General features: G+C 38.1%; 4 protein-coding genes across 18 annotated transcripts; 2 read left to right on the top strand and 2 right to left on the bottom strand.

Moving 5' to 3' along the window:
- Positions 1-24,188: 24,188 nt before the first annotated feature.
- On the bottom strand, positions 24,189-98,540 carry LOC107220576 (regulating synaptic membrane exocytosis protein 2). Of its 14 annotated transcripts, XM_046742228.1 has the most exons (25): positions 95,796-98,540; positions 89,294-89,498; positions 78,035-78,310; positions 77,055-77,285; positions 76,698-76,962; positions 67,142-67,352; positions 66,030-66,219; positions 62,928-63,141; positions 61,851-62,111; positions 59,784-60,048; positions 59,473-59,610; positions 59,147-59,260; positions 58,889-59,077; positions 54,640-54,669; positions 53,053-53,209; positions 51,971-52,140; positions 51,701-51,888; positions 51,315-51,552; positions 48,419-50,598; positions 46,715-46,915; positions 36,844-37,042; positions 30,058-30,272; positions 29,796-29,935; positions 29,447-29,581; positions 24,189-24,560 (listed from the first exon to the last, which is right to left on the bottom strand). In XM_046742228.1, exons 1-25 carry the CDS (start codon positions 95,903-95,905, stop codon positions 24,558-24,560), a joined length of 6,525 nt encoding a protein of 2,174 aa, XP_046598184.1. In that variant the 5' UTR covers positions 95,906-98,540; the 3' UTR covers positions 24,189-24,557. The 14 variants fall into 14 exon arrangements, 13 of the variants coding, with proteins under 13 accessions (XP_046598184.1, XP_046598178.1, XP_046598180.1 ...); XM_046742222.1 differs by lacking the exons at positions 24,189-24,560; positions 36,844-37,042 and adding an exon at positions 44,368-44,548 and having other exon boundaries at positions 29,220-29,581; XM_046742224.1 differs by lacking the exons at positions 24,189-24,560; positions 36,844-37,042 and adding an exon at positions 44,368-44,524 and having other exon boundaries at positions 29,220-29,581.
- Positions 98,541-104,176: 5,636 nt separating this feature from the next.
- On the bottom strand, positions 104,177-114,346 carry LOC107220580 (exostosin-3). Of its 2 annotated transcripts, none has more exons than XM_015659237.2 (10): positions 114,081-114,346; positions 113,551-113,807; positions 112,349-112,892; positions 112,041-112,244; positions 110,543-111,589; positions 108,681-108,937; positions 108,192-108,319; positions 107,832-108,108; positions 107,083-107,187; positions 104,177-106,976 (listed from the first exon to the last, which is right to left on the bottom strand). In XM_015659237.2, exons 2-10 carry the CDS (start codon positions 113,713-113,715, stop codon positions 106,872-106,874), a joined length of 2,832 nt encoding a protein of 943 aa, XP_015514723.1. In that variant the 5' UTR covers positions 113,716-113,807; positions 114,081-114,346; the 3' UTR covers positions 104,177-106,871. The 2 variants fall into 2 exon arrangements, with proteins under 2 accessions (XP_015514723.1, XP_046598189.1); XM_046742233.1 differs by lacking the exon at positions 114,081-114,346 and adding an exon at positions 113,919-114,047.
- On the top strand, positions 114,332-125,360 carry LOC107220577 (structural maintenance of chromosomes protein 3-like). The gene is made up of 14 exons (XM_015659234.2): positions 114,332-114,638; positions 114,967-115,462; positions 115,566-115,641; positions 116,577-116,752; positions 117,715-117,873; positions 117,991-118,150; positions 119,778-120,063; positions 120,474-120,648; positions 120,872-120,985; positions 121,397-121,647; positions 122,104-122,247; positions 123,854-124,165; positions 124,560-124,877; positions 125,129-125,360. The coding sequence occupies exons 2-14, from the start codon at positions 115,448-115,450 to the stop codon at positions 125,358-125,360; spliced, it is 2,418 nt and encodes an 805-aa protein (XP_015514720.2). The 5' UTR covers positions 114,332-114,638; positions 114,967-115,447.
- Positions 125,361-125,648: 288 nt separating this feature from the next.
- Positions 125,649-127,790, top strand: LOC124294423 (structural maintenance of chromosomes protein 3-like). Its single transcript, XM_046739397.1, has 6 exons — positions 125,649-125,796; positions 126,020-126,282; positions 126,563-126,728; positions 126,933-127,074; positions 127,199-127,436; positions 127,658-127,790. Exons 1-6 carry the CDS (start codon positions 125,665-125,667, stop codon positions 127,788-127,790), a joined length of 1,074 nt encoding a protein of 357 aa, XP_046595353.1. The 5' UTR covers positions 125,649-125,664.
- The last annotated feature ends 4,698 nt before the right edge of the window (positions 127,791-132,488 follow it).

Genomic DNA, 132,488 nt, shown 5'->3' with positions numbered 1-132,488 from the left:
GTTGGTCCCACCCTCTTTTCGCTGCATTTTCTGAGTTCCTGAGGGTCCATTCGGTCAGGTAAGGGTCATACAAATCGAATCTGTGACCAAAAATTTTCGGCTCCGAAAATGAAGAAAAAGTAAGGCTAACCCCTTTGCATTTTTGGCGAAAATTTTTGCGATTCTGAAAAGTGCTGGAATAAATTGGTTGTGGCACTATTTCGACGTAATTTTGCGAGAGAAATCGATTAGGCGCAGTGCCAATACGCTGCGATCTTTGTATGAAAAGTTACAGCCCAAAAACAAAAACTGTGTTTTCGACATTTTTCAGCAGTTGCTTTTTCCTTCGCCATTTCTCTCCTGTTGGTCCCACCCTCTTTTCGCTGCATTTTCTGAGTTCCCGAGGGTCCAATTGGTCAGGTAAGGGTCATACAAATCGAATCTGAGACCAAAAATTTTTGGCTCCGAAAATGAAGAAAAAGTAAGGCGAAATTTTTGGCGAAAATTTTTGCGATTTTGAAAAGTGCTGGAATAAATTCGGTGTGGCACTATTTTGACGTAATTTTGCGAGAAAAATCGATTAGGCGCAGTGCCAATACGCTGCGATCTTTGTATGAAAAGTTACAGCCCGAAAACAAAAACTGTGTTTTCGACATTTTTCAGCAGTTGCTTTTTCCTTCGCCATTTCTCTCCTGTTGGTCCCACCCTCTTTTCGCTGCATTTTCTGAGTTCCTGAGGGTCCAATTGGTCAGGTAAGGGTCATACAAATCGAATCTGAGACCAAAAATTTTTGTCTCCGAAAATGAAATAAAAGTAAGGCTAACCCTTTTGCATTTTTGGCGTAAATTTTTGCGATTTGAAAAGTGCTGGAATAAATTCGTTGTGGCACTATTTCGACGTAATTTTGCGAGAGAAATCGATTAAGCGCAGTCCCAATACGCTGCGATCGACGCATCAAGAGTTACAGCCAAAAAACGAAAACTCGTGTTTTCGACATTTTTCAGCAGTTGCTTTTTCCTTCGCCATTTCTCTCCTGTTGGTCCCACCCTCTTTTCGCTGCATTTTCTGAGTTCCCGAGGGTCCAATTGGTCAGGTAAGGGTCATACAAATCGAATCTGAGACCATAAATTTTTGGCTCCGAAAATGAAGAAAAAGTAAGGCGAAATTTTTGGCGAAAATTTTTGCGATTTTGAAAAGTGCTGGAATAAATTCGGTGTGGCACTATTTTGACGTAATTTTGCGAGAAAAATCGATTAGGCGCAGTGCCAATACGCTGCGATCTTTGTATGAAAAGTTACAGCCCGAAAACAAAAACTGTGTTTTCGACATTTTTCAGCAGTTGCTTTTTCCTTCGCCATTTCTCTCCTGTTGGTCCCACCCTCTTTTCGCTGCATTTTCTGAGTTCCTGAGGGTCCAATTGGTCAGGTAAGGGTCATACAAATCGAATCTGAGACCAAAAATTTTTGTCTCCGAAAATGAAGAAAAAGTAAGGCTAACCCCTTTGCGTTTTTTGCGAAAATTTTTGCGATTTTGAAAAGTGCTGGAATAAATTCGGTGTGGCACTATTTTGACGTAATTTTGCGAGAAAAATCGATTAGGCGCAGTGCCAATACGCTGCGATCTTTGTATGAAAAGTTACAGCCCGAAAACAAAAACTGTGTTTTCGACATTTTTCAGCAGTTGCTTTTTCCTTCGCCATTTCTCTCCTGTTGGTCCCACCCTCTTTTCGCTGCATTTTCTGAGTTCCTGAGGGTCCAATTGGTCAGGTGAGGGTCATACAAATCGAATCTGTGACCAAAAATTTTCGGCTCCGAAAATGAAGAAAAAGTAAGGCTAACCTCTTTGCATTTTTGGCGAAAATTTTTGCGATTCTGAAAAGTGCTGGAATAAATTGGTTGTGGCACTATTTCGACGTAATTTTGCAAGAGAAATCGATTAGGCGCAGTGCCAATACGCTGCGATCTTTGTATAAAAAGTTACAGCCCAAAAACAAAAACTCGTGTTTTCGACATTTTTCAGCAGTTGCTTTTTCCTTCGCCATTTCTCTCCTGTTGGTCCGACCCTCTTTTCGCTGCATTTTCTGAGTTCCTGAGGGTCCAATTGGTCAGGTAAGGGTCATACAAATCGAATCTGAGACCAAAAATTTTCGGCTCCGAAAATGAAGAAAAAGTAAGGCGAAATTTTTGGCGAAAATTTTTGCGATTTTGAAAAGTGCTGGAATAAATTCGGTGTGGCACTATTTTGACGTAATTTTGCGAGAAAAATCGATTAGGCGCAGTGCCAATACGCTGCGATCTTTGTATGAAAAGTTACAGCCCGAAAACAAAAACTGTGTTTTCGACATTTTTCAGCAGTTGCTTTTTCCTTCGCCATTTCTCTCCTGTTGGTCCCACCCTCTTTTCGCTGCATTTTCTGAGTTCCTGAGGGTCCAATTGGTCAGGTAAGGGTCATACAAATCGAATCTGAGACCAAAAATTTTTGTCTCCGAAAATGAAGAAAAAGTAAGGCTAACCCCTTTGCGTTTTTTGCGAAAATTTTTGCGATTTTGAAAAGTGCTGGAATAAATTCGGTGTGGCACTATTTTGACGTAATTTTGCGAGAAAAATCGATTAGGCGCAGTGCCAATACGCTGCGATCTTTGTATGAAAAGTTACAGCCCGAAAACAAAAACTGTGTTTTCGACATTTTTCAGCAGTTGCTTTTTCCTTCGCCATTTCTCTCCTGTTGGTCCCACCCTCTTTTCGCTGCATTTTCTGAGTTCCCGAGGGTCCAATTGGTCAGGTAAGGGTCATACAAATCGAATCTGAGACCAAAAGTTTTCTGCTCCCAAAATGAAGAAAAAGTAAGGCTAACCCCTTAGCATTTTTGGCGAAAATTTTTGCGATTTTGAAAAGTGCTGGAATAAATTGGTTGTGGCACTATTTCGACGTAATTTTGCGAGAGAAATCGATTAAGCGCAGTCCCAATACGCTGCGATCGACGCATCAAGAGTTACAGCCAAAAAACGAAAACTCGCGTTTTCGACATTTTTCAGCAGTTGCTTTTTCCTTCGCCATTTCTCTCCTGTTGGTCCCACCCTCTTCTTGCTGCATTTTCTGAGTTCCTTAGGGTCCAATTGGTCAGGTAAGGGTCATACAAATCGAATCTGTGACCAAAAATTTTCGGCTCCGAAAATGAAGAAAAAGTAAGGCTAACCCCTTTGCATTTTTGGCGAAAATTTTTGCGATTCTGAAAAGTGCTGGAATAAATTGGTTGTGGCACTATTTCGACGTAATTTTGCGAGAGAAATCGATTAGGCGCAGTGCCAATACGCTGCGATCTTTGTATGAAAAGTTACAGCCCAAAAACAAAAACTGTGTTTTCGACATTTTTCAGCAGTTGCTTTTTCCTTCGCCATTTCTCTCCTGTTGGTCCCACCCTCTTTTCGCTGCATTTTCTGAGTTCCCGAGGGTCCAATTGGTCAGGTAAGGGTCATACAAATCGAATCTGAGACCAAAAATTTTTGGCTCCGAAAATGAAGAAAAAGTAAGGCGAAATTTTTGGCGAAAATTTTTGCGATTTTGAAAAGTGCTGGAATAAATTCGTTGCGGCACTATTTCGACGTAATTTTGCGAGAGAAATCGATTAGGCGCAGTCTCAATGCGCTGCGATCTTTGTATGAAAAGTTACAGCCCAAAAACGAAAACTCGTGTTTTCGACATTTTTCAGCAGTTCTTTTTTCCTTCGCCATTTCTCTCCTGTTGGTCCCACCCTCTTTTCGCTGCATTTTCTGAGTTCCCGAGTGTCCATTCGGTCAGGTAAGGGTCATACAAATCGAATCTGAGACCAAAAATTTTCGGCTCTGAAAATGAAGAAAAAGTAAGGCTTTGCATTTTTGGCGAAAATTTTTGCGATTTTGGAAAGTGCTGGAATAAATTGGTTGTGGCACTATTTCGACGTAATTTTGCGAGAGAAATCGATTAGGCGCAGTGCCAATACGCTGTGATCTTTGTATGAAAAGTTACAGCCCAAAAACAAAAACTCGTGTTTTCGACATTTTTCAGCAGTTGCTTTTTCCTTCGCCATTTCTCTCCTGTTGGTCCCACCCTCTTTTCGCTGCATTTTCTGAGTTCCTGAGGGTCCAATTGGTCAGGTAAGGGTCATACAAATCGAATCTGAGACCAAAAGTTTTCGGCTCCCAAAATGAAGAAAAAGTAAGGCTAACCCCTTTGCGTTTTTTGCGAAAATTTTTGCGATTTTGAAAAGTGCTGGAATAAATTCGTTGTGGCACTATTTCGACGCAATTTTGCGAGCGAATTCGATTAGGCGCAGTGCCAATACGCTGCGATCTTTGTATGAAAAGTTACAGCCCAAAAACAAAAACTCGTGTTTTCGACATTTTTCAGCAGTTGCTTTTTCCTTCGCCATTTCTCTCCTGTTGGTCCCACCCTCTTTTCGCTGCATTTTCTGAGTTCCCGAGGGTCCAATTGGTCAGGTAAGGGTCATACAAATCGAATCTGAGACCAAAAGTTTTCTGCTCCCAAAATGAAGAAAAAGTAAGGCTAACCCCTTAGCATTTTTGGCGAAAATTTTTGCGATTTTGAAAAGTGCTGGAATAAATTGGTTGTGGCACTATTTCGACGTAATTTTGCGAGAGAAATCGATTAAGCGCAGTCCCAATACGCTGCGATCAACGCATCAAGAGTTACAGCCAAAAAACGAAAACTCGTGTTTTCGACATTTTTCAGCAGTTGCTTTTTCCTTCGCCATTTCTCTCCTGTTGGTCCCACCCTCTTCTTGCTGCATTTTCTGAGTTCCTGAGGGTCCAATTGGTCAGGTAAGGGTCATACAAATCGAATCTGTGACCAAAAATTTTCGGCTCCGAAAATGAAGAAAAAGTAAGGCTAACCCCTTTGCATTTTTGGCGAAAATTTTTGCAATTCTGAAAAGTGCTGGAATAAATTGGTTGTGGCACTATTTCGACGTAATTTTGCGAGAGAAATCGATTAGGCGCAGTGCCAATACGCTGCGATCTTTGTATGAAAAGTTACAGCCCAAAAACAAAAACTGTGTTTTCGACATTTTTCAGCAGTTGCTTTTTCCTTCGCCATTTCTCTCCTGTTGGTCCCACCCTCTTTTCGCTGCATTTTCTGAGTTCCCGAGGGTCCAATTGGTCAGGTAAGGGTCATACAAATCGAATCTGAGACCAAAAATTTTTGGCTCCGAAAATGAAGAAAAAGTAAGGCGAAATTTTTGGCGAAAATTTTTGCGATTTTGAAAAGTGCTGGAATAAATTCGTTGTGGCACTATTTCGACGTAATTTTGCGAGAGAAATCGATTAGGCGCAGTCTCAATGCGCTGCGATCTTTGTATGAAAAGTTACAGCCCAAAAACGAAAACTCGTGTTTTCGACATTTTTCAGCAGTTCTTTTTTCCTTCGCCATTTCTCTCCTGTTGGTCCCACCCTCTTTTCGCTGCATTTTCTGAGTTCCCGAGTGTCCATTCGGTCAGGTAAGGGTCATACAAATCGAATCTGAGACCAAAAATTTTCGGCTCTGAAAATGAAGAAAAAGTAAGGCTTTGCATTTTTGGCGAAAATTTTTGCGATTTTGGAAAGTGCTGGAATAAATTGGTTGTGGCACTATTTCGACGTAATTTTGCGAGAGAAATCGATTAGGCGCAGTGCCAATACGCTGCGATCTTTGTATGAAAAGTTACAGCCCAAAAACAAAAACTCGTGTTTTCGACATTTTTCAGCAGTTGCTTTTTCCTTCGCCATTTCTCTCCTGTTGGTCCCACCCTCTTTTCGCTGCATTTTCTGAGTTCCTGAGGGTCCAATTGGTCAGGTAAGGGTCATACAAATCGAATCTGAGACCAAAAGTTTTCGGCTCCCAAAATGAAGAAAAAGTAAGGCTAACCCCTTTGCGTTTTTTGCGAAAATTTTTGCGATTTTGAAAAGTGCTGGAATAAATTCGTTGTGGCACTATTTCGACGCAATTTTGCGAGCGAATTCGATTAGGTGCAGTGCCAATACGCTGCGATCTTTGTATGAAAAGTTACAGCCCAAAAACAAAAACTCGTGTTTTCGACATTTTTCAGCAGTTGCTTTTTCCTTCGCCATTTCTCTCCTGTTGGTCCCACCCTCTTTCCGCTGCATTTTCTGAGTTCCCGAGGGTCCAATTGGTCAGGTAAGGGTCATACAAATCGAATCTGAGACCAAAAGTTTTCTGCTCCCAAAATGAAGAAAAAGTAAGGCTAACCCCTTAGCATTTTTGGCGAAAATTTTTGCGATTTTGAAAAGTGCTGGAATAAATTCGTTGTGGCACTATTTCGACGTAATTTTGCGAGAGAAATCGATTAGGCGCAGTCTCAATACGCTGCGATCTTTGTATGAAAAGTTACAGCCCAAAAACGAAAACTCGTGTTTTCGACATTTTTCAGCAGTTGCTTTTTCCTTCGCCATTTCTCTCCTGTTGGTCCCACCCTCTTTTCGCTGCATTTTCTGAGTTCCTGAGGGTCCATTCGGTCAGGTAAGGGTCATACAAATCGAATCTGAGACCAAAAATTTTCGGCTCTGAAAATGAAGAAAAAGTAAGGCTTTGCATTTTTGGCGAAAATTTTTGCGATTTTGAAAAGTGCTGGAATAAATTGGTTGTGGCACTATTTCGACGTAATTTTGCGAGAGAAATCGATTAAGCGCAGTCCCAATACGCTGCGATCGACGCATCAAGAGTTACAGCCAAAAAACGAAAACTCGTGTTTTCGACATTTTTCAGCAGTTGCTTTTTCCTTCGCCATTTCTCTCCTGTTGGTCCCACCCTCTTCTTGCTGCATTTTCCGAGTTCCTGAGGGTCCAATTGGTCAGGTAAGGGTCATACAAATCGAATCTGTGACCAAAAATTTTCGGCTCCGAAAATGAAGAAAAAGTAAGGCTAACCCCTTTGCATTTTTGGCGAAAATTTTTGCGATTCTGAAAAGTGCTGGAATAAATTGGTTGTGGCACTATTTCGACGTAATTTTGCGAGAGAAATCGATTAGGCGCAGTGCCAATACGCTGCGATCTTTGTATGAAAAGTTACAGCCCAAAAACAAGAACTCGTGTTTTCGACATTTTTCAGCAGTTGCTTTTTCCTTCGCCATTTCTCTCCTGTTGGTCCCACCCTCTTTTCGCTGCATTTTCTGAGTTCCTGAGGGTCCAATTGGTCAGGTAAGGGTCATACAAATCGAATCTGAGACCAAAAGTTTTCGGCTCCCAAAATGAAGAAAAAGTAAGGCTAACCCCTCTGCGTTTTTTGCGAAAATTTTTGCGATTTTGAAAAGTGCTGGAATAAATTCGTTGTGGCACTATTTCGACGCAATTTTGCGAGAGAATTCGATTAGGCGCAGTGCCAATACGCTGCGATCTTTGTATGAAAAGTTACAGCCCAAAAACAAAAGCTGTGTTTTCGACATTTTTCAGCAGTTGCTTTTTCCTTCGCCATTTCTCTCCTGTTGGTCCCACCCTCTTTTCGCTGTATTTTCTGAGTTCCTGAGGGTCCAATTGGTCAGGTAAGGGTCATACGAATCGAATCTGTGACCAAAAATTTTCGGCTCCGAAAATGAAGAAAAAGTACTTTTTACGTGGGGGTGAGGGTGTACTGAGCGGTGGTAGTCAATGATTAATTGAATAATCAAGCTCCCACGTAACGACAATGAATAATTATTAAAACTAAGAAAAAGACTTACCTTTCGATAAGCCGGTAATTTGTAGGATCGTGTTGCTATAGACCTGTACAGGTCTGTGAGGTTTGTTTAAATTGTTGAGGCAATTACAATAATAAAAATAGGAAGAAGGTCGTTCAAGATAAATGATTAATATAATTTGACTGGTAAAAGATGAAGTATATTCTATTTCGATTTGGTTATTGAAATGTTTGGTAACAATCAATGGTGATAAATATATATATTAGCCGAAAATAACAATTTATAAAGTCTTCAAGTTTATAAAAATCGTGTGTTATACTATTCTAGAGGATATTATTATTTGGTACCAGGAACATCTACTCTGAACGATGGTTATAACTAGCTGGTCGTGATTATTGTATGGTATCTCTCTTTTTAGATTATCTTAAATCGATTATATACATACAATTGTTAAGTCTTATTCGTTAATTTTTGGAAACAATAAGTACAATTCAATTGAGGATAGTGAAACTAGCCACCAATTCTAGACTTGGTTTTTGTGAATTTACTGAAGTAGTTTTTGATTATCAAGGTGAAACAAGAATTCGTCTAATTTCGAAGATTAACACTCGAATTGACTTAGCTTTAGGTGAATCGGTCGACGAGATTGAGAGCCGTCGGATCGTGTCGGTCTGCGTCGGTAGAATGCTGGACCAGGGGCCTCACCTCAAATTTGGAAGAGTTGATGAATCGAATGATGTTGAACGCCGGTCACTTAGTCTTTGTGAATTTAGAATGATATCTTGTTACCGAAAGTTACAGTTGAAAGTGTCAATTTTCTGATTTTAATGTATGATGAAATTGATTGGAACGATTATTTATTAAAAACGATAGTGTAACTATTACTATTATTACTTAAGATTACCCGATTCGCTAGAATCAGGGCCGAACTCAATTTAATTGTGGAAAATGGAATATCATAAAAATGTCTATTCGCGAAATGATGAGATTTAGTAAAGAACAGAAAAGATGGAAATGTAGAAGATAGTGAGTCTCTTGCAATTAACAGAATAACTGAACGCTCGAATTTGACGAATTAGCGCGAGACTTTAGGTCGGTCACAACTAAGATTTTCCAAACGCTACTCTTGCTCGAGGGGGCTAATCCGGGTTTACGTCCACGCACTTCGCGACTTGACAGACGAAAAACGCGGCTTCTTGGGCCCGAGGGTCCAAGGAGCTGCAGTTGTAATTAGTTACAACGGTAATTAGCCAATGAGGTGCGAGGGCGACCTCCTGGTGCCCAAATCCACATGGTCAGCGTTACTTCACGCTCTCCAATGGTGTTCCGACGATTCTCAATCTCGTCGGTGACACATTGAAGATATGAACAAAAGATATTTACATGCAATGTTCACACATTCATTCATACATTCCAATAAGTAATCTATTTTAATTTGGTGGTTCTAAAGGTAGTGGTTTATCCTAGTTATTGATTATAGTTTTAACTTAAAAAGAGGGATATTTCCAGGCTGAGCGCTACTGATGCTAATTCAGCAGTCTCCTATCTCAGTTCTTGGTACCAGTTAAATAGAATAAAGTTGAACCTTATACTAGGGATCACCGTTGGTCTCTACGTGACTTTTGCCAGGAGGGGTGGAACTCGCCGTTATTAGAATATGAGATTTTGATGAAATGATATCTGTGCATTGAAGAAATTAAAGAAATGAAATGAAATGGAATTTTGAAAAAGGTACGCCAAGGCGGTACGTCGGGGCGTAACATACCCCTTTGCATTTTTGGCGAAAATTTTTGCGATTCTGAAAAGTGCTGGAATAAATTCGTTGTGGCACTATTTCGACGTAATTTTGCGAGAGAAATCGATTAAGCGCAGTCTCAATACGCTGCGATCTTTGTATGAAAAGTTACAGCCCAAAAACGAAAACTCGTGTTTTCGACATTTTTCAGCAGTTGCTTTTTCCTTCGCCATTTCTCTCCTGTTGGTCCCACCCTCTTTTCGCTGCATTTTCTGAGTTCCTGAGGGTCCATTCGGTCAGGTAAGGGTCATACAAATCGAATCTGAGACCAAAAATTTTCGGCTCCGAAAATGAAGAAAAAGTAAGGCTAACCCCTTTGCATTTTTGGCGAAAATTTTTGCGATTTTTTAAAAGTGCTGGAATAAATTCGTCGTGGCACTATTTTGACGTAATTTTGCGAGAGAAATCGATTAAGCACAGTCCCAATACGCTGCGATCTTTGTATGAAAAGTTACAGCCCAAAAACGAAAACTCGTGTTTCCGACATTTTTCAGCAGTAGCTTCTTCCTTTGCCATTTCTTTTCTGTTGGTCCTACGTTCTTTTTGCTACGTTTTCTGAGTTCCTGAGGGTCCAGTTAGTTAGGAAAGGGTCATACAAATCGAATCTGAGACCAAGAATAACGTATTGTCATTTTCTGATAATAAATTCCGTCAAAAAGTACCACGGAACAATCAGCTCAGTGCTAACAGATATGAAACACGACGCCCAGCAATTTTAGCTTGAACTGAACGAGGCTATTGTCATGCATTCCTATTTATGCTATGCAACCACTCATCAATTGCGTTATGTTGATCCTGGTCGTTAGGTTTTCTTTCCGATTCAAAATCTCATCTGAAGCATGCATATTGGTTTGATAGTACAAAACATGACGTTTTCAATAATCAAACTCGCAAACTTGAAAATTAATCCTGAAAGTCAAAAGTCACCAGGTCAGGGACCTGGACAGCCAGAACTACGGAGCGCCTGTCCTGGAAGTCAAGTTTCACCAGGTAGTGGATCTTGAGCGCAGAAACTATGGAACGCATGTCCTGGAAGTCGAGTTTCACCAGGTAGCGGACATGGAGCGCAAGTACCACGGAGTGCTTATCCTAGAAATCAAGTTTACCAGGTAGCGGACCTGGAGTGTAGAAACTACGGAGCGCTTGTCTTGGAACTCAAGTTTCACCAGGAAGCGGACCCGGAGTGCAGGAACCACGGAGGTAGAGAACCCGTACCGCTCGAAATCTGCGGAGCGCGATTCTCTTACGTCCTCTCAACTGCGCGGTTGTTTCCAGACTGAGGAATTCGGCTAGCCGATTTTAGATTAATGACGTCAAGAGAAAAAAAAATTTGGGCGACGTCACTTTTTTAACATCCGAACATCCAAACTTTGGTTTCGAACTTCAATACTATGTATGATGTCGTATGATGTGATGTATGATGATGTATGATAATGTATGATGTATGATGTATGATGATATGATATAAGGTATAATGCTTTTAGTTTTCACATTTCATACAAGAAATACGCACTTTATCTTTGCAGCCGATTCCAGATTCAAGCAGCCAGGCGCTTCGATAGTCAGCCGTTGACTCAAGATATATTCTTCGGTTAACGGGTCAGCTGATAACGCTGCCGTTCTGCGACAGTTGTATGATAAAAAATTTTTCCTCGGATATTTAGCTTGGAATCACTACACTGCGTTAAATACTGTCTTATATACGGAGCATCCATTTCTTCTCGATCAAAATCAGCGCATCCGTGATGTATTATAGTTATTCTGAATTTGTTTTCATCCGAACACTTATCGAAAAACAATTCTGCTTCTCTACCCAACGTAGATACTTCACTTGCGACCAGCTGAAACAGTGCTTCAATCCTATGCCTACGAAAATTCAAGATCGAGAGAGCAAATGAAAAGTTGTCGGAATAATTATGAATAATAATGTTACGGAATACATCGAGCGCGTGTCGAATAGAATCCTATTTCGAATGGAATAGTTGTTCTATTTTCATATTATAGCCGTATTATTGTAGATAATCTAGTTTTTCTCCTTGAAAATTATAAAATTTATAGTATGCATCACGTATTAATCGTAAATGGATCATATAGGTATAGTAATATCGTACATGGACCACATTTACTTTTTGGTCTCTGCATCATTATTACATCTGATCTATTATTATTTCTAATCTATGTACACATTCTTCTCTCGGGAACCTATACTCTAATTAAATCACTGTTTTGCTGCGAATTTTGGAAGAAATTTACTGTCATTATTAATTTCTTGTATCGCCGACAATTCGGTAAGTACACACAGGCTAAGTACTGGCTTGGGCTCACCATTGCGAAGACTGTGTTATTCGGAAGGTGAATGCAGCCAGCATCGTGTCGAAATCGGTAACTCTCTGATGTTCTGCAATAAGCTCTCAACTCTACCGTTGGGACATCTCAGGGGGCGCAAGCGCACAACGATTTTCGACTGTCACACCAAAGCCCATTAGGGCAACAGTCTTTATATTCTTCAGTCAACGATGACGACGACGAAGGTATTGGCGGCGGGGGGGGCGGGGGGGGGGGGGGGGGGGGGCGGCGCGGTGGAGGAGGACAGGGTTGACGTTGACAAGGAGGACGAAGGAGGTCGGATGACGAAGGAGGTCGGTGGTGGGAGTAGGTGGTTGACGGAGGTTGAAGGTGCTCGACGGTTGTCGCGGAGTTTCGCGGTGGACGCTGTTACGCGTCTTCTCACGGGGATGATCGAGCTGATCGACATTTCTAAGTCGCAGTCGACAAGTAGTCTTGCATACTCACTTTGTACCGACTCAATCTCAAGCTTCCGTACCGGCACTACTTTAGTTGATACGAATGTCGGTGCGAGCTCGTCAGGTGGAGTCGATAGAGCATAATCATCCTACGCTCCCAGACCCACTCGGGCCCACTTGTCCGTCGAAAACTAGTCACAAAAATTTACCCAGGGGCATCCGTCTTCATATTCTTCAGCCAACCGCGCGTGCGACTTCCAAGCCTGGGCATTTTCGGCGGGAAATTCAAAAGCATCAATCCAGCAGCACTCATATTTTTTATAGACAGCATAAAAATGAAGAAGAATAATCGGTTAGCGATACAGAAAGCAGAGATATCTCCGTGATACCGCAGGGTTGTGTGAATAAAAAACTTCTGTTTCAATACACCTCTCATTACATACGCGTATGTACTAGCTGGCACGGCAGACGTTGGCCTGCCCTTTCTGGTAGGTGCGCGATAATGCGTTGACAATATGCAAAATAAGGCAACAATCGCGACTTATCGATTCTTAGTATAGCTATGACCCATCGTTTCGAGAGTACCAATGTATTGTACGAATATGATCTCAATCGGTCAAGTCGTTCAGAAGTTACACAATCGCTAACAGATGCACCAAAGAATCATATATATATATGTATATATGTATGTATAAAGATATATCATTAAATCACTTTATTGTCACACGCCATGTCTCTATGGCATTGGGGGTATCTTTCATATCTGATAGTGTATTACACACACACACACACGCACACTCGCATACATATATGTATGTATATGTATACGTGTATATCAGATTACCGAATACAATCACTAACGCCTCATATATATTAAACATCCCGTCGAGATGCTGGTATAGCTCCATGTTTTCATTGTACACCTACTTCTCTCTCCTTTTCTCATCTGATCACTTTTTGTCTCGCTTTCTTTCACGGTCATACACATATTAATAATATATATAATAATACATATACATATACAATAGCATATCATACTGCTGCACGTCTTTCTAATATTTTTATGTTCTTCTTCTTATTTTTCCTCTTTCTTTTCATCTTCTTCGAACGCGAATATACACATTCATATATAACACGAGAGGATAACATGTGATTATTTCCAAATCATCACATATTTACCGTACATATATATTTCAGATTATTTATGATTCATGGGAAACATGTGGGTAGATGAGCTATCTTTTTGTTTCTTGGGAAATTTTTACCATCACTCTTTGTTGCGGAGCTATACCAACGCATCGCTTCGGGTTGCTAAAATGATCAGTAGAATCTTCGTATTCACTAATAATAATAATAATAATAATAACTACAATGATGACAAAAAAAAATAATAATAATGACAACAACAATAATAATAATGATAACAACAACAACAACAACAACAACAATAATATTAGTTATATCGTAACGATTCGATAAGTTTGCATGGCATTTTTTTTTCGTTTTTGTTCCTTGCTTCCTTTTTTCCTCCTCTCAAAATTTAGAAATTTTGAGGGTAAGAGAAAAAAATCATACTTTTCAAAAAATTATATAGGTATATTGTACAAGCTTTATAATAAATTATCAGAAGATTTCCAAGACGAATCTCAACTCTAATAATGTGTCGAATATGTTCCACTCATAATTATAATATTCGAACAATAATTCAGGTCGTTATTATTACGATTATGACCATTATTGGTTATTTATTCTTCTTTCTTTCATCGTCATTATCATCGTGGTAGTGATTCTTTTAATTTGTTTTTTTTTTTTTAATTTCTTTTCTTTAATAATAATCAACAAGGTGTGTGATTTGTTTGTTTCGTTTTGAAAATTTTGATCGACCAATCCTCGCCGTAAATGTGTTCAAATTGCTGTACATATTGTATTATCCTATATAAATCATGCTGTGTGTAACGTTGAGGAATGGTATTGGATTTGAGATGTACATTTTTCTTCCTAATAATATAATTTTCGGTGAAACAGAGTTCCAGAAGGATGAAAAATTACAAAATCGTGAACATTTTTTTTTTTTACCTTCCCTTCTCCTCGTCGCCTCTGTTTCCTGCAATTCAATTAATAATGTTTCTTGCCCTTTTTCTTATTTTTTTTTTTTTTTGATTCCTTTTTTCTTCCAACCTCGAGAATGAGCCGATCAATTCTTACAACTTTCGGATACAAGGTAATAATAATATTATAATAGATCATATTATTATAATATATAGGTACAAGGTACGAGGTTTTCTATATACTACGATCGACATGTTATTTTTTCTTTATACAAGGTAGCATATCGGTTATAGTAATAGTAGTAATAGTAATTGTATAGTAATAATAGTTAATAATAACTTCGTGGAATTTTTTGTTCAATTTTTTTTGTTCGTTTTTTCTTTCCCTGGTTTGTTTTCTTCTTTTCACTAGCACTTGCGCGCGGTAGATATTTCATTTTGTATATGTGTATGTACACACACACACACACACACACCCACACACCCACCCACATATGTAGGTATACATTATATACTAATATTACGTACAATTTATTTTTTATACTCAATATGAATTCGATATCAATAATCGTAATAATAATGATATCGTGATAATCTAGTTATAAAGTTTTTGGCTCACTAGGTGTGTATGTTATCTTTATTTATATATGCAATGTATGTAATATAATTACAAGTTTATTTTTTTCCTTTATTTCTTTGATTTGAAAAAAAAATTTCCATCTTGACAAAAGTGGTACTCCGTGGCTGTTTATATTTAGTATGAATCTACATAATAACAACGTTTAGCGTGTGTTTCTTTTCTTCTTCTTCTTATCCTCGTTTTCACAACAGTTATTGTGTATTTATAATATACATGTTATGTATATACAGCAAGTTTCTTCCCACCTTGATCTACTTTCATCGAGATCTTGATCTTTTGCATATTACTTTTTTTCATCATCATTGTAATGATACTGATTTTACATCATCTTATTCATGTATGTATGCATATGTATACTTTTGTATTACATATCATAGTTAATTATATCATAGGTACAAATTCAGATATTCAGTTTGTGTACGCTTACGTCTATATAACATACATATACGAATTATCCATTATTATTATCGGTTACGTACATATTGTGAACAATATTATACTTATCGTTAGCTACACTTACTAATCGGTTAACCAATCAATCAATTAATTAATAAATTAATTGTAAGAACTAAGTATCTATGTACAATTTACAAATCGTGGACGACGAGAAATTCAAAACACTCAATAATTTAAACCCATGATGTTAAATACATAACAGATTTTTATATGACACAGAAAATAAAAAAAAAAAAAAAATGAATCACGAATTTCCATGTTCTATGAGTCTCCAGATTCTTTGGAAATGATCTGCATAGGAATAAAATTCAGGCGAGTCATCTGTAAAATTACATGAAAATTAGGAAAAAGTGAAGTGTAATTTGTATCAATGTAAAGGAAAAAAAACATATATCCGATCCATGGGATTATTCGAAATTTCGATTATTTCCAATTGGAATTGCAATATATATAAAGCGATAGCATTACATGTTATTCTTGATCAATATTATTGTTTGTTTTTTCTTCCTGTATTCTTTAAAACATAACATTTGTAAATTTTGACATCGTGTATAATATATAGAATGTACGTACGTATTTTGTTTTATATCCAACTTTCACGTAGAAAACAATCTTTCTACTGGGTCTAGTTATTATTATTATCATGATCATCAACATTATTATTATTATTATTATTATTATTATTATTATTATTATTATTATTATTATTATTATTATTATTATTATTATATTTTTTTTGGTGATGTTACCACTGTTAGTATCGTTATTATTCATTTTTGTGATTTTTCTTCTCTTTTCTCCGTTTCGGGTTTCCTTGATCTATATCGTATATATATGAGAGCGTTTCAGAATAAAAAAAAATTTTCATTTCGCTCGCACTTGCAGTCTGAGAAGCTTGTTTTAGACGAAAAAATAATCCGCTCATAAGATGAGGTCTGTAGCTTGTGTGGAATAACTGCCGAAATCGCATTTTGTGATAAAAATTATGAAAATTCCATTTCTGTGTCATTTTGGCAAGAACATTTCTTTTATGGCGGCTAGAAAATTTATTTTGGGCCTTGAAAAGAGTTTCCATGGAATATGACCTTGATTGATTATGGAAAAGAGTAACAAAATGAAATTGTACCGAATGATGTCAAATTGAAAATTATTTAAGCGATCAGACATAGAGACGGTTCAGAAAAAGTCTCAAAGCGAATTGAAATTAGAGAGAAAGATTGGACGACACTGCTTGCTAAGGATGTGTAATTTTATTACAAAAAAATTCTTCCTCCTCTTTGAGCTATTCAACTTGAAGTCCGATTTTCTTGTTGTAAGTCCCGAGTTACGGTGAACACACAAAAGCGTCAATAACTCTACGGACGTGAAGAAAAATGGTCTAAACAGGTAAAATTAATCGATTACTCACTATTTTATATCCAAAAATCGCAAATAACTTTTTTAAAGGACAGAAAAAAAAAATGCTCATGCCAAAATGGCACGGAAATGGAATTTTCATGATTTTTATCACAAAGTCTGATTTCGGCAGCCATTCCACGTAAGCTGCAGACCTCATCTTTTGAGGGGCTTATTTTCTTTTGTCTAAAACGTGCTTTTCAGAGTGTAAGTACGAGCGAGATCAAAATTCTTTTGATTCTGAAACACTCTATCATGTATTTTATATTTATTTACCAAATTATTGAACTTGTTATTTATGTGATGGGACCGTTATATATCATGTATGTGGTATACAAAGTGATTAATTACCAAAGTTCGGGCAGGATATGCAATAATTTATGTTTTTTTTTCTTCTTGCATTTATGCATTCGATAGATATCTATATGTATAGGTATGTATGATATATTTACACGGGGTTCATTTCAAAACTGAATGAAAACCGAAATAGAAAACGAGAGACAGGTATATATGTAGATAGATAAGGTGTATTATGCCTGTGGCAATGTCGGGCAAAAAAATCAGAGAGAGAAAGAGAGAGAGAGAGAGGAAAGGAGTCACAGAAAATAAATGGAAGAATGAATTTTTGTCGTGGTTTTTGTTTTCATTCGTTCACGGTTCATTTTATCTTTGTTTCTGTCTCTGTTGATGCAAAACATTTTCTCAAATATTTTAAACAGCGAAGACTTGTTTTATCTTTTTTTCGTATTTCCATTTCTTCTTTCTTTTCTCGTTCCTAAGCGCAGAACAAGATTAAAATAAAATGAGACATGACAAGCTGGAAAAAACAGTTTTTTGGGATACTTTTCATCAAAAAAGAACAAATGTTGGTTTATCGATAGGAAAAATAAAAAAGACACCAGTAATGAAAAAAAAGAATAAGTTTCAATTGTAAAAAGAAAAAAAGTATGAAAAAAACTAAGAATTATTAAAAACTCGAAATTTCTACATTTTTTTCTCAATACCCAAATAAACTCGGAAAAATATCATAATCGTTAATTTAGAAATAGTAATAAAGAGAAGAAAAAGTCTAGATTTGTGGGTCAAACATTAAAAATCGATTCACCGGAACCGGAAGTTTGAATTAAACGGGACATGGCAATTTTTCGTGCCTATCATATCGTTGTGAGATCCTGTAAGTTTCAGATTTTTTCATCGAGCCGTATCCGAGATCATCGCGGGTGTTTGTATGGCAGACCGACAGACGGACATTACACTAAACACCTGTTTCTCGGATTCTAGAGGTTCGAAAACCAAAGGTGATGCAAAATTAAAATTATCGATCAAAAAGAGAGAAAAAAAAGCAGAAAAAAAAACCAAAATTAATCATTGGAGCAAATAACTTTGTGAAGAGCAAACGCGATGGTGTGTTGTAATTGCCCTTTCTTTATATGCAGTGCGTATTACATAATACATAATTATTAATACTATTATAATATTTACGAGGATGTAATTAAAACCTTGTTCTGCATTAATTTTTGCTTTTTTAACTTTTCTATTATATAATAATGGGGATGATAATAGCAATAACAGTAATAATGCCAATAACGATAATAATGATATAATCATGCTCGTATTACAGAATATGTATATACATATATATATATATATATATATATGTGTCTGCACCTGGCAGATTTCGTCCCACTGAAATTCAACTGAAGTTACACTTATAGATTTCACGGTGTAGTTAAGAATATTTTACACTGTATTTTCGATGTAACTACATTAAAAGCATACCAAAGTCCCACCGAAAAATCACTGAAATAAAAATTTTCTACTCCACCACTAAAATAACATTGAAATCGAAAAGATTTCTTACCCCCCCTCCCCCCCCCCCCCCCCCCGAAATTATACTGAATTCTAAATTCATACTTATAACTGAAGTCACGCTTGAAATCTACTGAAATTGCGGAAATATTTTATTTAAAAAATGTTAAGAAAAAAGCAATACGGAACGCTTTATTATCAATATGTAATACAGAATACTTTAGTAACAATAGTATCGATAGAAGTTATAGAGTAAAGGAAAAAGATCTAGATGAGACTCGGAATTAAAGAAAGGAGCAACGGGAATATGCTAGAACAGAGAAAGAGTATATCAAGAGAGTAGTCAGTCAGTCTGGGAGCTTCAGTAATTCAGTAAGTGTTAAGTCTTCAGTCAGTGTAAATGTGATGTAAGAAACGATACAAATAAAGTACGTCATCAATAGATAAAGAAACCACGCTTCATGTATTGAATCCTTTTAGTGTTATTTTGATGTTACCGCAGTGGGAAAATTTTACAACTTTACCGAAGAATTGAATGGAATTTGAGTGATTGAAATATCCTGAAACATCACTCTAATATTACTGATTTAAGGACCCACTGAAAAAACACTGAATAACACGGTGGGACCGAATCCGCCAGACTGTGTATTGTATGAGAAATGTACTTTAAACCTCTATAATATTATACATTCATTTTTAATATTTTTTCACGATACTTACGTGGGTTTGTTTGTTTTTAATTTGTTTTTCGGCCCAGGCATGAAAAATAAGTCACTTTTTGACACTGGTTTTCGATCCGACCAGTGCCATTTTATACCTAACCTCAAAACTGCGGTAAATACCTATATTAGTATATTCTCTACCAAGGGCGAGAAGTGGTTCTTTTTTGCCCGCGTGTGGAGTTTACAGTCCAAGTCGCGGGCTCGCAAGCATAACCGAAACGAGAACTTATTCCGAGACGGAGGCGAGTGATGCAATCACACGAAGGTAAAAGGCGCCTTTGCCTCTGTTTCATACAATATTTTTTGTAACGCATGTATGGACTTGGCTTTTTTTCTGCCAAAAATCGGAGATCAAATTACATTGATCAACAAATTGGTATTTATATATATATATATATGTATATATTCAATTAACTAATAATTGCAATATATATATTTAATTAGTATAAAAGTGAAAAGGCAAAAAAGTTACTTTATTGCCAGCTCCGGAACAAATGCGGGCAAAAATAGTATATTGTGTGACGAGGGATGAAAGTTGGCGAATGCGACGAGTGTGAAGTTTGCGTCCGAGCAAAGTGAGGGCGGCAACCACTCGAGTTGCCATCGCTAACTTTGGGCCCGAGTCACACGATAGTTTTGATCAGCGGGGTGACACTCAACGCTTTAGTATGGGACCCTTATTCGACAACCTATTGTAAAGCATCAACACCTGAGTCGAGCTGAGCGATGAAGTAACCAATGGTTACTAGAACTTTTGAGTTTTCCCCCACGTTTGTTGGTAACACAAATTTTTCGTAACGCACTCTCGAGATAGAAAAGCAAACAAATTTCCATTGCTACCACTCTTACTAGTCAATTTCCTTTTTAGCATTTACTTTTGTTGCTGTGGTAATAGAATGTCATAAGTTCTCAAATAAGAAAGTGAAAGGGGAAAGTTGTGTTACTCCGCTACTTTTGATAACAAAGGAATGAAAAGTGGTAGGACTTTACGTGGTAGTTTTGTGGGACACGAGTGGTGAATCTATTCTCCCTAGGGACGAAATTGAAGCAATTGTAGACTGCGCATGCGTGAACCTATCTTTACAACACTCAGCTGAAATTGATTACTTTTGTCACGCTAAACTACCACGCAAAGCCCCACTTTTCACGCACGTGTGATAAAAAGTAAATTTTTTGCCCGCTGTAGATTTTCATGCCCGTCGTCGTAAAACAGTTACTTTAGTGTCGTATTTAAGGCAAAAAAAAAAAATAAATAATTGTCCTTATACTGTAATTTTGATGCGCCGTTCGAAGTGCGCATCTTATACTGCTGTATAACTGACTTTATACGGCAATTCTAACTTCTGTTGCGCGGTCCAAGGTAGGGATCTCAACTGGCGTCAAAGTGATTTTTCATGCTTTGCCGCAAAAAATATTGTATGGGGCGTGCCCGTAAAGTGTTTTTCTCTCTTCCTCTCTCCTCCACCCTCCCTTCGAGCAAGTAAAACAGCATTTCTTTTTCTCGGTTTCTTTCATCTTTTTTCATTTGTTTGTTATCAATTCCAATTTAAGCATGTAATATATTTATACGTATTATAATAATAATAATGATAATAACAACATTAATACTAACGATGATGATGATGATAAATACATTACATGGACAGTCTGTACATATAACTTCTTCCGTTATCCTTATTATCATAGGTATACCTATACCATTATAACACATATTAAACCGGGACTTTACGTGGATGCGCAACATACCTGTAAGAACCCATAGACTTATAAAGATAGACTGAGCGCTCTCATGAGCCGCTTGAAGCAAACATTTAAAGGACAGAAATATGCCGGGAGTACTCCTTTCTCTCTCTGACGATATTTGTGGCGGGGATCGAGGCGGTAGAGGAGAATGAGGCGAAATTATGCGCCTATGTGTATAGCTGTTCCACTTCCACTGCTCCGTTGTCTCCCACCGTGACGCCGATTGAAAATAGAGAGTAGTACTCCCGGTAAATCACTGTCCTTTATATGTAATCGTCAGTGCCTCTTATAGGAGCGCTCAGTCTATCTTTATAAGTCTATGTAAGAACCACTCTGAGCAGCTCCGAGTTTCGCCGGGGTGACATTAGCCGCGCGCCAGCCGCTTCAATCCAAACAATCCAGACCTGTGTACTCTGTATTGCCTATAATTAGGGGTCCTTATTATGCGCATCCACCTAATGTCACAGCATGTATACATACATGAGTCGCGAATCACCGTCATCTTCACATTTACACAAAGCTTAGCGATAGATCATGATGACTATTATTGGTACTATTGTTGTTGTTGTTATTATCGTTGTTATTATAATTATTATCGTTACTGTTGTTGTTATTGTAATTATTATTATTATCTTTATTATTCTTATTATTATTTCTATCATTAATTTTATTATTTTTATTATTTCTTCTATCGTTATCATTATTATTATTACTATGACTTTTTCAATCATGATTTTTTCTAAGTTTTCTCGTTATGATTTATCACGCATTTAATATAATTTGACTCGGTATAGTTATTATTATCATCTCTATACAATAATTACTTTTTCATCAGATTTTTTCCTCACCTTCGTTATTGCATTTAAATGAAAAATTCTCGGCATCTGGGCAGAATTATTTTACATTTGAAATTTGTGTTTTCTTTTTCAATACCATTTTTAGTTGTAGGTTATGATTACTATTATGGTTGGTATTATTATTATTGTTATTATTATTATTATTATTATTATTGTTATTATTATTGTTATTGTTATTGATATTACCTCACCAATCATGATTTCTCTTAAATCTTCTCATGAATTATTTATCACGCGTTTAATATAACTTGACGCGGTATAAGTGTTATCATCATTGCCATATCATTATTATTAAATACAGTTTTCATTACTTTTTCGACAGATATTTTCCTCACATCCATTATTGCATTGAAACGAAAAATTTTCGTCAGCTCGGCAGAATTAAATATTTCTGAAATTTGTAATTTTTTCCCCGTTACCGTGTTTCTAAGATCCATTTTTCTTTGCTCGTCATCGAGTCAATCATATTACTAATGATAGTAATAATAAAAGTAATAGTAATAATAATAATAGTTACTATACTATTATACTATTGATAATCGTGTTTTATAATGAGATCTCATAATATACGTAGACGAGGTGCATGATGCTGTGGATTATCATTATTATGAATACTGTTTTTTACTGTTATTGTTACGTATATACATACAGACAGAGAATCATGAACGGGTAATTTTGCGACCGAATGGATCACGTTGGCAATGCAGATCAGCCTCTAGCTGCTTCAACAGTGACAGTGGAGGCTGAATCTGCATTGCCAAACGTAACCGAACTGGTCGAAAAATTAGCCTTCTAAGATTCTGTGCGCACATGTGTACTCCCGCAGAGTGAAAAAGGTTAGTTTTCGTGGATTGTATCGTAGTAGCACGGGAAAGTCGTCTCTTGGCATCAGTAAAAAGTGTGCCAAAAGCAAAAATTTACAACAGATATTTTCTGTTCTGGCAAACTCCATAACGTTTTTAATTTTTTAACATGGGCTTGAAATGGAGAAAAGTCCCCAAAAAGACCGGTTAGCACTGAAGAATTTATGAAAACCTACCGGGTGATTCGATTTCATCCCCCCCTGCGCATTCTCGAAGCGAAAAGAATGTAGCTTTCGTTTGACGCATTAAAATTTGAAATATCTTGCTTAGTTTCGGAGATATGTGCATTTGAAAAATTATTTTCTTTCAGAAGAAAATTACAAAGTGACAAAAAAAATTGAATTATGAACAAAGAACCGCCGAAATGACCAAGTAGCACTAGAAAGACTTCATGAAAGCTCGACGATTCGATATTCAAATATCTCGTTTATTTCCTGAAATACGCGCGCGTTAAAAGAATGTGCATACACATACACTGTGTATATTTACATTTTTTCCGGCAAATTACTTTTAACGCGCTCGTATTTCAGGTAATGGACGAGATATTTGAAATGAAAGCCAAATTCTTGTTAGAACTTTCATGAATTATTTCTAGAGCTACCAGGTGATTTCGGCGGTTGTTTGTTCTTAATTAATTTTTTTTTGTTACCAATTTCTAATTTTCTTCCCAAAAAACTTTATTCTTCAAATGCTTATACCGGGACAATCTCTTGAAACTTGAAAATCAACTGCGCATGCGCCAAAAATTCAATCTCATTGGTCGGCGAAATCTTCTCGCAGCGATATTTTTGTCCGCGATGCAGGCGGGCCAACGTACACAAAATGTGTACATTTGCATGCTCGAAGAGCATAAGCATTAAATTCCGACCGTTCTTCGAAGAATCAACTTTCCGACCCAATAACAAATGCTTCCCAAACCCTTCCGAGTCACTACCTCAATTATTTAAGATTTTAACCTCGAAAATTCGTATCAACTAAATCGCCGCCAGAAACAGTTTGACAGCTGAAACTCGGGATGGTCAGGCTGCACGAACAGCCGATAAAACTCGCGCATGCGCGGTTGATTTTCAAGTTTCAAGATATCGTCCCGGTATCTCCAAAACTAAGCAAGATGTTTTAAATTTTAATATGTCAAACGAAAGCTAGGTACGTTCTTTTCGCTTCAAGAAAGCGCAGGGGTGCTAAAAACGAATCACCCGGTGAGTTTTTATGCATTTTCAGTGCTGATTGATCGTTCTCGTTTTTTTTCTCTATTCGAACCTTGTGTTAAAGAATACAAAATTTTAATTCGTTTGCCGGAATCGAAGATATCGATTCCGAATTTTTTTCTTTCGCACACTTTTTTCAGTGATGCCAAGACGCAACTTTCCCGCGCGATACAATACGCGAAAATTGATCTTTTTCACTTGGCCCTAATGTGTACGTATGGCAATACATTTGTTTCTATGCCTTTCCTGTTTTTTTCGCAACAATTCGTCATATTCGGTATAACTGCAATTGCTTTACAATCTACGTATTTTTTGATCTAGCGTTATTTTTCGATAGATTTTTAATTTTGGAAATGTTTGAACTTTCATTTATCGATTGTTTGTTTTTTGTCAGGATACGTCATATTATTATAGTTTTGATCTTGTATGTATATGTATACATATGTATATATATAATACATAATGTATAATTCACACGTGCTACGTGCTTATTCTTATTGTATATACAAATTGTTACATGTAATATTTATGTACACCAGTGCCACGTGTCTGGAGTGTCACCTGTGGCGGTAGATTTTCGTGTTTTTACTTCTATTTCGTTTTTTAATAGTTTTTTGTTTTCAATCGGTTCCGATCTCACTGAAACAAACGCAACAATCACAATATAACGTTAATTCGAGCCATTCGTATGAACAAAGAGGAAATAAAGAAAAGGTTCAAGAAAGAAAAAAAAAAAAAACAACAGCAACAGTAGTAAAAAAGTTCAAAAAAGTACTCAAATTTTTGTCAGCCAGCTGCCACGAATAAGAATAAATATAATAAATAAACAAATATATATTAGTCACATCAACAATAACGATGACAACAATAATAATAATAACAATAATATTATCACTGCATAGGAATAATTTTTTCAGTTCCGGATGCAGTGGAAAAAGCTTGTCGGACAGAGAAAAAAAATCGCATACATTATAAGTATCTTAAGAGACGAATTTGCAAATTAGCGTCTTTTTGGTTGCATTGTGCAAATTTTCCAAAACAGGAAAAAGATGAAAAAAAAAAAAATAAAATATTGATAATAATAATTCGTAACGGTGGTTGCTAAAATATTTTTCCTGCTGCTCTGTATAATCATATAGAGATTTTGATTCCATGCGTGGGAAAAAGTCCAACCGAAAGAAAGGATAACGAATCGAAAAATATACGACAAAGATAATATTTTAATAATAATATGATAATATTTTTTTTTCCTTGGTTTCTATTCTTGATTGTGTACCGTCGCTATTTTTGTTTACTTTGTATCATCCATATGTATATGGGGCAGTCCATACTATTTCGACTTGGGTCTGAACCTTGACCTCTTTGATTTGACCCTCCATTTTGTATATGAATCTTCTCACTTTGAAAGGGACTCACTATTTTTTAAGATTTCTTCAACACGGTTTGAATTTTCTATAATTTTCCGAAACCATCTTATTGATCGACACAATTTAAAAAATTGTAAAATCGTGTATCAGATATCAACATTTTAACGCTTAGAGCTGGAGTGGGGAGATTTTTCCTTCTTCCTCTTTTCATGCCTTTTCCGAAAAAAAACGTGAAAAAATTTGGAAGCGGGATTCATTTTACTATGGATGATTGCTGAAACATTTTCATACGTCACACCGGATTTTTGAAAATTTTCACACACGATGTTTTCGAATTTTGTTAAATTTTTAAATTGTGTCGATCAATAACATGGTCTTGAAAAATTGTAGAAAACTCCAACCGTGTCAAACAAACCTAAAAGAACAATCGAGTGTCTTTCAAAGGGAGATGATCATATCAAAAATCATGGGTCAAATCAGAAAGGTCAAATCAGAAAGGTTAAATTTCGGACCCAGTTCAAAATGGTACCGACTGCCCAATATCCATATATATATATATATATACATGACATATGAATATTTGATACGTTTTTGTGTATGCTATGATAAATTCTTTACTCGAAGATTTCGTGACGAAATATCAGTTATTATCATTATTACTATTATTACTATTATTATTCTTATTATTACTATTATTATTATTATTATTATTATTATCATTATCATCATCATTATTATTATTATTACATATTTTCATTACTCAACGTTTGCTGCTCTATGTATACAGAGACCTTTTTTGTTTGTTCGTCTTCCATCTTCATCGTTCATTGGTACATTCATGGTATAATATAACATAATATTACAATATGCCTATAATGCATAAAAAATATTCTTTTGCGCGGCGCCTGGCTGATGACTTTTTTTCAAGTTTTGTTTTCTTTCGAAAGAAAACATTGATTCAACATATATTATACATGTATATATGTTATAATTATATATAGGTATTAGAATGTTTCAGAAATAAAATTCGCAATTTTTCAACGTGGTGCCCCCTAAAATGTTTGTTGAAAAGATGAGCATTTCATGTTGTGTAGAAGATCGTCTCAATTTCTTTTTGAATTGATGAAGAAGAGTAACAAACAAAATTTTTCTTATTGCTTACGTCAACCGAAATACTAATTTACGTCTTAAGCAAGACCCGTACTTATAATATTCGGTCTTGTCTTAAACAAACTTTAAAGAGTGCCATGTTAAAAAATTATTATTTTTTCCCCTGAAACACGCTGATAGTTATATATACAGTGTTAAAAGAAATAAATTGATGAGAATAAAGAATAATATCTTGGAAGGAAATTATTTCTACTATTATTACACTTTACTTATATTCACTGCAGACCTACCCATAATACATAATATACATATGTGTACATATATGTATATATATATAAATATATATATACATAAACTTGTGGAATAAGACTCCGAATACGGTATGACGACTTACATTGGAAATTAAATTTTCAACGATAATTTGAAATCGATCCTATTGTAATCGTTATCGAAATCACTGTTATTCAGTTTTTCCACTCACTTTTTTCCGTTCTCTATCTGTTAAATCATACTGATAGCATAAAAAAAAAACAGTTCGAAGAAAAATGATTTCATTCTTGTTGTAATTTTTTCAACTTCTCTTTCACTCGTATGATCATTTTTTTTTTCTAATTGTACAACAGTAATAAAGTAAATACTGAGTAAGTAAAGGAAATACAGAGGATTTATTAATTATTTTCAAGCATAAGATTATATCGTAGGTGATTTGTGCCTTTCTGCATGCCATGGTTCATCGATATTTTCGACGTAGAACAAACAATGAGTTGATTTTAGACAAAAGAAAAGAAGGAACGAAAGACCAAAATATACTATGAAGAATATTCTCTTTCCGATATACATACTTTCGAATTTTTATCAATGATAATCTTAACAGTAATAACAACTTTTTAATCTATCGTTCCCATTTTACGATTCAGCGCAGTTTTGGGAATATTAATGAACGTAGGTATAAAATGTGTAGAATTTTACGTTATTTGTTTATTTGTTCCATTCCTTTACAAACTTTTGTGCATAATTATAATTCTTGAGTCACATCGGGAGCGGTGCGATTGTTGGTACGTTTTGTCTCGAGCTCTTACATTGCGTAGAAAAAAGTTTTCGGTATTTTGGATATTGCTGATATCAAGTAAAGTAACCGCCTAACTTTTTCAAAGAAGAAAAAAAAAAAAAATATTCAGAATTTCCCCTGAGCGGATCAGGTGGAAAATTAACGCGCAGGAATAATTATCCAGCTAATTTTTTTTGTGTATAACTAGAAAATCCGATTATATTCACCGTATTCAGAGTCTGCATCAATGATCAATTTTTATTTTTCATTTTCGATGTATATATATGCGTATGTATGTACGAATAGGTGAATCTCGGTTATAAATGCATACGGGGGTGTATATAGTATAATGTGTGCATTTTCATATACGAGGGGAGGGCAGGAAGAAAGATTGAGGGTATCAGGTTGCAGGGCGAGCATACACGTGGGATCAAACGATTTTTATTGCGCTTTTTGAAAAAATTTCATACTTTCGGCGTCGTTTATTTTTTTCATCATCCTCCGTTTTGCAACCCACTCAATGCATTTAATTTTCTTTGCACCTGGGATTTATTTTCACTCAATTATTCGATTACCTTGTTCACTCAATAGTTTATTCGCTTCTTCATTTCTTTCATCAACGTTTCATTTTCGCGAATTTTTACAACGATGTATTCATTATGAAATTATTCTATTTTTTTCGAATGAAATTACGAGTCTTTACGGTAGTTCGTTGGCCAGCAAGAAAATAAAGGGGAAGCAAGAAATTGAAAAGTAAAGAAAAAAATTGAGAAAAAAATTATACTGCAACGACCTCACTAAATATTGGCATGAAATTACGTTTATAGATACATATGCATAAGATATTATATCGACGCTCATTTTAATTGTATGTATATATAGTTATGTATATATGTAATATATACCTTAAATCCTGAATACCCGTAACAGACTAATAATCCGCGTGTATTAATTATTTCACGCGTTGGTTTTAATACACTGCACATATAATTTTCCTCCAGTTTTTTTCGTTTTCACTTTTCATTCGATTTTTCTATACTTTATTTCCTATTATTATCAAATATTTCACGATTGTTTAATTCAACGTTCGTATTTTTTATTTATTTTTTTTTTTCAACGCGGACAATAATAATGATTATTACGATATTATTGTTTTTACCGCTACGTATACATTATATAATATAAGCTTCATAGCTGTTATATTATAAAATTTGAAAAAATGCCAAATCAATCTACGAATCAGCGCGATCGTTATTTTTCTCCTTATATTCTTCTCATCTGTTTTGTTAATGTGACATTGAAAGGGGTTACAGATGGAACGAAAAATGAAGGAAAAAGCGTGTAAAATATTTGCAACAAAAATTATTCTTTTTCAAGTGTGTTGAACGTTGATCTTTCTTCCTTTTGAAAATTCCATAATCAATATCTATTTTAGTGTTTCTCAATTTTGTTATTCTGTTCATTTATCCGACGATAATAATTAATTTAGAGTTATAATTCAAATCAGTATAATGAACATTGTTGCTTTCTTGTTATGATTATGATCATCATCACGGTTAAGGATATTATATTATTATTACTATTATTATTATTATCATTATTATTATTATTATTATTATTGTTGTTGTTGTTGTTGTTGTTGTTGTTGTTGTTGTTGTTGTTGTTGTTGTTATTATCATCATCATCATCATCGTCATCATCATTATTATTAGAATTAGTATTGTTATTATTTTTGTTTTTATTATTAAGGTTTTGTAATTGTTATTGTTTACGGTGGTGGTGGTGGTGGTGGTAATGGTCGTGGTGTTAGTGTCGTTTTTTTTTTGTTACTGTGATAATCGTTATTTTTATTACATCGTAAATGATCTACTTGAGAATGATAGTCGGTTTTATTGTAGTGAGGGACGCGTCGACCCCCAGAATAAGCTTCAGAGTTTTAAGGATTCAAGGGAAGCGGCGGATGAACGACGGGATAAACCGAGTGACGGAGGACCACTGACCAGGGACGTAGTTCCGAATAGTTTGTACCACCCGATCACAATGTTAGAGAGGTCAAGATCGTCCAACATGATCTGCGCCACACCCATGAACACTTTTTTACCCTCTATCCGGCCGTAATCGCCCCAGACGGTCACCTGCGCAAACACGAAAACAATATACAAAAAAAAACGGAATTGTTTTCGCGTTTTTCACGTTAAATATATTTTGATATTGCCTTCTTCGAATCTGCAATATTAAAAAAATTGATGGAAAATGATCCATTTTTTTTTCAACTACCTTTGCAATTTAACATTGACGGTGATGTTCCATCAATTCTTTTTTTCATTAACGTTTTTCTTGTGCGGTTACCTGGAGTATACAGCCTTGAAAATTCTCTCTGAAGGCAAGCTGCTGCTGGTAAAGGGGTTCCAGAGTTTTCCTCGCAGTCGCAGTCTTCATTTTAGCGATGCACTTCTTTCCGCTGACTAGGTACACCTTAACGTAGGGCGCTGAAACGAATTAGAGAAAGGGAATGAAACGGTTTCTCAAATTCCTATTACTCTGAGAATTAGTAAAATCCGAGTTTATTAATTTGAAATTTATTCGAAAGGTGGAACCTGGCAAATCTCACCTGGTATGACCTTGTTACCCTGCCGACCTTGGAGGTACCTAGCCCGAATGACCTCGACTTCGAGGTAGCCCTTCGTGTAGCACATAGAGAGCTGGATTTCGCCGAGAGACGGCGCGCCGAGCACTTGCCGTCCGACTAGTTGTCCGGGACCAAGACCCCCGATAAAGTCACTCAGCTGACCTCCTTCACTTGCCATTCTGAGGCCAGGCGACCAGCTAAATTTCACACAGAACGTTAGTCAGACCTGACCCTGGCTGCTTTTGCATCGTTATTGTGGCACAACAGCAAGAGGAAGAACAGAAAAGGAAGAAAACAAACATACTGCGATGGTGGAACAGTCAACCTCAAACGTATTTTTGTTTTCAACAAAGTTATATGGTACCCAAATGCAAAGATGAAATAAGCAGGGATAAAAATGTTCTCAAAATTTTTCTTCAAGCAAAAATCATATGGTGAATTCGAAAGTAAAACATGTAACATTTTACACACCATTAGTATCATATAATTTACTTCAGCAAAATCTATTATCCAATCGTTAATTAGCTACTTTGTGATGATATTCGCAATTCGCGTTCCTAGCTGCCAGGATTTGGGCCGTGTTATAAAAAACCACTGACTTTTCCAACTTGCGTGGCGCGGCGCAGCGCAGCGCTGAATATGGTAGACAGTAGCGGAGTGGGCCAGAGGTTCTCATCGTAAAATAATCGGCCTAAATCCAAGCATCGTAGATATTACCACCCGATAAGCAAATCGCAGAATACAATAAATAAATAAATAAATAAATAAATATATACATATACATATGTGTAATAGAGTGTATAAATGCTAATTACATAGGTATTTTAAACACACTCATAAACATACAGAGTGAATTGCTAATGGCTGTATGGTTTGTCGGCTGCTAAAAATCCGAGAGCGATTGTTTTCCCGGTCGATCAACCGCCATAAATTTAGACGACAGTTTGCCGCGACGTATATAATCTCAAAAATTCTGATACTTGTTGGTTTTGAGCATAACTGCCAGCAACAACTGACTAAATTTTTAAGATTACGTTTAAAACGGTTTCGGTGCCGTGGAAAGCAGCCGTACTTAGATTCTTAACAGGTGACGGACCATGCAGTCGTTAGCAATTCGCTCTGTATAACATATAATAAAAATTTGACAGTAGGAGTGAAAGGGATAAATTTGTGATTGTAACTATATGACGCAATAGGTATAAAGTTCATATATATGTATAACTGGAGCCCAAAGAATTTCATAACGTTATGTTTTATACCGAAATGAAATACAGTAGACTTCATATAAGAGGCCAATCGAACGACTTCCCCTTCACACGCACGATCATGCACACTAGCATGGCGTTCCCCACCACGACACTTCGTCGGGCCGCTGGCGCGTTTTGCGCACATGCAGTCGCGACTGATGCGCATTCGAAGCGTGCGGAGAGGGGGCGATCAGTTAGAGGCTACTTTAGAGAATTTTCCTCTCCTACAGCCCTGTCAGATGGCCTCTTATCTGAAGTCGACTGTATGAAGTTTGTGAAAATAGTAATATTAGTAGTAGCAGTAGTAGCAGTAGTAGCAGTAGTAGTAGTAGTGGTAGTAGTAGTAGTAGTAGTAGTGGTAGTAGTAGTAGTAGTAGTAGTAGTAGTAGTAGTAGTAGTAGTAGTAGTAGTAGTAGTAGTAGTAGTAGTAGTAGTAGTAGTAGTAGTAGTAGTAGTAGTAATAGTAGTGGTGGTGGTAGTAGTATGGTATATAGTGTGTACAATAAAACTGTCGGCTGAACTTAAGGCAAGAAGAACTTTCCACTGACTCGGGTCGAGCAAACTGTGTGTAAATGTGTAGACAGACAGATAGCAAGAAAGATAGAAAGATAAATAGATAGATAAATAGATAAATAGATAAATAGATGGATAGATAGTCGATCAATATATATATATATATATGTGTGTGTGTGTGTGTGTGTGTGTGTATAATATCTATAAACATTAATTCAAAAGAGGCACACGCAGACGTAATATTTTATATGTAATAACCACATCAGGCGCATACCAAACGTCATGCATTAGGTATTCATAAACACATTCCGCGCATTCAAAACGAGCACCTACCATACATTGCATATTTTTCATAGACGTAGGTCTCTTGACCAGCTAGCTTAACAATAAAGTTCAGCTGCATCGCTATTTGCCAATTTGCATAATAATAATAAAGATACTGTATTGATAGATTTTTTTGCACAGCTGCGTCTTAAATGATCCGCATTCTTTTGATTCGATTTATTGAGAAATAAAATAAAACACGCGACAGCAGATCGACAAAACTCTTTAACAGCTGAACGAATATTGACATTTTTTGAATACCTTAAAAGGAGTCGTATTTCAATTTTTGTGTTTTTTGATACTTCAAAGTTTGAAACAGTGATCGGGGTTATGCATCAAAACAGAAAAGAGAAGACAAGAAAGTGGCGAAATTTAGAAACGGATTCGAAGATTCGTCAACCTTCGATTTTCTCTTTTCTTCTTTCAGTTTTCTTCTATACGAATACTTTATTATAATAATACCTAGATGTTTTTCGCCTAACGAACCATTTTGGGTTTCTTCAGAATAATCCCGTTATTATACGCATCAGGTTCTTACGTCCTGATTCTCAAGAGAGACTGAGCTGTTCGTAACAAGATTAAATACGAATTTCACTGCATACGTTTCAATACATAGTACTCTGACGCTCGCTGCAGAGGGCACTGTCACCCCGAGCTTCATTTTTTTCTATCGCATATGAAGTACATCTCACTTATTCGAATTTGGCATCATCCAGACTTACGGTACATTTGATGATTAAAAGTACGTGATGGTAGCACTGTGGATATACAGACACAGAGATAAATAGTTACAAGGTTAATTGATGTCGAAAACGAAGATATTCATCAAATGTGCGGTAAATTAATTGCAGGGCGATAATTGGACTGACATACGTATTTCATAGGTCCGTGTATTATGTGTATATATATATATACACGCTTACTTGTAGTAAATACAGTGCGAAAAAGGTGCATGTACGATTTGCAATAATAGCCAAGCAGAAACGAAAAGACGAAGAATAAACGAAAAAGGAAAGAAATAAATGTAAGCAACATCAACAACATCGACAATCCGAAATTACACGACTTGGTACGTAAGATTGAGTGGGGCAGGAGGTTGAAGGTTATACACGAATGGAGAGCCAGACGGAAAGTAATAACACACAATATACGCATATCTATATGTATAAAATATGTAAACAAAGAGCGAAAGAGATATTGGATAATTAGGAAAAGTATAACGGATCTGGAACACTGTTCTTTTTTTTTGGTCGAGGGGGGGGGGGGGGGAGGGGGACAGATAAATATTTTTTTTCATTACCGTGCATCGATGGACAGTATCAATCAATCATGTTGACATTCTTTCGATACTCAGCTATCCTTGGAATTGCAGTTGTCGTTTGAAGAGTTAACCATACATAAGAGCTACCTAATTATGTACAGTGAGTGAACTTCGTTCAATGAATTGCCGATTTCTAAATAATCTCTGGGTTTGAAAGCAACTTTTAACCTATGTCTCCCATTATTTTATCTAGCGTGAAATAGGTATCGATCAGTTTTAACTGTTGAAAATGATTGTAGATTTGAAATAAAACTACCAGCGAGTGAATCGTGGCCATGTTCATTGTGTCTATCTGGAAAGAGGAAGAAACGACAGACGATAAAGTCTGTCATTATGTTGTCCTTATAATTTATTTATTTTTCTTTGTTGAAATGCTTGTATGGTTCACTGTTCAAAACGAGAAGAGTAACACCAACAAAAGTTAAGTCGACATTTATACCGATGAAGCGAGCGTTTTCTTATCCTTTCTTTTTTCAGTTACCCTTCAACTTTGAGCAACCGGAGTGGCAACTGAGAATTCGAACTTTAATACTTGGACGGCTGGCGAGTATGAAATACAGTGGATTTTATAATACGGATAATGATTAAGGGAATTTATGTATAATGGTATGTACACATGATTCCATCGATACACTAACCACCCAGTGCTATAAAATTTGGGGGTAATGGTAGATTACCTCCAGTGTGCAGACATCGATAATTTTCAACATGTTCATATGTATAATATAGTAAACAATATATAATATAGATAAACATCGCATCAATATATACATATCCAGCATCGCGATTCGGGCTCGATATTTGGACTACGATTATTTTTCTTCTGGTTTTCAAGCAATTGTTTTTTTATTTCGCTTTTTTCATCACCAACGACTCGTTAATTTCTTGTTCTCAAGCCCGAGACACGTGCTTTACCTCCAAGAAATAATAATTTTAACATAATATACATACATAAACGCACGCGTACTTATAGTATGAATCGTTAAATTTTTTCGTCGGTGAAATGAAACAGTCAAGTGTACGCAAACGGTCCAATCGACTGTCCCGTTTCACAAGAATAATTCGGGTATACTGTACGTATTATACGATTATGCGTGTACGTAGGTGTATATGGGGCATGTACATACATATGTACAATATTTGACCAAACACATCAACACATATTTCATAAGTATGGTAAGAAGAAATATTTCGGAATCCAGAAGAGTTACAAAAAAGCATTTAGGTAACGGTATTTTTCAGGAATTATACTGTAACAGCCATTTTTTTCAAATTGAAGAACCGACTTCTGTGCGTCTTATCTTACAGCCAACTTCGAGACGAAGTAAACAGAGCCCTAGATTGTCAATTTCGGACAATCCGTTTGCAAGATATCGCTCTCTGCAGTTGGCAATAAGTGCGAGGCTCGCTTCGGCTGCTCAAATCGCAACTGAGAGCACGCGCGAATCAAAAATTCAAACTGAAATATTTCGCTAATGAATCATCCATAATAAACGAGATTGACTTGTTGTATTTGTCCCGACGACTGCTCTAATGTACAAATCTTAGGTGTCACGTTTCATCCGCAGTCAAAATACCCGCGACAAAATATCCGCCGGTTAAATCAAGTTTGTCTTTTGTTATACCTTTGCCAGAGTTTTGATAAATGATCGTATTCTATCACTATCCAAAACCACAACACACACAAGAGATACGAACTGCGCTTTCGGTATTTTTATCGACGGGTATTTTGTCACGGGTATTTTGACTGTGGCTGAATTGTTGCGCAGCCAAAATCTTGATAACTTCATTTTTTTAAAATGGCTACTTTTCAAATATATTCCAAATTGCACTAAACGCAATGTAATTAATGAGGTTATTTTTACCTCACTCAAAATCGTAAAGCTCTTACAACTGTGTTCAGTTTCCAAAATATTGACAACTCGTTTTATTTCAGATGGAGACACTTTGTACGTTGTATATTGTGTACTGTATAATGTATATAAATAATATCCTGACACCCTCTTTAAAATAAAAAATAAAGATTTCTGATGATTCGAGACTAGTTTCTTCGAAGTTCTTTTTATTTGTCACCTTTTTCTTCTTTCATATATAGGTACTTTCCCGATAATCCACCCTCGATTTTGGAGACGGATTCATAAATTTTTTACCCGTAATTTTCTTCTACAATTTGAAACACAAATTATGAAGATATATTTGTCACGCACAACGTCTTTAGAAAATGCATCACTGTACCAAGGAGAGAAAGGAGATTTTTATTTTTTAATCTATTTTGAACAATTAGTTTTTGTTTTTGTTCGGAGTAGCAAAAAAATCGAAAGTGCTTTCAAAATGTGTCATATCTCGTCAAACAATAATGTGCTGATCTATCGATTATCATTCCATGACATCTCGATCAAGATTCTACGTCATGTTTTAGATTAGCTGTATAATTTTTTGTCTGAAAGTACATGAAGAAAAATGCTGTCGCAGATTTTTTCAAAAATTTTCAACCGAGCGTACCTGAAGTATAATTTAAAAACTTGAAAAGAAACTCCAATTTTCTAAAATCTGTTAAAATTTTGATACATCTTTTAGAATATAAAAAAAAATGTTGACACCTATTAGAAGATGGAGATTTCATAACTTCCAAAGATAAATAAGAAAAATGAAAATAAAAAAAGTTATTACAAAAAAAAAAATATAAATATAAACATTATATTAATATATTTGATTCCCTTCAACTCTCTAAATAGTCTAAATAGACATGTTTCCGTCCATATTATGATGTGTTTTTATGTTCATTCTTATGTCAAAAATGCAATCGAATAATAATAATTTTTTTTTTATTCATCTTCGAAAGTTATGAAATCTCCATCTTCTCACAAGTGTTAAAAATTTCCTTACGCTTTGTAAGATTTTTCAGAATTTTTTCAGATTTGAGAAACTGGGGATTTTTTTTCAAGTTTCTGACTTACGCTTCAGATACGCTGGTTTGAAGAATTCTGAAAAAAATTGTGACCGCGTTTTTCGTCGTGTACTTTCGTACAAAAAATGATAAACCCAATCTGAGACGTTGACGTAGAGTCTTGATCGAGATGTCATGGAATACCCGATGTGTATGTTTTTTTGTTTCCGTTGCATGTAGATATAGGAAGAAAAAAGATAAATGACGTTACTAAGGATCCCCCCCCCCCCTTCTCCTGTCGCGAAAATTTGAGAGATAGAGAGAGAGAGAGAGACAAATAGAGTATATATCCGTAAAAGTAGAGAGAGACAGAGAATGAACTCCCGGGCCGATCGAGACACGTGGAATAAGGGAACACACCGCGAAGAGAACCGCCGATGAGAGATGCACACCTGGCGTGATTGGCCAGTACTTACGAGCTTCCTTCGGAACTAGAGATAGAGTTGAGGCTGCCTGCGATGTCGCTGGTAACAGATGAGGCCCCCTGAGGCCTCGACGAGCCTAATCTCTGGTAGGTGGGGACTACCTCCTGGGAGCGTTGAATGCTGCTCGGCGTACTGTTTCGTTTGCGACTTAATCCCCCGCCATGAGCACCGATGCAGCCGCCGCCGCTCTCTGCGCCGTAAAACGAAAAAGAAAAAATACGTACTAAACTATTTTTGCGTTTGATGGCAGGTGTTTTGTTGTTTTTGTTGTTGTTCTTGTTGCTGTTGTTGTTGTTGTTGTTGTTGTTGTTGTTGTTATTGTTGTTGTTGTTGTTGTTTCCTTCGCTTTAGTGTCCCTTGAAGAGAGAAAGATAGAAGTCTGCCAAAAAAGGTTTCGTTCCTTGAAATCAAATGGAGAAGAGAAAAGGGAATAAAATTCAGGACTTAACATTTGTCCGATATTCACAGCTGTAAGTGTCCCTTGGAGATTGGATACAGCGATACACTGTAAATCGGTCGTTCGTTCGCTTTCGATAACGGGAAACAAGATATGGGCATGGTTAAACAACATGGGGTCGTACATATAGTAATCAGCCTATCGTTTCGGCTTAATTTTACAAATATCAAGGTATAAAAAACCTAGTGGTGTATTGTTACGTTTCTATTTTATAGCACCTACTGAGTTTAATGTAAGAAAGAGGTAAATAAGACACTTGCAAAGTTGAATACAAATAGTTTTGTAATGGCACTTTCTACCACTAGGTGACGTGTTCCGATGTCCAAGACCCGATTTGGCAAGGAAAATTAATCTTCAAGGGACACTCATTATGCGCTGAACAGCTTGCGAAAACTTCACTATCATTACAAGCATTTTTATAATAATATATCAACAGTTGATAAAATGTATATGCACGACGCTGCCACCCGAAAGGATCTGCTATCACGATCTGCTGGATATATACATATATATTGGGCTGGATATTAAAGTATACACATTCATTTTCATTAGAATCAAGTATTAGTCATAAGGTTCCCCAGGATGAGCAGTACTCGCTCGGGTTTGTACACTACAGTCTTTTCAGGGTTGAACAAGGGGAGAATCCTTTGAGTACGTATTTCAAGGAAACGCTCACCGAAGAACCCATCTGTAATTTTAATAATTATATATTCAGGATCAGGAGGTAGGAATTTTAATTTTGATAGAGGATCACATGTATTCATCTATGTATATTGCAAATGTATACTCGATCTTTTGTGCATGTATTCACCCTTATCATCAACTCCCACTATAATCTACATCGACAGCTAAAAGGACAGACAGTCCCGCCACCTGTGTTACCCAGTCGAAATTGACCACGCTGGTGCGTCCAATATGGCGTCCAAAGTCGTGATCAGCTGATTGCTTTAGGTTACTTTTATGGTGAATCAAAACAACGGTCTTACATACAGGTCTTGCAACTCTGCCTAATTTTTATAGTCGAAGGTGACTCGAATGTTGAAGCAAATCGTAGTTTATGGCTTCGCCACTGCGTTTCACTGCAATCTAAACGGGTCAGTGATACACCTATACTATGTATACCTATACCTATAGTGAATATATAATATATGTATATAGCAGTGCGTGCGGTTGATTGACACATCCTCGAAATTTTTGATTTTATTTTATCACATGCGCACGTGCTATTGGGCAAAAGAGTTTGATGATTATCCCTCACAAAAAGTTTCCAAATACTAACCAAAATGGGGAGATCAAGCTCCGGCTAGGGTTAAGTTAGACTGCGCTTGCGCTGCAAAAACAAAGATACATTCCTATCTCTGTCGCGCTAGATTACACCGACCCTGGTGGCCCGGCAGTAAACTATTATGTACGGCATCAAGAAGTGAGTCACCCCCCACCACCGGAGTTTCCAAATCTGTATGAAAGACCGTGATCAAGACTCACAAAGGTGTTATATGGATTTTCCTTAAAGAAATTGTAGTTAATCTTATAAGCAGTTTGAAAATTTTCTTTTATTAAAAATCTAATATTTCGTTATTATTTTTTGATTATGTCTTTTAAAAACAACATAACTTGAGATAATAATGAGGTTATATGTGATGATAAGGGGTACTGTTCACGAAGACTGTGGTAAAACGAATAAGAAGAAATAGATAAAAAAAAATAATTATCGTCAAAGGTTTTGCTCTATTTTTCCGGCATCCCAGTATCAAAAAAGATGACTATGGATTTTGATTTCGGATGTATACGTAGTGTGGGCGGTTTTTCATGGGGGAAGGAGGTGTCACTCAAAAAAAATTATTAGTTTGCACATAATATATAAAATAAAAACAAACAGACAGACACACGCACACGTGCTGAAAATTATCGGCTGTCGATATAAGTACGACGTGGACATACAACTTTATATATATGGTAAGACAGTTATTGGCAGTGTATATCATTGTCATTATTATACATATTAATGTATAATATGTGTAAAGCGAAAAAAAAAGAATGACGATCCGAAACAAGGAAATTATATATATAAAATCATATATATATATGTAATAAATTAAAGTAAAACTATATGCCTGAGCGCTATGGTCAACTATATTCTATCTTGACGTCACACTACCCTATATATTGTATATTAGGATGGTCCTTACTTCAATAACTTTTTAAATTAATATCATACGCCCCCTGGATACCTAAAAAATATGGAGAAATAAAATTCTGTAAAATTTGTGCCCCTAATTTTAAGATTAACACGTACCGCAAAGCTTCGAAAGTTTTAAACGCAAAATACATGTAATTTTACTAACCATTTAAATTTTTTTCATGACTTTGGTGAAAATTAAAGGGACGAATTGAAACTCGGCAGCGGTGTTGCTTATAATGATAGGAACAATCCCTGAAAATTAAAAATTTCTGTAACAATTACTGTAAAAATGTAATCTCCCGATTACATTAGGGTGTTTCAGAGTGATTTCTAATTTGTCACCCCTCAAAAGGTCTGTTTAGGTTAAAAAAAAAGAATTTGGGAAAAGACAAGCATTCTATGTTATCTGGAAGATCATCCTCATTTATTTTTTACTTAACATTTTTTTTTCTTGAATATATGAAGAATAGTGAACGAAAAAAATCTCTAATGCTTAGATCAATTACAATATTAATCCAAGTCGTAAAGACCCACACTGGTAATATTAATTGTAAGTATAATTATTATTTGACAACTTTTTAATTCAATCTCATAAAATAATTATAATTTAATATGAAATTTTAAGTCATGGAAATAAATTCTCATTAGATATATTGTTATATTGCGGATCGTGATTTTTGCGTTGAATATAAATGTTGGGAAAAAAATTATGATTAAAACATGTTTCTTCATAAAAACAAAAAAAAAAGAGTAAAAATCACATGAGGACGAGTTTCCAAATAACATAGAATGCTTGTCTACTCTCAGAATTTTTCTTTTAACTTGAACAAATTTTTCACTGGGTGCTACTTTGCAAAATCGCTAATTATATTCTTCTGATATACCTTGATATTATACATATATATATATTACATTGATTATATATTACATACAAGGGAATAATTATTACCAAAATTAAGAATTTCCAGTCTGTTCCTAACATTATAAGCAACAACTCTGCCAAAAGTCATTGAAATAAGGACCGCCCTGATATATATAATAGTTACTAAATAACTATGGTAACTAAATACTCAACAGCATCAAATATAAATTACGATACGTAACAAATGCTATTGTTTAACACTTTTTTTATGCACAGTGAAAATATTCGTATAAGCGGGTCAAATACAAAAATGATTTTTTATCTCTACAACTAAGTATTTATATATTTTATCAAATGCGTGTATGTTTATACCGATTACGAAAGTAATTGAAAGACGAAAACAAAGGAACTTCGACGATGACTGAAAAAGAAGCACAAGACCGTTATAGAGGCGGAAAAACACTTCTGTTTATCAAACCAGAAAAAATTAAAAGCTAACCAATCATCACCATCGACCGTTACTTTGCATGCGCTCGAAATCTGAATTCCAGCTGTAAAGACGCACGAAAAGTGTAAAATTAACGGTTTTGCTGTTGCTCTTGTTTATTCATGTTAAACATATTGATCCGTCTATTAGATCAGTTTTATTATATGTAGATTCTTGTACTCAATAATCCATAATATAGGTCCAGCGAATAACAATAATTCTTAATTATCAATGCACAAATTAGCGAACAATGAGAGACACGTATTGTATCGATGTTATGTGTAAGGACATATATCGACACAGCTGCGGTATACTCAATAACAATACACCAACGAAAGCCCATAACACAATTTCACCTGTAGCATATACAGGGTGTTTATGTTAGCTCTGGACAGAGTTCTAGGGTGTGTAGGGGTGGTCTAGGGAAACATTTTGCGACAAGACAACCATGATCGGAAATTCATCCTAACGGTTGTGCAGGGCTTTGAAGGATTCGGTATTGCGCGCTTGTTCGCAGTGCAACGAATCAGATGTGATCACTTTCGACACAACGTTTGATTCAGCCATAGACAACAGTACAAAGTTCTGGTGTGAAGGCTAGCATAGATGATAAGGCTAATAAACGAATACCAATCAATTAATCAATCTTTCTCTTGCTCGCTGTCGGTTTGACTGTCTCGCAGATTGTGTCTGTTTGACTGTCACTGTGATATTGATAAGTTGGCCGCGGTGCTACATAGTCGCAATTCGCATTAGCGTTGTCATTAACAACGATCTCTTGAGAGAGGGAGAGGAAAAGGGAGAGGGATAGGGATGCTTGAGTTGACCACGCTATCTGTGACAATATGCATAATTTCAAATCACCCGTTACGATGTAATCGGTAACCAAGTAATGTAAAAAAAATTTTCCAACAAAAATTCTCTTTCTCATGGAAGCCAAAATGGCAGCGACAGTTTTATCGCAGGTACCGCCACATTCGCTCAATATTAATGATGGCTGCTAGTCCCACTGAAGAGTGACACTTCCGGGATGAAACTGCTTGTCACTACACGTCAGACATGAAATGGTACAATGCGAACACTGATAACTTTGTCTACTAGCTTACAGCAACAGTCATTTCGTGCCCGTCATAGCTTTTGACTTTTACCTCGACCCTTTTTTTACATTTCACTTAATTTGGGAGAAACCCTGATGTGTGATTCAAATTGGGACACCCTCGTATGAGTGGCATTTGATACCGACTCGACGAACCTCTCACCCTGGACATATTGGATGGAATTTGTACTTTTGTATTGTTCTGGTACTAAATACCATAACACTTGACTGTTTTTATTTTGAACCCTGGAGTTCGGAAGGTGTTAAATTCTTCAATTTTGAAAAAAAAAAAAAATAACCGATCAGTATCAAGCTACTTAGAGCTGTGATAAGAATGCAAAAAATTATTACTCAAATCTGATGTCCTTAGGGGCAAAAGTCATCGAGTCGGGATGGCATTCCTCATACATGTATCTGCATGAATATCAAGTTGTACAACAAAGACATCATCCGTTACGCCACAACGATTAATATCATTTATTCGTACACCATCATTTCTTTCAACGGCAACTCATATTATTATAGCGTTAGAGGCAACCGGATATCGTGTGAATATACGTATATCCAGATTCGTCTCTGCATTATATTTTCCTTTGTTCATTTATTTTTGTGATATAATTACGCACTGCGGATTCACTGGTGCAGTTGTATAGTATACTCTACCTAAGAGAGCGACTAGGGGGATGAGAGACAAGATCAGCTGAATTGCTACATCAGAAAGAGCAAACCGTACTGTTGCTTCCGTAGACAGAGTATACCGTAGCACTCGAAGAACTTGAGTTCCCTCTTGATCATTTTCAATCACTTGTGTCAAGCGTTAGTATCGACTCGAATTTTTCTTTCTTCATTTCAACAAGTGTATATTCATAGGCATGACAGGACATGCAGACTACAGACGTTTATACGAGTAAATTTAGCAACGTGAATTCTCGATTCTTACAATTAGACAACTCGACGAGGATGTCACGATGGCTGAACGATGCTTGCTGTAATTTTGTTTCGTGTTAGGTAACGTGTTATAAATATTGAGCAAAAAAAAAAAAAACGATCGCATAGATAAAGTAAAATCGCAAGTGGTGGGTTGTCAACGCGACAGCCATGTTGATTTTCAGATAAACCATGCAAAGTATTGATTCGCTCAGTCGAATACTCGTTTCTACGTTTCTTTCACTTGGCGTATTACATCTGTACCAATTCTCACTTTTGAAAACTTATTTTGGGGCGTTAGTTCACTTGAATTCACTTTTATGCATGACGTGACACTGGTAAGTTAGTACATACCAATGATGCATAACAGTCGACTAATGAAAAAAAAAAGACGACAGTAAACCAGCTACGTAAAAACTATATGTATATAAATTCTAATACTGCATCGTAATTATATTGTATAGCGTCATATACATGTAAAAATGACCTATTATATATGGGTGATATCTGTACGTGTGTCTCGTTGTAACAGTGGTAGTTATTGTTATTGTTATTGTTATTGTTGTTGTTGTTGTTGTTGTTATTATTATTGTAGAGGTAGATTTATTTGTTGTTGTTGCTGTTGTTCTTCTTGCTGAAAGTTCCCTGTCGAGCTTTTTTTTGTTTATTGTACTCACGATTTGAAGACGGGCTTTTTTCCATCGATCGGGAGTTGGGGTTTAGGTGTGAAAAATTATAATGTTACAATAACTATAACAGTAAGAATAATAAAATACGATCGAAGTGTTGTGAGGACGCGGATTTGGAGAAAATCAAGACAAAGTTCGTAAATAAAATTAATCGGGATAATCTATTCAATCTAAATATGAGACGATAATTCTGAAATAAAATAATTTTAAGTCTTGGAGAAATTAATATCATTATTTCAAAATTCATTTTGTACGTCAATAGCATAGTTCGGTTATTCGTGGCTGTGGAATAATCTGGTTACTAATTACCGGTACAATCGATAACTATATTACCGATGTTCATTCGTAAATACAGTTCTGCAGATATGTTGGGAATGTCGATAAAACAGAAAATTGATCGATATCTACGCGCGTAAATACCGCGCAGGCGTGTCGAAGGAAATAAAAAAAAAAAAAAAAACGTCATTTGTTGATTCCACTTGAAAATAAGAGAGATTGCAAAAAAGAAAAGCAACAAAAACTTGAACAAATATAAAAAGAAAATAGCAGACGGACGTCCGCAAGGATAAAAATTGATGTGGTAAGTTGAGTAAACAGAAATTCTAGCTCATTATTTCGTATACCGCTATATGGAATAATAGAGGATTAAGCGAGATGGAAGTTGAAAGGACTTTAGGCATAAGACTAGAGACAAAAAGAGAAAGAGAGAGAAACAAAGAGAGAGAGAGAGACAGAGAGAGAGAGAGAGAGAGAGAGTAGCGTGAAGATAAAGAAAAAGAGGCGACTAAAGGTACTTTGATGATTGATATTCGGACCTGTCCCCGTCGGCACTCCCTTCGCCGTCACTGCTGGCGGAGCTGGGCTGCCTCCCGCTTCGCCCGCCCGCCGCGTCCTCTGGAAGGACTTCTTCGCTCCTGTGAACCGTGAACGAGGACTTCCCCTTCTTCCCAAATCCGAGCCGCCGCTTCCGCCCTTCCTCACCCACGCATGCACCATCAACACGTGTTTATGCGTTTACCGCACATGCAGAGCGCGGTATGACGAGATTTGTTTTTGTAATTTTTTTTTTTTGTATCGTTCATCGTTATAACATTCACGGACGTCGATGGGTCGCGAGTTGTTAAATTTCGTTTTGTTGTTTTTGTTCCAAAGATTTTTCAAATGGTCGATTTGTTTTTTGTTCGTTCGATTTAAAGATGTTTTGTATTTTTTTTTTTGTTCGTTTTGTATTTGATGTTTTTTCCGCCGACGGATGCACAGCGAATCCCAGTGACGACGACGACGACGGCGATGACGAAGGTGATGATAACACAACCACCGCGTTGTTATAGTTGTTGTTAATTTTGATGTTATGGTTGTTGAGGTATTGTGTTAGTGTGTTTTGTTCAAAGAGGCGGACAGAGATGAAGAAGAGTGATAGAGAAAACAGAATATACAATTAGAATATACACACTGTGCACCCGATCGCAGTGTTCTTCCAGTGTGCTTTCATGTACAAATTACAATCGTGTTACTTTTTTTTTTTGATTGTGCATTCTTTGTCATTAGATAAATTTTTTAACTAAATTTTCATCTAATTTTGACAATCTTGTAATGAAAAATGGTATAAAAAACATGCTTCGAGTTTTGAAATTTTACAATCCGAATGCACGATCTATTCCCGTTATGCAATTTGAGGTGACAGATACTGGATGAATTTAATTCAAGATATTTGATAGCAGGAAAAGATAATCGGGTGATTGTTTTACCTTTTCTACAATTAAAGCCTTAGACTTAGGCTGTCTGCAGATAAGATACTAAGCGTTGTGGTAAATATTCCTATTTTAAAAACATTAGAGTTATTCAAAATTCCAAATTGAACAGTTCAAAATCGAAGTTCAAAGATTATGATTGAAAAATCTGTAGCACAGTGATTCCTGCATTATATCATTTGCTTTTTCGTTTTTATATATGTATTGTAATGAAAGCACACGGAATTATTAAACGTGGGTATAAGTATATATCGTATCTATAAACTACTGCAGAAGAAAGTATCATAAATTTACGCTATTCTATAATATTGAATTTGACCAAAAGTAATTGTCTGCCGTGTATCGTGTATAGTGTCAATAATAACAGTTATAACGGAATAACGTATTGTTCATACGGACTCTGAGAAGTATATGTGTATAAGGCAGGCGTATAACGTGACTATACGACGCATAGTAGAAATAATTAATCAATTGATCAATTAATTGTTAAACAGAGTTGCGAAATATATCATCTATGTAAATATTTTGAATATATGTATATATAAATTAGGGTGGTCCTCAAAAAGGTCATTTTTGGATTTCAACCGGCGCTCCCCCCAACATGGCTCCAAATAATGCAAAAATAATTCCCTAATTTTTTATGATTTTTATATCAACTCTAACCCGTGCCCCAAAGAGGGTGGATTTCCACATTAAATCTACCGAACGGATTGAGATGAAATTTGGTATGGTGGGGTTTTTTGGGTCGCTGATTACGAATCTGAATTCAAAATTCAAAACGGTGGATCCAATATGTTGAACTGAAATCCGAAGACACTTCATATTGCAGTATTGGATCTACTATTTTGAATTTACAAATTTTGAGTTCAGATTCGCAATCAGTGACCTCGAAAACCTCCGAGTACCAAGTTTTATCGAAATTAAATTTTTGGATATCGCTTCACCATATAGTGCCTGCTATTTCGAATTTTCAAATTTCGAGTTCAGATTCGTAATCAGCGACCCAACAAATCCCCTATACCAAATTTCATCTGAATTCGTTCCGTAGATTTGATGTGCTTCTGAAAGGGTTGAATGAAATCTATCCTCTTTGGGGCACCGGTTAGAGTCGAGATGAAGAACTGAAAAATGTACGCAATTATTTTTGAATTATCTGGAGCCGATTTCGGGGGTGCGCCGTTCGAAATTCAAAAATGAACTTTCTGGGGATCACCCTAAGGTATATATTATTACTTGTCAATTAGTCCGATCATAATAGAACTCGAACGGAAACTGTGGGTTATATATCGTAATTATGTTAATCTACACACGACACGAACGAATGTCAATAAACAAATGTATATACATCCGATAGGCTTGGTTTTACGTGTCAGTTGGTTAAATGGTTAATAAATTGTTTGATATATGTTACCTGTCGCTGAAAGCTGGCTCGTACTGTTGCTCTTCTTTCCCAGACCGGAGGACTGGTATTGAACTGCACTTCCGCCACCGCTGCTACTTCCGCTGCCGCTCTTACTACCTGGCGAACTTTTTCTACCCCTTCTCGAAGTGTCTTCGACGTGTAAACTCACTGCCGTATCGCTCAGGCTACCGTCTGGTGACAGAAAATTAACTGAAACAGAGAGCGGAGTGACACCAACCTGACCAGACAATGTTTAACTCTGTTATCTGTCGTGTCGGTGTTGTTGTGGTGAAACCTGACGTAAGTTTTCACTGTCCTGTACCCAATTCTCTTTCAATTCCATTTCTTGCTTCGAGTTATCATCCGACTCTTCTCACATTAGGTGCGAAACTCTACCGAGTTTCTTGATATGGTCACGAAAATATGAGAAACCGATTTGAATGTGAAACGTTTCGATACTATAATCCATGCTGTAGATCGTTTGCCCCCCTTTTACAAGATTGTTTCAATCAACAACTCTTGAGTAAACGATTTGCTCTTTTACAGAGCAAAGTTAAGACCACTCGAAGAGACAAAGAGGCACTTTAAACGCTCCGCTGACGTTCTGAGAATACGTAGCGCGACTAGGGAGGAATTTTTTAAAAAAATCGTTTTATTCGGATAATTAAACTTGTAGCGACGACGCTTCTGAAAACGGACAGCAAGCCGATGATCGAGTTTTAAGCGATCACGCTTCTAAGAGCAATAAAAGATTTTAAAGCAAGCTTTAAAGCTGTTCTACGAATAGCGCACTACACATGACGAGGTGCAGCTAAAAATGATTTCTTTTTTTACGCTCTGTAAACATTTTACGTTGTTTCAAAACATCTTTTCCGAACCTTAACGTTATATTCTTTCGAAGATGGTGAATGTTCTACATTTAGCACCCTTCAAAGCACAGTAAAATAAAAATCTTGTAAGTAGGTACCACTTCAGATTAAATATGGGTAATTTTTACTTGACCATTAAGGCTATTCAACTGGAGATCAAATAATTGATTCACTTTATAAAATGCTGTATTTGAACATTTTTTCAGATTGTCCACGCACGTTGGCATTTTTGAATAATTGTTTACATGGACCAAAATAGATCAGACGAATCAACTACCGTATGTATAGCACGATAGTAAAATTAAAAATGAAAGACCGAATATGGTAGACTGAAATATCCAGAAGTGATCTAAAATTTGGAATCATGAGTACTTCAAGAGCTTTCAATGCTAGATCTGAGATTAAAATGGATTAATTTTGGTTTATATTCCAAAAAATTCGAACGTGGAAGTTCAAAGAAAAAGTATGAAAAATTCCGTTAATCAATTTTTCCTACAAAATTGTCCGTATGAGGTGTTTTTGACCGGTCAAAATTGGGATATGTTTGAAAGCGCAAGAAACTACATGAAATGAAAAAGGGGTTGTCTACGTTTAACAACTGCCTAGCAGTCTATCTAGATCGTGTGTGTTAGAACATAGTGCGGTATGCTTCAAGGTGTAACCACTCCTGAGTTTATTTGCACACCTGACTTCAGAATTTGAATTCTGATTGAGTGAGTTGATGACTCACGTGACTTCGAGTGACTTCACAGGACTTTTTTTTATGGTATACAACTGACGGCAGGAGTGATATCCCTTCCGCTGTGCTTTAAGCGTTTACGGAATGAGTAAAAATAGAACTTACCAACTTTCTCATCCGGTGGTACATCAGCGTTGCTGAAGCTCCTCGTGAACTGTCCCCGTTTGCTGGAATGCCCGTTACCAGTGACCCCGTGCCTAGACGAGGCCTCGTAGGGATTGGAAGGTACGTAGTCTCTGCTCTCAGGTACAGAAGATGACCATCGATGGGGTTCGTTCCGTTCCGCGTCGGAATTGGTGTCAGCGCGGTGGGACGCGGATCGAGTTTCGGTCGGATTCGCGTCGTTGGCGGCCCGAGCGTTTTTAGCAGTGTCGGAGTTGGCGGAAAGGGAATCAAAGACAATTGAATTAGCAATACTGGGGGGGGTTGGGTCGGGGGCTTGGGGGCCGGAAGTGCCGGAGGCACGCGGGGACGCTCTACGAGGGTTGCCGGGATCAAATCCGCAGTTCTCGCTGCACTGGCTCTCGCTCTCCATTGAGTACTCGTAGTACTCGAGGGTGTCGCTTATCGCGACGTTCCGCTTCACGCTCCTATCGCCAAGGTCCCTAGTTTCCGGGCAGCTGCTGTTCCGCCGACGCAAATTGTAAGCGACCACAGTGTCCCTGGACCCGAACTCGTCCTCGTCAGAGTTACAAAACTCCGGGGCAGACCTGGAGCCCCGAGCATGGTTCGACTTCCTTCGCGGAGAAAGATGCACAACGGTTTCCGAGGACCCGAAATCATCGTCGGAGTAGAGCTGAGGCGAAGACTCGGCTCTTGCCGTGAGTCTTTTGCTCTCGCGAAGACTGGGCACCGAGAGGCTTTGCCTCCTGGTTTCGTAGACAGTCTTCGCCGCGAACCCAGTCAGCCGTCGGTCCTCCTCATAGTCCTCAAAGCGGCACTGAGGCGGTCTAACAGTGTCGACATCCTCGATTCCAATAAGCTCAGGTAACTCTTCACTGCCTCGTACCTCGGACTCGGGAGAGCCGAAGTCGAACGGCTCATCGCTCCACCGCTCGCTCTTTTCACATATGCGACATCTCTCGTAACGTTCGAAGTCGAGGTAGGAGTCGTTACTCTTGGTACGCGGTCGCCGCCGCTCTTCAAGTCGCTCATTCGAACCGAGCTCGTCATCAATGCTGCAGTAGATGTGTTCCCTGGACGAAGAGTCTTTGGACAGCCTCGAGTCCGAGCCCTTCGGCCGCTTTTCTAGGGTCCTCTGGGGTCCGGACCCGAAATATGCCTCGGAGTAGTCCGAGTCCCGGTATTTTCTCTTTCCGGCGTCGTCACCCCGCCCGGAATCATTGCCAAAGACCATCGACCCCAGGCTCTGTCTCTCGAGGCTCGAGGAAAGGTTTATCTCTGTTTCAGCACCGCTCAGCTCACTGTCATATCCATAGTATGGCAGCGTCTGGTGCGACTTATTCTCGGTCATCGGGTCGTAATACGGCTTGCTCTGGTCCTGGAGGGCCTCGATGGTCTCGTCGTAGCCCGAGTCGTTCAGAGATAGATTTCTTTTCAGCTTCCTGCGAGCCGTACGCAGACTGTCGTCGCTGAATATACTCTGCGGTAAAGACTCGTACTCGAAGCTTTTCGCCCTCTGAGACAGGAATTTCCTGGCCCCTGTCAACAGGTCATCTGGAATGGTTTCATATTCACAGCTTTTCGTCCTCGGGATCGAAGGTCTTCCGCCAAATCCACGAATGTTGTAGCTCGTAGGAAAGCTTCTGCTCATCTGCGGAAATCGCGACGAGAAGGTCGACGATACTCCAGCAGGTAGTTTTGCTCGAAATCTGCTCATAAGGTCGTTTCTAAAGTCGACCCTGAGGCAGTCCTCGACATATATTTCCGGTATTCGTCGCCGTGAGTTCACACCCAGGTTCTCAGGTCGCAGCATGTAGCCCGGAGTTATGCTGTACTCGCTCGTTTCCGGGCTGTAGTATCGCAGCAGGTTCTCGTCCACCGTTCGCGATCGTGTGAATGGCGTCTTCATTTTCTTGTATAGCGAGCGTACTACTGCGGATTTGCTCCGAACTAGGGGGTGCGGGGGAAAATGAATTTGGGGGTGGCTCGTCGGGAGCTGGGAGTATTTTGAAATCGGTCTAGATTTCGGAGGGTTGTTTGACAATGGGCAGTGGCATTCGCTACAGGGTACCCTAAGTCTGTGCCTGCGCCTATTGCGCCTAGGGGGCAACGGGGCGGCGGGAGATATGACACCAGGTATAAAAACGTTTTTAACTGTCGGGCTGGAAACAATTATTATATCACGTGTAAAAATTTTCAATCATATCGTAATAAGGTGATCACACACTCTTCGCGGTGGTTTATCGTTAGATACAATCTTCTATTGAAACTCACCCCATTCCCTGCAATTTTCGCCATTGATCATTGCACGATTCATCAGTCAACAAAACCACCAACGTTTATTTGCCACATTTGCTATTTAAAAATGAGAATGTACGGGTTATTTGCAAAAGATTGGAACAGATTGCACAACGTTCCAGGGATTTGGAATCAAAGGTCTCGGAGGGACAAGCTCTGAGGCGTTTAAGGATAAATTTAATATCGTTGACCGATGAGTCGTGACATACAGGATGATTGCACGTCATTGGGAACGGGGTATTAAATGGACATTGACTTGCGGTGTGGACAAGTGCGACTACCTTATCTACGCAGTGCGAGCAATCTACGTGAGTCTAGGATCCTCTAATTTCTATTTCAGGATTGGTAAAAGCGAGGAGTAAAGCGTTTACGCGTGCTTGTCTAGTGGGATGATAATAAGCGGCCCATCGAGTCGTTATGTCCATTTAATAATGTTTGAAACAGTGCACGTTTCGAAAACAGGATTCATTTACAGTGTCTGTAAATTTGCTTCAAGGTACTTTTTGTCATTGAACAAGACAATTTTGCAACGGCTTCTTGATAGTAAAGTGAACGTTAAAGTCAATGTGATCAAACTCACATTCGTCCTCTCGACCCTCGTGGCCTCTCGGACTGGGTACTGAGAGCGCTGCTCGTCACCGAGCCGATGCTCTCCATATCAGAGTCCCCGAAATCGCCCAAGACGTCTTTGTCTGGACTCAGGTGGCGCCGAGGACGGTGATGGATTCTGTGAGGATGGACGTTACTTATCGTCAACGGGTCTTGCCGCATTGATGGTAAGTCCGAATCCGACAGTCCGCTATAGTGTCTTTCCCATCCTGAAAAACAAGTTTGGTCAGTCGCATGTTCTTCCATTCAGCACCTCAAGTGGTACACTAATCACCGCGTCGAAAGTTTCACCTAGACCTTGGTGAAAAGGAAAGTACTACACACCAATAGTTAAGTTGTCAGTTAACTCCAACTCACCTCCCATTCCCGTGCTCCTGTAGGTTGTGTGGAATTGTCTTGTCCTGTGCTTTATGAACTTCGTTCTCTCTTCCAAGTCCTGAGTGACTCTCTCTTTGAGTGCGGCGTGCAGATTTGCTGGTATTTGGGGCAGTTGTCTCTTTTTCGGCGAACCGGTCGGCGTCGCCGTCGCTGACCTTGAGCCGAACCTGGAGAACAGGTAAAGGTTGTCCGGTTAACAATTGGAACGGAAATTTTTCGGGGAGAGTAAGCTATCCGGAATCGTCTCACCTGGACCCGTAGCCGTGCGAGTAGGGCACTGTTCGATGCTCGGGGGGCGATAATGACCTATGATGTCCTGTTGGACTTTGCGACCGACCTCGGTAGTGAACACTAGGCGAGTCCATGGGTGCTGCGCTGTGCGATCGATGGCCCATCGCACCCCTGTGCGTCGTGTCGTCCTGTGACGTAAAAGGTAAATTGCGTTCACGATCAAATTTTATTTACACTTTCTAAAGAAAATTAAACTCATAAATAAAAATTATAAAAATATATCCGTATCGTACTAACATATCACAAAAGTAAAATGCACTACCGATTTAAAAATCTGAGGCGTATGAAACGGTTTGTTTTATGCACCATTCTCATGACGTCACTGTTCGGTATACCTAAACTAACCTCGTCGTACCATTCTAATCTACGAAACATGGATTAAGACACGTTGACATGCTGAAATATTGAGTAATGCAGTGACAGGAGACTGGTGTCAATTTAAAATGTGTTGCAGCTCTTGTCACTTTATAGCTAGTTCTGTTAATTTTTATTCATAAAATGATTCTGTGAAACGTTCATTTTACCAAAAAGATCGGTTCAAGTAGATAAAATTAGGTACGAAAGAAAAACTATGTTAATTTATTTTCTAACCCAATTTGTGCCAATTTGTGGATTATTTAACAAGTTATTCTACACAAGTACTATCGTGACACTGTTTCAAGATCGTCTGACCATGAAATTTTTCTGAGTCAGGTCAAATCTTTGAAAATGTACCATTTTTCGTCGAGGAATTGTTTAAGAAATACCTGCATAAGACATGAATATTGGAACTTTAATCTGCAATCCTGTATCCACTTTCAGAAAATATCAAAAATTATTCGATGTTTTGGATGGTGGTACGAGTTTCGGAAATATTTCGTATAAAATAACTTTATATTTGCTAGGTTGAATTGAAAACTTTTTTTCTGGTAATAAGAAAAACTCGATGATTTGGAAAATTTTGTGTGGAGAAAATGAAATAACAAACAATTCATTGTTGAGAATAAGATTCCATCAAAACGAATATAACAAAAAAAAAAGAAAGGATGGGATATTCTGACCTTGCGGTACTGGTGATAGTCGGAAATGGAGGCAGGCTGTTGATCCCTGGACAGCATGAGGGCAGCTCGTTTATGACCCTGAGGCGACATGTCTCTCCGGCTTCTGTGTTCTCCTTCGACGCTGAGTTCCCTCTCGGGTGGTGGGCTGGAATAGTGGCTGCTCCAGGGTGCGTTCATTTTTTAAAATTAGTGATCGGCGTGTCGCTTACTTTTCTAGATGGGGCGAGTGCTGTGATTTCACGTCTGATATATACGATCGGCCGATTACCGAGACACTCAGCGGATGGTGCAAAGCGCCACCTTGGTATCATGATCATTCTTAAGGGGGTACCCTGGTCGTTTTCGACATTGACGTATTATATATCTCCAAATATCAAATTCCATGCAACTTAAACACGAAAAAGAGCTTAACAGCCCCGTTCTATATGCAGTTTTGAATAAAAACACTCCAATGTATTTTCATTTGACGCTGAAATAGAGAAATGTCATGGTTTCTACACAATCGCAATTGTAAATTATTAGAATTCATGCCATTTCTTTATTTCTGCATCGAACGAAAATGCGTTAAAGTATTTTTGTTCAGAATTACAGATAGAATGGGACTGTTAAGCCTTTTTTCGCGTTTGATATACGTGGACTTCGATATTTGCAGATATGTATGACAACGTTGAAATCGACCAGGGCATCCCCTTAACCTACCTCCATTATGGTTTATTTACTAAAGAATTTCGTTATTTTTTTCTAATTACACGAAGCGCCATCTGTTTGCATCTCGGACCGCCGATCGAACTACGGATAGTTATGTATATGTATTATATAAGCAGTAGCTGCGGGTTATTTTTGTCCCCCACCCTTTCATTCTATATGCTTGAGTATATTATATACGCCTAGCCTACGCGTTTTTATGACAAATCTATGAATACGTATGTAATTTATGTACTTGCAAAGTGATGAAGCGGTGAAATAACACCTATGCAATGTGTACGTGAGTTTTTCAACTCTTCAGGATTTCGACTCTTCAAGAATTGCGAATGAACTAACTGGTTGTATAACAAATTTTTTAGAAGGCTAGGCAGGGCGATATAGAGGAAGAATGTAACAAATAAGCGTTTTCAAAAACTATTTGAAGTTTCGAAAATAGAAAACAAAAAAAAATACGTGTGCATACATTTATTTACAGACAAAGAACTACACCTTCTTATACGTTTAGGCGTGGATAAATTTTATTCGAGTTTGCAGATCTTAATTCAATTTTGAATTTTTATAGATTATTAGTTATAATGATGAAAAAGTAAACAAACGTAAGAACTTTGATTTGCGTTCAATTTTTTCTTATATTCAATATCATGTTTTAAAAATATGTCTGTGTTGTTGTCACTACCTGACACATGACCCTACCGAGATCCTTTAGAAATTTTTTCTACAGAGCTAGAATATAGTGATTCGTTACAAGTGATTTTAATGTGAGATCATTCATCGCGTTGGCATCTAAACTTCTAGCGGTGAATAATACTGGTATAAGTTGCAGGGTAAATGAATAATGTGATTCATGATGATAATGAAGAGTATAAACTTGAAAATTCGTACCGCTTATAAACTGACGACATATTATGAAACCTAAAATAATAACAAAAACACAGAATTAAAATACTACCAATAATTATAGATAATCACACGAGAAAGAGAGCGAAAGAGAGAAGGAAGGAGAGAAAGAGATAGAGAGAGAGAGGTAAAGAAAGACATTGAACAACGAATAAATTTTTTTTATGAAGCACGATTATGGCAAATACTTTAAACTTATTAATTATTATCCATCATATTTCGCACAATTCATGACTTGCGCAATAATAAATTGACGTTAATCAGTTATAGGCCGTAATATATAATCGAAACTTTTGCTCTCCGCCCTGCGTTGAATGGGGCATATATAAGGGGCATTCCGTACCAATTTGACTCGTCTTCGATCGTGAATAACTCGAAGTGGATTCATGTTGTATTTTCATATTCTTGCTCCAACTTTTCTTTCTGTCTTTTCAGAACTATTCTTGTGATAAAAATATGTTTAACCTTATACAAACGTCAAACTGGTTTCTTTATCATTTGCTTTTCAGGAATTACGGTAAATTTATATCACTGAAGTGAAATTTTTTTCAGTAACGATACATTCTGTACTAATTGCAGACAAACAATATGCTGCTTTGGAAATGATCAGTTTCAAAAATTTAATTTTGAAGAAAAGAGGTAACGATTTTTTCAAATAATTACATGAAAAATAGTACTTATCAACGGATTGTTCATACATTAGAAAAATGATCGATGTGTTTACAGACTGAAATCTTACGAAATCAACGAAAGTTATTGTATACTTGAAAAAAATTGTAATATTTTAACCCGAAAGATAATTTGAATAAAATTTGATTGCGTTTGGAAACCGAAATTATAGCGTAAAAATAAACATGGATCAAATTCGAGATGATTAAACATTGGTAAAGTTGGCATAGAATATCCTACACGAAACGTATGCATATATAGATATAGATATATGTACATATGTACCTATAATGTGCAGAGTGATAATAAAGTAATGTACGTAACACATAACAACGTGTCACCTGAGGTTTATATAGTTATATGGGAATAGATGCAGAGCTGCGGTGAAACCTTTTAGGTAATCCAGTTAGGGAAATATTCAATACATACCGTTATACATATACATAACATTAAAACCGCGGTTTGGATATCCGTTATAGCTTAGCCACATATCACTTCCCATCTCGATCATCGCGGAATATAAGAAAACGGTGGGACGCAAACAAGGAGACGGGGGAATCCCGAAGAATTTTTTAAACTGGGTAGCCAATGAATGCGTGACCGGCGCAATTAGATTTGCAGTGTTAAACGATTGTAACCCCTTTCAATTACTTATAATTTGGTCAACACTTTGACATCTCAAAATCCAAAATTCAAAATGCAGACAAATTGGCACGCGGAATTATTTCGTGGAGGTTTTTTGGATCTCTCATTTTGATATCAAAAACCGAAATTCATAAAATACCTAACGACCATTTTTCACCTCTTACTTGAAATCTGATCTTTTGCATTCAGGAATGATAAAATTCGGTAGATAAAAATTTTCCAAATCATATCGCTCTCATGCATGTTTCCATTTATTTCCAGTTCGACGTTTGTAAAGCTTGAAAAGAATTTGGGAGCAGTTTAGCTACACTTTTTTTTAACTCGATACTTTTCATGAATCGCTCGGTATTTTGGGATTAACTCGGTATCCATAGCGTAACGAAAACACTCAGACTGACGTTAAAAAAGAAAAAAAAACTGTATTTTAACCAAAGAGAACGTGGTTTAAAGGTTTAAAAAGATCACGGACAAGAGTGGTTTGAGAAAAGACAGAGGAACGAGGGAGAGAGTATGAAGAGAAACGAAAATCGGGTCAACCACCGAGATCCGATAACACGGGCTACACGTGTCATGCGTTTAAACCATCGACTACATAATGAACGATGAGATGCTCGACTCGACTCACAAATAACGGTCGGGCGTCATGGTCGCAGGGTTTGAATTCCGACTACCGTTGGCCGCCGATGCGATCGACTGGGTCTTACATCCCGACAGGGTTCGTGGTCGCGGGCCAACTGGCATGTCAATTGGCTAGTTGCCCACTTTTATAACTCCTCTCTCTCTCACCCTCTCCCTTCGCCCTTGGGTCCGCGTTCCGTTCGCCACCCCGATCCACGACTCTGTCTAGCAGCTAGCTAAGCTAGATAGTCGGAATGACTGAACCACGTACATAATTTCGTGGGTTTGTGTATACACATGCGGAGACGTAGTGATCTGTACAGGGTGTCCCAGATTCGAACACGTTTCTCTGCCAACCATTTTCGAGGAAAACAAAAGAAGACCAGACACGACGGTTTTTTATCCACTCAGAATGAAAAGCTTCTACGATTTACAGACGTTTCGAACCCCGTCTGGAGTCTCTGCTTCTGTTTTCTTTTTTTTCGAAATTCAAATCGTATTGAAGTTTGTTGAAAATTGTTAAACGATCGCGTTTCTTTTTTTCCTCTCCGATTGGAAGATCGTGCGGAAATACGAAATTAGGATTAGTTTTTGAACCGAGATTCAAATACAGAGGTGATTTAACTTCAACCAAAAATTCCACTCGTCGATTCGAAACTACGCACCAAATATGAATCGTTCGAATTTGTATAACGGTCGTAACGGTACCGCCAAACATAGTCGCAGGTTGGCACATTAATGTCTTGCGCAAAACCAAGTTCAAATAGTTTTCATTGAAGAAAATTCATTGTCATTTCTACCAGTAAAGTCAATTCTCAAGTTTGAGTAAAAAATTTATGATAGTCAATCTTAGTACTAAGGAAGTTATTGTTAGGATTTTGATAATGTTCAAACTTGAAAACAAGCCTCCTATATTTTTTGAACAATTTACAATGACTTTATGACACATTTCATTCGACGTATGAATTGTATAGGAAAATTTGTCACTACACCCATCTGCTAATACAGTAAAGTATTTTCAAATAACCCATTAGTTGACTTAATTTTGTTTCAATGAAAAACATTTACTGAGATATCTTCCGGTTTTTGAATACCTTTAAGTTTTCTTTTAGCCAGTCCAAGTTACTCTAAAAAATGTATTCTCGCGGCAATTAATTAAACCTTCTTGTAACGAAAGTTAGGAATTCCGTAAGTCAAACTGCATAATTACTTGAATTAAAAAACTCCAATTATTATCAAGGACGTTGAGAGATTTTTCTTAGTCACAACGGAGCCCGATACTTATACGAAAAGGGCGACTAGCTGGCGTAGATATGAGTGAAAAAAAAGAAAGAAGTCGAAGGGAAATTCCGGGTGTATCGAGGGGGTAACGTTTTCTGGCAGGAAATGACGCCAGCGAGGCACCGGCGACTCACCACTTTTGCGGCAAAGAGGGGGGGATGACAGAGCGACGTAAAGGTAAAGGGAGGGGAGCGCGTCGCCCCGACGCCGAAACTGACTGGCGCCTAAATCTTGCCCACGGCGCGAAAAGCCCGCAGAGCAACCGGTATCGCGACTTTTGACGCAGCGCAGCCAGACGAACGACGCCGGTTTATCTCGGGGATTCCCTGATCACTGAACCCAATACCGAGAAAAATGCCCCTCCCACACACCAGGGAATATAATAATAAATACGAGAGGCAGATCGTAGTCTGTGTTCGAGGAGATGTAAAAGGACGTTTGCGCAGGTCGATAAAACAGGAACCTAGCGCGAGAGAATGACCGCCATAACGGAGGAGAACGAGCGCAGAATGAGTCGCCGCCAGTGTTGTACAAGATGATGAATATTATTATCTGGATGAAGGTAAGGTTATTCGCGTAAAAATTCACGTGGTTAAGATGATAAATAATATTATACATATCAGTATATCATATCAACAAGAAAGCGAACGATAATAATGGAAGATTCTTAAAATTACCGAGAAAATTGGTGGTTGAAACAAAATATTTTTATGCCGGTGGTGAATAAAATATCTTGTGTGTAAGAATAACTTTTAGTTTTTTCTTCTTTAAACAAAGAAAGATTTAAGTAAGATCAAATAAAATTCAATTTAAGCCACAAAAGATGAACGACGAACTTGACTTTTAGTATCTCTGTAGGTTGAACAGCGAAGTAAATTTATCTACGATGATTTATTTAGGATATAACGTACATCACTGGTCGCCACTAATTCGCTTTCTATTTTATGCATCCTGTTTATCGAATACTCATACAGGTACTAATTATCGGCAAGGCCGTAAAAAAAAGTCTTGGCTCACTCACCTCGATGAACTGCCGATGCTGCTTATGCTCGCACCATCTACCCCTCTCCTCTGCTCCCTGGATACGTCGTAGTCTGTGATGTCACACTCCGAGGTATCGGAATCACTCAATCTTGACGTCGTTGACGGTGGACTTAGATGGCAGTCAACGGGCGTCGTCACCATCTCGTCGGCTGTGTCTTGGTAATGTCTGCAAGGGCACGCGACACGGACAATCGTCAGTTCAGGTTTACGAATCTTTTCCCGCGCAAATACTTACCCTGTGTGCCTGTGCTCCTCGTGAGCAACCAGGTAGTGCCATTCCGGCTCTTGATCCAACGCAGAGACTTCCAACTCTAGGACAGCCTCACCTAGGAAGTCGTTCGCTCCATATCTGTGAGAGAAATATCAAAAAGTGGAGAACTGGGTTAGTTATTCACCGGACTCTTGTTTTGACCGTTGATCGGAAAAAACAGGTTCCGAACTTGACCAAATGAAGCTCAACTCCCCAGAGAGTACAAATTTTAAATTCTTCAGAGACACGTTTGAAAGATTTCCTTTACTCAGTGTTTAGACATCTAAAGTTCACGAAAGACATGGACTAACCTGACGTAATCCCAAACGGTAACCTCAAGCGCCCTCTGCCGAAGCTCGGATCTTCTGACTCCGCTGTAAACGAAGGTCTGATTCCACTTGGGGTCGTTAGTGTTGGCCAAAGTCTTCGTTCTTCGTTTGGACTTCTCACTGAATGGTAGTAAAAGTGAAATAGATCACAGCCAATGAATTTTAAAAGCGAGTCCTCTCATTCACAGGTCGAATGAGCACTCCAAGGACTTTCACTCTGGTGCAAATTAATTGATTTTTTATCGATTTGTTCAACCTGAGAGTGAGAGGATTGGACTCCTCGAATTGTTTACCTCTTGTCAGGCAGTAGGAATATCTTGGCGTAGGGATTCCTTGGCTGGCCGTTACCTCTGGGTGTCAATCCAGCGGCACATACCAAAGTCACAATGAGCTGAAGCCCGGTTGTGTCGAACCCAAGCTTAACTTGCAGTCTTCCACCGACATTCGCGTTTCCGCCGGAGTGTCTCGCGTGCCTGTTTCTACCCTGAGCATGGAGGTCGGGAGAACCAGGCGACGTTACAAGTACCGATGGTTTTTCTCCTCGAGTATCGTACAGTTCTGGAAAATATTTTCAATCCTCTACGTCGTTTATTGTATAAATCCTGTGGTCAATTAAATTTTGCACGCCTACATCTCGACCGATATATACTGTTTGGTACCACACATGAATCACATGATATTCTTTCGTTTTGGTAAATCAACAAAAAGGACAGTACTTATCATATCTGAAAAATTCAAATAGGGCAATAATACAGCATGACGACAAGAGCAGAGAATTTTGCTTGACAGAAAATAATAACCAAAATATTTGACGAAACATTTCGGCTTTAGTCGTGACGTTCCATTACCGAAGAGTACTACCAAAGCCGATTACTGATTCATAGACATAGGGAATAAGAAGATAAATCGCAAAGAATCAGAGTGACATGATGCGTAACGAAAATTATTATCTACTCTGAGAGATAAAAGACGACAAAAGATTCGCCTGCTCTCATGCAGCGAGTAGGAAGTACATAAGATTGGTATGCAAATGTATGTTACTCAAAGTCAGAGTTAGGATACCACGATAATCAACAAGACAACAATATCAATACTGTGAACAATATCCAAATTTGGCACAAGTAAAAATGTACAAGTAAATTAAATTATCCGATCGGTGTGAAATAGCGAAGACAAGCTGGCTAAGTTACGGCGAAGAAAAAAAAACAAAAATAAAAAACCAAACAACATATTACATGATTCTGGTTAGTCATTTAAACACTTGGGATTAAATATCGTCTGTAAAATGATTACTAGCATATCTAGTAGCCGAGAACTACTTCACGATAAATAAAATTAGGGCAAGAATAATTTACTCGTACCTACTATTATCGGCACTAATCGACGATTGCATTATACGAGTATGTAAACATTCACTTGATGCCGCGTATGGTTCACCCCTATAGGATAATAGTAACGTTTTGCGCAGGTAATTAGATGTTTCAGAGTATAAATTAGGTTAGGTTAGAGTTGGATATAAATCCTGAGAGATCATTTGTACAGTTATATACATACGCATGGATACGTATACGATGAAATATACGGTGAGATAGTTCGTATGTAAGTAGATAATTTACAATATACATGTATACGGTACGGTACGGCAGATAGTACAAAGAAACTATTATAATATAAATATACATAGAGGTAGGTTAGTTTAAGTTATAGTTGTATATTATCAGAAAAAGTTGTTGCTCCCATAAAACTATATCGTAGTGTGTTAGTGTTAAAAGGGTGCAGTTTGTGTATTATTTCTACGCTACGAAACTACTGTATAATATACATACACACATATTATATTTGTGTATCTATATTATACAAAACAATCACAAGACACCAATTCTATGTAGATTAAAATTCCTCTAATAATGACATAAACGTATCACTCGGCGAAAGGTATATATATATATATACACTAAAATAAAGAACCGAGAATTGACTCAGGCAACTTTTATCAATCTTGCACGTCCACCAGCTGGTATATTTAAAAATAAATAAAAAAATTAAAATATGCCAAATATCTCTGTTCACAGTGTTGTCTCAATTCGATTACACAGGTTTTACTCGAGGCGGGACTCTTATGCCGAGTCCCCTGTAATAATTCGAAAAATAATATAAAACATAGACACAAGCTCACGGCATATTTTTTCCCGTCGATATTCATTTTATGTACCCATACGACGAGACAAATTCAGGCTTGCGTTATTTACCTCTTCATGAAAAATTGATAAATAATGGTAACCGAGAAGTAGACCGGTAAACAAAGAAATTCAAGTTTAAGGTTGCCGAGGTTCGGGAAGACGACAGGGAAATATATTCACCTTTGTGATAAGCCTGGCTTCCGGTTCCCACCAGGTCGTGCTTCTGCCTCCATTGCGCCTGCGTGGCTCCGCGCCTCGTCGTCGTTTTGGCGGGAACCGATGCTGAAGTTGGGCCCGGCAAATTCGTCGGAGCCGTACCAAGGCTTCTTGAGACAATCAGTTCGACCTGTGGCTCTTGTCTGGACTCGGCTATGATGTCGTAGACCTCCTGATAGCTCTTTGCCTGTAGAGACCTTCCGTTCCACTCGATAACCTCGTCCCCTGCGGCGGAAACACTCACGTTAAGGATGCGTCAGCCGCAGAACGAATCGAGAAGTATTCAGGAATTTTTTAAATTGAATATTTCATTTTTTTAAGGACACATTATTTGGATATATGTTCTCGTTTTTCTTTTGAAAAGAAGTTTATAAGGATACGATAGGTTTGAAAAATGTGCAAAAGTATATCTCGAAGCCGGTGAAATTTAATTGCACGTAACTTTTACCATTATCGTTTTTAACAAAATTGAAAAAATACAACTTAATTATTTTTAAATGGAAACTACTTTATGCGATTTTTTTTCACATACAACTTCCATCCTGTGGTTCTCCAGTGGTTTAATTTCTTTCCAGAATTTTACCATTGTCGTGTGAAATACTCGACAAATTTCTCGGAGCTTCAATACCGGAAACTTGAGGTTATGAGTAAAAAGTGTGAAACCAAAAAGGTGATCACGCAAAGATACCAAAAATGTCGCTAGCTCAGAAATCAGTCTTTCAAGATATTTCTCTTCACTGCAGTAACGACCTTAATTAGTTGGACTCTGAAACTTTGTATATCATCACGTTTTTGATTGAACGCATTTTCGACGTCGAAGAGCTTGAAATTGAAGAGCTATATTCTGTGAATATGAATCAAAGCAGTCATCAGTTTCACTCGAGCAAAACACGCGTTCAGTTTAGTCTTCAAAAGTTTTGTTCCGGCGAGTTATTTATTGAACTCTGCATCTAATGCATTCAATTCCGAAGTCGACAAGCGGTTAACGGGACGCCTAAACCATTTAGAAAGGGTGGGATCGGTGCTTCTAGTCTGTCTTACCCGGTCTGAGCTGACCCTCGAGGTCCGCGGTGCTCCCCTTCTTGACCTTCTCGATTAGCGCACCCCTCGAACCGTTCTCGAGGAGCTTTCCGCCCACCACCTTCAACCCCAGGATACTGCTGCTACTGCCGGAACCTGCGCCCTGCGACTTCCTCAGGATCATGTGACCGATCATTTTCTGACCGTCGCTGCTTACCTGCCATAACAGCGGGTGCTGCGGATTCGAGAAAAGTAAAATAGACCCTTCGGATATCCGTTTAAATCCAGATTTGAACAGTTGTTGAGTTGAAAGAAGCCAACTCTTTGCTTGGGCATGTTTTTCCTCCCTTTCCTTCTCATTTTTGAGCAATCTAATGTCGTATGTTGAAGGAAAATCTTACACGCTCAAGCAAATGTGTGGTTACTGATATATGTATAATGATGTACCGGGTCTAAAGGTGGAAGCAAGTCACCTCGGCGTTTACACATAGGCATCCGTGCGTTACAATTTCGTTCGTGAGAAGGAAAATTGTAACTCCAGTTACCTATCTGTAGACACCAAGATGGATTGGTTCCGTGTTTAGGTCCGGTATGATTTTTGTGTAGCTTGAAGTTACAATTTACGACTCTGCCATTTTTGTTAATCTGTAAAAAAAATAAAAGAAAGCACACAAAATTGAAACAAGAATTTTCTTCTACTTTGTTTATAACTCTTTCGTCCGGTTTCTTTCTGTGAAAGTGTTTTAAATCATAGGATTTGGTTTTGTTATGGTATTTTTTTTTTTTTTGCAGAAGGTATTGCAGTTACCGAAGTAAACAAATACAAAATAATCACTCGTAAATACTCACTTCACAGAATGGTAATTATATGCATATTTAAGCAGAGTCGTAAGGTGTTAAGAATGTTTGAAAAAAAAAAATATTAATTTTTACTATTTGTTTTGTGTTCGCAATCTTTTGTTTCATTCCTTCATCTTTTGAGGTTTGAAATTGTGTCATTCTATTTCTGTATTTTGTACACATCTTTGGTTTTTCTTTGCATTGATCATGATGTCGAAATTGTCATGATTTTGTTGATTAGGTGGTACGTGTATAAGAAGAAAGTGAGAATAAAAATCACATTCACTTCCGCACATGAAAATACACTAACAACAATATCGTATCCACACATGCAGTTAAAATCTCGTGCGTAATGCATGCGTAGAACAGAATATCAGTAAGAGTTTATGTATGTATGTTACACATATGTATAATATACAGTATGTACTTTATAGCGTGTGTATAAGCGTTGAAGCAATGTAATTACAGATGGAATTAAAGAAACATGGTATGTGGTATATAATATGCGTATATGTATAAGCAGCATGCGTAAAGCTAGGAGTAGGTGGGTATATATGAATTTTTGTAGGTTTTTCTAACGGGCGGTGTAACTGAGAGTGGATCTACTTTCGGGAAAGGGGTTAGCCCTCTCTTTTCGTTAAGTACTTTTCGCTTGCCACCTTCTGATACCACGTTATTGAAATTTTGTTTCGATTACTTTTGCATAGAGTAGAATGTAACCGGAATCAATAGAATTTATATTCTCAATTATGAAATTGAATTATCGTTTTGGAACATCGCGTTTTTATTGATGGTAATTTGCCGTTTCTCGTATGCGATTTCATATACCTTGCCAAAACGATATACAGTAATATACAACTAAATGTTCTGCGGGGTTTTTGAGACAGTCTCATGGTAATGAATGAAAATACATATACATATATGTATATACAAATACATGAAACGTTAAAATATGAAAGGAATAACGTAGCTGCCGCTATAAGTCACTACTGAAACTTGCATATAAATATATTATACCGATGTATACAAGGTACATATTTCACTGGCAACAACTACCGTCATTCGCGTAAATCAACTGCAGCTCCTATTCTATTCTATTCTATTCTATTCTATTCTGTTCTATTCTATTCCATTTACTTAGGTTTCCTATTTATATTTTTCATAATAAACGGGCCGTCGTCAAGCCTATGCTCTACTAGGTAAGCCGACGGAATTGACTATACATGTCGACTAATTACTCCACGACGAAAACGAGGGAGATTGCTTATTGTGAAGAAGAAACTATTTTCGCTATATTCGATTTCCCTGGCTTTCAAATTTTGCAAAGAGTGGAACACAGGAACGACCAGCCCAACTTCTCCAGTCCAAGTTGCATCTCATAAAATTCAGTCACTAAGTTTTATTCTTTATGTATATCAGTATCAATCTTCGTGTCAAGATGATGATAAATATCTCAGAACGGTTTACGAAGCAAGAGGAAAGTTGAACAGGTATATTTTTGTGTCCCTCTTCTTTTTGCAGTCATAAAAACCAAAAACTCATCTTATGTCCAAGGTACAGAATATACCATTTTGAACGAATTTTGAAAAATCTATCGGAAGCTAAGCGTGTTAAAGAGAAGGTAAATAGTGTCAAGATCTTGAGGCTATGATGGAAATGTTCCGCATCAATTGTGAAATTCAACGTGGCAATAGTTTTACTTCGACTTTTGGTTCCACACTTTTCAACTTACGGTAGGCGTCAAGACGATCTCAACGAGCCCTGGTTCGTCAATTTTGGTTCAAGCGTTCTCGAGATATGACACTTGGAAATCAGGGAATAGCGCGAGCCTCGCTTCGCACGCCCAATGTGCAACGCTATTCGCTTGCGAGTTGAAGTCTGAAGTGTGATATCTCGCGAACGAGTGGTCAGAAATCAACGAGCTTGAGCTCATTGAACTCGTCTCAAGGTCCGCTGTAATATGAAAACGTTGAAACCAAGTCGATCCATCGGAAAAAGGGTATTTGATCGAGTTTATCGACAAACGGCTGAGGTCCTTCGGCCCTTCAACGTTCAAAATGGAACACTCGGCGCATTTTAAAATCGCAAGCATGTTTCACGCACGAAGACTAGTTATGGGGTATACAGAGAAGCTTCAAGGCAGAACTAATTTTTCTCGAATAGTCTTTTGCTTTCGATCTCTCGTTCACTCTGTCTCTTTCACTCTGTCCCTTTCACTCGTCGTTTTTCTTTCTCTAAATAATCTCTCGCCCTCGGCCACGTCCCGGCAACTCCAGCCCGTACCTTGGGCAGATCTCCTCTGTTGCTATCTTCGCTGCTGGTGAAGGTGCTCGAGGTATCGATACCCGAGTCCTTGGTGGCGCTGTCCTGACTTCCCTGACGGTCAGCCTCCCAGGACCAGTCCTCCTCGTGACCGACGACGTTTGTACCGCCGTCGAATCGCACCGTCTTTTTCCCCCTTCTTTCCGTAAACCTGAGAGAGACGATCACCAACCCAGTTTCAGAGATGGGTCAATACAAACTACCAGGCTATCTACAGCTCCCAAGAATCAAGACCGTCGCAAGACCACCACCTCGTCGAATATGTTCGTTGTATTACGCGGTTAAGGATTGGCCGAGGAAGATTTTAAACTCCCATCAATTCGTACATTCGACGTGTTCGAAATGTTAATTTTCTTCATTTTTTTTCATTCGTTTCAATAATTGCTTCGATATGATCAGTCAAATTTTGTCTCGGAAGTATTGATTAAAATGCGCAAAAACGGTATTAGATTATTTTACGAATGCAGTCGTATGAAATATGATATGCCGATGAAAATATCTTGATAAAATGATGGCTGAACATGATTTAGATCTAAAAGACAGTGTGGGTGTATTAATATAAGAATTCAAGTATGACCGACATCTAAAAGATAACTCAAATGTAACGATATGAAAACAAAAAAACCTTTCAAAGATGTCTTAAATACGATCAACGCCCGTAACTAAATATTGAAGCGTATATTTCATAAATTTAAGATAAGTAAAGATTTATGAGATACTTCAATAAATTTCAGACCGAAAGTAAACTTTAGCACTGCATTATTTGAACATGATTCGAGTTTAGGAGTTACCTTGAATAAAGAAGGATTATTCTGACGTAAATGCGATATGCGTATAATGAGATACAACTTGATACGACCGATATTCGAAACATTTCAACACGTCAAGGTTTTGAAATGCTTTTGATACACGACAAAAATACTCAATACGCGCGTTTCGAGAGCAGTTTAACCATTTTCTCTTGACCTCGAGCTTAAAATTCGACTTTTACGGAGTGAGAATGACATCGACCTCGAGCCAATCGCGAGCTACGATCTATTCTAGGTCGCCTGATCCCGAAGTGCGTAACGCACCTTCGACTATCCGCACTCCATTCGTCCCCGCTCCTCCTGAAGCTCCTTCTGACAAGGGTGCTCTCCTCTTTTCGTGGTTCCCGTGGGGGATGGTGGCCGTTGTGACCTATGACCGTAGACGTGGTTCGTGTGTGACCGTTGTGAGGCCCAAACCTCCGGACTCCGCTGGACAGCGAGGTCGGCCCTCCCGTCTCGTAGCTGTACCCCTTCCCTACAGTAGATCCAAATTTTTCGACTTCTGACAAACACTATTTTCCCTTACATTCTCATTACTTCGATGTGGAAAAAAAATACTAAAACTTGAAAAAAAAATACATCTTTTTTACTTCACTATTCAATAGATAAACACAAATAGATAAATTCTACAAAATTGACTATGATGCTGTAAAACCGTTACTTTCCCACTTATTCGTCGTGATAATATACTGTCTGGCTATCTTATATAATAATTATTATTTTTCTTGTCGCTGTTCAGCGCGTCCATACAACAATGATCGTATTTTTTCGTTCCATTTTTGGTATTCCTATAGGTGAAAATATTTCAGTAGGTTGATCTGCAACCCTACAAGGAAGTGTCCATGTGGTTCTTGCAATTGCGCATGTGTAGAGGTACAGGTATACATTAATTCGATGTGGTATAATATTTTGCCTGCGGTGTTATTGGTGGTATCACACAACTATATACATATACATATATGTTGTATAGGAATAATGTATAATGTGCTCTGTGTGAAATAAAATTATAAATAAGTAATATGAATATATGAAACAGGTTTCTTCATCCCACTGCGAATAAGCTGTGTTTGTTTTTTAACCATTCAATTGTTCAGTTATATTTATTATTGCTTGTGTTGTTGAAAGAAACAGCGTGCAGACTCGATGTAGGATATGACGAATATGACTCGACACAAATTGATAACGTATATAGTATATGCATAGAAAATAATAACACGGCAAATCGATGTACATAGATTATAGTATATGTGTATGTATGTATGTAGATTACAGGAAATATATGCAACACCAATTATAACAATACAAACAAAATGGTAAGTTTATACACGACAAGAATTTACCGCGTTGAAAAATGACGAGTATTTACTTGCAGTCGAATAAAATTTATAACCGTAATAATTAATACAATTGTTCAAAAAAAAAAAAAACATACGTTGAACACGATTTTATGTATTACTAGCTGCCCGTCACGGCTTCGCACAGAAAGACAAATCTAAGTTAAATGTACACTTAATCACGAAAGTGTCTCTCCGCTTGAAGGTAGCACAAAAGACGGCTTTGTAACCCCGAAACGTAAATTTATCTATCACATCACACTAATGTCACATTTCATGTATATCCAACCATTTGATTAGCGCACGTCGATACAACGGTCAAGCAGTTCTTTTTCTGCCGACTTAATTTACAAACATTGAGAATTCAAACTGACGATTTATTTTTTATCACAATAAATTATAACCTGCGTTACTCAGGGATAGTTTAGCTTTTTATTAGTGAAAGAATTTTCAAAATCGGTTGAAATGTTCCAGAAATTACCCCCTACATACAAACACACAAACTTTATCACTTCGTAATATCAGAATAGATATAGATATAGATATAGATTACACGACTGTGACGCGAGAGAGACAGGAAGATTAAAAAAAAAAAAACCAATAATTAAATGTTAAGAAAAAACTTTACTCTGTTGACGGTAAAAAATTATGCACGTGTTAACACATTTATACGATATACACGTAGTATATACAGTATATAGACAGTAAAGAAGGAGAGATAAATTTATGTATGTGGCTTTTTAATGCAGCTGGAAGAATTGTTTCGCAAGTTTGTAAACTGTTTGCTAATGGGTCAGGCTTCGTTACTTATAACACGTATAAATTCGTAACACATATATACCGTATAATCGTTTTTAAAAGAGAGTGAATTCAAGTTCTAAAGCATTATTTGAATTGCGTTCGCAAACAAATTTATTACGTGAATGTGATGCGCACGTGCTGAATGCAAATTGGTTCAAGCTGCATTCCGTTCTCTTTTGAAAACCCCGATATCCCGGAATGTCGCGGTGATACAGATTTCTATCGATTTTTCGCAAGACATACACAGATCCGCGAAAGAATGAATGATAACATTTTTATTCCACGAGAAAAAGAAACGAAGAAGTCGGTTCTAGAAAGAAGAGTAACCGGTCCACATGAGACACGCACGTGCATACACATTTAGATATTTTATACATCCGCATATACATATATTCACGTGTGTAAATATTTATGTATGTGTATGTATGTGGGGCATTCTACGTCATACTAACGGGTCATCGACCTCATCCCCCGGGATTCTGATTTCTAATGGATTGTTTGGTTTGTTTCCGACGGTAATGATACGTCTAATTTTTCGGAATTTTTCCGCCATTTTGTAAAAGTGTGGTAACCCGAAATATCCTTGTCTTGAAGATGGACATTTTTAAAATTGATGAAACTGTTTGTAAAACCAGGGACTCGAAAACATATCTTTTCAACATGATTCGAAAATGGGATGAAATTGCTGAATGTTTGTTTTTTTGAATTTCTGTTTTTCGAGAAAAAAATTTCTTCGAATTTATTTTTAATGAAGGTTTCTTGTAGTTAAAAATAATATCAAAAGCAACTCTTTTGCTAAAATTCGATTTTCTTTCATTGCAAGAGCAAAACAACGGAAACAATGATTAATTCGAAAAAAATAATCGTTTACTTCGTTTCACTTTTGAAAAAAAAAAAAAGAAAATCGAATTTTACCAGAACGGAGCTGCTTTTTATTTTTTCCCACTTACATCCAACTTTCAAATCATGACGAAAAGATGTGTTTTCGAGTCCCTGATTTTAAAAAAAAGTTTCATCGATTTAAAAAATTTTCATCTTTATGTCAAGGACATTTTGGGTCGCCTCACTTTTACAAAATGGCGGAAAAATTTCGATAAATTAGGGGCATCATTTATGACCGAAACAAACCAAAGAATCCATTTGACATCAGAATCCCAGGGTGGCAGGTCGATGACCCGTTGATTTGACGTGGAATGCCCCATGAATATATAATATATATGGGTGTGTAATTGCTTGTTTATGGTCGGTTATTTGTCAATATTTGCGTGTGTGCGTGTGTGTGGGTGTAGGCAGCTTAGATTGTGCAGCGTGAATGAGGACCACGGCTGGCGAAATATTTTTTTTATTTGTTATCGTTTTTGTTTTTAGTTGTAAATATTTATACCGCAAGGAACTTCTTTATCTTCTCGTCGAGCATCGCCTGGCGGTTGATTCGATCTCCTGCCTTGTCCCTGGGACTCCTGGGTCCCCCCACCACAATCGGTGGGGGTTTCCTTCCTAGAAGGTATTCGTTATAAGCCACAAATATCCAATCGGAAAGTGCGAATTATGGCAGCTCGTCCAACGGCTCTGGGACAACTGTTCGAACTATTTTTTTCTTCCCCCAAAGATAGAGTGAGAATAATGAAAGAAAATTTAAAAGTGACAAGAATCTTCACCGAATTCTCCGTAATTTGGCATTTAATTTTTCTTCGTATCCAAGACATCAGCTGTGCACATTATGTGCGTAAAAAATAGAAGAAGAAAAAAAGTATCAATGCAAAATCTACATATACCTGAATGTTGTACAGTAGCTGTGCAAGTAAAATGCGCGCGGGTAAAAATAGCATTGGGGTAGGGTGAAGGAGGCGGTAACCAGTCGCTTGGGTCTTAATTTAAAAGTTAGATGACACCGGTAGAACCAGAGAGAAATAATTCACTACGGGCTTGTTTCCCAGTTCCAGCAGCAGGTCGTTCGCCGAAAGGCAATATGCAATTAAAAGGTGACGCAAGTAGTGTCTGGTCGATTTTCATCAGCGTCTGGTGCTGCAGCGTTGCTGAATATATCGTGAGACGTCTTTCACGTTGTGCGGTTTCATGAAATTTTTAGAAAAATCCTCAACGCGAAACATTATTGTGAGAATTGAACTGGCTGCCGAGGCGATTTAGCCATCGACAATTTATTGAACACAATTGACTCCGAAATTTCCTGAAAATCTCGCGGTATATATACAGATATTACTTTAGTTCAGTATTATCAATAATAGTAATAATAATATTAATGATGACTTACCTGGCTAATCTACATACTAATTATGTATACATAGGTATATAAATATCGTACTATTCTAGTTTTGTGCAACTACATGGGAGCAACAACGCCATCCTCTAACGCAGTTTTTTTGCGTCAAACTTCAAGTATACTTATTCGTATTAAGATATGTGGTTAACTTTCCGAAATCCCTGACCCTTACTCTTCATACGATGTACCATCATCACTTATACAATAATATACTACAATGCTAATTCTCCGAGTAGCACATCATTTTCAATCAACGGCAACCAATCGATTGTCAGTCTCCGTTTTCTGCTTCCTTAATTCCTACGTTTATTTTAACAAGGATAGTGCAACCACAGCCTTATTAGTTCAAACCAGAAAACCGAGAGATCGTCAGATTTCACTTGTGAATCTTCAACTGTGATTCATGCAGTCTATTGCGATTACATCTGCGAGTAGTTAAGTCTGAAATGTTCGAATGCGGGAATAATCGAACCACAAATGATTGAATGTATGAATATTAAAAAACCTGTAGTGATCCAATGAATAAGCATCAGACCTTGGGACGACCGGATAGGTGAGTATCAGTTCTGAAATCGAATGCGTGATACTATTTTCGCAAACGATTTAATTCACGAGTATTAGTTTTTGAAACGGTCGAATAAGTGAGTATTAGTTTTTGAAACGGTCGAATTCGTGAGTATTATTTTCTAAAACGGTCGAATAAGTGAGTATAAGTTTTTGAAACGGTCGAATTCGTGAGTATTATTATCTGAAACTGTCGAATAAGTTACTTTTAATTTTTGAAACGGTCGAATCTGTGAGTATTAATTTCTAAACCGGTCAAATTTGTGAATATTAATTGTGAAAACGGATGAATGTGTGAGTATTAGGTTCCACCACTGTCGAATACACAAGTGTTAGTTTTGAAAACAGTTAAATCTGTGAAAATTGAAACTTGGCAGATCAAATGTGTGAGTAGCACAGCCTAAAATGGTCAAATACATGAGTAATGACAGCCTGAACGGTGAAATGGGTGAGACATAGCGGCTAAACCGGTCGAATGTGTGAGTAGTAAGATCTGATATATGGTCGACCCAGCGAGTAGTATATGTCAACCGTGTGGGCGGCGGGCACAAAATCGCGTTGGCGTTGACTGGAACCCTGATATCTTCTAATGGATTCCGGGCCAGTTATTCGCGCAATTATTAACGTTGCTTGCATCCGCAACACGAATATCGCATCGCGACGCAAAAATACTTAATGCAAGGAATATTTAAAATCGCGGTGTACGAAATGCCTACTTCGACCTCTTTTTCTCTAATTTTATCTTACTTTTATTTTATCTTCGTCGTAGAGCAGAGATTGAAATTTACATAGGAAAAATGTCTAATCCTAAGTAATCTGAGTACGTACTGGCAAAAAGTAAACTTACTGGATATACAATGTAGTTAGGGCGGAAAGTGTGATGGCCTGTATACAAATCCATCCTACGAGCTATTATTAGCACCTTGACATAAAGAGAGATATAGCGAGAGTCGAGAGAGGGATGGGATAACAGAAATTCCTCGCATGATTCTGCAGATGAAACGCCGGCTTCCCGCATAGCTTCTGGTTTACAGAATGGTTCGCACAGTACAGTCTCCCGAATATGTCATATACACATACACGTATGTACGTACATGCATATATCATGTACGTGTATATGTACATGCATTTCAACAGACATGGCAATATCCTGCATAAAGTCGAATGTCCAATAAGTTAATCAAATGTCGAATGACAGGGTATGAATTCTATATCTCAGACTTCAAATATGTTTCACGATATTCTATGAGAACGAGGTTTTCATCCCACACAACTGACGCTACCGAATGATAAACAAACTGCATTTCCCGAAACCTTATCTTCGTGTCAATATTTGCCGAATAACATTGATAATGTCAGAGAGGGCGATATAACCACGATTAATGATTTATGTCGCATGAAAACGGTGCAGTAGATCCATAATCCCACCATCGTGTATACTTAGGGTGTCACGCGTGTAAGGTTGAAGATGGATATATAGGACTGAAAGTAGCCTGCAGAATATCAGGTTACAGGCTCTGGACAATCGATAACAATAATGACAAGTCGTTTTTGGGTAAAGAGCAAACGTTCCTGCTGTTTCTCGAACATTAATTACCATCAGCGAGTGGACCGCTTCTTGGTACCGGGGTTTCGAAAGTCGAGGATGGTGCGTCATCGCAGACCGTGTGTGTCGTCTTGGGTTTGTAACCATGAGAAGACGTCGTCGTCAAAGAGACTTACACGCGCACATAGTCGCATCTAGCCTCGAGTTGCGAAACGGTTTGGGTTGGCCAGGGTGCTGAATGGACCACACGGAGCCCGGCCGGGACAGAGAAGAGGTGTCGATTCGCCCACGTGCTGTCCCGTGACGTCATGCGGACGCGTAGGCGGTGTTTGCCACTGCGTGGGTGTCGGAGGACGAGGAAGTCGAGGGGCGAGAGGAGAAGAGGAGAGGAAGACGGATAGATAGAGTGGAGCCGGCGCGTGCCGGAGCGAGAGAGGTGGTCGACCGGGGGTGGAGCGAGGCCAGGGGGAGGGTAGGATCAATGCAACGGTGGGGCTGGAAGGGCAGAACCCGAGAATTCCCGCAGGACACATCTCGCGATATACCCGAGCTCTGGCCAAGATCATCGCTTCGTTTGTTCAAGATTTATTATTCAGAATTAAGTGTCGACGAATTACACCCAGCAACTTTTACCAGACTGATGATAGTCCGGGTTCTCGATTTTTCTGAGCTCTTTAGCGAACCGACCCTTGAATTTATGACCAAGTATCGAATAAAGTTCGAGTCCAAGTACTCGACATCCGTAGAGGAGTTTTAGTTTGCTGATGTGGAAAATACACGAAACTGTATCGTCTTAGTAATGAAAGACGTGAGACAACTAGAACAATACCGGTTTTGTGGTTTCTGGATCAGCTCCATACTAAACTTTGGTATTTTTACATACCTGTCGTCTTGAAATGGACATCTTTATAAAAATTTCTTGTTTCCAACTCGAAAAATACACAAAAAAAGAATTTTGTGATGATCGAATACATTAGACTACTGAAACTGTACGAGTTTTATGATTTCTGGATGAGCTGCATGGGCGTTGTCATTTTGCTGTGCCCTTCGATCCAAATTGGAAATCTCTGTAGAAATTATAACTTTCTGACTCAAAAATGACATGAAACTGAACTGCCGTAGTGATTAAATACACTAGGCAACTAAAACAGTAAGAGTTTTACGATTTCTGGATTAGTTCGTTACCAAACCGTATCATTTTGCCATATCTTTCGTTGGGACACTGAGGGTAGGTCGCTCACTGGTAACTTTTGTCATGGTGAGAAGAAAATTTTTCGCATGCTCTCTATAGAAACCTATGAACCTGTGCTCACTACGGTCATATCACAGTCTATAGAAAGCATGCGAAAATTTTTTTTTACCATCATGACAAAAGTCAGCAGTGAGCGGCTACGCTAAGTGACCAACTTTATTTGCTACAATAAAACATTGCTGAAATAGACATTTCTTTGGCTTTGTTCTTTCTTTGACTAATCAGTTCTAATTGTGACGAAACACACGCGTTTAGTTGATTTAAAATAGATCTGAATCTATCATTGATTGAGATTATTAACCATACGGAGCAAAGAAGGACAGACCGAGAGCTTACTTTTTTCCCGTCTATTTCCGTAATATCCTTTACCCTATATCCAGCAACCCCTTACCATATGCCCACATACCTGGTACACCTGAGTGATTCAGTTCACAGGTCACCGGCCAGGCGTCCAATCACCCATAAACTAGATATACCTGTATGTATGCTATATACACACGTATTATGTGCACGTTTGCCACGCCTAAGCTGCGTGAAACACCCGTTACACACGCGTGTATGCACCTGCTTTGTGGTGGAATAATTTTAAGAAAAGAATAAAAATAGCTGCGCTACGTGGTTATGATAGTAAAGGAGCCAGGTGCCTTTGTTCTTGGTGTTGCGGAAAATTTTTCCGCATTATATATCCGAAGAGACATCGAGAGACTCGGGTAGGATCTCAAACCATAAAATTGGTACAATAAAACTTGCAAAAATCGGTCAAATCAAATTCCACGTATTTTCAAAGAGTTGAAAAATCACCGTTATGTAGAGGCATCTAATTTTTTTGTATCTGAAACCACTGTTCGCCACGTAACGAATTCGGCTGATTGAAATTAGTTTGACATCTATATGCACATTTCGGGCTACTGATTGATTGCACTATCCTTTGATTACTTGTCAATTTTCAGTTTTACTGATCATTCTGAGCTAAGAGTGTGTATTCAACTGCTGAACCTTGTAACACAAAGTGGTCAGTCACCTTCTCTACGTTGTAGAAAAAAATGATCGTCCTTTTTCATTGAAGGAATGTTCTGTAAAATATTTTTTGTAATACCTGCACGGGAAGTTCGACTTCGCGCACCGAAAAGCACGCGCGAAGCATCTGACTCTCATACACTTCAAAAACCGTTAGGTAATGTTGAAAACTGTTAGGTAATGCTCATTACGATACAATTTTCTGTTAAGTAATGTTCATTACCTAACAGTTTTCGACATTACCTAACAGTTTTACGATATGACCTAACAGTTTGGGAATTGTTGGGGAATCGGCCGCCTCGCGCTCCCTCTTCAGTGTACGGGATCGAACTTCCCGTTACAGGTGTTGAAAAAAATAGAATACGATACTATTATATACACAACGAATATGAAATCACGGTAGATCGGGCACTTCATGATCTACATTTCTTTCTTTGTAACTCAAACCAATCACCAGACCGATGGGTGACCCTGTCAATCGTAATAAGGGATGCACTCTTTGACCCCGGCAAAGGTTCGTCCCCTAATTCTTGCCGAGTATACGATCGGAGTACGCCCAGGCCTTGGTGATATCGTTTGCCGAACCGTCAAACCGCGTATAAACTAAACGGACACACAAAACGTCCCACAAAGAGGCCAAATAGCGTTTCTAACGACCACTAGGATATTCTTGGGTTGGTAGAAACAGTATGTAAGTGCGCAATCGATTTCGCTACGTTCAATCGCCACAACCAGATCATAAATGTAAGAATTCATTAGTTTCGCTAGCGCAAGAAAACAAGGATATTGAACTGCTCTGAATTTTCGTGACTGCGTTTTACCCTGAAGCTCAAGCTGATGATTATCACGATTTAAAAGGGTCAGTTATTCACCGTTGACGATAGATTGGTAGAATATTACGTAACCATTCGCATGCCTGCTATGTGGGACGTTTTCTTGACTTTCTTTCTCCACATCGGGTAATCGGCGATAAACAACTTTCGTTATAGTTAATTAGATCGGGGCTAGATCAAGGAGTGACTCACCCTTCTCGGACTCGTCAGGTTCGTCACTGGCACACTCGGGTGTGCTTCGAAGCTCCTCTTCGCTGCTGCTGAAGCTCCTTTGCGGTTGAACACCGGGTTGAACACCAGAGGTGGGTCCCTGCCCGCCGGGGTGAGATCCGGAGACCTGGTGCTGAGGCATGTGATGCTGGGGATGCTGGGGATGTTGGGGATGCTGTTGGATTACCCGCGAAGGCTCGACCGCCTGGGGATGACCGTAGATCATGACCAGGTCAGAGTTTTGCTCCTTGAGGGCGATCAGCGAAGAAGAGTATTACAATATGTCTGGATTCGGTGACCACTTAACTCGCGATTCGCGTTCAAGCCAGATATTCTCACCTGGTAAATTTGTCTCTGTTTCTGATACGTCTGGGCTTGCTGTCTCATCAGACCGTCAAGCTCGCCTCTGTAGAGGCTCGGATCGTCTTCGGGGAATGCAGCCGGATGCCGAGGCGTCTGCTGCATCCCGTAGGAGCCCACAACCACGTGGGGGGTCGGTAACGACCTGGCGTGTGGGGATACCGACATCTCGACACCACTGTCACTCGTTGACATACGGCGACCAGGCACCTGAGCCAAAAAAAAACGGAAAAAAAGAAAAAACAGTCGCGTTATGAAACTCTCGTAATTTTCAAAAAGCTTGATAGGCTGCGTAAGAGTAACATAAGTATCGAAACTTTGGGTGTATCGTCAAAATCAAGAAGATGGATGGACGGAAGATTTGTTACATGCGAAACACTAGAAACTGGGAATCGTGGGTTAATAACTTGGATCAATGCTTGGAAACTTATCCACTGGATGAAAAATTGAAGTCACAGAATGGAAATTTGAAGTGATCAACTAAAAACTTACTGGAATAGAACAATGGAGGTATCAGACTAAGAACTTTGGGTGATGGACAAACAACTTAGATTAACAGAAAGAGACTTGGCATAACTTACTAAAGATATGAAGAAACAAGATCACAAAGAATTAAAGCAACAGATTAAATCAATATTTTGAGAAATAGGAAAAAGACTTGAATTGACAGACTGAAATTTTGACAAAAAGAAGCTATAGACTTAAAACAAAACACTAAAAGCTTTAAGCGATGGACTAGAAACTTAAAGTAATTAAATAAAGACTTGAACAGACCGAAAATTTGGAATAATTGACTAAATATTTAAGAAATGAAACGGTAACATTTGAAAATTATATAAAAACTTGAAGGTACTAATTGAAAACTTGGAAATCACGATGAAAAACTTGAAATAACAGACTATTTTTTGTTTTCATTACGGGCTTGACTTGATAATTATGAGCTACAGCAGAACTCTTACCTGTTCCTGTTGAGAGTACTGCCTTCGTAGAAGACTTCCGCTCCGCTGTAGCAAAGGTAAGTTCTCCTTCTCAGCAGCACTATGTGCCTTCTCAAGTTTCGGTCTTTTATCTTGCGTTTGTTCGACGTGACTGGTTAGTCCAACACCCTGCATATCCTCTTGCATTCGTCTGAGCATCGCGGTGTCCGCTGCGCCTAATCCAGACTTCGTCATCCATTGCCCGGTCTTCGACAACAGTTCCTGCTTTTTCCGGCACAGTATGCAGACCCATATCACCTATGAAATGAAGATTCTTTTAGTATCTTTTAGGTCAGAGTCTCGGTGGCCGGGAGTTCGTGTTCCCGGTATTGACAAGTGACAGATCCATTCGATATAAGCCGTTAATGGCGGCTACTCACTCATTTTAAGCTTTGTTAAGAGTAAGACAGAGCCGAAAAGTTCCACGTATTAACGAAAGTTCGAGTCTTCTAGCGCTTGTCAAACATTTTATGTAAATCTGACAGAGTGAACAAGTTTCGATTTTTTCATTCAGTGCAGTTTCATATTTTTAATATATTTTTCATTATGTCTGTGGATGAGATTTTTTTATGTTAGTTACAAAATTCGCGGACGAGTTTGTTGACAGATATTTCGTACCACTCACTGCAAACTTCGAGACTCACTTCTGGAATTTTTAACCTCGGATGCAGGACAATGAGCGGAAAACCTCGGAAGTGGTGAAGGATAGTTTTATGCGGGGTCAAAACAGTAAACGAAAGCACTTCGCCTCTTAATCGGTATCCAGGAATCACATTTTGGCTTGAGGTCGGACAGTAGGACACTCGGAGAATCGGGCCGCGTGGAATCAATTCCGGGAGAAGACTACACCAGGAGCCGAGTTAGGTGGGCAGGAAACGTTCGCCGAGGCCGCTGGTGCAGAGCCTACCGCGGCAAAACGAAGCCGAACGAGAAGCTGGCACGACCTGAAGGGTACTTGTACATACACTTGGAGTTGCCTGGCTAGCAATATGTCAAGTGTACAGGCCCCTCGCGCCCCCTTCACCCTATCCTTTACCCTGCGCCAACCGAGACCGGAGGAATTATTCAATTCCTGGTTGCACCTGGTGCAGCATTTTTCCCTTCCCATTGCTGGTTCAGTCGGTTGGTTCCATTTGTCGCACTGTGAAACGCTTCGGGTTTCTCACCAGTTACCACGATATTAATCTAAAGCGATGTGGGGTTGATCTTTAAAGTCGATTTGTTATTGAGAGTAGTTTCTTTTTCTATGCCGTTAATACTATGCATCGGATTCATACAGCAAAATAGAAGCCTGATCGTTATCGGCGGTCACCGATTGCGCCAAGTTCATTAAACAGAAACCTGAACGCGCGCGAGCCGATGCACTATCTTTTACCGCGATGACAAGCCTTTGGCCTACCCGGCGAAAATATTATCACACATTACTCCCCTCTCATGACGAAATTCGACATTCGACAAGTTTCATACATTTATAGATTTTTAGAGCTTTCATGTCAGTTCGATCAACAATTTTCGTCGACATTAAGACTAGATATATGACATACGAATGTCATATTAGGCTAAAAATAGCTCCGAGCACGGCTTCGAGAAGCTTACGTAGATAGCACAAGAGAGCGCGTCACAATCGCTCGCGCTCGGTAAGCGCTCGATCGATAATAACGTATACGATTAAATATCGTAAATAATCCGTCAGCTGCGTGACATATGATGCGAATGAGCGAATGAAAAGAAAATCAAAGCCAGTGGTGAAAAGTTCGCAAATGTAAGAAATAAATCGGTGAACATCATTTGCATCGATTTTTTTACCTATAACGATGTTGCAGCGTAAAAATTGGACCGAGTATGGCTTCAGTTTCTTGAACAATGATGCTTTTACTGTCAGGGTTATGAGAGCATAGTTGTTGAAATATTCGAGATAATGAATAAAGATGCATTTGAACGTGTTCTGAAACGAACGTGTGAAAAATTTATAAGGTATATTTCACACGAAAGAAGATTTGTCAGTCAGATACTCACCAAAAAATTATTCTCCTAATGAGTCTGACCGCATGGCGATTATTTTGAGCTTGATATGAGAAAATTTGTATGACGCAGAACAGCATGCTTCGTGGGATGCATTTTCATTCCATCAGTTAGGTAAGATTAGAGAGTACCAAAATATGAATTATTATTAGTTCTCATACGAACGACTCGACGAAGACTATGCTGACACACGTACGTAATAGAATAAAGGCTGCAGGGCTTTCTGCGGTAGCACAAATTTTTTTCCAAGCCATTTAAACAGTACTTTTTATCACATCGATGATGCGATCCGATTTGCTCGTAACGGAACGGGACCGACCAGCCGTGCACTTTTAGTGTAACGCAGTAATATTATCGTAAGAAATCTTTGGTTTCATACAAGTGAAATTTATGTCGGAATTAACTATATCATTTTGCGCCTAACCGTCTTATAATACTGTGTTACACTAAAAGTGTGCAGCCGGTCGGACCCGGTCCGTTCGGAGCGGATCGGATTGCCTCGGATTGGATCGGATCGGAGCGGATCGGATTGCATCGGATCGGATCGGATCGGATCGGGTCGGATCGGATCAGATCCGCAACAATGAGCGTTGGCCTTAACCCATTGATGAGAGTGCTGCTTGGAAGATAGTGTTTAATATAGACGAGAGATCATACAATCGTATTTAACGTTCCGATCAGCTTTCAGATATACATGTACCTCGAATATCATCCTCAAATCTGTCCACAGGTTTATTCATACAACATTAGGGTACATCAAAATAGTTTTATAATATCGCTTTAGAAACATGTGAAATTTTTACATATTCTGAATTTGAAGTCGAGTCTTTGGGCAAAAGTATAGTGATACCAATTTAAAAGCAAAGTTTCACGCGTGTTGAGTTTCATATGATTAAATGTTGGTCTCTTCGAAGTAAAAGTTAACAAGATGCACCAGATAATTTTTACATGGTTACTTTTGATGTTGTGTAGCTTTTAACGATCGCGTCTTGTACTATGTGAGGTTTACTAAATTTTGTATTCCATAGTGCCTGATTCAGAAATGAGATTTACTTGGAGTTTTGATCAATAAATTTTAATAAAAAACCGAATTCGGTGTTGTATCGAGATTCCATGATAAATATTTGAAGAATTACGGAAACTTGGGTAGTTTGAAACTCTGCAAATAAGCTCGATCGATCGAAACTTCAAGTATATGAAGCGAGATACGTTGCACTGAGTGCTCAGTGTATCGGACATAGTCAGGTGGATAAAGTCGAACTAGTAAAGTATATATTCCCAGTTGTAATTGATCTTCCGGGACTCAAGGCACATAAAGCTTCGAAGAAGCGAAGTCAGCAATATGAATCTTAGCGCAAACTTATAAATTTCAAGAAGAGAATCGTTTTCATACAATATAAATAATATAACTGGTCATAGTGATACCGTCATTTTTTGCACACTGATTCAACTCGTGTAATAGAAGGAAGAAAAGTGATCTTCATGTGTTTCATAGTCATAGGTTCAGAACTGAATAAAAATATACAAATTAGTCATAATTATTAGACTCCATTAAATTGGTTTGATGAACAGCGGAGCTCTCGATGAGGCTAGTACAGAGCCAGTAGTCTTGCAAAGCCCAAGTTTACGTTCACGTAATCGGGTAAAATCGGTTTGACAATCTATAGCACATTCGTTAGTGCAAATCCAGAAAACAAAAATTAAATTAGTAAGCAGTACCTGGCGGGCCTTTTGCAGAAATACCTTGAGAAATAAATCAAATTCTATCATATTCGTTTCATGCATGTATCATGCCTTGAAAGAGGCCCACTAAGTTTCACGTATTCATTCAATTTTTTTCTTCTGGATTTTCATAAACGTATGAGTTATTTTTATTAATTACCATTTGTAGTTGGATAAGTTTGGTGGCAGCAGTGTGATTCCAGCGAGATGTGGTAGCTAAAGGTGAAGTTTCAATTATGCTTTTATTGTTGATGAACAGACATGTACTTGGTAGTAGCATATGATTTGAATCTTTTTTGATAAAGGATGAGAACACATTTTTAATGTACTTGGCATCTGTAACCGGGCATCTAGGGATACTTCGCCGGAGACTTACTCCACTAGATCACCCAGTCGCCTTAACGGCTTATCGTTAATTCTTCTCACCACCTTGTATCAGAATTCTTTGTTTTTGTGTGCTTTTTCTTATCACCAAAATGTTTGAATTTAATTCCTCCGATGGCTTTAATCGTGAAGCATGTTTCCAAAATAAATAAAATGGTATAAGTGAAATCATTTTTAAAACCCTGAGGTGACCAAATGAGCTCGTGCATGAAAAAGTCGGTATCGCCAAGATATGTTTCAAGTGTTAGTTACGCTCTGTTAACACAGAATACCGAGATCAATATCGTTAAAGCGGTGAGGACGTAGAACTGGCACAGAATGTCTTTTACGTGTTCCATTTGTTCGGTGCGGAAGGAAATCTGAGTATCTGAAGATCCGTTGTACCTTGTCGACAACACGACACGTTTTAACCGAAATGCATTTCTTCAGGAATGAAGTTATGCTTCGTAACGCGTTAGTACGACAATAAGGAATCTGTGTTGAAAGCACAGGGGGTAATAATTCATTGAAGCATGATTTACCTCTTTGTTCATATGTTCCGTGTTTCCGGATTCGGAAAGAGAGAATGCTCAGCGATTCGAATCACGGAGTGTGGAAGGTTAGATGCGATAGTTTGGGTGAAAATTGGGGTGGAAGGGGATGAGCGGGAACCCCGAATCCCGAGACCCGAAACCGAAAACTCTTGAACACTTCGACGAAACGAAAGCAACAAGTAAACAGCATAGGAGCCAGAGACCAGAGTGCATGGTCTGAAATTCGGGGACTGAGGTAAATGACGGTAGAGTACCTCGACTAACAAACAAGTACCCGAGGTGTACCTCACCGGTTTTCTTAATATGTCAGAAAACGTTACGCACATTTTTTTAAAGTGCTAACTCGGCCGTTTAAAGGATGAAAGTATACCCTTTCTTAAAAGGGATATAACGTAATAGCGTTTGTTGAAAGTGAACAATGATCAGTTGGTTTTACTAAACTCTACGTCATTATCGAGAAATCTTAAAAAATTGATTTTCAGTAGTAAATTATAAGGTGGTTTTTAATTCTTAAACGGCCTACTCGTACGTAAAATAAAATACCTACATATCTCATGATTTCTCATGTCCGCCAACGTATCACAGAATGAAAAAAATCGGCGAGGTACACTTCGGGTATTTTTCATTCGAGTCTATTACCGGAATAAAAAACTACTGGCAGTTGATTTTTTCGCGAAGGTTTCATAAAAGGTGCTCGAAAGGAGTTTCCGTGATGGGTGGAGCAGGTTTGCACTTAACCACCGCATCACGGAGCGTGTGCATGCATCGCCGTGCGACGACAGTCTTCTGATAATTTAAATTATGCGAGACTCCCCATACACTACCGGGGCAATAACAAGTGCCTGCCGTGCCTCTTGCGCGACGTCGATAATGCTGGGAGAAAATGAAAAATAGGAGAGGTAAGAGGAGCATTCAAGGCTGCACAACTCAACATCGAGCAAGCGGCGGAGTAGGCGTGTAATAAGGTTCGACGTCATTAGACTCCCGTCACTCTCAGACAACAACCACTATAGTTCTCCTCCCTTCACGAATGTGGCCTCACCTCGGATCCCGGAGAGGCGTCATCGGCACAATTCGAAAACGGCGAAGCATATTTATTCACGAATAGATAGTACCTTCTCGCACGAAGGCAATCTCCTATCCCAAGACGAGATAAAAAGAGCAGAAAAAAGGTGGGACGGTAATAACCGGTAACGCAGAGTCGATTTCGATTTTAATATTCGGAATATATTTTTGAATACTGATTGCTTGTAAGGGAGTTCCGTGCCTGGTGATCAGGAGTAAATGTTATGACGATAGTTAAAAATGCGTATATTTGCGCAAGGCAAGGTGGTGCGTGATGAAAAATGAAAAAGAAGGAAAAATAAAATGAACTAAAAGGAATAACCGCTGTTATTTCGAAGTAGCGAAACTGTTTACCCAGCGTTCTATTTAAATGGTGATAACAATTCCACGTGTAATTAACTCTTGACTCTAATTGCGCCGAAGAACATAGCGAGCCGTGTACCCGCATGCGAGCTGACTAACCAGCAAACCCGTGCCGAGCTTTCGAGACCACGAGGTCGGATGACCCAAAGAACGAAAACGAGGCTGACGTGGAGAGGGTGAAGAGAGAGAGGGACAGAGAGAGAGAAGGAGAGAGGGCGGGCAGCGAGGAAGGCAGAAAGGGCTGCCCGCCAAACTGAAATGACGCTCTTGTAATTAACTTGTATTTTATTAGCCGTCATTCGGCACTGACGAAAAGGTAAAAGGGGGGGAAAACCAACCAGTAAGTAGTGCAGCACATCGGCGAATGCTGATTGTGCTGTCACGGTTAAACAAATGAAAGACTGCACAACCATTTAAGGGGTTACCCCAAGGTGAATAGCAGTGTTAAGCGTTTCTCTAATCAATTATATTCTAATTACAAATTACAAATATAATTGCGTAATTTTAATTTGTAATTAAAAGAATCAAAAATACTAATTACAGTTGTAATTTGTAATTAGAAAAATTTCAATTACAAATTACGAATATAAGTAGTATCGATTTTTCTCCTAATCACAAATCTGAAATGTAATTATGATGATTTTTTTCTTAATTACAAATTACAAATGTAATTAGAATAGATTTTTCTTCCGATTACAAATTACAAATTCCATTAAAATCAGTTTTTTTTTCTTTTGTATTTACAAACTACAAACTACAAATGTAATTAGAATCAGTTTTTCTTTCAATTACGAAAAGCAAATGTTATGAGAATCGAATTCCCCTGCAATTAAATTTACCGCATGTATTTAATATCATTTTTTAAACTAATTACAATCATACTTCAGGAATTTATGGCTCATTCTAAGGAAATATAAGTAACATCGAGAATGTACGGGTTATTACATGAAAATATCAATGAGTTCTGCTATTCATGAAACTTTCTAACAATATATAACTAACTTCGAGTACACATGGGTCGCGTTCCGAAGGAGCATGACTGATTTCATGCACATATGGACTCTAACGAAATATCAATCATTTACATTAATTATGGGTCATTCAATGTAAAAATAGATTCAAGGACTCGAAATTTATTGAGCTTAGAGCTTTTCGCAAAAGCTGAGTTTACATAATTTAAGATATCAGGCTTCAATTTTCTGCAAATTACATTACAGGGTGACTGGCATTGTGAAATTTTTTACAAAACAAGAAAGAGCTTACGCGAAAGTTAGTGCAAGTCTGAAACAAGCTGCAAGTTGAAACTTGCAAATTGCCCCCTCTGCAAAAAAAATCACAACCAATTACTCATTACATTGTAAATTCGTAATAATTACTTTAATTACTTTATACTTTGAGCATTTGTAATAAAAAGCGATTTAATTATTTACTACTTTGAGCAATTATAATTGAAATCCATTCAATTACGAATTACTTTGAGCATTTGGTATTACAGTTGTGTAATTTAATTACATTCCCACAATATTTTTAAAACAATATTTAGTAAAATCAATTATTTTTCATTCTCAGCATCAAAGTCGGCTTAAAAGTCAGTCACTTTTCATTGGGATGACCCAAAAGTTATCGGAATTATTAATATATACAGGGAATGACCCGTATATACTTGAAATTATACCTGAAGTAATTGATATTTACGTTGAATGACACATATATACTAGAAGTCACTCATATATCCCCGGAATGACCCTTATATACCTGAAGTATGATTGTAATTATTTCTAAAAATGGTATCAATAACATTCGGAAAATATATTTACAGGGACATTCGATCCTTGTTACTTATTTTTGCGACGCAAGTAAAAAAAAGATTCCAAGTACATTTGTAGTTTGTAATTAGAACAAAAACCGACTTAAATTACTTTTTTAATTTGTAATTAGAAGAAAGACCGACTGTAATTACATTTGTAGTTTGTAATTAGAAAAAAATCATTCTAATTACATTTGTAATTTGTGAGAAGTCGATATTAATTAGATTTGTAATTTATAATTAGAATAAAAAGCTATGTTAATAGCATTTGTAATTTATAATTAAAAGCAAAATCGATACTCATTACATTCCTAGGTCGTAAATGAAATTTTTATAGTTTCAAATTGCAATTATAATTAGTAAGTTTTTCTTTCGTAATTACAAATTGAAAGTCGAATTAGTACATTATTTTCTCTTAATTACAAATTACCAATGTAATTAATAATTTCGATGTAATTAATTACACAAAGTAATTAGTGGTGCCCAATACTGGTGAAGAGCGGCGAAATAGGTTGATTTTCAAACATGACTTGACGTCAAAAAATTATTAACCCTCAAACCGTACACAGGTGCGAATTGGTGCCAGATAAAATTTCAACCCGCTGAAATTCCTCTTATTCAATTCAATTTTATTATAACTGGATAAATATTTTGCAAATTTCTACCGCAAAAAAGTCTATTTTGAGAATGATTAATATGTTACAATTTGTGAATAAAATCACCAAATCCTAATTGGGACCTGTGTACGACTTGAGGGTGCTGGAACCAAGTGCACAGTTTGAGGGTTAATATTGCATTAGTGGTTTTTCTGAAATTCATTTCTCAAAATTAACCTGTTTCGACGCTGGTGACAGTAGGGTAACCCTTCAACTTGGAACCAGGATCATGAAGAAAACGCTCCTAAAGAATGAAACTCGAACTCGCACTGCTACTCCATGAGCATAAGCAGAATAAAGGATCTCTTCTGGTGGTCCAGAGGCGGCTCAACGATCGCGAAACATTTTGTCTGGGGTACCTCGCGACGCCGTAAACTGATCGATATACCTGCACGCCCACGTAACCAAGACCGTGCTCATGATTTTCTACTGCAGGGTGGAAGAGAAAAATCGTACCGAGAACCGTGTATCGAATGTACATTGTCCGCATATTGTACAAAAGGCAGTACGGGATGGGGTGGAGAATCAGAGGAGTGAATCTCTGAGGTACAACACTACCACGACGGGATCAAAAAGGTGACTCAGAAATTATCCATCCACCCTATTCACCCCACGTCGTAACACGAACCTCCCATATACACACATGTCTGTTATTTAGTACTGAAACTGGCTGTCAGTGTTTTCCGAATCGAGGTGATTTCTGATCGTTTTCCTGCATGGTCTCCGATACTTCAAGGATTTTACACACTTCTCAATGACTAGATGCCTGATTTAAGAGGCCGCGAAAAAAAATCCAATCACGGTAACCGAACCCTTTGGTAGTCAGTATTTATTATTCCTTCGACCGGAACTCACAGACACCCTGTACTCTCTTTCCATCCCCCTCACTTTCCGTCCCTCGCCCTGCCGCAGTCTACACTTAGATCAATATGTTGCGTCACGTCCCTCCATCCCCTCTGCCCTCCAGCAACTCTCTCTCTTCCTCTCCTTCTCTTTCTTCTTCCCTCCCGCTTCCCGCTGTCCTCCGCGTACCGCACCATCGCCGTGACGTCACACAGGGACGCACCCATTCATGTGCTCCCACGCAAACCTGAGCCGAGTCCGGTGTATAAAATCCACGTAACGTTCCCGGCCAACACGCGGTCCATGGCTTTAGACGGGCCTCTGACGACTACCGAGAACCAAACAACCACTGACCGTTTACATTTCGTACGGAAGTGATCAGGTTTTTCGATTTCAAGGTCCAGGAATTCTCCGCATGAAACCTACATTTTCTGTATTGTACTCATTGGCAAATTTACGAATAAAGGACCGAAGATGATATTTGAGTAAATAATCTATGATAAGCATGAGTGGTGGGACTTTTAGTCGAAGGATTATGGCTCCGGCGTCCTAAAACCCGATAGACCATAATAATGCTGATAGCAAAAAATTACAAAATATGATGGATAATCTGTCGCCAATCCGTTCTTATGGTACCGTTAGTACTACCTGCAGCGAGTCACGACTATGACTCGCAAACTGGTGCCACCAGCGTAACTTTTTTCACTATCCCGACGAGAAAGTTTCAGTTGAGACTCAACTCAGCTCAGCTCAGCTCAGCTCAGCTCAGCTCAGCTCAGCTCAGCTCCCTAGTGTGTCCTAACTCCTTCCTGATCCTGCAGGATACGGAGGTAAAATTTCACCCGGACTTCCCTAGTCACATAGGAGCAAGATATCTTGCTTCGATGAGACAGCTTCCAAAGGAAGTTCAGACTGAGGGTCTTTTCACTACTTGCTGCACCGTCTTTTCACTATTGCACAGTAGCATTTCTCCGAACTTGTTACAGCTTCGCGTAATTACACCCCCGGCTGACTTGTAGGACACCGAATGTAGATCCATTCACTCTTGGTTCTCCGTGATGGACCACAAGCGTATTCAACCGCACACCGACGCAAAGCATACACTTCAAGAGTCCAGTGAATGATCAGTGATTTCGTCGACTTTGATAAAGATAAGGTGCGTGTCTTCGTTCTCCGGACTTATTTTCAAATGAGCGAAAAATGCCGATCAATTGAAAAAGCTTACCGAACTACCGGACATATCATTGGCAACTAACTCGCCGTGTTGAAAGCGTTTGTCTACACGTTTGTGACATTCTGATTTAAGAAATAGCAGCTGAGTATAGAAGAACATTGGCAATCGAGGTCGGTAACCCGTGGTCTTGCTGTGTTTTGTGGTTCGAGACGGCGATTGCAGATGTAACACAAGATGTCAAACGCAGCGCACTTATACCGAGGGGGAAAAACTGGTTGAAATTTTATCTGGCGATTGCGATATACGTTCTAGACAGAATGCTGGCAGTGGTACGGAGCGAGGAAAAGGAGCGCAGCAGCTATTCTTCGGCGGAAGTCGAGGTCCAGAAGAGTCGATCACAGGCGAACGGAAATAACCTCGGCCCTCACCGCAAATTTAATTCCCCGAAGCGAGCACCTGCAGTATTCTTTTCCCCTTCCAACTCTCTAATACGACAGTTTAAAAACGCTGTGGCCACGGGTGGTCTGGTCTCAGATCTAGTATTCTCCACACCTTGATCGCCAGCACGTAGCCCAAACCCTGATTGGTCAAGACGCGATCCCGTTTCAGTCGATGCATCGTGTGGCTGCTAATCTGACTGGTATATAATGTTCTTTCGAAGTTATAACATACCTTTGTCGAACGAAGTGTAACTTTTCCACCGCATCTCGCGCAGCACCGGATGTTACAGTAATTGCAGATGTGGCCAACACCGTCGGCGAACTTAGTCTTGAGACAGATGTGGCAGGTGGCATCAAGCTCCACCCCTGCCTTTTTGTGCTGCTCTGACCGCGCCCGAATCGTTTCCTCCAATACCTGAACTTCGTCTTGTTTTCGCCTGGAATCATATTAGTATACAATAATTCACAATCCGTAATACGATGCTTTCGCGTATCGGTTCAATTTTTAAATTCACCTTCGAACGAATGATAGAATGATCACGAACCTATGCTAGTGGTCGATGATTTATACATGATATTGCCCTAGGCCTCGGACGTCATAGGGCAAAGGTAATCTAGGAACGTTTGCCTGCGGATATGAAAGCGGGAAAAATGAGGATATCAATAAAGTGGGGAAAAAAAACTGCTCTTTCTTGCTATACACATGACCATAGAAGGTTTCCACGATATGCTACCTCGTGACCTGATGAGTGACTCAGCACCCTCGATTACGCAACCAAGTCGTGCGATTCACAGGCTGGCAAGTTGAAGAGAAGCATTGCATAATGTTGAGTGAATTTTCAGTAGATAGAGACAGGGGTTTCTCTGACCCTTTTTTTATTTTTAAGTATGATTGAAATGTGAGGAAATACTGGTTGACGGTACGAAATTGGAGTCCAAATGACACGGCGAAGTTATCTATGTTTAAACTCACAGGAGCGTCGTCACTTCGGTATCTGGTTTTCGGGTATAGGTCGATATCAATCTACAGTATATAATGTATACCCATGGACAGTCTTCGGGAGATAAAGGATTTCTATTTTCGCGCTGCTGGCTTAAGGATCAGGGTCGAGCGGAGCAAAGCCCAGGGCCTGCGGCGAAGAGGAGAGGGAGAGGAGAGAGGAGAGGTAAAAGCATGGACTCTGGGCTGCGGTGGCGGTGGGACGGACCAACATTTACATGATAGAAATGTGACGGGTACAGAGGAAGCGGAGAAGACAGAGAGCGAAAAGAGGGCTCTCAGCACAATAGAAAACTCCGCAGTCCGATTATCTATACCTACACCCGAAAGTGAACGAGACAGAAAATTGGACCTTACTATTCGCGTGGCTGTTTGTCACGATTACAATCTTACCGACTATGGATTTCTGCCTGTCAGATTCTTTCCTTATGCTGCATACAGCGACTTTCGGTATATACTTAGACAGTGTATGACAAAGAAACCCCAAAGAAAGCTATACTCAACAAGATATACCCGATAAAATCGATTGGAACTCAGTCAGCTCGGCTGCAACCGTTGCAACAAAAATAGGTTAGGACAGCCTATCTTCAACACATTCTTCGTTGCATTACCATGGATGGATACCCATCCCCCCAATATCTTTATGCAATACTTCACCAGTCCCAAATAATACTCTAGCCGACGCTCAATCGAACAACGATAATCGACCAAGTACTCCAAATGTGGACTCTATATTTATCACATAGTTTCTCGAACTAATGACACTAACAGCAAAATTGTTACGTATTGGGATCCTCAGTGTGTGCGTGGTTAGAGCAATATGGCGGAATTTGTAACAACTGATCGTTTTAGGCAAATTTAATAAATACTAAGCCTCAGAAGATATCGTGCAGGTTGTTGGATTTTATTTTCGTGACTTTGAGTCAATTTGGAGTATAACGTACGGTAGAAAAAAACCTTTTCCTTAATTGAATGTGACCCTGCAGTCAGTGTAATTGGTATATTTAGTGCGATCAGATGCTTCTGATAAATTTAAGGATTCCAATACAAATATATATTTAAAATAGACCCAGAAGCTAAGAATAGATCCGACTTCATTTAGCTTGACAAAACACCCTCGACGATACTGTAGCATCCCCTGAAAAGTGGTCTGAAAACTTCGATCCGTCGAGCAACAGCCATGTCTTGCGAAATTACTAATTCTCAAAAGACTGTGTCGTGCGACAAGCGGCCTATAGTTTCACAGACACTTTTTCATCACAAGAAATTCAGCCTAAATCTTTAGATTTCAAAGAAAGCAAAATAATCATCCGTCAACATTGCGTCAAGTCCATCCATCAGTTTTCACAACGTTCTCTTTCCAGCGGCAAAAACAATCGTGTAAGAACGTCTTTCAGACGAACAACAGGAAATGTCACCAAATACATTATTTTACATTATCAAAAAGGATCGGGCAACGATAAAAAAAACCTATATAAAAAACTGTCTTACTATAGCAATAGTCTGAAGAATTTCGTGTAGTGAACAGAAAGTTTTGGGCACTGCAGGCAAGTGTTAAAATTACAACGAAAAAGAAAAACACGTTCTCAACTGTGTAACATTGTCCATAAAACATTCCAAAGCTATAGCATCTTGTTGCCTAGGTATAATTCATACTACGGGAACGTGAAATGCAATTTGCTTTTAAAGTAACGGTGGAGAAATTAGCTGAAGCATCCCTTATGCAGTTATGACCTCGATCCGAGTTACATTGTTCATCTTTCGCAACGCACCACCACCCAGAGCATCGTCTCTGGTGCACCTAACGGGTATTGCCACTGGCTTGCAGAGTATGTGGATGTATGCGTTTCCACGCATTGAGTGGAAAGGGGTGGCATTAGCGGGTGTAGGAGTGTGGTGGACGGAGTTGGAGCCAAACTGGTTCGCTCCATGCATTTATAGTCGAGGGCGAAGACGGGCTGCTGAGGAGCGCCCCGCCTGCATGTGTAAAGTAGAGAAGTTTCCCAGGGGTTGTTGGCACCTTGTCAACTGGTTAAGTTACGCTTACAACCAACTGAAAGCTGAAAAATACTCCGAACGTATTCCCAGGTCGCACTGAAGCATCGATTTTCACTGCTGTCGTAAATTAGGTATATCAATGGATCAGAACTTTGCTATATACCCTCTGCATGATGCAGTCTTATGCAATGACATCGATGCTTCTAGAGTGAGTTCCATGTGTCAGATCATGCATGAGAGCTCTAGGTATAACTATATAAAAGTCCTTTTAATGACCTTTTACGACTTAGTATCGTTACTCGATTGGTAATTAATCCTCCTCTGAATTACGGAAATAATTAATCAAGGTGTTGATCAGGGGGGCTTAAGAAAGAAGAATTGGAAAAAAAAGTGTGAAAATCAAAAACGTCAGGGTGAAAGGAGGAATAGCAAATCGAACGAACCTGACCAATGCATATATATGTATATCCAATCTACTTTGTCAGTATTCAAAAAAAGGGGAGAATTGTGAAGGGGACGAGAAAGTTTTCAAGCCGGATCATTACCGATTACGAAGTGCAGTGCACGCGAATCAACGAATAACTTCAAGATGACGAGCGGTAACGAAAACTACAGGGAAGTAGCGCATTATATGCAAGTGATCAAACTCCTAACGCTGGAAAAGCAGCCCACGCTACCTACTGCAACCTCCCTTTCTCCTCCTCCGCTTCTACCGCCAACGCTTTTCCGCGATCGATAACTAAAACTGCAGAGGCGACTATGAGCATAGCGAAATCGAGGCTAAAGGGTAGTGCAATTCCTTTCTTTACTCAGTGCTCTTCTGATTCCTTCTTCGTTTTTATATTTTATTGCGCAACTACTCGCCCCTTTGGTCTGGGGTTTCTTGTTGGCGTTGAGCACCTAGATGAAGAATAATCCAAGCCTAGAACACTCTTGGCGTTTGATATACATACGACAGACAGTCACCTGTATCAACTATATCCATTGGAAAACGAGTGCTGTGAAAAGAACATGCGAGAATGATGACAACTGGGAATGCGAGAAGCTTTCAGACGCGAGGTTGGAAATGTGAAATGTATGACCTGTGGGCCAGGTACCTACGGACAACGATGACCTTCGGCAGTACCGTCTTCGCCTCAGGATTCTACGGGTTAGGTGCTGCGGTCGTTGCGAAGCCGAAGAGATTTTATTCCCGTGGAAAACCCTTCCAGTGCCCGCGTGCAGAGAGTAACGGCCGATAAAATGTGCGAAAGGTATGTGTAAGGGTGTCAAAAACCTGATATATGCATGAACCTTAAACTTTTACGTCCTTTTGCGAAATGGGCTCTGCGGTATAGACGGATGCCAGTCTAATGGATCTATCGTCATTTTTCTCCCCCACGTTTATAAACATAACCCGTTATATACAGTGACATGTAGAGATGGATGAGCACTACCCTGCAGATTCGTATTACAAGCTTCCTCGATCAGCCGTTGAAAACTTTGCTTTTATTCCGAGGTCTGAAAAGATGTCTCTAAGAGTCATTCCGAACGCAGGGTGGGTTTGCCCCATCTCTTGCCCCAGTAGTATTGCCTTCAGTTGCAAAAATTTAAAAAGACTCTGTGGGAAATCTATCTACAGAGTCAATACATAATCTTTCCTGACGGTGACTTTCAGCCACGTGACTTATGCAAGATTTCGAATAATACAGATTCTGATATCGACCCGCAGTCAAATATGGAAAGTAGACACATCGTGTCCGCAGTTGCAGCCTGTAGGCAGACTTACCTCAGAATGCTATTAGGGCGTATACGCCTCTCTCTCTCTCTCTCTCTCTCTCTCTCTCTCTCTCTCTCTCTCTCTCTCTCTGTCTCTCTCTCTCTCTATCTCTTTTCCATAGTGAGAACTCAAAGGTTTCTTAAATTATTCTACTTTCAGTCCCACAGTGACGATTCAAAGAGCTAAGACTTGAAGGGAGGTCTATCAGAAGTCCTTGTTGTAGATGCGTGCTGATGGAGTGTTGGAAAAGTATCTTTCACTTCACATGGCATGCCTTGCATTTGTGATAAGGATATATCACCCCGCCAGTTGCCCATCTAAACTGATTTATCTCGGAGCTATATTGTTTTACTTTCTATCTGCGTACAATCGCCCAGCAGTCGCCACCTCAGAAATGGTCGTAACCGGCATTCTTCGACTTCTGACACCTTAAAGAAATCCGTCAACATTTTTTGTACAGATACAATTGGGGCGAAAAACACAGTGAATAATTGAAATGAAGCTTCAACTCCAATTTAAGTTGGATTTCCATGTTTGGAATAAACTAATACACTATTCGCTTGATTTTTTTTTTGTTCTAACAGTATGTTTTTTTACTTTACTCCACCAGTCTAATCATATATCCGTTCTCCTACATAATTTTTAGGCTCTCCTTACACTTCGTTACAAACATCAGCAAGTATCTCCAAAACGTGAATTGATTATCAATCGGCACGAGGTTCAAATTTTCCAAGTGAACGGACTCAGATTTTGATACTTCAGGACGTGTTTTAATCTTAACTACCGCCATTCGTTGGATATGCTTTAATATTGTTGTAAATAAACGTGAATAAATTGTTAGGATGACTTGTCCCACTTTTGAAATATCAATTTCTTTCATTACATTGTGTTTTGTGCACCTTTAGAGAATGTTGCAAAAATGCTTTAGTACTTTCGTCAAATTTTATCCAATGTAATTATAATTCCGACAACATCGCTGAATTCAAGTATCTATCGCCTATTTACGCATTAATCAACTGAAGTACACGTAATAATCATACACCGTTCAAGGAATCAAAATATAATTACACTATGAAAATATTTTATAGGGTAAAAAGTTCTCGGATCATGGTGATCTATGATGAATTTAGGCTGCACGTTGCTGGTATGATGAAAAAATGATATTCATTATCGTTGCGCGATACGTCTCTCTTGAGTTGCATTTGTATTGCCAACCATACATACATAGATGATACACAGTGTTATTTAGATACTCAGTCAAGTTTTCGTAGCGAAGATAACATTCCCCTGAATCCATTCATAATAGCCCATAACTTTCACCTTCCGTCAATGTATTTACGTGTCAGGCATTCATAGATAAAATCAATGCAATCAACTGCGAGCGATTGGGTTAGAAATTTGAAAAATCAACATTGCAATAGATGAACAGTTCAGAAAAATATACCGTAATACCTCCAGGGAATATTGTTCGTTGGATATTAAAAACCAGGCGCATTGCAAACATCGTTATGTCAAGTATAATTCCAACATTTTCTTTCAAGTTTGGTGATAAATAGCTCTAAATAAACACACCCATAGCATTTGAAGAAAAGTAATGAAATCTATTGACCACCCTTTGAAATATACCGGAAGCCATGTTAATAATCTGTTGCTTGTGGCAGGACGTAAGTTAGATCTGGATCGATTGGATTAGGTTAGATTGTTAAGTCACGTGACCAAAAAATTTGGTAAAAGTCATAGAATGGATAACTATTGATAAGTTGTCACATTCTGGGAGTATATGGTTGAAATGAATCTGAACGAATGAAACTTTCACAACAAGGATGAACGGTTTTCTGACTTTGTCATGTTTTGCTATTGGTACTTCGACATGCACCATTCTTGATAGTGCATCCTGCGATGTGTTGCAATGTTATGAACATTGAACGAAGTGTTTGGACGATTGACGGTGGGTGATGACATCTGGTGAATACTAACCTCATAATCTCGTTTTCCCGTTCTTCCTCCTGTTTTTGGCGCATCATGACGCTCTCGATGATGCGCCTTTCTTCTGGAGTTAGGTGCGACATGTCTGGGAGGTCCGCCATCACGGCCCGACTGATCCCGGGGGCGCAACCCTGTCCTCCACTTTTGTTTCCGTCTTAATAATTGATAAAGGTATAAAAAAATGCCGGCACGTTAGGGGCAACAGCTGGAGCTGTGGAACAAACCGCGGTCCGTAATGCCGGGATAGTGGGCGCCTGTTCTCCAGGAGGCTGATCGAGACACATGGGGCGTTGACTACAACTACGGGGCGACTCGTCGGCGGAGTCATCCGCCACCGAGGAGCCAAACACGGCGAACAAGGCGTGAAAATGAGACAAGAAAAACCTCGGAAGACGACGAAAAAAAGCCGAGGAACGCCTCGATTATGATCGTTAATAGACAAATCACTATGAACTCATTAAGTCCACTGTTACAAATCCTCCACCAATAATTTGCACCCGTTACAATAAAGGGCGTCGATCTCTTCAAACAAACTCTTCTATGTAATAAACTGCACCGATTCAGTACTATCGTCACTGCAGCACTAAATATACAATAATTATTACTATTAATATTATTGTTGTTATTACTATTATTATTATTATAATTGTTATTATTATTATCGTTACAATATCCGGAAGCACGCTGCAGTAGCTTGCAGAGGTTAAAAAATTCTACAACTGGCGGTCCAACAACTACACTGATCGTCGTCTCTGAAAGTGAATCGTCGATTTTGCGAATGTCCTTTGATTTGAGGTATCTTGCACTTGCGTCATTCGCATCGTTCGTATAACAAATCATGATCGCAGAATGTGAGGCGGTTTTACCATCATTTAACCGCGGCTTGAATAGGTGTATTATCAAGGCTAGATTAAACCTCCAGCCATGCACTCTCTCTCTCTGCCTCTCTCTTCATCTTCCTGCCTCGTCTTTCTTGTCACTATTTATACCGTCGTAACGCGCTCCACACGTCACACTTGTATTGCTGCTGTCGTTGCTGCACCACTGCACTGACTAGGGGTGACGGGGGGTTGAGGTGGGATGGGGGGGAGGGGGATACAAATAAATCCTCCTTAACGGGTAAACGTAGTCAGGATCAATAGTCGGCAACGCGTTCTGAATGAATCCACGCCATGCACACAACCATCGTTATATAGCTGGCGGTAATTCTCTCTATATCTCTCTCCCTCTCTAATCGTGAAATAGGATTCACCTACAACCCTATAATTCACTTCCAGCGTATGACGGTTTTCACTTCTCAAACTGCAGATCACCTTGGCATGCACCTCTAAAGTTCTACGGTTTTTCTTCGTTTTACTACTTCAGCTTTCAGGTGACGATCCTTCGCCGGTCAAGGATCCAGGATTCTTCAACAGAGGACGAGATTCCACCAGCAGCACCAGGAGCATTGATTCCAAACGGGCAAACGGGTCAGGTCACAAGTCCACGATATGTGGAGCACCGCGAGTAGTAGGTATCTATGTACAGTTTCGAACGAAAAACAGGTCGTACGCACTTTCCTCGTGCATCGGTATAAATCCCGTCAAAATATAAGAAAAAAAGTAAGAAATAGATAGAGGAGAAAGAGAGACAGAGGGAGGGAATAAGAAAACCGTAGAGATAATTCGGCTCAAAAACGGAACAGTAACAGTTGGCGGCTTCGTCGTTATGATGCAGCACTATTTTTTTATTTTTTTTTTTAGTGTACTTATGGTTATCCTCTAGCTGTATTAAGTTGTCTTCAGACTGAAAAAATTATTGTTTCAGGATTATTTCAACAGGACGAACGTTCAATGCCACACACACGCTCACGGATCAGTACTCAAAGTCACCCAGTGAGTGCCGAAAGATTCGATTGACTAATAAAAAAATTTCCGCGCACTACGGTCTACCAACATCAGCAAACAACCCCACATCCAGGGTCCGCGGTTTCGGACCACAGTCCCGACAATTCGATCTCCACTTGTCTGGGTATTGAGGGGAGTCAATTCCGTCGAGGAGGGTCGCACCAGTCTCTGTTCACCGCTAGCGTCACTTTTGGACTAATATCGGGCCCGCTGCTCACCCAACACGACATATTATCACCACGGTCTGCGCGTCCCACAGTCTGTCACCAGATAACACTCTTGCAGTAAGTATCCGAGGTTCAACTCCTCACCCGATCTTCATCTGCCTACCGCCAACCGACCGCTGTTTCCAACCGTGAAAATAAGCTCGAACAACACCGGGCAGCGGAACGAAGACTCAGCGCGATCCACACCCATAACCCCGTGAACGGCTATGCCTGGTTTTTCTTCAGTCCCGATCCGCTTTCGCAGTTCCGTTATCAGCTCTCCACTGGGTGGATATCACTGGTCTGTTTACCCGGCTGTTCAGCCTGGCTCTCTTCCGTGCACAATAACGTGTGATAACCGACGCGCGTTACGTTCGGTGGATTTTCTCGAAGCTGGGCCGACCGCGCGACCATCGACACGGCGTGGCCTCAACCCGGACCACCATTCTCCGGTGACGATTTGCGCGAACACTATTGCCGAGGGAGCTTTATTCGCGTTGACGTTGGCGCAGGTGGCGCCACCTGGGCCGCGGAAGCGGGGGCGGAAAGCTTCTTCTCCGCGCCGCCGCCCCCCGAGCATGTATCTCGGCTGGCTTCAAGCCGCTCCGGCTCTTCAGGGGCTGCAATGCCCGTGCCCGTCGGAGGCCGATCTCTTCTGCGTAGGCGGCGGGCACCCGGACGCCAAATCACTCGTTCATGCGGTCTGAATAAATAATCGGATGCGGAGCGAACCTCGGGCCAATCCTCGGACCGGGACGCTGCTTACGTCACCCGACGCCCCGTATTGATCAACGCCAACGCCAATGGCGCTCGACATCGCGACGACTCCACTACCACCGAATCAACCCCCAAAGAATTCTACCACGTCGATGCTCCCGCGACGCCGGAGAACCGCCAATTTTGACTCGACGCGTTCTCCGGAAGCCGCCGCACGGCCATGCACACTTCATGCCTCCCAAAGACCGGTGTTATCATGGCATTAATTAATAAAACAGGACTTTAAAACGGGTTTTACATAATTATTGGCGGTGTGCAAATCGTCGTCGAATCGAATTATTCGAATTAATACATACAAATCACTATTAGATTTATCTCAAGTTATATTTATGTCGGATCGAATTCTTCTATTCCATTGACCACAATAAAGCCAAAATAATCCCCAAAATACGTCCAAGTGTACCTAAAAATGAATAACTTTTCAATCGTTTTGCAGATGACAATAAGCTCAGTTCTTCGGAGTTCTTTCAAAAACAGTTCGTATTACATTGTCAGCTGTAAGATAGTTTGCCTTGAAATGGTTTTTGATGTAAACTGTCAAGTCTAGAAGATGATCGAGTTGAAACAAAGCTCGAAGAGCGCCGAACGGTGGCCATGTTGGTTTCACACTATAAATGTTTGAATCCGTCTGTCTGAAAATGTCTGATCAATAACCGTTATTCCACAAAGATTTTTTACGTAAAATGTTCGTGTAATTGCGCAATAATCTTTGTGTATGAGCGAATTTTTGGAAAAAGTTGATTAGCGTTGATTCGCCTTGATTACAACTATAGGTGTAGTTGAATAGTAACCTGCAGTATCGTTTAAACTTGTGGGTCAATTACTTCAGAAATACTGGAAAAACTGTAATTGCAATTGATGTGGTTATTTGCTGTTTCCTCTTTTTCAATTCAACCGATCAGTTGCAGAGATCATCTGCCGCGGTACTTGTTGCGCAACATTCAGAGAGGTTAAAAATGAAGGTATAAACTACTCGCATCTCAGGAATCAGGGCTCAATCCTCGAAATCAGCGTGAAACTTTCTGTGTGACCTTGTTTTTCCATCGCGAATTCGTAAACGAATTGCTGATCCGTATTTATTGAAACAGCTTACCTTTGGATCAACTTCTTTTACTCTCGAGCGTTCTTTTTTTTTTATTTTTGGTGTTTGTTGTTACGAATGACAAATTTCCCAGCGTTTTCCTGTCAGTAAACATTCACCTGTGAAATAATCGTGGAAATCAAAGTCAATGCGCTGATTTAAAGTAATTTCCAATCATTTGAAGTATACGGGATTCATTGGAAATCGTCGATCCGTGAGTATAACTTATATTGCGAAATTGCATTGAATATAGAGAGACTACGCCGAAGCAAATTCAAGTCTCTTTGGAGGCGATTCGGATTCATTGGAGAAGCCGCTTTTCGCAAATGAGAAACCGAATCAAGGCATTCGGCTTTTCCGTGCTTTCCTCCATACTTGTGGAATCCTAAACGCCTTGGACAATTGATTCATCCGAGATGTATTTTTCTGCATCTTCATCTCCGTTTTTGCCCGTTTTTATTTTATGGATTTTTGTGGTAGGGGAGAGGCGTGCGGGATGGGCCCTAGCAGGGAAAATGGGTCCATTATACAAACAAATGACATTTTAACAAATGTCGATAAAGTTTGAAATCTATTTTTGGACCATAGGCAAAAAAAAAATTGCTTTGTCGAAATTGGTCTAACGTTATTCCGCCCTTAAGATGCTCATTTTGCCCGCCTATCCCATAAGCTATGACTTACAGCCGGGAAGCATGAGGCTGGATGGTTGAAAACTTCGTCCTTTTCTTCTTCTGCTTCTTCTTCTTTTATTTCACTTCCTATTCGTCTTTTCCATTTTCTTCTGTTGTTTATTTTTCTGTCTTCGAAATTCTTTGAATTTTCCGGGATTCCTGGACTAACAACTCAATTTTCCATGCATTTTTAGAACTTGGGATATGCTGTAAAAGAAAATTATTCCAAAAATAAAAAAGTTACTGCTTCCTTTACGAAGATATTCCAGAATTGAAATTCAATATTTCCCTTCACTATTCGTTAGATTTGAGTACGATTTTTAAGTACATTGAAGAAATTCTATGTTTCAAAAATCCAAAAACGTAATCTATCAATTTTATGCGCTACTTAAAAATGCACAGAAATCAAGAATGCCCAACTTCTCTGAAGCATCGATGATTTACAAATGGGAGATCCATTGCAATAATTGTTTTAACATGAGAGATACATTTCACAATGCAAAGATATTTAACAAATATTTCGGTAAAACATGATTTCTTCGGTCAGAATGTCTGGTGTGAATTAACGTCAGACAATTATAGATTGGCATTATATTTTTTACGGTATTCGTCAACAGGTTCGAAATATAGACGCAAAATCAGAATGGCTGCTGTTAGACACACTGGGAATTTTATTTCAGCTCTATACTAACGTTTGGAGCTCGTTGGATATCAGATATTATTTCAAGACACAGAAAATTACAACATCGGATACTGAAGTATAATTTCACGTTCAGCCAATTTCTAGTAACCGAGAATTTAGCCTGCAAAAATCACTTGTACGTAAAAACGTGTGAGAAAGGAGTAGATATCAAACTGTAATAATAGTAAAATATGAACGACCGGATAAAGTCACGTTATCAATGGTATAAAATAATGTGCCTGAAATAAGAAAGAAGACTAAAACCGCGTGACGTATAATAGTAGGAAGGAACGGAGACTGCAGAGAGAAACCGATCAGAGAAACACGCTGTGAGGATTTCGGTGGGAATGGAGCATGCGAGGTTGCAAGACTGAGGTAGAAGTAGCGTGAGTTATCGTTATTATACGTACTTCTGCATCTCACGTGTCACAAATTGCAACTTTTCCTAGCCGGTAGAAGGGGGTAAAAGGAGGTACGGGAGGGTGGCTACCGGGGGGCATTGATTATGCGCTGTAGGAAATGGCGCCGACAGCAGTGTCGGCAGCATCTCTGGCACCGGTCCAACGCTCATCAATCAGATCTGTCCGCAACGCGGCGTAAGAAATGAGCGGAGACCGCAGACGACCGACCGACCGGCTCGAGGCGAGAGAACGAAGGTGCGGGATGACAAAAAGGAGGAAAGGGGGCAGAACAAGAGTGGCAAAGAACCGAATTCGGGGGGCGGGAATATCCGGGGGTGAAATTTTTAATAGAGTATTGACGAGGACACCTTATACACCGCATAATGTTACACTGCACCCAAAAAGGAAAGATACGAAAATTAGTCTTTTTCACTCTACCAAATATGGCAGAAGAAGTCTTTTGTGAGTGCAAATAAACTTGGTGTTCATTGGATAATTCTATAAATCTTTCTACTGGTTACAACCGTTGAGTTAACGGAGGTTGGAAAAGTTGAAGAATCTTGAGAATTCGTATCTCCAGTCTCGACAGCCAATTATTCAATTCGATTAGGATTTGTTTCGATATTTCTTCCTATTAATTGAATTAATAAAAAACAAGTAAGTAAAACTCGATCTACAAATGAATATCTCCGACATAACTGAATAATTGGTTGTTGAGATGTAAATTCGCAAATTTAATCCACTTTTTCAGCCGTTTACTCTTTCTTGCGATACCTTTACACGTGTACAGTAACGTACTCATTCATGCCTTCCCCTTCCGACTAACTTGTTTTCGGTCCGAAACAAAATGAGAATTCAATTCTATACGAATTATGTGACAATGATTCCCAATATTTTACATCGGCTGCAACAGCAGTCATTGTCACATAATTCGTACAAAATCGAACTCGCATTTTTTTCGGACCGAAAACAAGGTAGTCGGAAGGGGAAATTAATGATGAACATTACTGTGCAACTGATTTGTTGCGCGCCGAATTCTCAATCATCAGATCTTAGTTAAATGTGAAGTTACACTTCAGCTGCTCTTGCCGTCATAATCTTTGGCGTGAAATAATATTCGATGTCGAGCAAACTCCGTATGTAAGTGCTGAGCTGAAATAAGATTGCAAGTATTTCAACCGCGGCCATTTTCACGTTTTTCGCGATGATGTAAATCCAAAATATTTGGCCGTTATTTCATGGCAAACATTTTTACCGAAGGTATAATTTTTTGTCTTCAAACATCTAATAAACACTTTTTTGTGCCCAAAAAGTCAACCCTCGAAAATCACTCGTACGTGTGTGCAAGTATTGTAAGTCACAAAATAACGGCAATCGCATTTTCACGATCGTCGAATAAACCTCACTGGGGTTATATGTAATGGATTCCTTGGTATGAGCAACATGGCGCCGAAGGTTTGTAACAGCTGATTCTTTCAGGTGATTCTAACGAATATCAGGCATTATGCAAGATGTCGGACTTTTATTTTACGACATTAAATCAATGTAAGGTAAAATATGGGGTGAAAAATCGGTTTCATAATTAAATACGATGCAGTTAGAATGGTTAGTGAATATACATATAATTCACTGCCATCAGAGATCGAATTGCGAATTTAAAGATCTCAATACCGATTCAACTTACGAAAGAAACAAACTGACGCAGTGGGGAAAAATTATGAAACTGAAACACGTCTTCTAACTACACGCGTATCGTTGGTCTGGATCAGTCTATTTTGAAACTGTTTCTTGATTTGAAAAGTTTTTGAAACAACGTGAAGTCATCAATATCAGGTACAATGATTTTTGTATCTATTTTGTTTCCTTCTACATTGCTTTCACAAAATTGAGAAAAAAAAACATCACGATTTCATACACAGTGTGATCAAGAAATCAATCTGACATTGTGGTATAAAATAACAATCATAACCATAATTATAACGTCAATGAGTAGATCAGGAGCAACGGAATGAAAAAAATTCATAAATCTTTATGCGATACCTATTTTTAACGGTAGAAATAATTCTACTAATAAATAAGCGAACAATAGGTGGTACAGAAAAATGCTATTGTTAATTAGTAGATATAGATATTATTCATATAATTCGTATAATGGCAGATAGTATGAACAGTCAGGTATATATGTATATACATAATATAGTCTTAAAAATTACTATGACACAACTCGAAATTACACCTAATATCATACAGTATAGTATGTATACTATATACATAAATTGGATCAGATATTTACAATAGTTGATTCGTTGCTTCCCGTGATCTCGCTTCTTTCTTTTCATTCTTTCAACTTTTTTTCAACCCTTTCATTTTTAACACACAATTTTTCACACAATTACGTTTTTTCTTTTCATTTTCAACGTAACTTTGTTATTTCATGTCAAAAATTCTGCGATTAAAGAAACCAAAAACATCCTGGAAATGAAACAAAATAATGAAAAGAACAAGAATACCCTAAATCAGGTGTTAGAATGACTTGTTTAATTTTTTTCATTTTCTGCTATCGCGAAAATTAAGCACAAAAAAAAAATGCATGAAAGGGCTGCCTCAAGTTATGCACATATAAATTTTTATTAAAAAAAAAAAAAAAAAAAAAAAAAAAAAAAAAAAAAAAAAAAAAAAATGAAAAAACTAATAAAAAAAAATTACGGAATAATTTGAGGGCAGTATAAAATAACACTGAAAATCATATGGCATAAACCCACCTAATTCTATGTTACATATGTATAAAATAATAAGACATTTGTACGTTTCATTTTGTTTGTTTCATTTTGTATACATAGAGGAGAGGCGGGAAAAATAGATTCCTTGTATAATCAAGTGGGACTTCAAAAAACATCAATAACGCTTAAAATATAAAGATTCCTTTAAGGGGCCCATTTTGCTCGCTTCTTCCCGATGTAAACCGAGTGAATTGCTAACGGTAGAATCGTCCGTCATCAGCTATAGTTTATTGCGCATGTGCTACAATCCGAGAGACGATGTCTGCCAGGGCGACCAACCATCATGAACGTAACCTCGAAAATTTTCAAGTTACGTTCGTCACGCCGAACTGCCGTCTAAATTTATGACGGTTGTTCACCCTGGCCAACAACTGCTTTCGAATTGTGGCGCATGCGCATTAAACTATAGCGGGCGACTGAGCATTCTATCATTAGTAATTCACTCTGTATACGTATAACTGCTGATTGACCGCAAATCGTTATTAAAATGAAGATATGTAGAGATTAAAATCAATAAATATAATATACATAAAACTAATAAAATAATGCGATCACTGGTAGAAAATTCTTTGTCACGTTAAAATTGTCACGTTGTTAACGTTTAGATAGTTTAATAAATATGTATATCATTAGGTACCGGTAAAACGAAGATATTCAACCCTAATAGGTCACACCTCGGTAGAATCGCACAACGGTTACACGGGGTAAAATTCACCCCAGTTCCAAAAAAATTATATTCTCCTTCAACAATGAGTTCTAAGAATGTAAAAAAAAAAAAAAATAAACATATCTGGTCACTGGTTAAGAATCGCAGAAAAAGCTCTCGCATCTAACCAAAGTTGATTGTTTAAATATTGTAAAATGTCAGCAAAGTTAAGGTAAAGCGAAAAAAAGTACGGATTCTTTTTTTCTTTTTATTGATTTTGGACAAAAAATAACGATGAAAGTCTATTTTTGAACTTTACAAGAAGTTTGAAAAATGTCTGGCGTGAAATTCACTCCCAGCGACCGATTAGGGTTAATATGTACTAGAAAATATCCGATTTGGGAAACGAGTAATAACGAATAACAAAAATTTTAAAAAATCACAGCTACTTGCAGCTACAGCGACGGTTAAAAATACATCGTATGAGTTATACGTGAAAAGAATTAAAATAAAGTAATTTTACAGCAGGGCGAACAAACGATAATTAAACTTGATTATTTGATAAATTTTGCGCAATGGCCTTTCGGTGTGAAGAGTATTGCGTGAAAAACAAATGGTTTTAGCAAATTCATACCGTTTCTGTCGCTTTTTTGGCCATTAACGTTACATAACGTAGAGAAATGCCGACGCGGTGAAAATTCTTTCAATCACGGGCCTTATAATCAGTCGTAAAATATAATATTATTTTTGGCATTGAAAAATTACTTTTTGAATATTTGCATCCAACTCTGAACGAGGCTAGAGAAAATATTCAACGTGGTTGAATTTATGGTCGAATTTCTCCCCCTTGTGCAAAGTGTGAATATCGTAATACGAATAATATTCGTGTTGTAAGTTATCTATATCATTATTTTTATAATCTTTTACGACGTGAATGTATAAAATATGTGTATATACCTTTTAAACCTATTCAAATCGAAGAAAAATTTCATTTTGATACCAAATTGTATCAATGTTGATTATGCGTCGTGATTTATTACGCGTGTATATTATGTAGCTCTTTGAAGTTTTCGTAATATTTTTTTCCGTGAATAATTGTTGAGTAAAGTAAAAAAAAAAAATTGTGTCAAAGATTCGAGCCAAAATGCATCGTATTCTAAGGATAAATGTACATTTCATGTGAGACAGAATCTAACTAACATGAAATTTACTGTTATTAACGCTAATAGTTCCCGTTTGATTTCATCATTAAATTAATCATTTTTTATGCTTTCTTATATGTATATACATATTAGGGTGGTGCTTATTTTGGTCATGCCTGAATTTCTTCGCATTCACCCCCCAAAAGTAATCAACATATACAGAAAATAATCTAACTAAGTCCCCAAAGTTTTCCGATAGCTCTAACGCGCCCTGCCAAGCAGTCAAATTTTTACATGGAAAAATGCATGTATTGAAGTTTTTTCAATAAAACTGTTTATTGCTTCAAAGCTGTATATCATAGAAACAATTCGTTCATTTCAAGAACTGCCTTCATTTTTCCGCTAATAACGTGATAAATATTAGATTTGCGAAAATTTGACGAGCGATTTTTTTCGCAGAGCCTTAAATCTCCTACAGAATAGCCAAAGGAAATTTTTTGATAACAATACATAGTTTTAAACTAATAACCAGTTTTCTTAAAAAAAATTTGATCCATGAATTTTTCAATACGAAAATTCGACTGTTTGGCGGAGCGTGTTAGTTACCGGAAAAATTCGGAGGCTTGCAATTAGCCACATCTTTTTCTATAGATGTTGGTTACATTTAAGGAGGTGAGTGCGAAGAAATGCTAACATGACCAACATAAGAAGCACCCTAATACATATGTAAACTAGATGCCGATTATGATGAAATAGATTTATATTACCTTTTTCATCTTGAACTGTCCATTTTTATTATATAAATTTAAAACACTTTTGCTTGTCATGCGGTATTCTAGTCTTGAATAATATCGAGTCTGCTCTGTACTGAGTATTTAAAAGCGGCATGTATCCAAAAACCTGTAGCAAGAAAACCCAAATATAAAATTACATCCTGTTTCTTGTTTCCGATTTAAATTTTTCCTCAATATGGGGGAAAATAAAATCACAAGACGTTACTTCTTACCTGAGAAAAGAAGTTTATGCACTTATGACGCTCTTGGAAATGCGTGTCGTCTTCGGAGAGTGAAACCGGACATCCGGGACACCTGAACGTCCAACGTGAAGTAACCTGGTGATCAGAAAAGTAAAGAAACGAATTCATGAAAATTAGGAAGGATTAAAGAAATATAATTAAGCATTTTGATTCTAACGGTTTCAAACACAGTGTCAAAACCTGTAAAAGACACAAAGTATTACTTTCTTCAATTCCACTCTCAATTTTTTTCACTGTACACTATTTTATATTTCGTCAAGTCATTTGTGAGCAAATGATGCTGCGAAACTTCAAGATTTACACAGAAAAAAACTCGTTGTCATTCTCAACATTTTTTTCAACTGTTCCAGAATAGCATCTTTCAGATGAAAAAAATACAAAAAATTTCTAGTGAATATTCTCGATTACTAGGATGACTATTTCTGAGCTTTTCTCAAAGAAACAGCTATTCAAAGGCGTCAAAATTTACAAAACTCATTCCCAATGCTCAAAACTTTCTGTTATATTTACCGTATTCATAAATAATACTGACATGTTGCGAAATGATAGCAAGAATACACAATAAACGGTTAGAAAATCGGGGTTGGAGCAATGAAAGATGTTTCCAAGGATAACAAGGATGGAATCGTGATTTGGGGTGTTGTTACAATAAATTATTATTGTTAGATAGAAATTAAATGTTTTCATTGAGTTGTTTTTTCCTTCTATTTGACTTTCACCTTGACGGGCGGTTTCCTCGTGATATGTGATACCAAAAAGTTCATCGCGATGTCTTCACAGTTCATATATTCGTCAACTTTATCCCTGATAGCTTGAGGCAACCAGTGAGTGTAGAGGTAAGTGTAGTGTTTGTGGAAGAATGCGGCACCGGTCAAAACCATCGACAATTCGCAGGAGTAATTCGAATTGTAATTCCATGCGTTGTGATAATTCTGATCCCAGGCATGAAAGCGACCCGGAAAACCAACGACTCTGTCACGATGCTCTCTCCAAACCCTAAAAACGCAATGGACATTCAAAAAACGGATAAATAATGCGGATGAACGAGGAAAGAGAAGAAAAAAATTCGAGCAAATCACCTGAAGCCGAACATTATTTCGTCATGTCGCAAATGAGCGTCGTCATCGATTGATAAAACCGCTTCAGTCTCGATCGCGTCAAATGGTAAAAATCTGTTGTTTAAACTGTTTCTGAGAGCCTTGATTACCTGATAGTTTGAAGGGAAAAGTATGTTGAGAATAAATAGTGAGAATCGTTCTTTAACCTTTAGAGGGCCGGCCTGGCTTCTTTTGGACCCAGCAGATAACTCGGAAACTCCACCGGACGTGTTGACTATTTATATACAAAAAATCGTACCTCTAATAAATATCGAATTTTATGGGAAAAATTCTGGCCCTCTAAAGGTTAAACTTGGTCAAGTTGGGTGTAAATGGAGAAACAGACAGTGAAAAAATTAATTTTCTCTTAATTTCTCTCTTCTTCGTTATTGCCTTTTACTTAAAGGTCGGTTGATTTTGGGTATATATCAGCAATATGTCAGCAATGAATTATTCGAGAAACCATCTTACGTGAATCGGCACTCCGATTTCTGGCCACCTCAAATCCTCCATTGGCGGTTTTGGGCTATTCCAAACGACGAGGACTTTGTTCAAATACGGCAAACCGTAAAGACGAGCCAGGGCGTTAATAAGCACCTGCTCTCTCTCGTATGTTAGCATAACAATTGTAAATTGTTCTCTAGGATGATTTCCACCCAGTGACTCGCTGAACTCCTTACCCGCTCCGCCTGCTCCTTTTCCAATCGGTCTAAAGCCAACCTCGGATCCTGCGCAAAATCAAACGCAATACTTTGATGTTTGAAATCGGGCACAAAAAATTAGAAAAAGAGAAGAACTAAACGGAAGATACAAATAAGTTTTTGGAGATTATTGTATTCGTAATTTATTCTAAGAGGATCGATTTTCAACAATAGTATACGTTTAACCCTTTGAGTCACATATTATTATTCTAAGTTGACCTTTATGCAATTTAGTTCTAGTGTCGTTGGAGGTGTTGATTACGAATCTGAAACCAGATTTTGAAAATTCAAGATGGCAGATGCAATATGCCTGGCAAAGTTTCAAATTTGATTAAATCTGGACAAAATACTGTAAGGGTTTTTAGGTTTGATGATCACAAATCTAAAATCAGATTTTGAAAATTTCAGATTGTGAGTCCAATATGCACGCCAGTCATTAGAAAATTAATTAAATTCGGACAAAAGTCTGCGCACCGGGTTTTTTTTGGGGCGCGTATGACGAATTTGAAATCTAACTATCAAAATTGAAAATGGTGGATCCAAACAATTGACATGATTTTTTTAGATTTATCGACTATAAACAAAACGAATATAAAACTTTGTTGTAGATATTGGTCGATTGGATTCATCATGTTTAATTTGCTAAACCATGTTCCGAATTCATAATCAGTGACCCTGAAAACCCCTAAGTACAGTTTTCCATCTAGATTTGATCAAACTTGAAACCTTCGTCAGCCATATTGAATCCGTAATAGTGAATATTGAAAACTGCTTTCAGATTTTATTCAGTGACCCCAAAAACATATAAGGTGTAATATATACATTCTTACAGGAGTAATTTGCTCGCAAATGAATTATTCCTTTTGTTTTGACGATTTATTTCAATCAATTTGTTCATAACAATAATGGTATATAACATATTGCAATAACTACTCGTGGGTTTTGCAGACATATAGACATATGTACTCTCAGAAATAGTAAAAAACTACACTAAAGTATTTTGAAAAGTGCTCTGAATATTTAAAGAAAAATGGATATGAAATAGGTAGTAAGAACACTTATCGTTACGCCTACGCGGAAAGAGTTGAAAGGTAAATATTTAAAGTGTCAATATTTCGAATGGCCGATGTACCGAAATTTTAAACATGCGAAAATAAAATAACGAAACATGTATTGTTTGAAAACCTATTCAAGTTTTGTCCCTCACCCAATATTCATCCAAACTAGGTCTGCGCGACTACTCAATCTATCGTTGAGTTTATTAATTGTTTGTCCAATTGATCAATGCGTGGGTTGATAAAAAAACAATCAACCAAAAAATTCGATTCATCGATTAATCGAAAACACGGTCTATGCAAGGAGCGGATTAATCGGTGTATCGCCAAAACGAATCGAACATACATAAAATATATCGATAAGTCGTAAGCCCTTTTGATTAATGTTTTTTTTTTTTTATCAATCATTCAATCTAACAACTAAAATTGCAACTAATCAAAGCTGTGATTAATCGATTAATCGAAAACATGATTGATGGAAACTCAGTTAATCAAAGTCTACAATTAACCGATTACTCTCATATTGCAAATCCAAGTGAAGCAAACCATGAAATAAACAAAATATCAAACAACTCACCAATAAACTTGGCGTCACTGGGAAGCACCGTGTCGTAAGGCAGTTGAGGATAAAGATTGAATGGATCAGCCCAGTCGTTCCAAATCATATGCCCTTGAGTAAGGAAAGTGGAGTAATTCCTCCTGAAAGATGGGGAGGGATAGGGAGGTTCAAGAGGTCCAAGGCTCTCCTCAGCCTCGGGTTCAGCAACAATATTGTCAGCTCGGAGGGGAATGAAGCTCTCGTTGAAAACGCTGGGACTTGGCGTCTGCGGGGCAGGAAGGGGAGGAATTCCAAGTCTGTCCCTGACGACGGCGACGACGGTGTCGACGGCGCCCTGAGCTACGCCCAAATACCGTTCCCAGAGGGTTCTTCCCTGCCTTCGCATAGCAAGTAAGTCACTGTCCGGAATGGCGCGGAGCAAAAAATGCAGCTCCGTGACTCTAGCCTTGGGTAGAAACACAGCTGCCCTGCGCCAGGCGACGACTTCGCCGTAGCTTAGCAGGACTTGGTCTCCGCCCAGGATGACTGGAATCGCACCGGCTCTCAGCGCCTCGTATAGTCTGGCCTGCATCAAAGTTGTAGAAAGAAAGTCGGCGTCACTTGGCGCGAGGATGAGGGCGAAGGTCGAATCCTTGAGGATCGATTTTCTCGACGAGTCAGTTCCACACAACGACCAATCAGCAATTTCAACCGATTTTCGCTCGTCCGAGGCTGGAATACACTCGAATTGAATCAGGAATTTATCCAGGGTCATTCCGGTCGTCATTTCACGCAGGTGCTGGATTATGAACACGTCCAGGTTCAACTCGTTATCCGCATCAGCGTCGTCTGAATGGCCCAACGGCGTCGTCGCGAATCGCGAAGCAGATTTCATCTCTCCCTGGAAGGACAACAGGTATTTTCGACGTGCTGGCAACATCAATGGGCAGTCTTGCCACACGTCGCCACCTGGCGGCCCAAGGATCGGCGGAACAATCAGGTCGAAATTGTCCCGGAATTGGGAACGTCGGAACGTCGATTGGACGAGCATCGATCTTCCTGTGTCTAGCTCATCAAATATGTTACCTGGAATCGTGTGTTTAACCGCGGGGAACGGCGATTTTAAAGTAACATTGCCAAGGAGTAAGTTCTCGCAGAGAGAAATTGGCAAAATAACAAGTATTCTGAGAGAAAACATGTGCAGGAGTACATTTCTTTCAAGAAAAAATATTAGCAAGAAGTAAGTTTAACAAGAAAAATGGTAAAAAGAAATAAATTTTTTGAGAAATATTAATGAACACTGACTGAAGGTAACGTGAATCCTGTAGACATAGTCTTCTGAATAAAATAATCCATTGTACAATAAAACCAAACGAACCTACCATGAGGTACCACACAAGTATGTATTTTCAACCACTATGAAGTCATTTGAAATGACGCAACGATATTTAACATATGTACTAAGCATGTCGATTTTTTTTCTTAATGCACAAACATGAGTACGACTTGGGAAACGTAAAAATAATTCTTTTTGTACCTGAACCGACAGAAAGATCCCGTCGCGCGAGATTCAGCAAGATGTGATTCCTTCCATCGCCACCCCAATAGGGGAGAGAATGCAGCTTATCAACATCCAAAGGACTCGACTTAGTGCCATGAGCTTCTGTGGATAGAGCCTCACCGACTAGAACGATATAGACGCAAGCTTCTGCCGGATTTGATGTTAAGTGTGGATTGTAGCCTAAAAATTCAATTGTTCAGTCATCATGAAATTTAAAAAAACGGCACTTGTAGTTGAAATTTCCGATTCGATCCAAGTAAAACGTTATTTCTTTATTCACATACCTAGTGTCTGCTTTATGGTAGTTTTGAGAAACCCGTCAACATCCCAAGCAGGATTAACAACAGAGTATAAATCAGGATCATAGAGGAAGACAGGAAAACCGCTGGTTAATGCACATCGGCTATGATCGAAACAATTGTGCATACGACACGAGTGAAAATGATGGCTAGGCGGAACTTTTGGTGGCAAACTGTTGACGAGCATTCTTTTTGGTGGTGCCAATTCTGGCGTGTTTCTCTCGACGGCTTCTCGCTGTGCGACTTGAGCCTGAACAACGCTGATTTTCAGCCTGTCAAGGTCAGTCTGTTGGTGAAGAAGCTCCTGCTTCAACTCGTCTATTCGCTGCGTAAAGCCACTGACTTCCATCTGAAGACGTTGACGCTTTGCCTCAAGATCTCGAAGCTCATTGCTGACCGATATTTTTATCCTCATCATCTCCTCAATCCGAGATTTAAGGTCTGATGCTTTCATCGATGTGAAATCCTCAAACGCTTCGAGTTTTGATCTCGTTCGATGGATGTCGATGTTCGGAGAATCTGACTCAACCTGAGCGCGAAAGGAGGGCAAAACCATTGAGTGAAAAAACGCATTTGGTACAAATTTAATGAACAAAAAGATCTCGGACAGTCATCTAATGTTATGCTTCATCGTTCATCGCTATGTTCACTTTCTGTTTGCATTAATATTCACAATCAAAAGGTTTAAATTGGTTTTCACCTTTTATACTTCTAAATTCAAACTCTGGTATATGTTAAGTTCTTTACTATAATATCGATATTGATCGTATTTCAAAATTGCCATAAGATTTTCTTTAAATACATTAATTATTTATCATACTTCAGTTTATTATACTTCCATTCGACAAATTAATCGATCTACGAGGCCAAATAATCGATGATTCGAGAAGCGAATACTTTAAAAGGATGATGAATCGATTGATCAAAAAACGATTAGTCAAAGCGTTAATTATTCGACTTATCAAAAAATAATTACTTCGAAGGACCAATTAATTGCCATAACCCTGCTAAATACTGACTACTAGAATTTCAAACCGTTAAAACACGATGGCATATTTTTATTTATTACTTTATTATTTTTGTGATAAACAATCCCTACAGCATGGACATCTCGATAAATTTCAAATTCCAGCAACCTGTCTTTTACGGGTCAAGAAAAAAATAAGCAAATTAAATATGCACGCAACCTTGGATAGATAATAATGCGTAAAGAGTGGCACAATGAAGAGAATGACTGGAACCAGAATGATTATTCTAGAGAGTTTGATGTGCGAGCGCCAGTGGAATGTCTCAATTCGTCCGCTGCCCACGGAATGATAAGTGGGACCTCCATCATACAATCCTCCGATCATATTTGCAAGCTTGAATCCAGCGAGGATTCGCCCCTAGTTATCAATGAGGGTCTAAAATCATTTTTCCCTTCAAAGTTGGCCAGATCTAATTTCTGAAAAAAAATTCATCAACACTTAGAAATAGGTTAATAGAGATCAAGTTTGGTTAAGTCTGTAATTGAGCTAAGCTGGCTGGAGGACGCTCATGACTTGTTGCTGATAACCTTTTTGAGCATTCTTTTTTTTTCCTCTGGTTTAGAGAAGACATTGACGCAGAGTATGAAGAAAATTTCTCTTTGCAGGTTATGAATTATGAATTTTCTGCAGAATAACAAGCTTCATATACTCTATTCGTTATTCACACTAATACGTATGTTGCTACTCACCTGTTTTTATAAGCAGAACCACCGGGATCAACTCATCTTCTATCAGTGGGTTGTGTTACTCTTCGAATTGATGTAATCAACTCTGAAGTGTGGTCTGTGGTTTCATTCCATAGCGTTACTACCACCACAGGATAGACACGACACTTTGGTTCACGGCATGTATGTACATACATACATACCATGTACGGACACTTATCTATCTACACCTTCAATCACATCATATCCCTAGAAATTTTACGACCCGATGGTGGATGAGCACCGTTTGCACCGCTCTCGCAGGCCGGGCGCCGTAATTCCGTTTTGTTTGCTGCTCAGCCAGGCCTATGACTGTATTTTCACGTGTATTAAGACGTGTTGACACGGTGCTAGAAATCGGTCCGAATTCTCGGATACAGGTTTAGTAACTTAAATTTCACCATCATTTTGCGCTCGGAGGAATCCAGACAGCGCTGCGGTCGAAAACGTGAAGTTGAATGGTAGTTATTTACATGTTACCAACAGTGCAGAATCCTAAATAGATAAAGCGATTGAATCATAACCTCTATTGTGCTCGAAAAGGTAACTTGAATGTTTTCTATTTAATATTGTGATTTCTCATTCCTATATGTATATTAATCAGCTCCCTGCAACTCTGTGTTTCAGAAAACGAGTCTATGTTGTCACACTCGGTAGAGAGCGTTAGTAGTACAGTTGCGCGGTTTGCGATATATATCAGTGGGTTTGCGCGATTACCTTTACGGCCTTTACAGAGTGCAACCCGTGCAACTGCACTACTAGCGCCTTCAATAAGAACTAACATTATGTGACATACTAGGTTACTCTTTTTACTTTTTCGCTCGATCTAGTTGCAGGGGGCTGATATTAATTAATCTATTTCTAATAATAGAACATGCTGCATCCAGCTAAGGTCCCGCTGTTGCTGCACGTCAGAATCTAGCCCACATCTAGTCTATGGCTGCTACCTGCCGCGCGGCATCTTGCCATTCTCTGATTGGTTAAACTATCATCACACTACGTTCGAAGCGTTCCGAAACTAGTCGCAGAACGCCGGTTAAGAATCGAGTGCCGTGATTGGCTGAGAAGGTCTCGTTGGCTGCCGCCTAAATTCACATTTAAACCCGCCGTTGCGACACTGAATAACAGTTGGATGCAGTTATAGCGGTTTACCTCGTGATGGTCTCGCCATTCAGAATTTAGAAAGAAGTGTTTAACGTCGTTCAATTTCACCGCCGATGGTGGAAAATATATGCCAAAATCTTTCTTTGATTGATGCAATCGGTTTTAAACGCACGGCTTATCCTTACAACGATATTATTCGTTACTCTTTTTAGGTTGCATCGAATTCACCGTGAATTGCCGGTCACGCGATGCACATAAAACAGGTAAAAAGTCTAAAGAAAATATTGTTAGAATTGTGAACATTTCTCTAACGTCTGACTGTCTGATCGACTGATGCTTTAATTTCATTTTTAATCACGTGTCCAGGTTATAATACAGGGCTTCAGATCCTACAAGGAGCAAACTATCGTCGGTCCCTGTGACCCTGGACACAATGTCATTGGTGAGTCGAAATTTTGCAGTTCCTACTCTTCATTCAACCCTAGAATACAATGAACACTTACTCTTTGCACTCCTGAAAATCTTACTGTGTTGTATCAAAGTTTGCATGATATATTTTTGTCACAAGACCCATCAAGTTTTATGTTTACTATATATTCTTCCTGTCGACAACATACTACCAATATTTGAGCACAATTTAATCAATAGTCAATCCCTGGTCAATGCTTTCATTCATTGGTTAAAAATTGTATTGCCAAACTAGTCATCGTTCTGTACATGTCATCTCACATATGAAGGTCATTTTGTACGTACCAGTCATTAGGGCAAAAATCTATGATCATTGATTTTATCACAGAGATAATTGCACACCGAATATATATTAATTTATTACTTCTGTCAGTTGCAAGGATGTATTTGAAAATATAAATGGTGAAAATATTGAAATTATGACCGACAGTTCAAATATTGATACTTTATTAGGTTGAGCATATATTTGTTGTACTTCACTTTATACAATGGCTTATTTTATTCAGAAAACCATTTTCTACAACTTCACTAAAACACCTGTTTCATCAGGTTGGTATCATTAAATATCTAATTATACAACATTAAATTGATATAACAATCTATTTTAATGAAGTTGTAGCAAATAGACTGTTGAATAAAATGAACCATTGTAAAGCGAAATCGAATACATCTCTGAAACTCCAAATAATTTTCAAGCGATTTGAAACGAATCATTAATATCCAAGCTTTGGTTCATATTTTCAGTGCTTTCTGTTATTATATTTCTAAATGGATCTACATAGAGAATTGAATGCAATAATTTGATAAATATTCAGCGTACGTCTAACTCATAATAAAATTGATCTTATTTTCTTCGAATCATCTAGTAGGAAATGATTATTATACGTTCGTTTCAACCCTGTTTTACAGTGGGCAGGAACGGATCAGGAAAGAGCAATTTCCTTCAAGCTATTCAGTTTGTTCTTAGTGACGAATATGCTCACCTGGGTTCCAACGCCCAATCTCTTCTCCACGAGAGTTTGGGCCCACGAGTTATTTCAGCCTATGTTGAAATCATTTTTGACAATTTTGACAGACGGCTGCCGGTGAGTGAATCAGATCTATTGGGCAATTATTTATCAGATGTGAAAAATTGAAAATCAATGTCTGCTCAATTAAATAGAATTTCCCTTTCACTGTGCAAATGTGGAAGAACATGGGAGTTAATAGAATTGTTATGAATTGTTGAATAACAACTATCTGCTCTCAAATTTCATTGGATTGAATGCTGAAAATCCTGACCCCCTCACGCCTCTATAGCGGCTTCCGGGCTGGGGCGCAAAATTCAAACCTGTATTATAATGTTTTCACTATTGTTGGTTATACAATAATCAATATCGTAAGAATATTTATCTAAATAAAACATTAAGTTGATATTTCATAATCAGCATATGTGAAAACATGTTTACCATAATTTATGTGGTTAGAAGAAAAAAAATACTTCATTTGTTTTATATCAATTTATTTTACAAACACCAAGGTGAGTATTTGGAAAATGAAAAATAGTCAGCATACTTACGTGTCAATGCGTGGTTTTTTTTTTTTTTTTTGTTTTGTTTTGATTTTGATGTTCACTCAATAAAATATGATAACAATTTATTATATTATTGTAATAAAAACAACGTTGGTCTCGTTCCCACTTCCTCTAACCCCCACGCTCTAACTACTCACCGATACGCGTACTGTCATGAAAAACATTCACAATAACATTTTCATGAAACAATTTAAAGCCATTAAAGTGGCTTCCGATCTTCTGAAATTTAAGAACAATCGTCGTCGGATTGTAATAAAAGAAATAAGAAATTCAAATGCGAGCAATTAACTATGCGACAAGTTTGAACTGACTTTTCGCCGCGAAAAAATAAAAAATTTTCTTCCACAATGATAAATTGATCGATTCTCATACAACGGCTGATTATAAATTGATGTGAACGATACGTTTCGTAATTTCTGAGTGGAATACGTGATTAAAATCAAATATTTGAGATTTGTGCCTCTTATCACGCAGATTGAAAGGAACGAGGTTAGTTTAAGGAGAGTGATCGGCTCTAAAAAGGATCAGTATTTTCTGAGTGGGAAACTGGTGAACCGTAACGAAGTTATGAACTTGCTGGAATCCGCGGGATTCTCTAAATGCAATCCATACTACATAGTGAAACAGGGAAAGGTAAGTGAGTTTCGAATCGGTAGAACAACGCGTTTGCACAAACCGATTCTGTGATTAGAGGAATTTCAAACATACCAGAACAACATTAAAACGTATTTTTGACCTCATTTTCGTCAGATAAATGAAATGGCAATGGCGTCGGACTCTCGAAGATTGAAACTTCTTCAAGACATTGCTGGAACCCGAGTTTATGACTCCAAACGAAACGAGTCGAACTCTCTCCTCAAGGAGACGCAGGGAAAAATCGTAAAGATTGAGGATTTACTTATAACCTTAGGTGAGGCAAATTTTAACTGCTTCACTAAATCATCGAAAATTGTCTTTCGTACACTTGGCCAACATATTGAATTTAAATTAGCTCAAAATTGGTAATGCTAACAGAACGAAATATTGAAGAAAAATCACTAATTTGCAACTTTAAAATGACGATGAAGATGTCTAGTTTTTAGAATTCCAAATATGCTTTGCTTTATCACGTTTCACTGAATTTCAGCGCTGATCTGGCGTGTTATATATATTTTGTGACGTCACAAGCAGGGGCATTTCATCGCCGAACTGTGCGAGAATGGGGGTAAGAATCTGACTAGAAATTTTTTTAAATCGTAGCTCGAATAAAAGTCTGCGTCTCTAGCTCAGTCATTGTTAAATGTAGATCCCTGATGATGTTTATTACGAATAATGATGAAATAAACAAAAACACGTCACATCAAACATGCCCGATTGGAATTACCGACTCGTTGAATATTCACCGCTTCTACGATTTTGGAATTTCTTTCACTTCCAACAGGGAGTTAGAGATGTAGAAAAGCACACACGTAATCCGGCAAAACCTATTCCATTAGTTAGCTTTCCGAAAATGTAGCACGATTCGACAAGGATATTTTCAGGCGACAGGAGCCCGTTTGTGATGAACTTAAAAATTATATTCATAGGTTGGATCTAACGAAACAGACCAATGAAATCAGCGGCCTTAGTTCAACGTTGAACGTCCAGAAGCACTGTAAGTGCTTATGACGTCACGAAATATATATTTGCAAACCAGGCCAGTGGCGTCTTACAATTGTATGACAACGATTTTTGTATGAGCGTGTACATGGTTGAAAAAATGGGTGAATTTTCGAAATTTACATCTCCACAACCAATCATTTTATTCGATTGCGGTTTGTTTCATAAACAAGTATGTAGATCGAGTTTAACTTGCACAATTTTTTCAATTAAAATCAACCAACACAAAGCATTTTTATTGACAATAACGTAAATCATTGTGCTTGGTGACATGTTTTTCCGTGTCCATGATATCTCGAAAACGGCTCGACTGATTTACTTTTTATTTGAAGAGAGTATTCTTGGATAGTTCATATCTTTTTTTGCGTTGGAGTAAATTTTTCTTTCTTACTTTTTTAACCAATCGATGACCATTTGAAATTGAAATTCGATATTTTACTCGAATCTAGCCCCATTTTGAAATCTAATCAACAAGAAAATATGAAGATAAAATGAAAAACGGGACGGTAGCAAAGAGGATAAACTATCCAACAATACCGTCGACCAATTTTACGCAATTCGGTTCAGTCGTCTTTGAAGTATCCAAAAAATGTACCGAGCGGAATGTTCAATACTATTGTCAATACTGCAATGCTTTGTATTGATTGATTCTTATGAAAAAATATGCAAGTAAAGCTTGATCTACACGTTTTTGGATAAAACAAAGCCTAATCGAATTATATTTTTAGTGGTCGTGCTATAAATTCTAAAAATTCACCCATTTTTCAGTCATCTACCGACACCTCACTAATTTAATTTTAAAAAAACTTTAATTTTATCACCATCGCTTAGAGCCATCTTTTCCCATTTTCTCATTTTCTCATTTTCTCATTTTAATTTAAAAATCTGAAATCACATAGCCGAGCAATTGAAAAATTTGGACGGAGAAAAAGAGGAGCTTAAAGAGTACAATCGTTTGGACAAGATTCGTAGATGTTTGGAGTATATTATTTACGATCGGGAGCTAAAATCGTTGAAGGAGAAACTAGAAGAGTTCGAAGAAACTCGCCACGCGTGTAACGTGGTACAAGCAGAACTTGAAGCTGACGCAAAAACAGCCGAGGAGGCTGCTCGCTCTGCCGCAAAGAAATTGAAGGAATTAAAGAGGGAAGCTAGAGCGGAAAAAGATCAACTCGACAGGCTAAAGTAATTTCCGAGATAATTGTTTCCCAAATTTAATGTTTATCTGTTGGTTATTTCGTTGCTAACTTTTTAATTTCATAAATCATTCCGATTAGAGAGTTTTGGAACTCAGTGAAAATGTGACGAAAAAAAGCAGAGTTGACTCACACATTGTGCCAAAATTCTGTTTTGAAAAATCGTCAAATTTTGCTGAAATTATTAATACAAGAGGTCAGAGATTCATCAGATTATTTCAATGTCTTGAACATTAAAATTTAATGGTTTTGTGACGCAAGTCGTTAATCTTGTGCTAACGAATACAAGAAATCTGTTTTCTTCGTACAATTTAAAGACATACAGCGCTACTGTAACATTACGAAAAATGTTGCAATGTTGAAAAATATAAGATTATACCTTGTTTTCCAAATTATTAGTGCTGATCATCAGCAACTGCTCAAAGAGAAAATGAAGTTGAGATTGACGATACAAGACTTGAAGATTGAAGTCAGTGGCGACTGCAAGGCCAAAGAAAAAGCCGAGGAAGAGTTGAATGCGCTTAGAGTAAAAATCAAGAAGTCTGAACAAGATATGGAGAAGATCAGACCTGAGGTAAAAAAAAGAGAGGATTTTTATGCACCAAAAATGAAAAATCGCTTTAAATTTTCCGATTTTCATCTGTTGAACTTGCTTAGAAAGTTTGACAATACGGCTCTACTCAATTAGAAATGAACTATCATCGATATCTCCGTTCAATACAACGGTTTTGTTCAACAACAAGGCAACTACGATTTTCGTTCATCACTTGAATGCGTATTTTCTGCGTATTTTTCAGTATGAGATTGTAAAACAACGCGAGCAGGAATACAGCAGGGAATTGGCAATGAATGAACGAAAGCGCAAGGAGCTTTACGTCAAAGCAGGCAGAGTGACCTTGTTTAAAACCAAGGTGAATAGAGCTAAGTTGGACTAGACTCGAAATTTTTTGAACTATTCCAAGCGACGTGAAAAAGCTTCTCACTTTCCCTCACATCTGTTTTACATGAAAATTGTTTCCTTATCTGAATTTTTTTCCCTCTTTACATTAAATTTCTTGCGCATTTATAGAAGGATTTTTCGAAGCGTACGGAATCTATACTCGTATGATGAAATTTTCTGTCATTTTTGGATAATTGTTGTTCGTCCTGATTGCAGTTTCGTTTCTGTTTGCAGAAGTTTATTTTGTCGCACTGACACAATTTTCAATTCTACAGTTGGTTTTAATTTGATATACGAAATTCATTTCGGTGCATGGATGATAAATATTGTCCCGTTTTCTGATTACACATCACACGATGAGATGAATTATTCACGATTATAGGAAGAAAGAAATAAATGGATAAAATCTGAATTGGATCAGCTGAGAGGACACATCGTTGAGAAAGAAACTTATCGCGCAGCGCTAGCTGAGGATTTAAAAGTAGATAAGGATAAATACGCTGATCTTGAGAAAAAAATCGCAGAGCCCGCAAAAGACGTGAAAGATCATATGAAAAGTATCGAAGAGCGCAGTAAAAACTACAAAGAACTAATATTGCAGAAAAATCAGTGCCAAGCGAGAATCAAGGATCTGTAAGTTCGCTAACAATTGTTTTTTTACTATTTCTAATTTTCTTCTACTTTTTCCACGCAAGAGAACTCGATTCGGTTTATCTCTCAGTCTGAAAATAGTTTCCCGCTGAATTTCGATAGCAATTTTCTTCTTCTTTCGCTTCGAAATGTCGACTTTTATCTGCAGAAGCCTTTTTGGTTTACAGAATTTGTTTTGACTCTACAGGATTTTTCGAATACTTCTAACGATGTTCTGTATTATTTTTGCAATGCACTTTTATCCGAACAATTTATTTTTGCCCGTATAAGAATCACCCAAAAAAAAAAAATTGTCCGCGAATTTTGTGGGAAAATCACCGTGGAAATAAAATCGCGTATGAAAAGTTCGGGAAGATGGATAATACGTAAAATTTGCCGGTTTCTAAAGTTATGATTACGCCGTGCGAACAAATGCTATAATTAGTTATTTTCGTTAAGATACCGCCGATTCAGTGTGCTAGAGCAGAGGCAAAATGAATTAAAAGAAGATATGACAAAGCAAGATCAACTCTTGAGACGGGTCGTTGGTAAGTCGACGTTGAATGCAATAGACAGCGTTCGCAAAGTGCTGAACACGTTTCGGTGAGTAAAAAAAAATTGAGATGCTCACCCCTCCTTCTATTGCGTTGATTCTCAACATGCACCGTGCAACTTTTCCCTGATAATTGAGTATGCATTTTGTCAAAATCATTTTTTGCTTTTCCCCACAATTTCTTATTTCGAGTCTCAGAAGAAATACCTTTTTTTGGAACGCGCACTATTGCACTGACTTGTTCTTAAATTTTCGTCTCTATAAATTCTGTAGCTAAATTTTTCAACTTGCAATACCCAAAACTGTACGATATGACTTTTAGAGTAAAAATAGATAATTTTTCACATTTTTTTTTTACCCGAGTCAAAATCAAAGTGAAATTGCATATAAGAAAACCAGCTGCGTCTTATAGATGGATGTTTCAAAGCTATTCTGTAATTTTCTCAAATAAGAAATTCAATCAAAACTGTCAATTAGTCGTTTAATTGAAAAACCGGTGATTATTCGGAAAAACATTTAATTCATTAATAAAGAAAGCAGACAAAAGATTAATCGATCGATCGAAAACGTCGATTTGTCGATCAATCGATTATTGATACGGTTCTCTGCATAATGCAAACTTCGTCACGTTATCGGTATTTCGTAACTTTTCTTTAACCCTTCATTAAGCGCGTCAGCTTTCGTAGCGCCAGTAATCGCGTTGGATTTTAGGATTTTAAGCCCGTTTTCTTAACGCACTATTTTCATATGGAATACAAATAAAAGGTTTTATCCTGAAAATTGTATTTGTCCATGCGTCTGGTAATAACAATTTACAGGTTGCACATTTCAAATTCATTGCTAATCATATATAAACCTTATATCACTTCGGAAGTCGAAGACCCGGAAAATTTCACCCCTATGTACGTGTGACGTACAGAGAGACTATCGCGGGTTTTTTGCGAAGACGAACTCGTCCGATATCTGCTCTATTCGGAGCTCGCGACGCAACTGCCGCTCGCTTCTACATCGCTCAGCGCGCTTACTCGCCGCCGCGCATGCGCAGTAAAGACGGTCGCAATCCGCTACCCCTAGTATGGCGGGTAGAGGTAAGGAGAAGTATCTCAAATGGGTTATCAACTGAAGAAGTGTCCGCCAAAAGCAGCAAATAGGGGTTCAAAGAGTGACCACAATGGCGCTCGTAAGCTATAATGGTACCAATCTGATTGGCGGTTTGTGGAACTTTTTCCGCAGCAACGCCATTTTAATTTGCCTCTACTTTACTATCTAATACTTACACTTAACCACTTGCGGCTTCGAAATGAATGATGAAAAGAACGCGCCAACATAGATAATGGCTTGTTGGAAGATTCTTGGGAGGTACTGAAAATATCAGCGACAGAAAAATTTTATCTGTAGCAGCCGAGAAAAAATTCAAGGCCTGGGGTCTTTACAGCCCCCACACGCCTAATGAAGGGTTAATCGTATTCCATTTCTCCGTTTCGAAATTATTTTTCATCGTGTGTAAAACATGACTCGTATGTGAAAAATTATTCTTGCACTTAGAAGTAAAACATTTTATTGTAAGAAATAATTCAAAGATGAGCAACGCTTTTCTTTCCGTTACCAACACAACGCTTTAAGTAATCCATTAATGAGACAAAAATTTCGAATTAGCGAGCGCGGTGATTCGGAGGACGAATTGCAATCCTACTACGGACTCTTAGTGGATACTTTTCAATGCGGAGAAGCTCTTCACACGGCGGTCGAGGTGTCCGCAGGAAATAGACTGTTCTATCACGTCGTCGAATCCAACGTACTCGCTTCCAAAATTCTTAGCGAAATGAATAAACAACGATTGCCCGGCGTTGCTGATTTCATGCCGTTAGATCGTCTTTTGGTACGACGCGTCGATTATCCCAAAAACAGCGACGCGATTGCACTGATCTCTCAACTAAATTATGATCCCAAATATGACAGAGCTATCAGGCGAGTAATTTTAATCTTAGTGTTTCATCATAGTCTTAAATCTTAATTTTTTTCTCCTCTCTTTGCTCTAATTTGTGCGAATAACAATGGTATATATTTTTTTGTCATCACTTATAGAGTAGGAGTCAAGAAATTTTTCCTTTCAATCGTTTTGTGTTCGTGCAGTTGTTACGATACTTCTAGTCATAGGATTTTTATCAACCTACTTTGCTCAATTTTATCTTCGCACATTCGAGAAAATCTACTATTTTTCACTTATTTTCTTAAAACTTATCTTACGCTCCAAATTTAGTTCTGAATTAGTAAATTAACGAAAATTTGAATAAAACCGTTTAATCATCCCGTACAATTAAATCAATTCTCTTCAAAACAATGGCGAATCTCGTATTTGCAGATTCGTTTTTGGGCGAACTTTAATTGCCAGAAATTTAGGGACGGCCGTGGCTTTGGCTCGCTCTTCGGGATTAGACTGCGTCACTTTAGAAGGCGACCAAGTTTCCCCCAGGGGAATGATCACTGGAGGCCACTTTAACGCAAAGCAGTCTCGTCTGAATATATACAAATTGAGAACCAAGCTCAAAACTGCCTCAGAGCTCAAAACTGTCACAGATGAAATCGCAAATGTCGAACAGGAGATCGAGGCCACCAACGAAAGTTTGAATTTTTGCATCGCGGGCGTACAGAAAATCGAACTGAAAGACAGAATCTCGAAGTTAGTAAATTTCGATAGATTTCACCCATTCAATTGCTAATTCTTCCAGGCTTGTTCCTTCTTTTTTGTTCAACCCAAAATTCAACCAACCAACTTTCTCCCCTGCATAAATGAATAAATTCTTCAGGGAATCACTTTCGATATTTTCATTACAATCTGATTAAGAAGCAATCAGATACTTGTGGATCTTGTTGGGTGCTCCGAAGTAATCATCGTCTGTAATCATTATCATATATCAATTGATATTTTAGAGATATAATAGACAACTCAACGGCCAATATAAGACTGCTGAGAGAGGAACTCGAGATTGTCGAAAAATCTCGTACGTCAAAAATGCAAATTTTGGCGCAATGCTCCAATGATCTCGAAGCGTTGAACGCGACTAAGGAGAGTCTAGAAAATGAATTCAACCAGGAACTGGCAATTGAGCTGTCCGAAGAAGACCAAAAGAAGGCAAGCAAAAAGGGATCGATTATTTTATAAATACATTTTACTATTTATTCCAACCTGGCGAAAAGACTTTTTTCTGAAAGTCGAATTACTAGAAAATATACTCTAATTTTGTATTCTTGAAAAATATTCAGTCTCCGGGTGAATTTTCTTTTACATTTTTTTCTTTCATTTTCAGATCAAGACACTTAACGAAGAAATAATGCGTTTGACAAGACTGAACAAAGAGGCTTTCACTAAGCGGGTACAGTTAGAGATGGAAAAAAACAAGCTCGAAATAGAATTGACTAATAATTACATGCGCCGTATGGAAGAGCTGATTCAAGCCCTGCAAGAAATGTCGATGGGCAATCGTGGGCGCCAGCTTGAATTGTCTGAGGCTCATCTTGAGGAGGTTAAAACCAACCTCGCCAAAATAAACTCAGATATAGCCCTGCAGAATCAAAAGATTACCGAGGCAGCGGAAAACGTGAGGCTCGTTTTATGCTCGGCGTTGAATTGTTAAGCCGTTTTTTTCTTTTATAATTGTTTCGGCGTTTAATTGTGCCCAACTTTTTCTCGTCTTGTTGATGAATGAAATGTCGAAAAAACCAGAAAAGAATGAAAATTAAGCTTGTAACGTGTTTGTCGACTATTCTTGGCTCTGATTATCTGGAATCGTATTATTGATGAATTGTATTTTTACCGTGCAGCAAAAAGCTGCGATGTTGTATTTAGATAAGTACAAATTCGCGGAAAAACGAGCTAAAGAAAGGTTGGAGGAAGACTTGCAGAGTCGCGAGATGATCGGGATCCGACTCAACACTGTACACCGGAATATAGACGAGATTACTAGGAAGATAATGGAACTCGGTCCACTTCCGAATTCGGCATCGATTGCAAAATACGGCAAACTTTCAACGAAACAAATTCTCAACGAAATTGAGAAGATTCATAATCAACTTAAGGAATACAGGTAATGAAAAACATTATTTAAAAAAATACCCGGTCACTTTTTGATCGTAGAATGTTTTAATAAAAAATTGCATTCGATAATGCAGGTAGACTTTTTATTTTCATACGAGTAGACGGTTGAAAAGTGACCGAATTTCGAGATTTTACAAATGAAAGAAGCAATGATTTAATACGATGGAGGCTTATTTTGTTCAAAAGTATAGAGATCGAGCTTGGTTTACTTATTTTTTTTTATTGCTACTAGTATCTGTATAAGGTAATCACCCATTTTTTGTTTGCAGCGACGTAAATCAGAAAGCTTTGGATCAGTACTCGACGATGACTGATGAGGAAAAAAAATTGAGAGAACGGAAGTTGGAACTTGATCGCGGGTACGAAAAAATAAAAGAATTAATGATTGTTCTTGAACAGCACAAATACAACGCGATAGAATTCACTTATAAACAGGTGAGTGATTTTATTCGATCTAGAAGTCTTGCAGCTTAGGGTAATTAAACATTTTAGTGCGATTTAAAAGTATTGACGGACGAATGTCTGAGCGATAAAAAACGAAAAAGTTCTTGTAAATTGATTTTGAGGTGAAACTACGATAAAAAAACCGAATTCGCTATGATATGATCTTCACTGTGTTATGTCTGTGAAACTGTTTAGGTGAGCAAGTATTTCAGTGAAGTTTTTCAAAAACTCGTACCGTCTGGACGAGGTGAACTTGTAATGCAGACATCACATGACGACGAAGAGAATGATAGAGCTGTCGCTGAGTCGGCGATCTGCGATAGTTTTGTCGGCGTCGGTAATAACTCGGGGTTTTTTTTTTTCTAAACTCTTAAAATTGTTCCAGTCTTCTTACATTTATTACGGCGAATGTTTCTGTTTCCTCTTTTTTCTGCTGTTCTTTCACATTCTCAATTTCGCAGGCATTCGAGTTTCTTTCGGAAATTCGGAGAGCATGATGCAAGAGATGAAGCAGTTATCGGGGGGACAGAAATCGGTCGTAGCTCTTGCACTGATATTTGCAATACAAAAGTGTGACTTGGCACCGTTTTATATATTCGACGAAATTGATGCGGCGTTGGACGCCGAGCACAGGCGCGCCGTTGCCGGTGTGATTCACGAACTCAGTTCCACCGTGCAGTTTATCACTACGACCTTCAGGTGCGATTTTTTATTGTTATTATTAACAAATTAGAAAATTTATTCCAGTATGGGATGTATTTTCATTGATTGATCAAACCGACGTTCATCGAGTGACTAATTCAACATAATCGAAGTGAATAGCAACTAAATTAAAAAAAAAACCGTCTAAAGAATATAATTTTGTAGAAATTATATACATTTTTTTTTTTTGTAAAGATATAATGAATTTTCATTTCCAGGCCAGAGTTAATTGAACATGCTCATAAACACTACGGAGTTACCGTTCGAAATAAGGTTTCGTACATAGAGTGCGTGACGCGAAAACGAGCACTTGAATTTGTCCAAGATGCGGCAGAAGATTCCGAAAACTGAGTTTATTATTTCTCATAATCAATAACGAGCTTTGACCAAAACGAAAAAAAAAAAATACAATAAATATTTTTCTGTCGCAATAATTCCATAGATAGTTATAATATCTACCTATAAGAATACTATTTTAGTTTGTGTTTGATTTTTTACTTTTTAATGCTAATTGTATCTAGTATAAAATATTGATAATCTCTAGTGTTTCGATTTTAGTCAACAGCTATTAACCTGCAAATACCTAGAAAATTACTACCAGTTTGTTGAATAGTATTTCATACTTTTCAAATGATACTGACGGTATATTCTGGTATTTTTATTATTCGTATTCCTATTTGCATTCTTGTAAGGTATTAATTGGTAGCTTCTTGGTTTTAATTCTCATCGCATATCCTACGATGTATTTTATACGTTTTTCTAGCTGTGATATTGTTACCTGAATACCGGAATTTAATTTAGCGAATATTACGTTTATAATTATGACGTATAGTATTTTAGTTTTGCCAAGTAATAAATGTGCAATTTTTGTTTTATTTCGGCTCGATAATTACTCGACAATTGACTGTAATGAGTACAAATGTAAGTTATCGATGACTTTAATGGTACTTGATAACTTTTGAAATATGTATTATTCGAGGTTGTCTGGAAACAGGTAAAATGACTATGTGTAAAATATTACTGAACATCGCTTAATCCGATATAAAACAAAATAAATAACAAATTTTCTCAATAATATCTCGATGAACACCCGTCCCTAATTAATCCCTCTGCCAAAAGTCACGTCTCCGACTTCTCTTCGTCGTTTTCATAAACTATTAAACATCTGTCGGATTCTTCGGCACACGGAACATCCTCTGTACGCAGATGACCTCCAAATCTATCTTGGAATTTTGGAAAAAAAATAAGACTTTCGTTGAATGCATGGTGCAAGTAGTGGAACATCACCGAAAGGAGTATCCTACTTGCCAGAAAAGAAAATTGGCCTCAATGTTAGATGAAATCGTATAAGAACTCTCACATTGATAGATAGTTTGGAAATAAAAATTATTTTAAATATAGATCTAGCTTTGCGTGCAAATGAGAAAATATTAATGTCTCATTTTATGTGGTTTTTTTTTGCATAAATATCGAAAAAAAATAGTGAAATTCTTTTGATTTCAAGTTCGTTTGTTACCGTTTCTTAGAAACGAGTCTGAAATTAACATATTCAAGCACCAATAAATATTTTCCTACAATACAGAGATCATAATATATCGATTTTTTACTTTTTTTTCATAAAAACAATTTTTGGAACACAGAGTTGTTTTTTCTTTTTAAGGCTTTTGTTATAATCTGCAACATGAGTTATTATAATTCATGTATGTACATGCAACGGTAAATATAACCATCGCTCAATGGTTACATGTATAATAAATCATTTGCAGATAAATTATTATATTTCCCATGCCCTATTCTTACATTACATCACTTATCGTCCACGTCTTTTTTGACGAATTTAATTATTACTTGCTAATGTCGGATATTGTTAACAGGTCGGTAAAGGTGTAAATCGGCGAGTACACTCGGGGATAATTCTTCAACCATGGACTTCAGGTTACCATTCGACAGACCAGATGACTCAGACGGTAACACAACCCGAATTATGCTCACTTTGGTAACCTTCCGATGTTCCGCAGTTGGTTTTTAACTCTAGCATCGCGGCATCGTAATTACTCAGAGAGCGCCAGCGTGTTACGAATTTTTCTTGGTACACCAAGATCCGTAAAGTATTATTCACAATTGACTTATCGTTAGTGCAATGGTGTTGCAACTGTGCAAAAGTTTGCAGAATTTTGGAAATACGTATACCATGCGAGCGTTTATAATCGATTATTACAAACGCTCGCATGGTATTCGTATTTCCAAACTTCCGCACTGCACTAATTGTAAGTCAATTGTGAATAATACTTAAGGGTCTGTATATCCTTAAGTCATCGGTCAATAGTTGGTCAAATTGATACGCAAAATTCAAAAGCAGTACTTCAATCAACTTAAAAATTTTGTTTGGTACATGCCAGAATAAAAGAGTCAACAGATTGAAGTTAAAAAATAGTATACGAGTAGGTACTAGCAAAGACTTAAGCCAATGGAATTGTAATAAAAATCAACACTCCGATATTGCGAATCGAAAGAATATCGAATACTGCACTTTTCGCTGACTGTCACAGACAATTGTGCAAAATTTTTGACAATCTGTTGATCGAGAAATTTTCACAGTCAAATTTTTAATGAATTATTTTAGTTTGCCGATTCGATTGGGTGAAGAAAAAGTCGGTGCGACAGTCGAGTGTAGAGGTAAAAAGAATTTATGAACTAGCATTATCATATCCATGACAGGTACGTGTATATTACATAAAAATACGAATATATAGCGACATGGGGTCTTCAAACATATCCAAGTCGTGTGGAATCAGGTAGATAACGAGGATGTCATGTGACTTTGGTGCAGTTACATGCATATAATACGATCGAGTATAAACGTTGTTTGTCCGCCTCGCACGGCTACGATTGGTTCAGAATTTATATACAGTATACACTGAGTCGTAATAGCTGAGTAGGTCGATAAAGTACATAAGTATCTACATATATATATATATACAGTGTCCCTCGATAGGATTTTATATATATCAACCTTTTTATTAGCTTAATATGGCGGCGTTAACAAGTATTTTCTCGTCACACTATCGGCTTATGGTTAATTTATATGCAAGAAGGCTGTAATAAAAATCGACTCAACCGTTTTACCTATGTATTATGTACCGTATAACACGGGCATTCACTAACACACACCTGCGCAGCTGTCCGTGCACAAAAACGAGAAAACACATATATCAATGGTTTCGTATCGGCAACCGCCCTTTTAGATGTCGGCGTGTCGCTAAAAGTTTAATCAAAGTCAGATTAGCTCGGGGTTGGGTGTGCGGCCTGTAGGGGCAATCCGAGTTTTATTAAACGCAAGTTGATTAGGGGGATGGAACATCTATTCATAGTCTTTGTACTATGTGAATTATTTCAAAATACGGTATCTTTTTATTAACATTATTATTAGACAAAGTCCGTTGCTTTTACCTCGTGTTCTCATGCATCGGGTTTTCTGTGAAGCTACATTTTGAATATGTTGTAATATCCAAAAGTCGACTTTGAAGATCGGCAAACCTTGAAGCATCTTTGATTTCGATGAAACGATCCCATTATCAGAACATCAGATACACAGCGGAATAGAATGAAAAAAAAAAAAACATTAAAAACGAAAATTAATGTTTTTTTTTTATAGAACAGTTCGAGAATAGAAGATGCCATTGTGAACGTGAACAAAAATCCTTCGGAGTAAAAACGGAAAATACTGTGTAAAAATTTATGTGCAACAATACTTCATCTCAAGATTGAAGGGTGTCAAAGCTTTTCAAAATATTTTATAGGATTTTACGGTTTCCATGGGATTTAAGCGATTTCAGAAATTTCAAATAACATGATTTGAAGATCTTACAATATCATGTAGGATTTTAGAATAATTCCAAAAATTTATCAGAATTTCAAAGATTCCATAGGTTTTCAGATGATCTCACGACATTTTATAAAATTTTCCAAGATTTCACATGAGTTTCGAAGAGTTCAGAAGATTCCAAGAGATTTCAAGTGATCTCATAAGAATACAAGATATTTCAAGGGTGGTCAACTCCTCGGCAAAGATCAACTTTTCGTAACGGGAGGCTGTAGGCAGGATACTCGTATAGATGGGTGCATGGGGACTGTTAGTGTTGAACTACCTTCTGGTAAAGACACGATGATTAAGGGAGAGAAGCATTTAGACATCCGCAGTCGGGGGTGGACCCAGAAGTGATTCAATCTCTGTGTAATCCCTGTAATCCCAGGGGAATCACCGCCCTTCCTTTTCCCTCCCGATCGCCCCTCATTCTCTCTTCGTCTCTTTCTCTCTCTCTCTTTCTCACTCGTACTCCCTCTGTCCCCCTCTCTCTTCGAATCACCCCGACTTCTGCTCCCACACAACCGTCTCCCAAAGGACCCATTGGCAAGATCATATTCACTTATGACCTTCAGTGTACTCACTGTCATTGCCATCCGTGGAAGGCTCGGAAATTAATTCTGTGTTCACTTGTTACTGTCTGTGATCTGATTCCAGTTGATCTGTTGATAATTTCGTCAACTCAATGAAGCTGCATTTCGTAATTTACTATGAATCGATAATTGAGAATCTTTTGATCTCTGTTATTCTTGGGTGGGGGTGAAAATGCAGAAGAATCATAAAATATAAGAATCGGAATATTGAACTTTAAAAAACGGGAAACCACATTTCCTGGAATCTCATTAAAAAGTTTCTACGAGTATATTTCGATTTTCTGTACTTTACCTTCCTATATTTTGATTTTTCCGTATTCTTACATTCTACGCATTGTAAAATTTTGTAAAATAGATTTTCGGGTTCTTGCAAATTCGGTCATCCCTTTTATTTGCTAATCTTTCTACTTTTTTCAACGAAATTCTGGTTGATCATTCAGTGCCTGGTAAACAAATAAATGCGTCATAAAGCCCGTGAGATATCGTTAATTTGACAAACTTGAAAAGCTTTCGAAAGACTGATAAAAATGACTGTCAGTTCGATAAATTCATCACCAAGCTAAATGACCTCACCTAACTTGAATTATAATG

This window comes from Neodiprion lecontei, chromosome 5 (genome assembly GCF_021901455.1).
Source record: "Neodiprion lecontei isolate iyNeoLeco1 chromosome 5, iyNeoLeco1.1, whole genome shotgun sequence".
Lineage (NCBI taxonomy): Eukaryota > Metazoa > Arthropoda > Insecta > Hymenoptera > Diprionidae > Neodiprion > Neodiprion lecontei.
Note: the sequence above shows the minus strand (reverse complement) of the source record. Positions and strands in the feature narration are given on the sequence as shown.

What these genes read in the sequence shown, in the direction of transcription:
- LOC107220576 (XM_046742219.1), bottom strand. Translation starts at nt 95,905, where the DNA reads ATGGCGGACCTCCCAGACATGTCGCACCTAACTCCAGAAGAAAGGCGC. An exon ending in TTACACTTCGTTCGACAAAG is followed by an intron (nt 78,311 to 89,293) that starts GTATGTTATAAC and finishes TTCATTTCATAG; the next exon opens with GTGATATGGGTCTGCATACT. An exon ending in TCTAGTTCCGAAGGAAGCTC is followed by an intron (nt 30,273 to 36,843) that starts GTAAGTACTGGC and finishes TGTGAAATTTAG; the next exon opens with CTGGTCGCCTGGCCTCAGAA.
- LOC107220580 (XM_015659237.2), bottom strand. Translation starts at nt 113,715, where the DNA reads ATGATCGGAGGATTGTATGATGGAGGTCCCACTTATCATTCCGTGGGC. An exon ending in GGATCTTTCTGTCGGTTCAG is followed by an intron (nt 111,590 to 112,040) that starts GTACAAAAAGAA and finishes ACACGATTCCAG; the next exon opens with GTAACATATTTGATGAGCTA. An exon ending in GAAATAATGTTCGGCTTCAG is followed by an intron (nt 108,109 to 108,191) that starts GTGATTTGCTCG and finishes TTGCGTTTTTAG; the next exon opens with GGTTTGGAGAGAGCATCGTG.
- LOC107220577 (XM_015659234.2), top strand. An exon ending in CAAGCGAGAATCAAGGATCT is followed by an intron (nt 121,648 to 122,103) that starts GTAAGTTCGCTA and finishes ATTTTCGTTAAG; the next exon opens with ATACCGCCGATTCAGTGTGC. An exon ending in CTGAAAGACAGAATCTCGAA is followed by an intron (nt 124,878 to 125,128) that starts GTTAGTAAATTT and finishes TTGATATTTTAG; the next exon opens with AGATATAATAGACAACTCAA.
- LOC124294423 (XM_046739397.1), top strand. Translation starts at nt 125,665, where the DNA reads ATGTCGATGGGCAATCGTGGGCGCCAGCTTGAATTGTCTGAGGCTCAT. An exon ending in AATCAACTTAAGGAATACAG is followed by an intron (nt 126,283 to 126,562) that starts GTAATGAAAAAC and finishes TTTTGTTTGCAG; the next exon opens with CGACGTAAATCAGAAAGCTT. An exon ending in TTTATCACTACGACCTTCAG is followed by an intron (nt 127,437 to 127,657) that starts GTGCGATTTTTT and finishes TTTCATTTCCAG; the next exon opens with GCCAGAGTTAATTGAACATG.